At 44.3% G+C, this 121,896-nt stretch overlaps 6 protein-coding genes across 6 annotated transcripts; 5 read left to right on the top strand and 1 right to left on the bottom strand.

The window, feature by feature from the left end:
- Nucleotides 1-2,037: 2,037 nt before the first annotated feature.
- Nucleotides 2,038-19,790, top strand: ghra (growth hormone receptor a; the record flags this gene model as incomplete). The annotated part of the gene is made up of 9 exons (XM_079222128.1): nt 2,038-2,155; nt 12,980-13,109; nt 13,202-13,371; nt 14,881-15,059; nt 15,761-15,914; nt 16,055-16,145; nt 16,337-16,406; nt 18,259-18,494; nt 19,058-19,790. 9 exons carry the CDS (start codon nt 2,038-2,040, stop codon nt 19,788-19,790), a joined length of 1,881 nt encoding a protein of 626 aa, XP_079078254.1.
- A 7,066-nt stretch (nt 19,791-26,856) lies between these two features.
- Nucleotides 26,857-30,208, bottom strand: selenop (selenoprotein P). The gene is given in 6 exon segments (XM_079222803.1): nt 26,857-28,243; nt 28,247-28,612; nt 28,734-28,851; nt 28,936-29,148; nt 29,497-29,721; nt 30,102-30,208. Coding segments are annotated over 5 exon segments (921 nt in total). The 5' UTR covers nt 29,700-29,721; nt 30,102-30,208; the 3' UTR covers nt 26,857-28,222.
- A 2,544-nt stretch (nt 30,209-32,752) lies between these two features.
- znf131 (zinc finger protein 131) lies at nt 32,753-38,044 on the top strand. Its single transcript, XM_079221934.1, has 9 exons — nt 32,753-32,827; nt 34,125-34,266; nt 34,363-34,464; nt 34,610-34,754; nt 34,920-35,028; nt 35,163-35,351; nt 35,501-35,876; nt 36,005-36,135; nt 37,174-38,044. The coding sequence occupies exons 2-9, from the start codon at nt 34,140-34,142 to the stop codon at nt 37,681-37,683; spliced, it is 1,689 nt and encodes a 562-aa protein (XP_079078060.1). The 5' UTR covers nt 32,753-32,827; nt 34,125-34,139; the 3' UTR covers nt 37,684-38,044.
- Nucleotides 38,045-45,222: 7,178 nt separating this feature from the next.
- Nucleotides 45,223-49,322, top strand: nim1ka (NIM1 serine/threonine protein kinase a; the record flags this gene model as incomplete). The annotated part of the gene is made up of 5 exons (XM_079221986.1): nt 45,223-45,527; nt 45,705-45,817; nt 47,053-47,174; nt 47,933-48,079; nt 48,564-49,322. 5 exons carry the CDS (start codon nt 45,223-45,225, stop codon nt 49,320-49,322), a joined length of 1,446 nt encoding a protein of 481 aa, XP_079078112.1.
- Nucleotides 49,323-51,562: 2,240 nt separating this feature from the next.
- creb3l3l (cAMP responsive element binding protein 3-like 3 like) lies at nt 51,563-57,220 on the top strand. The gene is made up of 10 exons (XM_079222068.1): nt 51,563-51,600; nt 53,165-53,305; nt 53,433-53,826; nt 54,015-54,115; nt 54,253-54,345; nt 54,553-54,659; nt 54,982-55,050; nt 55,162-55,246; nt 55,354-55,447; nt 55,622-57,220. Exons 1-10 carry the CDS (start codon nt 51,583-51,585, stop codon nt 56,023-56,025), a joined length of 1,506 nt encoding a protein of 501 aa, XP_079078194.1. The 5' UTR covers nt 51,563-51,582; the 3' UTR covers nt 56,026-57,220.
- Nucleotides 57,221-59,671: 2,451 nt separating this feature from the next.
- gadd45ga (growth arrest and DNA-damage-inducible, gamma a) lies at nt 59,672-61,402 on the top strand. Its single transcript, XM_079221833.1, has 4 exons — nt 59,672-59,807; nt 59,931-60,032; nt 60,148-60,358; nt 60,559-61,402. The coding sequence occupies exons 1-4, from the start codon at nt 59,755-59,757 to the stop codon at nt 60,670-60,672; spliced, it is 480 nt and encodes a 159-aa protein (XP_079077959.1). The 5' UTR covers nt 59,672-59,754; the 3' UTR covers nt 60,673-61,402.
- Nucleotides 61,403-121,896: the final 60,494 nt, after the last annotated feature.

Below are 121,896 nucleotides of genomic sequence, written 5' to 3'. Positions count from 1 at the left end.
ATATGAGAACGTTGTGAAATAGTCACTTGCCTTACTATTTGTAGGCACGGCAAACAGTTTTCCCCTTTAAATTTCATATAGCTGTATAATTCACTGTCAGAATGCAGCAGAACTGAAGAAAATACAGCCACAGTTGCCCTGACAAACATAGCGTCTCCGTTTGGGTTTGCTGGCCGCCCAGCAAAGCTGCGGAGACACAGCTGTAAATAGCTGAAGGGTGCGGACAGAACGTTTGGCCTATATTTAGAGGTTGGACTTGACTTGAGAACTTGTCCGGCAACACCAGCTTATTGACCAGGAAGAGAGTTTTTCTCAGTTTTTCTATATCACAGACCATATAAATCATTTTAGCTGGAGGTAGAGAGCCTGGATGAGAGATGCAGTCACCAGATTTCTGTATTAAAGGTTCTGTTGGAATCTGCGAGTGTAGTTTCAATGAGTCAATGTGGTACAAAGACGTCTTTCTAGATTCTCACAGTGTGTGATGATTGGACACCAAATGTCAGACTACTCTTCGTTAACATGGAATTGCCGTGGGATAGGATAGGAGTTAATGCTGCGATAGTCAGTATGTGTGTGTTGACAGTCGATCAAATGACTTTGTGTTGTGTTGTGTCGTATGTTGTGATGACACACGGGTGGCCATCACTCAGCAGACAAAGTCAGGAACTAGCTGGTGGACATGTTTGAGTATCAAGCAGCTAAAAAGTCAGCTAGTTCCCTAAGAAAGCAGTGAATGATAATGTTGCCCCCACATCTCCTGGATGTGTAGATAAGCAACATTTTTCTTAATAATATCCCCAATATCATAGACCGTATGTAAGAAGTTGCCGTCGCCATCTTGGTTCTTGCAACCAGAAGTACAACCGAATGCTGAGCCAGACTTGTAGGCCACCAACAAGTGGTGATTACCTGCCGTGAACTGAGAAAGGTTTAAAGTTGGAAGACAGAAACACGGACACCTCCCAGACCTGACAATGTTTCGGTAGCGACCTGTCAATCAAAAAGTAGCCCCGTCCTACAGCATACCCTGCTTTATGATCTGTTTAACTCTAAATGGGACCATAATGTGTATGCTGTATTGAAGAAGACTTGAAACTAGAGATTGAGACCATGAACTAATGTTTACTGAGGGAATAAATCAAGTAGGGTCATTTTCTCATCGACTCCTATACAATCTGACTTCATTTTGCAACCAGAGGAGTCGCTTCCTAATGGCCATTAGAGAGAATGCAAGTTCACGGTACTTCTCTCTATAGGCTCAATTTTTCAGACCCGGGGGGTTGCCGCCTGCCACATATCACCTTCAAAGGTGATAATGGTTCCGTGTTGCGTTTACAGCTTGTTTCTGCTGCCCCCAGGTGGCCATTAAAATAAACGCAGGTTTAGTATTGCCACATGTGGTTTTACGCTTATGCAGTGGTATTTGTCACTGTTCATAAACCAGAGTTGTGTTACATGGACTTGAGTGATGTTTGAAAATATTAGGCCTGACCTCGGCGAACCGCAGGCAGAATGACAACAAGTTAAATGACCCTGATATTTAACTCACGATCAGTTGGTATGATGAGGGGTCACTTTTGGCTTCTGTCTCAACTCACTCTTCCTGCTGCCATTTCTGAACCTCCAGTATAATATTATTGAAATCATTTCAAACGGGTATCCCTTAGAGAAATGTTTTATGTTAAATTAAGAGAAAATGCTTTGAGGTGATTGCACAAACAAATAACACTTACTGCCTACGTTCAACCTACAAACGCTGCAGCACCGACCAGGCATGGTAATGAATTATTCCCTGTCCCCTGTTAGGTTTCACATACACCAGCTGAAAATAAATGTCAGTGGCACCCACCCACAATGTACTGCTCTCAGGGCAGAGAGCAAGAAAGGGAGAAAAAAGGGGGAGCGGGGCAGAGAGTATTGAGGGAAGGAGGCGGTTTTTCACATGGGCATGTCATCATGGACTTCAACTGATAATTATAGTCACGGTGTCTCTGTCCCTCTCTCATTCTCCCCTCTGTCTCTCTCTCCAGCATCATGGCTGTCTTGTCCTCCTCCTCCAATCTCCTGCTCCTTCTCCTCATCTCCTCCCTGGATTGGCTGTCCACTCCGGGATCTGCGTTTTTCATGGGCCGGCACTATGTGACGTCACCAGGTAGGTTTTTTTTTTTATTTTTTTATTTTTGTACTGCTTTCCATCGGAAAGCAAATAAGCAGAAGAAACAGACTGGTGTGAAACAAAAAATGAATAAATCCTCCTTCAGCGTATTAGTCGCTCTTCATGCAGCTCTTTAAAACATTAACAACTGTGATTCAGGTTTTGCGCGCAACTCGCTGTTGACACTCGTTATCGCGTCTTGTGTCAGACATCGGTTGCAGAACGCCGTGTTTGCTCGGATACATGTGGAAAGGTTCAGTGTTGAGCAAACGCCGATCTTTCCTGCTTTGGCTGCTCAAACAGCCTAGTGATCAATAGTGCTAGGGTAAATATACGGTCGGGGCTTTCTTTGTCAAAGTCCAGGGACAGGACGACGCAGGATGTTCAGCCAGCTAATCCAGCTGTCACTGAACCATTTGAAATAATTAGGTGAAAGAATGCTGCGGCTGAGGAAAACAGGCCAAACAAGCGGATTTGCGTGTGATTTACCACTCGGAAATCCCTAAGGCGGCCAAGATGGCTGTCTTTTTACCGCTTAATATCCGCAATCGATTCTCAATCACAAAACCAACTGAGCGCAATTGCCTTGTGGTGATTTGGCGTCTTCCCTCAATGGCTGACGCCACTGCAGCTGGAAATAGGCAAAAGTGTGCGGCCCTGCCAAACAGAATTTGGTTTATTTATGTCTTTCTATGTGAGAACAGTATGATTTAGAGAAGTCCTCACAGCCAAGCTTCAGCTCTCAAGAATGGATCAATTCTGCTGTTGACTTTGTCTCTAACCTTTCAAACGCTGCCGCGTGGCTGTTTTTGTTCTGCTATGTCGGCATTCCTGGATGACACTTTTGACAGCAACCATTTTCTTTGAAAACCTGTATTGATTATAGACCTGGCCTAGTTTGCTTAACGCGATACGTGAACGAATCCTAAGAGTGGAGAATCAGGCTAGTTTTATGTATTTAAATTGAGGAATTGTTCATTTTGGTCAGGATTACATAACATAATGTAATGAGCACCTCATCAACATGCCCTTGGGACATCGTTTTGATAAAATCACAGCTGAAACAATCCAAACTATCAATGCCTATTGTGGTCCTTGATATATATATATATATATATATATATATATATATATATATATATATATATATATATATATATATATATATGGTAACAACATCTTGAAATGTGTTGATTAGTTAGATGTTGTGCTAAGTTCTTTGAAGCTTCACTTAGTTCCAGTTCAGTAAACATTAGTTTGGCATGCAATTCAAGGTATCACAAACATTTTGCAAGTCGCTGTCCTTCCAGTGTATTCTTCGACGCGTGTGCATCTGCTCATTGCCACGAATAAGCGAGCCAGACGGAGTTAGACGGAGACCTGAGAAATCTCAAAACCACCTCTGCCGGTCTGGCTGCTGCCACACCTGTTGCCAGAATGGAGAGCACGCACGTTACCTCGATGAAAAGTGACCTTGAGCGACCCACTTAACCGCAGGTCGCTCCCCAGGCGCTTTACAGCAGCCCGATGCTTAGGATGGGTTACATGCAGTTGTCAACCTTCCTTTATGCAAATGCACCTTTGTGAAAAATAGAAGTCGCTAGTCAGTTAAGTCAACGTCAATCACGATTGTTTCCTAAAACTCCGTGGCGGGTCGTGGTTTTGGACGTACGCCTGCTGTCTAACCGCAGAGTCACGTCCTCCTCGTTGTCACTTCTAAATGTGTCTCATGCGGTCCACTCACCACATAATAAATCAGCCACAAGCTGTCAAGATAGCACCTAGCTTCTAGCTTCGATCCTCGGATTGAGAGACAGGAATGCTAACCATTGAGCCAACAATCAGAATGGATTGGAGGACTGACATTACTAGAGATATTGCTCAACTGGCTGTATTCATTCGTGGTGTTGATGAGATTTTGCCGGTCCCCGAGGAGTTCCTTGTGACCAATCACAGTGCACGTGGCCAAACACACGTTTCATAATGCTAGCAGGCCTCTCCATATAGTTTAACCAGCTCTCGAAACAGAGGTGAAATGTGATTGGATAAGAAACCCTTAGCAAGCAGCGTCGCCGCGCCACACAGAAGGCTGAAGGCAGAGCAATACAGGAGCTGAGCAATGAGAAAATAAGCTAATAGGGAGAAAATATTATAATGCATGTAGTGTATTTGTGAAAAACAGTACAAATATAAAATAGCTATAACTTTTAATTATATATATACTCACCTAAAGGATTATTAGGAACACCATACTAATACTGTGTTTGACCCCCGTTCGCCTTCAGAACTGCCTTAATTCTACGTGGCATTGATTCAACAAGGTGCTGAAAGCATTCTTTAGAAATGTTGGCCCATATTGATCGGATAGCATCTTGCAGTTGTTGGAGATTTGTGGGATGCACATCCAGGGCACGAAGCTCCCGTTCCACCACATCCCAAAGATGCTCTATTGGGTTGAGATCTGGTGACTGTGGGGGCCATTTTAGTACAGTGAACTCATTGTCATGTTCAAGAAACCAATTAGAAATGATTGGAGCTTTGTGACATGGTGCATTATCCTGCTGGAAGTAGCCATCAGAGGATGGGTGCATGGTGGCCATAAAGGGATGGACATGGTCAGAAACAATGCTCAGGTAGGCCGTGGCATTTAAATGATGCCCAATTGGCACTAAGGGGCCTAAAGTGTGCCAAGAAAACATCCCCCACACCATTACACCCCCACCACCACCCTGCACAGTGGTAACAAGGCATGATGGATCCATGTTCTCATTCTGTTTACGCCAAATTCTGACTCTACCATCTGAATGTCTCAACAGAAATCGAGACTCATCAGACCAGGCAACATTTTTCCAGTCTTCAACTGTCCAATTTCGGTGAGCTCTTGCAAATTGTAGCCTCTTTTTCATATTTGTAGTGGAGATGAGTGGTACCCGGTGGGGTCTTCTGCTGTTGTAGCCCATCCGCCTCAAGGTTGTGCGTGTTGTGGCTTCACAAATGCCTTGCTGCATACCTCGGTTGTAACGAGTGGTTATTTCAGACAAAGTTGCTCTTCTATCAGCTTGACTCAGTCGGCCCATTCTCCTCTGACCTCTAGCATCAACAAAGCATTTTCGCCCACAGGACTGCCGCATACTGGATGTTTTTCCCTTTTCACACCATTCTTTGTAAACCCTAGAAATGGTTGTGCGTGAAAATCCCAGTAACTGAGCAGATTGTGAAATACTCAGACCGGCCCGTCTGGCACCAACAACCATGCCACGCTCAAAATTGCTTAAATCACCTTTCTTTCCCATTCTGACATTCAGTTTGGAGTTCAGGAGATTGTCTTGACCAGGACCACACCCCTAAATGCATTGAAGCAACTGCCATGTGATTGGTTGATTAGATAATTGCATGAATGAGAAATTGAACAGGTGTTCCTAATAATCCTTTAGGTGAGTGTATATATATATATATTTTTTTTTTTCATAAAAGATTCCAATTTAAACTCTGTGATTCTGTTCAGGCCAGCAGAGAAGGCTTAGCAGGCCCTGAAGGCCCGCCACTGCTAAAACTAAATTCGGGTGAAGACGGAAGTTTATTTCGAAAAGACTCTCTGCTCGTAACGAGTGAAAACTGACACGCCGTCCCCAAGAAAGGGTGAATGTGTTGCAGAGGAAGCAAGAAAGTCTTCATTTTTTCATTTGTGATTGTGCCATATTTTCACGACGCCCTTGAGCAGGACAATGAACCACTATCTATGGCAGGCAAATAGTTTGGCACTTCACTACTGCTCCACTTTTTGATGTGGGTTACGTGAAAACCAGCTGGGAATATTACCACCGCCATCCACTAGAGAAGGCCAACTGATCGTGTCTTCTTCTGCCAAGTTAAGACAGATACCACACCCTTCTTCTCCTCTGTCTTTTTAGAGGGCTTTCTCTGGGAGAAAATGCTGCCATTATTAATGCTTTGTGTTGACGAGTGAATGTCACACTCAGATTTAAAGATTGTTCTGTTTTTATTAGGTCCATATAGTCCATTGTGCAATCTGCAGTTTTCTTCACTGCATTGATCAGGGAATAAGGGAATAAGTCAAAGCTTCACCAGTTGGGGAAAACAAATGACTCAGTGGACCGATGTGGCACAGAAGTTTGAGAACATTGGTTCAATTATCGTGTGCTGTGAACATATTGTTCTTTCGGCTTTAAGTGCTTTTCCAAGCAAAACATATATATATATATATATATATATATATGTGCCAGTGCTGGTACCGAAGCAGCCGAGGAAATGTTGTCTCACAGACTTTGGTTGTTAAACAACTCCTCCTCGTTGCTATTACAAAGCGGTTTAAACCACGGACTGAAGTAATATCTGTGCGAACACACTGTCAGCATTCCTATGTGGATCAAGTGATCATGGTTAAAGGCCATTATGGCATTCTGACAAGGAGTTAATGAAGTGTATCATGAATTCTATTTTTTTGCTTTGCGCTTTGGGCATTGGCTTTGAAAAAGAAAATCAGCTCGTGGGAGAGAAGATTCTAGGCCAAGTGATGATGGCGTATAGTTAGTGGTGACATGTGAAAGCTTGAGCGTCGGTTACAAGAGGTGTATAGAATAGAGGCAGCAAGTCATATCTTACTTAAAAGTGGGATTTCAATACTGCTACCCCTGATTACAGGTTAAGATGCCATTTTACAAATAAAGGCACTGATGCAGAGCCTTTTAGCTCCATGTCTTTGCCCTTGGGCCTTTTGACTTTTGTTCACAGACAAAGCAAATATATTTATCTCTGTGGGTTTCCGCTATCTATTCCTGATAAGCTCTCAGACAAACCGCGGGTAGGCAGATGAGGCTCCGCCTCCTTCCAATCGTTAAAATGGTCTCCATACAACCGTTAAAACATCTGTAAACACAAAGCAGCCAATGATTGCATGAGCAAACACTCGCAGCTTGTGCCTTTCTCAAGCAGTGTCAACTCCAACCCGACACCTGCTTTCTGCACTCCGAAACAGCCAATATTTGACTCGCCGCTCTTTTTCGCTGACACATCTAGGTTGCTGAAATCACTCAATCTTGTTGTGCGGTTGTTTAAAACCATTTTTGCTGTTCCATTTGGAGACCTAAAAGAGCCGCCCTGAACCTCTGAGGGTTATTCTGTTTCTGCAGCATTTCTATGTCCGCATAACAAGCCCAGAGGAGACGTTTGGGGATGCTCCCTCTGTATTTAAAGGCTTAGCAAAGTAGGTATAACCTGTGGTAGTCGTTTGTCTCGATCTGTCCTCGTGCACACTCTTTATTCTTTTCACAAAAGCGAGTTGAAAGGCTCAGTATGGTCCATTAGCAGCAGGGCGGACGGAGGAGTATCATATCAAAAGTTACAAAGAGCCAAAGTGAAAATTATAGAAACAAGGAAACATAAAGGAGTCACATACAGTATAATTACTTAACTTAACTTAAAATCAGATCGTTCGAATTTTGATAGCAAGCATTCATTTTAATTTAATTTTGTATATATCTTTCATCCCTGTTGCTTTTTATCTATTGTTATCTTGTGTGTTTATTTGTATCTGTAAGTTGTAAGGCGCTACTACGACAACAAATTTCCCCTTGGGGATTAATAAAGTATATATCTATCCATCTATATCTTTCTTAGAGTACGACAAATGTATCCTAGGAACACTTTTTCAGAAAGACGAAATAAGGGAGTAAAACTCTTAATTGCTTTGAGTGATAGAGGCGAGTGTAGCGGCGGCCACAGCTTAAAAAACAATGTCAGGTTTTCAGCACTCACTGGAAACAAATGCTACGCAGCCATTTTGACTCATTTCTGAAGTGGGGGACGTCCCACCTCAGTGTGAGGCCCTGCACAGTCGCCGGCTGAATTTAGCATGTTGCTTTGTCCCATGGGAAAACGCCTGACACCCCGAAGAAGTGCCGAGGATAGCAGAATGGAATAAGCCAGAAAAAAAGACAGGGGTGAAAGAGAGATGTGCGGAGAGCGGGTCCCTCAGAATATGCAGGTGTCCGAGCTGGAAGCCAGACACCCCCGCTCATCTATATTTACTCTCACTTGGATGCAATACAACATAACTAAGCCAATACTGTGGGCTGTAATGGCATTAAGGGAGATTAACATCATTAGTTCAGGCAATAACTCGCCGGGAGAAGAAAAAAGCCGACTGGGTCACTGCATGGTCAAACGAATCAGATGGTTTCTGCAAGACTTCAAAGCTTTGGACGCTGATGGGAATCGTGAGGATCAGATGGAGCGTCAACTCTTCACTCTGTGGTCCCGAACTTAAAGAAGGAAGAAAAAAACAACAACATAGGTCCTGTTGTGCAACTGGGAGGAAAGGCGGGACGTTTCCAAGGAGTTGGACAATGGAACTTTGATATTCCCTGTTGGTTTTTGTTTTGAAGGCGTAAGTTCAGGGCGTGCGCATGTGTGTGAAACCTGCGCGTGCATGTTGGTAGTTATTTATATCACCTGTTTGCATTCCCTTGTTTGTATCTTGTTACAGCCTCTCACCTTTCTCCCCCTCGCTTCTGGCCCACTTCTCGATCTCTCCGGCTCGCTCAAGGTCTAAAGGCTAAGACTAAACGTTTAACCTCCACTCCCAAGCGCAATTTGAAGGTTTTCATTTTCTCCATAAAATAAATGACATATGCATCAATTACGTATTTCAAGCAGCCCCTAAAGGGGACATCCTATATATGGGTGGGGAGGAATAATGTACAGGGTGAAAACAAATACAAAATACTCTTAATATAACTTTTGCGTTGCTTCTATATGTAATCGTTTGCCCGACTCGTTTTCCCAGGCTTCCGTGGCCAACCTCAGCAGCGCAGTCGGCATGGCAGCTTGATTAAGCTCACCTATCACAGCTGTCCCATGTGTGAACTCTGTCTCCCCCTCCTTGCAGCTCACATCCACCCTGCGTCACCTTCTTTCGGATTTACACCTCCAAAGCACAGCCGGCACGCATCCCTGCACTGCTCTCGTTTGCTGACATTGCAGATCTACACACTCCATTGTTCATTAGCTTCATAAAAGATGTTTGGTTTGAAGTACAACCTCACGTACACGCCCTTTTTTTTGTTGCCACAGTCACTAGGCTGGTTTGTGGTGCAGACTAGTCTCTCTACCTCACTCCCCACCACTTTTTTAACTCTTAAAGTACATATTTTCTCCCCTTCCGGGGCTCTGTAGGAGTCAGTAAGGATGCATTTGTGGTATCAAGTAAATTCCAGATTTGATCCCCCTCCTTTTCCAATCGTTTCTTCTAGTCTGTTCCATTCTCTCTTGTCTCAGATGTGTGTATGTGCGTTTGCTGGAGGGATGTATTGTTGAACTCCATGTGTGGACTGACAGGCGCTTTGACTCTTAGAACAGTGTAAGCATGTGCTCTCAATCCCTCCATCTGGTTCACAGAATCACACACACAAGGATAGGAAGCGACGTGTATCATCTGGCATGGGGGCTGCAAACCACAAAATACGTTTACTTAAGTGTCCAAAGTGGTGCCGGCCAATATTGCATGAATATTGCATCTCTAAAAACACAATGTTTGTGCTGAGATAACATCAAATAAGCATCAAATAAGCACTTTATGGTATAGCTTTACCCTAAAAAGAAGAGATTACATTGGACGCCTCCTGTTAGGGTTAAATTGAGACTTGCAGTGGCAATGTGCCTTGTAATTGTGTTTACGCGGTCAGTAGAGAGCAGCGTACGGGTTGTGAGTGAAATGACCGAGGACAGCAGGTTAGACTGTTCAGCAGCCATGTGTGTGTTCTCTTCAAGCATAGGGCAATTCAAATCAATTACGTGCTAATTGCACAATGAAGAGACACTTAACGTCCAAACAGCCAGGATTAATGTGTCTCTCTATATGTGGTTTTCGTGCTATTTTTGACTGTGAGCAACAAAAACACTTCCTAAAACCCACTCTAACTGTACATGCAGTCCCAAAGTAAAAGATTTACCAGATTTGTGTCAAAAGTGCTTCAATCTTTAGTCTTTCTCCATGTCAGAGAGAGGTGGGATGTGCAATAGGTGCAATTCAAATGATTATTATCTTTTTTGTTCAAGCTAATGCGTATATGTCTGTTGTGATTTTAATGCAGTCAATCAAATGATCACACCCAGATCCCTATTGTGTGGTCTGATGTAGTACTGTGACAGCTGTGGAAGATGGACATTTTGTTCTCGTGAAGATTCAGGAAATTGTTTGTCGACCAAAATCCCATCGGATGTCCTGAAGTGTGTCTGTCAATGTGCTCGGCTCAGCTCGGTTGCTACATATGAATAATAATCAATTTTTTATTAGTGAAGCCTATATTGAAGTGTCATCTGTATTGCAGATGAAACTGTCAGTAGAGGCATACGAAAAGAGTAAAGGACCCAAAATAGAGCCCAGAGGAACACCGGACAGCGGAGACAGATAATTAATCCTCTCTAGATGAACCAGTTTTCGATAAACAGCAATGTATCAACAGCACCCTACAATAAGAAAAATGCTAGATTTGCACATTCACTCTCTCTGACTGTTGCTATTCGTCTGTATCTCTTTCTCCTCCTCCTTACTGCACATCTCCTCCCTCCTTTCAGCAGCCTTTTGAAGCGTTATTAACCTCAACACTAACTTAAATCTGCAAATGAGCTGGAAACAGTGATAATTCAGAGCACAATAGCTTCATTTCCGTCCTCGCTGTTCGTGACAGTCGAGCGTTTCACAACTCGGTTACTGATAAATCCTGGTTGCACCTTTCTTGCCGTATTGTTAGTGCTGTTTGCCAGCTGGCGCTAGAAAAGGCCTTTATGTAGGCTTTTCAGTGGATTTTAAACCGTAATGGCTAAAGCTGACATCGAGGTAGATAAGTGGTTTCCTAGCTGCTCTGTATGGACTGATGAAGACAGGACGTGAAGCTAAGAGCTGTTTATCAGTCTCAGACACACACACACAGCCCTCAAGGACCGACAGATACATATGGACAGACAGGATGAGCACACACACACACACATACACACACAATTACGTTTCTTCTTCCAGACGAAGGCTTTCAACCGCTGATCATTTAATGGCAGCTGGCAGGTACATGCAGGATTTAGCTTTCCATCACTAAAACGGGTTGTGTATTAGTACGTGCAGAAAATGGGGAGCAAGGCCCTGCAACAAAATTACCAGCCTATGCTTGGCAGGTAATCAACATGTAGCTGTCAATACTTTGCCCAGTGGCGTGTGAGCCAGTCACAACTTGAACAGTTCCAGTTTCTTTTTCTTTTTCAGAGGGAAGACGTACGACAGGTTTAGAAAAAAGACTGTGAAGGAGAGACACTGAGAGTAGGGTGAGAATTGGACACTCTCCAGGTGTTGCTGCACAACCTTTCCCCTCTGACACACTTCAGTATGACTACAATCCACCGCCCTTTTTTTTAAAGGCCTGTACCTTCTGACCTTTGCCAGCAGAGCTTTTTAATTTATGGAGGGGTTAACTTTCAAAACAATCGCTGTGCTTTTGAGTCTTCTCCACCCAGAGTACAACAGCAGCCTGCACGTGAAAAACAAGTGGGAGTTGCCCTGAAATGTTGCCCAACCACAAGACACATTTTAAAGCAAAGACGTGCATTTCCACTGTGTTATTTCACTTTTCATGTAATCTTCCCCGCTGTAGTTCTAAGCACTCCTTTGCATCCAGTGTCAGCAGAAAAATCTCTTTGATGATGGCAGCTGGAATTTGTTGGATGGGGGAGGGGAGGCCCAGTTGGAATAGCAAAGCTCTGGGAACCAAGACAGAAGATGAAGGGAGGGAAGGTGGGAAAGGTGGAGGGAGGGTGGAGAGCTCCAGGCCCAATGGCATAGGAATGCTGTGAATTATGAGGCTGCACTGGCATCAAACGGAAAGTGAGAAAAGTAATCAAAGTAATGGCGCAAATTCTGTGTGAATAAATGATGAGTGTTTGCTGTCTTGCGCTGGGGGTTGGGCTTGTTTGTTCGGGGGGTTTTGTTGCGGTGTCTGGTTAATGTTAACTCGGGAAGCATGCTAGCCGGTTGTGTGTCTGTGTGCGAATGCCGTATGCATGCACATGCTAGTAGCATGTATTTAACCCCTGTTTTATCTTTTGAAGATTTATCAGCAGTCAGCGAGTCTATGTGGAGATAGTTATTGTTTTATGTATATGAACTCCAAAACAACTATCCCATGACAGCGCCCTGCTGTTTTTTTTTTGTTGCACATTACATTGCTCCAGTCTGTCTTTAATTCTCTGCTCTGCTTTGTGGAGCATGTTTATGTTCCAGGGTCCCGTGGGTGATTTATGCTGGAGGAGAGCGAGTAGAGCAGAAATCAATGATACCTTCACGTGGCTTATTTATGATTGCAGCAAACCATGGGACGCTCGTGGATGAATGAGAACGACAGGGTGCAGAGGGAGAGGGTCTGAGTCAGGGCCTCGGGACGGGGCGGATGAGAGATCCTATGAAATGGGAGGGGATAGATCTAAAGGTTGTAAAAGGCACAGGTGACGGAGCCTCGATGCAGCCTATAACTCTGTCCTTCAACAAGTTGCTTTTCTACTCGAGCCCAAATTGATTTTAGAGCAACACGAGATGCAGACTGCAAGTTAGCCTCGTCTTAAGGTTACCATCTCATAGCGGCTGGAAACTCGTAAGCTCCATCGCTGAAAGCACGTGATGCTAATGCAATGTACGGTGCAATTATGTGACCGGAAAGGAATACGGTATGCCCTTGTGTGCAGATTGCAGCTAGCCTACGAGTGTGACAATAGTGACAGTTTATTTGGGAATAAACTGTGTTGTGTTTCTTCGCCTTCCAGCTCCCCTTGAACCTCACATCACAGAGTGCATATCGAGGGACCAGGTGACATTCCAGTGTTGGTGGAGTCCGGGCAACTTCCACAACCTGTCCTCCCCTGGAGCGCTCAGACTCTTCTACATTAAGAAAGAGTGAGTGTGTTAGCTGCAGTGTTTTTTCTACGGTCATGTCTTCCTGTGCTTCTTCTTCTCTTACCTCAGCCATCATCGTTTCCCTCCTTCAGCTCGCCCACCAGTGAATGGAAAGAGTGTCCAGAGTATGTTTACTCAAATCGGGAGTGCTTCTTCGATGCCAACCACACGGTCATTTGGACCCCCTACTGCATGCAGCTTCGCAGCCAAAACAACATCACCTATTACAACGAGGAAGACTGTTTCACCGTGGAGAACATCGGTTAGTAAAAAACACACGTGCATACATCCATATTTTTGCAACGCGTCCGATGGATTAGGGTAATCCTCTATACATACCACATCAATATACACTGAACATCGTGAAACAAAATGTCACAACATTTCCCCCCCCCCCCACCACGTGGATGTAGCTGCGCCGATAATTTGACAGATTTCTGAGAGAGTAATTCAATACATATACTGGGGGACAGCAGAAAATGGGCGCCGCTTGTTTAATAGATCACCTGCACAGATGGTTTCGAAGAAATGGAACTTGCTGCTGCATATCAATCGAAACCAGCAAATGTCACATGCTTGTCGGTATCACAGCAAGTGTCAGATACGCAGTGTTTACACAGTTAGTGTTTTGTCTGGCGGCCTTTATCTGACCAGGACTGTGCAGAATGCTGATAGACACTGTATATCACATGACATATGTTTGCTGATATCGCTTCGTTCATTGTCTATCCTCGTGCGTTATCGACGTGTTGTTATGGCCAACATTTGGATGTTTCCCTGCGCCGAACCCACGGCACGGTGCAGAGTAAAGGAGTTGGATGTCCAGGAAATTTGCTGTATATATTTAAGGAGGATCTTAATGTTTTTGGGTTTTGGGTTTGGGAACTTTTGGAACACTGCCACCAGTGTTCCAAAAGTTCTCTTTGTACCCAAGAAATATCAAATTGCATTGGACAAGTTTCCATGAAATCTACTGAGAATATTCAGTTCATTTCCAATGTTCACACTTAGTTTTCCTCCTTCCTCACTTGTGCAACCCTCAGGTTGTAACCTCCATTATGTTTTTTTATTTATGTTAGTCTATGTTTTTTTTGTCATATTGGGCTCATCATACTAACGTTCAAAGAGTCTAAGTGACCTCCACTATACCGTATATTCTTTAATTTTATTGGCTTAAAGAGGCTTATTTCTTTGATTAAGTATTCCTTTGTTCATCTCCACATAATCAACAGGGTTCTTACGCTCATGGAAAACCTGGAAAAGTCATGGAATTTTAAAATGGTTATTTCCAGGCCTGGAAAAGTCCTTGAAAAAAATTAAATCCCAAAAGTTTTGGAAAAGTCATGGAAATTTGTTATATTCATGTGTTCATTTACGCTGAGTTTGAAATAATGACTATGCTTTCGAAAGATGCTCAAATTATAAGCAGGCATACATACAGGCATCTATATAAATGTTTATTCTTTTAATCAAACTATTTTCTCTCATTCATTTGTGTCATGTAAGGTTTACTGTATGCTTTGGAATTCTCATTGTTAGTTTAAATACTACATTTTCTCACTTTTTCATGTTTACACTGAGATTTCACAAAATGTTTGGTCATGGAAATTTGGTTTAAAGTCATGGAAAAGTCATGGAAACCCACTGGTCAAAATGTGTATGAACCCTGAATCAAGCCAATCTATGCATTTACCATGTTCATAAACGTGACGTGAATAAATCCAAGTGTTTTCTTTCTGTTCAAACTGAACTTTTGCCCTTTCCCTGGCAGTGCGCCCTGACCCACCAGTGTCTCTAAACTGGACCCTGCTCAATATAAGTCCCTCCGGGCTAAACTATGATGTCATGGTCAACTGGGAGTCCCCACCCTCTGCAGACGTCTCGGTAGGCTGGATGCACCTTGCGTACGAGATCCAGTACAGAGAGAGAAATACCACAAAATGGGAAGCAGTAAGTCTCCTCTTTACTTTCTCCTAAATGACCTCTCTTCCTCCATTTGGCTTCTTTTTTGTTTAATGCACACACACAGTAGTAACACATGGAAACACACACTGTACAACTTTACAAAAGGCCTCTGTGCGCTGGCACAAGTTGACACATGCAAACACTTTTGCACCCTCTTTAAAGCAAATTGTAGGTAGGTCATACAGGCACAGTGTCGTGTTTCCTTTCCCCTCCCCCCTCCCCTGAACGTCGCAAGTCTAAAATGCAGTGTAGCTTTGTTGGCAAGGCAGTGGAAGCCAGAGCAAAGCCCTCTGGGAAAACACAGCCTCTCTGAAGGAAGTGAAGGGAGGGATCTGTAGGTCAGAGGCCATGGGACCTTGCACAGGCTCGTATTCAGTAATGCGGGGCCAGCCAGTCAGACGCATGCAGCCTTGGAAACTGTTTGAGAAGAGCTCCATTATAACACTATGTCCTCCGTTTATTGTGAAATGCCTCAAAAACGTCCCTTTTAGAGCGGTCACTGTTATATTTTCCAAAACTAAACCTAGACCTCTTCTGTCTTGATGAACAAAAGCTGAACCTTTTTTTCGGATTCATTAATGTACACGGCAAAATATTTGTTTTATTCAATTTTTTTAATGTTTTTATTCTCTCTCTCTCTCTCTCTCTCTCTCTCTCTCTTCCTTTGTGTTTTTTTTGTACATCAGTTGGAGATGCAGTCGCAAACCCAGCAGTCGATCTTCGGTCTGCACGTAGGAAAAGAGTACGAAGTGCACATCCGCAGCAAGAGGCCGGCCTTCCCGAAGTTTGGAGAGTTCAGCGACTTCATCTTTATTCAAGTGACGGAGGTTCCCAGCAAAGGTGAGCTCATTTGAGTCATTTGGTAAAAATGCCGGCTTCGTACGGCACAAACCGTTGAACAGGGAGCAATGTAGTTGTGATGATGATGATGATGATGATGATGATGATGATGGTGGGTTCTGTTTCATGCTGTCTTGTAGAGTCTACTTTCCCGCTCACCCTGGTTCTCGTTTTTGGGATCGTGTGCATCGTCATACTCGCCATGCTTATTGTCGTCTCTCAGCAGCACAGGTAGGAACGGACTCTCTCGCGGTCTTTCATGCATGAACACCAATATTGTCCCAACCTTATTCAAACCCTGTCCTGCACTCAGGATCAAGCAGCACACGGCGCAGCGTGGCTTTCAGCGTGGCTCACACAAATTCTGTCAACTGTGAACCCATTACCTTCATCGTGTCCATCTCCTCTCCCCGCCGTTGCAGATTGATGATGATTCTGTTGCCACCGGTTCCAGCACCCAAAATTAAAGGCATCGATCCAGAGCTGTTCAAGGTACATTTATGTCTGCGTTGTGATTCTGCCTCATCTGGTGATTTTTCTCATGCATGCTAGACCCTGACCCACACGTTGGCAGAGCATTGGCAGTCCTAAAGATATCCACGAGAGAGCACTAACAAGTTTCTATTTCAACTGCAAAATGACCCATCTTAGTCACTTCTATTGGATTTATGTTATGCATTCCTCTTACAAAACAAATATCGTCTTTTATATACTTTTTTAAACTCTCATCAATCCAATACTGGCCCTTTATTTCAATTAATTCAATTGCACAAAGAGTGAGATACAAATACAACATTGCAGAAAGAAAAACGTCAGCGTCAGAAAATGCGATTGTGCTTTGTTTATGCAGTAAAGTGATTATATAAAGTATTGCGTAACCATGTTTATTTATTATGTTTCCATTGTAATTTTGATTAAAAACAGACACTGCTGGGCGTAAGTTGGCTGAGGCATGTGGGGCCACGTAATCGTCGCACCACCCAATATCCCTCCCCCGATCACTGCCTGTTTATCATCTTTGTCAACTATGAAATAAAAGCATACATATTCTCAAAGCAAACAGGCACTCTGGTTTTCGTGTAAGTAAACAAGGACAGGAGTAGTGGCGAGGGATAATAGGATGTGAAGAGGCTCGTGGTTCAGCATTGTGTTGTGGGTGTGTTGTTGACAGAGGATGCATTTAACAGGCAGGCTGTGTGCTCTTTACAAATCACCCTCACCCCTGGACATCAGGGAAAAAAGTACTTACGGGAATAAACACAATAATAAGGCTGCTATTTCATGCTGAGACAAAGGTGAAACACAAAGCGTCAGGGCCGGAGTGGGACTCATTTTAGGCCCAGGGGGGGGGGCAGGTCACCTTAGACCAGCCCACCTTAGTTCACAACCTATTATACTGGAGATAAAAGAAAACAAGATTTACAATATAAAAGCTCTACAACCTGGTTATTAACAGTGTATTTTAGAACATAATAGTCCTACACTGCCTCTTTTTCACCACAAAATACGTCAGTAGCTTTTACATGCCTTAAAAAAAGGTTTGCTCACAAATGATTGTGATAATGCCGACTAGTCCACCTTCACAGCCTCTTGCTGTACTCGGCTCATGCAGACTTACTCTATTATATCCTAATGTTAGCTTTTTTTACTTCTGGATATAAGAGGTGGTGTTCATGTGTGAAGGTTATCTTGCAGAAGAAAACGTGTAAGTATCATAAACGTTTATCTCCTGCAATAATCCAAAATCCAATGTAAACATCCCATGGTCTTTTTGTGGAGGAAACCAATGCAAAGCTGACTTCTGGGGCTGGTGTACGAACGCTCTGCATCCCTGCAGCACTTGCAATCTAATGTCCCACACATGAATGCATTATTTGAGTAAAAATCCAATTTGCATTTTCACTAGTCATAACAGTCAGGCCTTTTAAAATGAAAATGGGAGAGCAGTTTGACAGTTATTTTTCTAAGTGGTAGCCGGCTGTACGGTGGACTGTATTCAAATGGAAATGCAAGATAAACAATGTGACCTTTATTTACATTTGTGCGTGCAGTATTTAAGTCACACTTATGCAGTTTTCTTTTTCTAACCATTTGAAAATTAAAATTAAAACAGCATTTGACATTTCATTTCCAAAGACTTAACCTCCTGCACAGTGGACAATATTCACATGTTTAATCTAGATTGAAAATGTAAATGCAATACAAACACTGTAACCTAATTTCCCAATTATGCAAGCAGTATTTAAGTCGCAATTAAAATACATGAATAAGTCATTACATCCTGATTGCCACCCACACACACACACACACACACACATTAACATGCATATTTGTGCACACGCAGAAAGGGAAGCTGGACGAGCTGAATTTTTTCCTGAGTGGTGGAGGCATGGGTGGCCTACCCACTTATGCAGTCGATTTCTACCAAGACGAGCCCTGGGTGGAGTTCATCGAGGTGGATGCACCGGGTGCAGACGCTGGGGAGAAGGAGGACAACCAGGGCTCGGACACCCAGAAGCTCCTGGACCTGTCCCAACCCGTCAGCCAGCACATGAACATCGGGTTCTCCAACGTCGTCAGGTACTGGGAAGATTCTCACGTACGGCAAAGACTGTGTTTTAACCTGCTGCCAGATGTCTCTACATTATTTGGAATCCTCAGGGTTCTTACGGTCATGGAAAACCTGGAAAAGTCATGGCATTTTAAAATGGTTATTTCCAGGCCTTGGAAAGTCCTTGAAAAAAATTAAATCCCAAAACCTTTGGAAAAGTCACGGAAATGTGTTATATTCATGTGTTCATGACGTTCATTTACGCTGAGTTTGAAATAATTAATATGCTTTTAAAAGAAAGACGCTCAAAATATAAGCAGGCATACATACAGGCATCTATATAAATGTTTATTATTTTAATCAAACTATTGTCTCATTCATTTGAGTCATTTAAGATATACTGTATGCTTTGGAATTCTCATTGTTAGCTTAAATTCTACATTTTCTCACTTTTTCATGTTTACACCAAGATTTCACAAAATGTTTGGTCATGGAAATTTGGTTTAAAGTCATGGAAAAGTCATGGAAATCCACTGGTCAGAATGTGTATGAACCCTGTACATTATGTGGAAACCTCTTGTTTCTCCCCCAGCTTCCCAGACGACGACTCAGGCCGGGCCAGCTGTTATGACCCAGATCTGCCCGACCAGGACACCCTATTGCTGATGGCCACCCTGCTGCCGGGCCAACCCGAGGACGGAGAAGCCTCCTTCGACGTCGCGAAAAGAGCCTCGGCTCCAGAGAGAGGCGAGAGGCCCCTCGTCCACACCCAAACCGCAGGGCCCCAGACGTGGGTCAACACGGACTTCTACGCCCAAGTCAGCAATGTGATGCCCACCGGGGGCGTGGTGCTGTCCCCCGGCCAGCAGCTCAGAATCCAGGACAAAGAGGAAGAGAAGAAGGGGAAAGAGCACAAAGGTGGCGAGGACAGTGAGGAAGACAAGGAGAAGGAGCTGTCGTTTCAGCTGCTGGTGGATCCTGAAGGGGGCAGCAACGCCCGGCAGACCGGCGCTCCCCCGAGCTCCCCCATGCCTGGCGAGGGTTATCAAACCATTCTCCCTCAGCCAGCGGAGACCAAGCCCGCGGCCACGGCAGAGGGCAACCAATCCCCTTACATTCTTCCTGACTCTCCCCAATCCCAGTTCTTTGCTCGGGTCGCGGACTACACAGTAGTGCAGGAGGTGGACAGTCAGCACAGTCTGCTCCTCAACCCGCCTCCCCGCCAGTCTCCGCCTCCCTGCCTGCCACAGCACCCACTCAAAGCCCTCCCCGCCATGCCCGTGGGCTACGTCACCCCAGACCTGCTGGGGAACCTCTCTCCGTGAAAAAAAGACAACGCCATTAAGGTCTTTTGAGTGAAAGAATGATTGACCAGGACGTCCCGTGCAGCCACAAGAGCCAGTTTCTACCTGATTCCTGCTGGAAACCAAATAACTCGTATTGCCCACAGTGTGGATGATTGAGTGCAAGTGTTTGTGTTTTCAGAGGGTGCCGAATGAGAGACGGGGGAAAAGCTACCAAGCCTACGTCAATTAATTTGGTGCGAAAGCAAAACACCACAAACCAAATACACACTTTGCTCCATTTGTTTGACACACGCAGATGAAAGGCAGAGACTGTGAGCGTAACAAGTAACAAAAAGCATCGACTCGCAGCTTAACTGGATCGCTTTACACCTCTCAAGTCTTAATCTTTCAGACAGATGTGTCGGTGTGTGATTTATCAGGAGGAGACAAGCACATTCTAGCCATGTTTTTTTTTTTCGCACCGAGAAGAAGCCGCCGTTGATACCTCTCGCCGGCAGACATGCTTTGCCGCTCAATCGTGGCTTATTTTGTATTCTTATCTCGTCGTGTCATCTTGTCAGTAGTTAAAGGAGAAGTCCGCCCTAAAATACAGTCGAAAAAAACGAAAAAAACACTACTATGCAGTTTTATCTTGCATTCCTGGCTTCATTTAGTTCAATGCTGTTCATGTTTTAGTGACGACCTGGCCAAATCTAGATTATATGATGTCAAGATATTTGTCTCTATTTTTCTACAGACATGATAGAGTTTAATAGGAGAACTATTTTCAACAACTGAAAGAAGAAAAAAATACAGTATACATGCACACACAAACACAGACATCAGTCATTGGGACAAAACTATTTCATCTATTTCCTTCCTTAGGGGATAATTAATGAAGGAAATCACTCACTGAAGTAGAAGCCGAGGTGACAAATAAAAGGGAAATTTCACCATAAACGTATTCATGTAGCGCATTTAATAATACAGACTGATTATACAAGTCCCAGCATGGAATTGCTCAGTCCATTCTACTCTGACATGCATCGTGAGAGCATGTCATTCACAGAGTCATTATTTAAGCTGATTTGTTCAGATCCATTCGTAGCCGGGAGCCACTTAGCTGCCGCCGGCGCAGCAGTACACCAGGCGCCACCAAGTGCCTTGCTCGAGGGCAATTTGATATCGAAGGGACGCAGACACGCCCGTTGTTGCATTTCACCCTGCGATAGCAGCAACCTCTGCAACCAGCAGCCACTCACAGTGACTTGGCTGAAACCTCAATGAGCAATGCGCTCTCCCTGGGAGGAGTATTCTTCTTGTGTTGCGTCGCTATCGCAGCGACAGCTACTGGAACAAGTTGAAAGACTGAGAAAGTATGTAAAAGCTGTAGTAAGAGAAGATTTTATACGTGCTATCTGCCGAGTACGCGGCTTGACAACCTGTGCCTATTGGTCGTGTTATTAGCTTACCATTCATGTGCTATATACGTAATTAGCATTCACGCCTTATTGTACTATGTGTGGGCGAATTGGTGGGAAGCCTCTACGAAACTAAAAACCTGCACGTGCACTAACACAGCATTCACACACACTCGACTTGCCTTAATTGTTATTTAATTGTGCATCCCTGACGTGATCATAAACACGATGAGCGGAATTTTATCAAATGCAACAGTCGCATGGGTGAAAGGCCGCTCGCAAAAAACTGACCACAATTTTCCAAACCAAAAATGTTAATTAGGGCTGGTGGTGACCGAATTTGAGTTCCACATTCTGCATTGATAGAGCGACAAATGCATAGATCGATAGTATTTTTTGCCACGTGATATGTGTGTAATTATGTATGGATTACTTTACTTTACCCCCCCATAAGATTTCTTAGAGTAACCAAATTAATTAAGGACAAAAGCGTTGGCAGGATCTGTTGCTTAAGAAGTTATTATAGTCACATAATAATGGTGTCAGCTGCCCTTGGTTCAATGACAATGCGATCTGTTTTTCTTATAATAGCCTGTGTGTGTGAGAGGGTAGCAGGAGTGACACGGTTCTCCTCGTATAGCTTATCGTCCTCACCATAAAGACCGGGACAATATGCCGACGACACACACAGCAGCATAGCAAAATGTACAAGCTATCAACGCTTCGGCTAACGGAGGTTGACAACGAATTCCAACTACGAGTCAGAGTCTCTGAATGAGTTTGGAAGGATTGTTATTGAATAACGTCGAGGCAGCCTCCAAATGAGCACACGAAACATTCTTCACCGCACAAAAGGAAGTGTCCTTTAAATCCTAATGCCCTGGATTCACCCCTGATAGAATAGGTCTTTTGTATCGGACAATCCCATAATGAAGAGAGGCAAAGCAAGAGCCATACATGACTTTAAAACAACAACAACAAACAAACTGTGAACGTTATATATATATATATATATATATATATATATATATATATATATATATATATATATATATATATATATATATATATGTGCCATCTCTCTCTTCCTCTCCCTCTGTCTGTGTTCCGTTGTTGCTGCCTTTTGTTGAGGATACCAGCAAGTCAATGCTGTTGCAAAAATGTCTTAATATATTCTATAGTGCTGTAAAATTAAGTATATATGTACATATGTAATGTAAAAGAAATATGTATATACATACATATATATACACACACATATTTCTATGTTACTAATCCCAATATATTGCTGCTCGGTACATGTATCACTGTGTCCTCTGAGAGTTTGGTGATAAAATCCTGCAAATTGGATGATGCTGGTATCTGAGAATGGTCTGCTGCCTGGGAGAAACGGGAAGGTGTGATTTGGTTCGGCTATCTGTCCGATGATCAGTAGCAACAGTGGGCCAGTTTCCTCCCGCGGTCAAGATGTAATGCAGTCCACCCTCAAGATGCTCATGCCACTTTCAGTATTGGCACCCGTCCAGAGATCCCTGCAAGGCTCTCTGTGTACATGAAGGAAGATCAGATAATGGGTAAAAAAAAAAAAAAGACAAAAAAAAGCACTGCTAAGGTTTGGTTTCAGTTGTACCGCGGTGATCGTGAATGTGTGCAAACTGGAATATGCAATGCAATCAAGACATTGGGGACAAAAAAAAGTTACATCACTGAAAGTTTTTTGGGTTTTCTTTTATAAAGGTAACAGCGAGGAAGATAAATCGGGAGGTGTTTTTCTTTTTTTCCCCAAGCTTACTGTACAGGTGTTTACTACATTGTGTCTAATGTGTTTGTCAGTACGGGCTCTTTCTTAGTGTAAAAGTGTGCAACTGTTATTTCAAGCTTATAAATGTTACAGACACTTTAGAGCAAGCACTTTGTACACACACACACACAGACATATATAGATATATGATGTTAAAAATAGTATTTAGATTTTGTATTTCGGACTGAATCAAGTTCATGACTTACCTGTTCTTTTAAAGCAGCATTATCTTGTTGTTGTTTTATTCAGCACAATAATCAGACAATGAGGAACCGTCGATAAGCTTTGTGTCCGACCGACTTAATGGGACATATTTTACACTACCAGATTGATTGATGTACTGTAATGGAGTATTTCATGTTTGCTATAAGATGTATGGATACATAGAGCAGAGGGATATAGCATTTTTATGAAGTCATATCAAAAATATAGAGTGAAATAGTTACATTGTAAAGTTACACTCTTGCAGTTGCCCGAGCATTTCATTATTATCTAAGTGCATTTGAAGGGGCGAGCTACAGTGTTTTATTTTGGCCTCCAAACTTCTTCTTTTTTCTTTTTTTTGCATCGGTTCAAGGTTGGCTTTTGTCACTCTGTGAACACGTAGAAGTAATCTTGAGTGCTGGAATTTGTGCTGGTCGTAACTCCTTATCATGGAGCGTTCGCCCAGGCATTTTTCAGGTTCTTGGCGAAATAGTTTAATTATTGACTCGAGTGCAGCGGTTGGCTTTTTTTTTTATGACAATGTTCAGTGGCTCCGCTCTGTGTTTCTACCCATGTGTTATTTATTGGCCTGCTTAGCGCCCTCAGATCACCCCACCACCTCATTTGACCACAGCGAATGAGGCCGCTTGAGTAATGTGTGCACTGTTATCCTCCGGCGTGTGTCATCCAGGCTCGTAAAACTGGAAATATTCTCCTTGTCGGGAGTTTGGAAAACAGCTGCATTGCGGTCGCGAGTGTGGGAAAACTCGACGCCATAATTTATCAGCGTGCATCGGCTTCATTAATTGCCCCATATTTTCAGACCCCCGTTGACCTTGGAGCCACTGTCCTCGTCTGTCGGCTGCGGTTAAACTCGAGGCCGAAAACTGTGTTGATCTCTGGTGATTTATATTCTCTATTGTTACCCGTTGAGCCTTCCCGGTGTTGTATGTGTGAGCTTTCAACAAGTTACACAATAAATGTATATGCAGCATCTTAATCATCCTGTGCATGGTATTTTTTTTTTTTGTCAACAGTTGAACAAAAAAATAAATAAAAGCAAACATTTTAACTGGTGTGATGTAAATGGTTCATTGTGCTTTTCGGATGATTTCAAAGTGTTTCTGAAGACTCGCATTGTTTTCTGTTTTAATTTAATTATCTTTAAAAAAAATACTCAAATGTGTACTAATGTATTGGCGTCCTGGGAGATCCCAGTCGCAAGCACCCAATGCTGCCTATGCAGTTTTAATAGATGGAACTAGTTATGAATTCATGTTTGCCATGAGGACATTTTTCTTTCATTTTTTTTTGCACAAGGCCTGACAGCAGCATGAAAGATTCACACAAGCACATAAAAGCACAAATAGCATAAAACAAAACAGCGAAAAGTATTAAAAGTACATCAAGTTGGCAGTGTAATTCAATACCAGGACAAGCAGTTAGAAGTTAGACACTTGTATGCATGCTTATACAATAATATAGGTTAAATTGACTGTGACAGAAATGAACTGGAACCAATAATCACATGTTTGGTCCAGATGACAATAATCACATAAGGAATACTGTTTGAGAAGAGAAACAATGACATTTTGCTCTGATGGATGTTCCTTTCTGCAGTTTATTCTTGGGTTCTTCAGTCAGTAGTCCTTGTGTGTTAAATATGGGACTATGATGAGCATTCAATTGGACCCAGATATAATCTAACGTAAGTGTTGCAAAATGAGAGAAATCAGATCTCACTAGGTTATCCAGGCCATTGTACTTATTGTGATTTCGTGGATTCAATTTGAAATGTAACTCGTGGAACAAAAGACCTCCTTAACTCACTGCCAGCTGTGGCATTTGGAAGTCCACGAGCAGCACACAGCACAGAACAAGTCAGTGACAGAAAATGAAAAAAAGATGTCGATCCAGAAGATGCGGTCCCAGAGTTCAGATGCAAAATAGAGCTGTGTGTCTGAAAGAATTGTGTGCATCTGTGGCGGTTGCTTGTTTGTGAGCAACACAAGGGCACTTTGTGTGTGTGTGTGTGTGTGTGTGTGAGTCTCCCTTCCCTTCTCGCTGACGGAGTAAGTGGAGAGGAAACGGCCGCAGAAGCAGTCGTGCGCCGGGGGGAAAGCATATTGGACAATTAAGTCGGTGGCTGTGTGTTGCACCGCTCTGTGTGGGGCTGATTGAATCAGAGAGGCAGCCACTCACAGCTCTTCGTCTCAGGACATTGCAGGTAATTACCCATAAGTCACTGTTCCCCTGTATTGGATCTTCAGCCCAATTACGCCCACACAGGCACTCATTTATTACCTCCGGTTGCCTGTTGACCTTTTCAGACACACAGACAGGCAATTGAGCAGAGGGTGTTGCACCCTAAGTCTTGAAGACAGTTTCGCGGATTATGCCATGTAAGATGATGTATAAAAATGATTCGAGAAAAATGAGCAAAAGTTGTCTCTTATATATTCATGCACATATTCAACAATGTATACAATCACAGTCACACTATACCACATTAGCGAACCAAATATCTTTTAGAGAGAATACAAACTGCTTTCTACAGTCCGTTGGCAGCCTTATCAATGCAAGAAAAGAGAAATATCAAGTGCATCATCAATCTATAATGTGTGTATGCAAAAATGTCACATATCAGTTGAGTAGTTGGGGAACCAAAATCTGTAAAATGAAAACAAATTAAAAAACCACATCTGACCATACAGGACAGTTATATTTTTTCATTTTAGATTATTTTGGTTTGAGGCCAGTAAAACGACGGTACACTCTCCAGTCAGCTGTTGAGAGTGTGGCGGTGTGTTAGTGTAGACCTTCACCGCCATCTGCTGATATCTAGCGGAAACGTTGAAGGCCACATGAGTAGCATATAAATATCTGATATACATTGTTAGTGAAACCCGTTTTATCTACCTGGCTGCATTGGGGAACATAAAGACTTAAGATCCGACGACTGGTCTTAAACAGCGTGCTGGAGGTGCTTATGAATCTACAAGTGTATTGTGGGTAATATGATCCCTCTGCTCTCTGTGGAAGTCACATGCGTCCAACTTCTCAGGCACGTGCAGGATAGTTAACAGACACTGCCAAGAGTCACTCCCCCAACCACCACCCCCAGACCCAGCCATTCTTCTCACACAGCACATTTGAAAGGCAGTATGCTTAAACCGGTTCAGCTTTCAGAGGAACCCCCAGGTGGATTGCGTTTCACCATGAAACTTTACCAGCTGATTACCTACAATCAAGACGATCACTCGTTTTTGAATATGCAAATTATGCTTTATCTTATTTAATATGTGTTAATTTGCATACATTTCTGGACACTGGATGACAGCTGGTTCAAAACTCTTGTTTCATATTGTTGTCATGTCTGTTGGAGGGAATGTTGGATGTCACTTTGTATCAAACCATAAATAAGAATATAATGTCAACAGCATATAAAAAAAAGCATTTCCCCCATGTTTTTAGGAATATACATTTCTATAAATCATTATCTTTTGGGGAATTTAGAATGATTACGCTGATGTTGATACAAATAGACACCGTAATGATTATTTTGGTTGTTTTCTTTCCACTAGTCTGAAGGACAATCAGGCAAAAATAACCCCAAATCTCAAAAGTGACGATTGTTGTGTCGCCCTTAACAAGAACACAAACTCACAGACTCAAAAAGTAACTCTTTAACCATCTTTATTCAACTCTCAGTTTCCATGTTTGACAGCCTTAACACAATACAGTTCTCTGTGCAAGCATCAGGTTTTCAGGGTGACGTTTAATCTTCCCGCTGAAACCGTCATTGAGTACAGAGTGTATTCCAACATCGCTTCGCTCTCGTTTTCCCCTTCGGCCCTTTTCAAAACAATAGAGTCTTGTATTTTTCCTGTTTTTTTCTTTAAAAGGAATGCTAAGCACTCTGCATTTAAAATGTACAAGTTTGTGGATGGAGATACGCCTGATATATGTTTGAGCTTGCAGGCTTTAAGAACAAAATGAAGTCATTCATGGCAATTATATGTGCTCAAGAACAATGATCAATAGCGTGCGCTACACACACACACACATCAGTGGTATAAACTTTGAAACGTTGTGAGGACTTTTCCCCCAGTAACGGGCCAGTGCTTTTAAGGTTTCCACAACAAAAAGATGTTGCAGTTGACAGCAACTTTTTTTTTGGAAGAAATTTACACAATCAGATTTTATTTGGATTTCTTTTTGCAAATCCCCAAGTTTTCTTTTTTTCTTCTTCTATTTCCTCACATAATCTCCCAATACTTCACTTTGAAATGTTTAACGTGTTTCTCGTGTTCCTGAACTACCCTCTCCTCTCTCTCCTGCCTGACTTCAAACAGACGCCACTAGAGCTTAGTTTCTGCGCCTGGCTTCATAAAGGATGGAGAGAGCCAAATGGAGGAGGGCCATTTTGGAACATGACAATCACATGCACTCCTGAGAAAGGATGAGGGCGACCCGCTGACACACACATGGGCGACAGGTGAAACACGGCATATAATCTTTAAGGCGCAATCTAATTATTTGCGTATATCTGTCTCAGAATGAGTTAACACGCTGCCAAACCTTTGGCATTATTGAATCTATATCCGTGTGAGGTTGGACTCGTGTTCATCTATCCCACATGCATGCTGTCAGGGGTTGCCCCGCCCTCTCCCAGGGTAATACTAGTTGGTATAAAAGAGCGCTTGGCCCCCGGTGTTTCTGCATGGTCTTACTACGAGGCTGGAGTCAGAGTCAGCTTACAGCTGCTCTCATCCTCAGCTCACACCGGCGGGTCAGGCTCATTGGGCTGGCTGAGGCTGCTGTCAGGCAGCGAGGGGCGAGCGTCACTGTCAGGACTCCCTGACCGCGCCCGTCAGCCCGTGTCACTGTCAGGAGGCGGGCAGCGCCTCGTCACAGTGTCACAGACCGAGCGGCTGCTCGCTCCCCACTTCGCCAAACAGCCTGCGTCAGTGTCAGCATCAGCTGGCCTGAGGAGAGGCCTCGCCGTCAGAGCCTGCTGTCCACTGTCAGCTGTGCTTTGACTTTCACCTGGCCGTCTCTTGTGCTCAGGGCCTCGCATCGGGCACGTGGGCCCCCTGTTGCATCTGGTGGATGTACGTCGCCTCCTGCAGCTGGCCTAATTCTAAATTGTGTTGTCTTTGAACTACCCTACCATCTTGCTCTTGCCCGTGGTGTCTTACAGCTTGCTGGCCAGCGCCATCGTGGTCTCCATGTTGACGACCGTGGTGGTGATCACCATGATTACCGCCATGGTGACCATGACCGTGGCCATGACCATGGCCATGACCGTGGTGCTGACCGTGGTGCTGGCCGTGGTTGTGACCGCGCACGGCGTCATCTTGTCCAGCCGGTGGAGCGTCCGCTTCAGGCTGTGCGTCTGCTTTAGCTGCGCACTCCACCGGTGCCTCAACACTCTGCGGGAGAAAAGAAATGTCAGTGTGTGTGTGTGAGCTTCTTTCGCACTGAAACATATCATCTGAGGACTAAGTGCTTGTTTCAATGAATTTAATGTATATTCTTATGTGTGGTCTGTACCTCGTGTGTGCAGTCCCCGCACGTGCGACTGCAGTAGGCCTTTTTGATCGCGCCCTCGACGTGGCCTGAACCGATGACGGAGTAGGGAAGAGAGATGTGGTCCGTGAGGCGGCCACACCTGATGGCGAAGAAGCAGAAAAACATAGTGAGGAACAGAAGGGGAAAAAATTAAAGCAGTTGCTCAAACCGCGGGCAAACAAACCTGTCATAAACGAAAAAGTCGTCCTTCTCTCCGCCCAGTGCCTGCCAGACATCAGGCTGCTGCTCGGCCTGTTTGTAGAGGGTGATGTTCACCGACAGTCTCTGTGCCAGCATGGCGTGCAGGCGCTGTGCTTGCTCCCCCTGCTGGTTGACGACCATGTAGGCCACATCCTTCAGACCCTGAATCTCCAGCTTCTGGCGCAGGCCGTCCATTCTGCTCAGAGGAGGGGAAACAACGCTTTAATAAGGCATGCCTGGTTAGTTTGCTTCGCAGGCGATCAAGAGCTTCTTTGACAAGGGGACTTTGTTGCATTAACAAGGACATGTCTGAGCCTGTCACACCTTGAGGCCAACTTGGCAAACCTTGCAGAATGAATGGGCTCCTTAACATTTATCTGGCGCTGTTAAATATATAATACCATTACTGCAACACTTGCTGACGAAGCAAGTCAGTGTGCATGTCATGCTTTGCCACCTATTCAGGGCTGCTATCTCCAGTCACGTTTTGTTCTTGAAAGACACAAGTGCAATACAAGAGTTGAGGGCGGACGCTGGCACACACCTGGAAGCCTGCACCAAGCAGAACAATCAGCTGGCCTGTAAAAGGGCCACCACCGTCACCTGGCCCATCGTCCCTTTCATCGGCTCCACATCCCCTATCCTCCAGGTCGGAGGCAGCTGACACCGAGGCCCGCCCCCATCACTCTCCGCACCGCCTCCGTGGAGCAGGCAGAGAGTGATGAGCAGGCTGAGGCACGCCCACATCTCCGTGGAGCACTGCCCAGATCTGCCGAGCATACAGAGAGACAAAGAGAGAGAGAGGGAGAGAGAGAGGGGTGGTGGGGGGGGATTTAGGGAAGGGGTGATAGAGGAGAGGATTGCACAACAGGTCAGAGCAGGGTAACAACTTTAACATTGTACAAATACTTCTAAAACTGATAGTATATCGCTATGATAGACTTGAGCAGAGCAGTTTATTTGAGGTTCTGTGCCAATCCAAGCCTGTGCATACACAGTAAACACAAAGAAACAGCACATAGTTGAATAAAGAGTGCTGAGAGCATAACGTTTAAACTTCCTAAAATGTATTAGCGCATGCAAGACAGGTGACGGGTGTTTACTGCATTTTCGGCAACTCGATGAAATGCAAAGAATTCTGTCGCTTACCCTTTGGTTCAAAAGTTTGCTTCCCTCAGCTCAGCTCTGCGTTGCTGCAGCTCCTTGAACAAAAACAAGTCTCTTCCTCCGCTGCGCCCCCCCTTTTATACTCTGCCTGTTGTTTTCCTATCTGGAGGTAGGACAAAGTTCAGCCCCAGCTGTATGCTGATGCATACACTTTTCTCAAGGGGAAAAAAAAAGTCTTATGAATCCTGCATGAAAACTCCTTATTGACAGGATTCAAACCTTTTTGTTTGAAGAGAATAAGTTTCTAGCACTCGGCCTTTTCGACAAATTCCTTCAGGAGAAGGAGAAACAGTTGCCTGGTTATTGGTCACATGTCAGCCTTTGCCTTGCAAATCAAATTGGAAGCGTTTACATTTTATCAAGTATATAATAGAGGTGTAGTATGAGTCACCGAGAACATGGAAGAACATTGTGCAATTCTGTTTTTTTTACTTTCAGCGCAGAGAGGGGAAGTGAAAAAGAACAGAGGGTGGGACTCTGGTCAGCATGTTTCTTCTGGGTCCACACAAACACAGCAGGGGAATATGCCCAAGTGACATGATCTCAGGATAAAGTATCCTGCAGTTTAAAACCAAAGACATTTAATTAAAGTAGGAACATATGATGAGGGTTTTTGAATAGAACTGAACATGGGAGATCAAGTGAGCAAATAGTTCAGGGCAAGCCCAACAAAAAAAACAAACAATTTAGCTCACCAAGCAGTTGGGTAAACATCACATCGTGGACATTTAGAGGGGATAAAGAAACAAAAAACATCCTTAAAAATCCATCAATGCATGGAGATTTGTAATTCTTCTGAACACTTTCACCCCCTGATGTAGGTGAGGGAGCAATTATTGCGTAAACAAAATGTCAAAGTCCAACCAGGCAGATGAGAGATGTCTGTCTGCAGAGCAGATATTGGCCAATCAGTTTGGGGCGGCGAGAGAACTGTTATAAGATTAACTATAGGCCAGCATTAAATGTAAGTGACATTGTGTGAAACAAAGTACATGAAAAAGATTCAATAACAGTAACAATAGCCTCGCATTAAGTGTCTATGTTTGCAGCTTGATGTTGTAACTGTGTTAGAGAAGTGTTTGTTTTTCTCCATGGTGATTTTGAGGATGTATTTTGCAGCATCGTTGGATTGTGCCAGATCGGCGTATTTCTCTGCAATATTTGACATAAGACAAGTGGTGCAGTTTCAGGAGTTTCTGCCAGGAACACAGAGCTGTAGCAGGGCTACAACGTTTCAGAATGTTTGCTGCAGCATTGCACACATGTAAGGGAGGTGCACAGACGTTTGAAGTTGAATCAAACAGAGTATAACAGAAGAAGAAAAAACGTGGAGGCTGTGGTGCAGCAGAAAGCATGCATCAGTGTTCAGAGCAAAGTTTAATATCAGCTGTCTATAAGCACCACGTGATCAGTTAAGCAAGATGGGGCGGGTGTGGTGTGGTGTAGTATCAGCTGACTCAGCAGAGCATGAGGACTGGCTTTCTGTGACACCGTGTTACTCATTTACAGTGTCTGGCACTGAGACATATGTCTCTTTATCGGTGCACACTGACCTGCAGCGAAGAATGCAGATCAGGGCATTTCAAGACATTGGACTTGATTATGTTAATCCACAATAAACTATAAGAACTAACAGTAAAAACAGATGAATAAAACATTTTCAGAGATACGTCACACTTTGGTGCCTGTGAATTGTAGGTTATAACACGTGTAACACAATTGTGTCCAGTATTTTCCATTCTTTATCATTTTGGAACATAATAATAATAATAATAATAATAATAATAATAATAATAATAATAATAATAATAGCTACCGTGCTTTTCCGGTCATGCATTGTGACTTCCTGTGTAAGCTACTTTTTATCTTTTTTCAAGATTGAATTTGTTTTATATTTATTTTGTATACTATACTTTTTCTGTGTATATTTATTTAACTATGTACTATGATTTGTTCGGATTACTTCTGCCTTATCTGATCTCTGCAGACAGATGAGTGATGAATATTGAGACATGTTTGTTTGTATATTGACATATTCACATATTTCCTGCTGATGATAAGCGAATGGCTTGCAAAAGCTGCAGTGTTATGACATCTGACCTGGCCTGACCTAGCTTTCTTCGGCCGAATGAGAACTTTCTTTAAGTACATTTTGGTATTTAGATAATGCCTCCTCTGTAGTTTTATTTTAATGCAGGGATTGTTCTTGTATCTTGCATTCTAAAAGTCAGTTTTTGTCCTTTTAATAACAGTGACAGTAAGCCCACACTGCACATCATGTTACTTGAAGTTAATCTAACTTTTTGCAATAACAAGACCTGGCACATTATGATGTGTTTATTGTTTATTATGTATGGTTATTTTGATATTTTGAGGTAGGCTGCGTTGGAGGCCTTGCTACTATTACATACATATATTCCAATGTGATGTAAATTGAATCTGAATACGCTATTCTCGTTTTTTGTAGTTATATTCTTGCTTTTTCATTGATCAGAGGAACAGAACACCGGATGAAGACAGTCGTCATTCACCGCTGTCACTTAGCAACGCTCCTCAGCGTCCCTGACTTCGCAAGGGCTTCTGGGAAACCGAGGCCCGAGGGCTGAACAACCGCCCTTTTTGGAGCTACGAAAGTAGAACAGCGCTACATGCGTCGAGGGAAATACTATCGTAAAGCAACTTTCTGAAGCAACTCAACCAAACTCGAGGTATGTATGCCGATGGTTTGGGACGTGTATTTTGACCCGCAGCGGTCATAATTAGGAAATATGTCTGGGAAAAGTGTATTTTAATGCGCGGGTTGATGACGTAATGTTGATTGTCAAACGCGAAATGGCGAGCGTGCTAGGAGGCCCGTTTCCTTCGACACTGTGAGGTTGCAGCATGTTTATTTCCTTAATGTTGCAGTATCAAAACGATTGCATTGGTGCATCTCGTCCCGGTGAGTTCGGCGTAGGTTATATGTGTGTCGGAGGGATGTGAAATTACTTGTTTTGTAGTTCTTTCGGGGGCCGTGTTGCATGTTGTGCTAGTTAAGCTAACGTCGATGTGAACTAACCTAGCTAGCAAAGGTGGTAACGTGAGCTAAACGAACAAACATGTGGGGTCATTCGTTGAGTTACATGCTGCTCTCCTCACGTGCCACGCCGGGGTCCGTTATTAAAACCATTTTTACACTTTTATTTCATATTTTTTTTTATTTAATTTAATTTGTGTCACTTGTATCTCAGATATTTTCGCTTCCTCCCAACAAGAACAGTTTAATTAGAGTGTCTTCGTTGTGTTAAATGTGCTCTAAAACTACAAACTCGTTGGTGCAGTGATTTGCAAAAATAAAATAAAAATAAAACGCATTCACTTCTTGACATCATTATCACATTGAAAGCTATGATGGTATACACTTACCCCGTATTCCAACTGTTGACAATATTCACAAAGTTGTTCCCATTGATGAAACATTTCCCTAATTCTGTGTCGAGGCCCTCGCTGTGTATGCAATAACATGCAGAGGTTACACACATGCATCTCGTGTCAGGTCGCACTCACTGAGGTCACAGACTTGGCCTAGGCTGACATCACTGCAGCCATGACACGGATACATCTGTCACCTGAACTTTTCTTTTTTTTTATCCAAGTGAGTCTGACCAGGGAGTGTCACTGTAGGGGTGATGTAGATGGGACTCTATGGCCTTATGTAAGATATGGAATCATAAACAGACTGCCAAAATTGATGAGTTAATTTGATTTTCAGTTCTGTTTATCATCGTCATGACTGCAGGTGTGAATATATGTTTTTATTTTAAAGAAGGCGTGTTCTCGTTTTGTCTGTTTTGAGTAAGTGAGTATTCTCTACACTATTTAATTGTCTCTAACAATGTATCAAAACAAGGGATACAGAAGTCCAGGTCAATCAGAGTGTATGTGTGTGTGGTTCAGTTGATAGCTGTGTTACTTTTCTGAAAGAATATAAAGTCTCGTATGTCAATCTTCCTCCGTTCTGTACAGAGAAGGAGAAGGTCAATGATGGCGGCTGAGGTGGAGGTGGAGCGAGGCGATGAGTACCCGGCGCATTACAAAGTCATGATGGACAAACTTAATGAACAACGACAGCTGGATCAGTTCACAGACATCACCTTGATTGTGGATGGTAAGTAGTGATGTATTAAAGGTCATCTTCATGATGTCTTGGAAAAATACCAAAACAATGCTTCTCATGTCCACGTCCCCTGTCTCTCTCTTGCAGGACACCAGTTCCGAGCCCATAAAGCGGTGTTGGCAGCATGCAGCCAGTTTTTTCACAAGTTCTTCCAAGATTTCACGCAGGAGCCGCTGGTGGAGATAGAAGGTATTCTGTGCCTAATTAGAATTCTAACATAACGCACTTCTCCGGCTGAGAACGTTGCAGCCGTAGAAATGTTTCCCTGTCTTTGTTTAATATGTTGCGTCAAGCAGCTTCCGCTCACCAATGCTGCTCTGTCACACTCTGTCAGGAGTGAGCAACACAGCCTTCAGCCAGCTGATGGAGTTCACGTACACAGCGACGCTAGTTGTTGATGGAGAAGAAGAGGCCTACGATGTATGGAAGGCTGCGGAATACCTCCAGATGCAGGAAGCACTCAAAGCACTCAACTTAAAGTGAGTGTCGATTCACTCGTCACTTGCCGCTGCAGATGATCACTATCAGAATATAAATTATGTCGTTTCCAAATTCAGTGGCAAACTTTTTATTATGAGCTAGAAAGGAATTTGTCTCGGTATGAACATTGTTACCTCTCACCAACAGCTTGTCTTCTCTTGTAGGATAAATGAGAATCCCTCGCTGACCGACGAGGGCGAAGGTAAAGAGAGGAAGATTGCGGAGACGTCTAATGTGATTACAGAAATCCTACCGTCAGTGGAAGGGGATCAGGTCAGTACGTTCATGGGGTTCACACTCAAAGACATACATTTTTTTTTCCTCTACCGCTAAAATCAATCCTTTGTTGTCACAACTACCCAATATGATGTGCACACATGTAATTGAACGTTTTCCATGTACTCCAGGTGGAGATTGAGGTTATCGAGGAAGGGACCGTCAAGATGGAGACCGGACTGGAGGAGGTGGTGGATGCAGCAAAGAATGCTCAGGCGGCGTCCGACGACTCTGCTTTGGCTCTTCTGGCGGACATAACCAGCAAGTATCAGCAAGGGGAACCTACGCTACAGGTCTTTAAGAAGGGCGGAATAGAAGAGGTACACTGACTTGTATTAGCAGAGTGCTTTGTTTAAGCAGAGTGACAAGCTCTATTGGTTTATTAATTGGCAAACTATGTGTACACCGTGAGAGTTCTCGATATGAAAGGCTTAACCCTGGCTCGCCCCTATGCTTTTGCGCTTGACAGGAGGTGGTGTATCAGGAAGAAACGGTGACGGCCTCCAAGGTGCTGGAGAACGTCGAGGTCGTGGAGGTCCAGATTTCCCAAGTGGACAACATATTCCGCTGCAACAAGTGCGACCGCAGCTTCAAGCTGTACTACCACCTCAAACAGCACTTGAAAACCCACCTGGGCTCGCTGGAAAAACCACACGTGTGCAACCACTGCGGGAAAGCCTACACACGGGAGGGCGCCTTGAAGCAGCACATCGGCACGTTTCATTTTGATGCGGAAGAGCTGGCTCAGAGCCAGAAACCCCAAAAGAGGGTGCATGTCTGTGAATACTGCAAAAAGCACTTTGACCACTTCGGCCACTTTAAGGAGCACTTACGGAAACATACTGGTGAGCATGGAGGGGCGGAAAAGAACGCTGGCTGTGTTCAGTGTAGTTGTTCGTCATTATGTATCATTGACTTGTTGTTACTCGTCTAGTATTGAAATGCACGCATGGTTTTATGTGTCTATCTGTAGGTGAAAAACCGTACGAGTGTCCAGATTGCCACGAGCGATTTGCAAGGAACAGCACACTGAAGTGCCATATGGCAGCCTGTCAGAACGGGGCCGGAGCCAAGAAAGGACGCAAGAAACTCTACGAATGCCAGGTACAGCTCGTCCAGGATCAAGGCCATGGAGCGCTTCCCTGCCAGTGCAGTGTCCACAGTAGAAAACACATTTTATTACACAGTGATGAAGAAGGAGTTCATATTTAGTCTACAGTGACCTCACATTTAGCACACTACATTTTCGGGGGTGGCGTTTTTAGCGTGTGTAACAAGGTTGTAATAATTCACTGAATGGGATGTATAAGGGAGATAACTTTGGTGTCTTGAGCGTTAGAGATATCGGGGGATGATTTACAGGTAGAGCTTTTGAATTTGTTTGACAGTCCATGCTGCATCTGCGGTCGGAGATGAGTTTAGCTGTTTTACTTCTAACAGGGTTTAAATGGATGATGGTGGTGAACATTCTTTTCATGGGTTGTGCAGATTACCTCGTGGTGGAAGGGACCATCTCAGATAAGGGTCAGGAATTTCGATCAATGCTTCCCACATACATCCCATTCAGTGAATTATTACAACCTTGTTACACACGCTAAAAACGCCACCCCCGGAAATGTAGTGTGCTAAATGTGAGGTAAATCTGAACTGCTTCTTCACAAAATGTGCACTGGCAGGGAAGCGCTCCATGGCCTTGTTTAGTGTGCAGACTTACTTATTAATAATGTACTAGTTCTGTATGTACTGATGTATTGTCACAGTTTAGATTGTAGTGGTTTGCCTTGGGAAATGAACAATGTCTCCGTCATGCGTTTCCTCCTAATACAAGTCATTTCCTATCTAATATCGGCCAATTTCAGGTAATCAACGTGATCCATTTGTGCTTCACAGGTGAATGATGTCTTTCTGTATTAAAAAAGGTCTAGTTTCCATTAAGTAAACAAATGAATGGAGTAGAGCTGCAAAGATTCTATTAATTGATAGGTTGAATATTAACTTCTTAAACAGTTGGAGAAATGTTTTAAGCAAAAATGTAAAATGATGGTTCAATCTAAATTCTTGAAGAAAATATATAGCTTTTCTTTGGTCTTGCACTGTTTTCTGAAGTTTTAAAAGTGCCCCCACTACTTTCTCCTCCATCAGGTCTGCAGCAGCGTATTCAACAGCTGGGACCAATTTAAAGACCATCTCGTGAGCCACACGGGCGACAAGCCCAACCACTGCACCATGTGCGACATGTGGTTCACCCATCCAAAAGAACTAAAGGCCCACCTCAAACACATCCACTCCATTGAGGAGAAGTCGGAGGAGGAACTGATCATCAGCGACTCTGCCGCCGCCGCCATCGCGACGCAGAGCCTAGAGGGAGCCGAGACGGTTCTTCTGGACGACGGCATCCAGGTGGAGCACGTCACGGTGGAGCCCGTGGACGTGATGGAGGAGACGGCGACGGTCGTGGTGGAGGACGGCGGGGTGGCGGAGATGTGCGAGGAGGATGTGGAGAGACTAAAGCAGGCCGGGGTGCAGATCCAGGTGGTGCACGTCACCACGACGGACGTGGACGGGCAGCAGGTGGTGAACTCTCAGATGGAGGTGGAGATGGAGGGCGACGTGGTGAGCGTCGAGGAGGCGGAGCAAGCGGTTGCTGTATGAGAATGCAGGGGGGGAGGGGGTTGTGTCATAAAGGACCTGCAGGACGCTTTTACAGTCCTGAGCGGCTGCTTTGTCCTGGTAACAAGTTATTTTTTTACATAAATAAACACTGCATGTGCGATACAGCATGTCGCCTCAACGTATCCTGCTGTCTGCCGTCCCATCGGATGACTCCGCCTCCGACTTCTCTCACTCCCTTACGGCGACGTATCCTTTCCCGCTACTGATCCTGTATTTATTTTAAAGCCGTTTGCCATCATATCACATATTTTCTATGACTTTAGTGCTTCAATCAATTTTTTTTGTTTTTGTTTCTCTTTGTGTCTTTATTTTACATCCAATTGAATTATGTTCTTTTTAATTTGAGTCACATGCCAAGACAATTTGACAATGAATAAAAGGTTCTTGTTGCTACATTCGTTTGGTGCTGAACTCAGTGCTACAGTTTTGTTTGAGCTTTTTTTCATATTGACTTTTTGTGTTTTCTTAGGAAAAACTCTGAGGAAAGTAGGAATAACTCAAGTTGGTTTCCAGCCAGGGCTACGAGTCTTTTATCTATCTAATGAGTCGTTCACCTCAAAAAAATCAAATCTGTTTAAGATTATTATAGTCTTCAATCGGTTCATTTATTTTGTGCTTTCCTTAAACCTGCTCCGTCTCTGCAGGATGTTTAAATAGACAACTGCACTGCCTTCATCGCTTCACAAGGTGAAGCTTCATTGCCGATGTTGTCATCTCAGCTTGTTTTTACTGCCCCCAAGTGGAGAACAAAGATCTATGTAGTTTTGAGAAAGTTGGTCAAATGCAGATTAATGCATTTTGGAAGCTTTTTTTTTGTTTTGTTTAAAATAAATAAAATAACCTGAACTGTTAGTTGTAGAGTGGGAGGTGTTTTGCCACTCAACCAAGAGGCTTCATCTGCTGCACCGATTGATGAGGAATCCCAGGGGTTAACATTTCCAAATCCTCTCAAATACTCTGCCATGACTTCAGTGTTTGCAGCATGTGTGTTTATAATCGTATCATATCAAGCCTGTGATTGTCAAGAATCCGCACATTAGATATTTACACTATGATCCATATTTGATCCGTTGAAAGCTCCTTTTTGACCTTGGAAGCTATAGTAAGACTAAAAAAAAGTTGGAGGTCACTGAGCTGTATCTAACTTTAAGCAAGGAGCCTGTCTGTGTGTGTCCTTCACTTTTATCTCCAGACCCGCTTCTCACATCCACTTCACTTGATGGTTTTAATGCTTTGGATACCATGGAGTGTTTTTTCTTTCTTCTCTTAAAGCTTTGGGCAACATAGTGCAAAAAAGTAAACAACATTCAGACGAAAGACCTATGAGATGCTAAGGGGACCTTCATGCGTTTTAGTCACAAGGTACTGGCGCATGTTCAAACGGACACACAACACTAATAGTGGGCTCGAGACACGGACACCTCTTTACCACGGGCCTCCCGCCGGTCCCCTGACCCCATCTTGACCCTCTGCTGTGCTAAAGTAGCCCGGCAGGTGACCGTGACGCGCAGGGGTTTAGGTTCCTGCCGCCTCCTCCTTGCTTCTTGGACAGCTCCTAGTGCTGAACCGTGCCAAAGTCATCCCGCGGCTCTGGCTTCTGATTGGACGAGAGACGCACGCTCGACCACCGAGTCCGCCGCCCATTGGCCCGTTTCACCTGCCAGACACGCAGGATTTCCTTCCCACAAACGGACTGAGCCGGGCGGAACCGGGCAGCTCAGTGTCACCGGGCTGCCGCACACAGACGATGTCACAGCGGGGTCGGTGAAGCCGGTCGCCGCGGGGCTCGTGAGGATAATCCGCACAGGTACAGAGCGTCTCTCCGTGCTTGACGGGGACGGTGGAGAGGACTGCGCCGGCTCGTGTGTCGCGGACGGCCTGCGGGCTGCGGGGAGGAGTTGCACTGCTGACTGTCACTGATCGCCGACGGACAAACCACTTAATGAATGCTCGGCTCCTTTACTCGAAAGCAGGTTTGTGTCTGGAAGTTTTTTTTTGCAAAAACATTTAAATTATATTACATCACAGAGGCGACAGTTTCTTAAATGCTCTTGAGGTGGCCGAGCCCTACACTTGCCATGGGCCGAGCATAATTAAATCATAATCTCGTGGTGCATTTTTAAATCGCATTTCACTTTTTTATTGCATCACTTCTGGAAAAAAAAAAGAAGTGCAAAACAATTCATCACCATGCAGTTGCGCGCGCAATTTGAATGACTTACGCAAATGATTAGATTTACAAGACACTTGCATGTGGCTTAACATAAATGAGAGGAGGGTTTTTATTATCGGATGTACTCACTTTATTTGCATGTCCAAGGAGAGACTGTGACATTGCATGAACTAGAATGCTCCAAGTTGTCTTTAACTATGATCCAAGTGTCTTTTGGCCTTCTTCCAAATTAGCCAGGTGGTCTTAAATGTATTAGGTCATGTTTTCCACTCATTCGTATCAGTGTGTGTGTGTGTTTTATTACTTCCGCCTGAATGCAATTTGTTCTTGATTTTAATTCTTTTGATAGCCAATCAGTCAGAGCACATGAAACATGGCGCTTCGTGTGTTCTTTCTTTGATGCAAACCCCTTTGAAGTGCTGACACTGAACAAAATGCTCAATCAGATGGTTCTTTAAAGCGGGAAGAAGTAATTGACCAACTACATTTTAACCGGTAGAAGGAGGATTTAAAGTGTCCCGCATTACGTGCATTGTGCTCCCTGCATACACTTGTCATGGTTACTTCTTCAGGCCCAAGAGGCCTCTCTCTCTCTCTCTCTCTCTCTCTCTCTCTCTCTCCACTAAGATGTACTGGGAGCTGCAGTTCAGGTTCTGCATTGTCACCTTTTGGGAACAGTACCTTTTTTGAGAGGTCAGCCTCTTTTTTTCTTTTTGGAAATTTGAAATATTTGCCCCATAGCTTCAGAGAGGCCTTCCTCTCTGTATCCTAGGGACCGCAAAGTCTTCATTGTCGCAGCGCTTTCACTGTTGAGCTCTTTATTCCTGTCAGCCGCGCGTCTCAATTAACACACCGGGGAGCTTTGTGTGGAGAGAGCTCTCCTCCTGTGTGTGTGCGCACTCACAGGAGTGTGTGTGTGTGTGTGTGTGCGAGTGCGTCGCCTTTGTGCTTGAATGCATGGAGGCAGTGAAAAGGAGAATGTGACACAAGCACATGGTGGAATGAGGGAAGGGAGGAAAAGTACGGTGCTTTTTTTCAGAGACAAAGCAGATGTTTCATATAGCTCATGGGCCTAAGTATTGATCCACAGCTGGTGGGGATAGGCTCTCACATTTGTTGGAGTGTGAAGAGGCGGCTGATGCCAGTGTGTCAGCAGCAAAGTGCACCAGGCAAATCCTGGATATACGTTCATGTATGTTTCTGCTGCTCATCCTGGAGCCGTGGTCGCTGTAGCGAGGACCCTCTCCCCAGCAACGTTTCACGGCTCACTCCTTTGGGATCCCGGGGAGATAAATAACCTCCTCAGCCCGTCTTGGGTATACACCCTGGGGTTTCCTACCAGTTGGACGTGCCCGGAAAAGGGTGAGCCCTGCTATACCCTGCGGAGGAAACTCACTTTGACTGTTTGTATCTGCAATGTCAAGCCAATAAACGCCATGAAGATAGATGTTTGTCAATGTAGACTTGCTTTTAACCTTGGAAAAATAAGTTTGATGAAGTTCGCTTACGTGGGACTATAGGAACCAAGATATGTGTTAAATGCAAGGCGCTGTATTTGAGTTCTTGTATATTTTGTATTCTTCCACTGGTGATCCATCTCTTGCTCTGTCTGTCGGGTTGTGTGGTGTGTCGTATAAATCCATCAGTCATGCCCATGATAAACACTCTGAGGCCCAAAGCAGTGCCGTAGAGCTGTAGACATGACACTGTGTGCCTAAGCCTCAGAGCGACCAAAAAAAAAGACAAACAAACACAGCGGCCAATGTTCATCACCAAGCAACCAGGTAGCTCTGTTATACAAGGGATGCACAGCACAAAGCAATCTGGGTAACTAACTACTCGTCCATTGTCCCCTCTGTGGAGACGCTCACCACTTAATGCAATTCAGGAGATCCACTTAGTTATCTGAAATGTCTCAGCTCGATTGAGTGTGTGTGTGTGTGTCACTCTCTCTTAAAAAGATGAGTCATTTATTTATGGAGAAAGAATTACACGTGGATGGGAAAGAGGAAAATAGGCCGGCCTCTGCTTCTCCATGTCAATCCGTTTGCCTGGTGGCATGCAGGGCATCGTGAGGGCCGAGCAACACCTGGGCCCAGTGTTCCCAGTGTTCCCAGTGTTCCCAGTCTTCAAAGCTGTCTGCTGTAGTGCTCCATGGCGCCTGTTGTGGCTGGGGTTTAGTTCTAAACGTGCGTAGTGTGCATATACATGCATTAATATCTCTATAATGGAATTGAACAGGGTAACCAGTGGAAGCTTGGAGACGTAAACAAAAAGGTAAACAAAGAGGACTTCAGCCTGGTATATTACATTTACTCAATCATTTAGGTTTAAAGATGGAACATTAAAACACATGAAATCAGATAAATGCAAGCAGAGACTATTTTACACAGATTTATTCATCAAACAGTTCATTTTGTTATTGAAGCTGTTTTGAGAAAAAACAAGAAAAGTCATCTCGTGAGGAAAGAGCCGTGGGAGACGTTCAAATCGGGAAGTAAAATCAAATAAATCCCCACAATTGTGCATGCTGTTTTTGTACCTTGTCAATGTAACAGGATGTGTTGCAGCAAAGTGCTGTCACATTCCTATTTACACCATGTCAAGCCCTTACATCCTCTCACATTCAACCATATGATGTCACAGTCAAATTGAACTGACTGTAATCAGCTGGTCTGGAACTGAAAGCATGTCGGGGTCCATCAACTCAAGAGTTCAGAGTTTGTTAAACCTTCTTTCTGAAACAAGCCACAGCTGCTGCAGATAGTTGACTATGATGGCATTATTGTGGCAGAGAAAACAAAAACAAAAAGCTTAAGAAGGAGATTAGAGATGCGTTTTTGAATCTTTGTTTGAACGAGATGTTACAGATAAGTGAGCTTGGCGCCGGCAGCTGTTCAGACAACTGGGTTGACCTTTGAGCAGCAGAAAAGTTGTTAGTTGTTAGAGTTGGAGAACGAAGACGGGTGTCTGATAAGCTGAAAAATACAGTTTCTTGATGAGGAAGATCTTTATTGCTCTGCTCGTTATGGATGTGTTCATCTCATGCATGGCTGTCCTTTTTAGTCTCTTTATTTGCATAATGTTAAAGGCTGGTGCTGCATTCAGGAGCTCTTTTCTTTGTGCTGTAAAGTGGAAGCCTCTCCTCTCTTAGCGAATCCGTTTAGGTCTGCCTGAGATCAATGCTTAGATATTCATGGGGCCCCCGGCAGGAAGGTGTTTGAAGGCCGGGAGACTGTAGGCCTCACAAAAGACAACCGCTTTGATTTCCTAGCGAGGCTTTAATATAGATTCATTCATCTTGTTGTCGAGATGGATGAGAGAACGCCTCCCAAAGCACCATGTTACACTAAGTTAACCCTTTCTGCTCCGGCCCTGTACACACACCATGCCATGTCAAGTATATTTAAGGTAGAAACTGTAAAACTGGACCCCCTGTAGATTGTTTCATTACAACTTTGCAAAGTGCTGCATCATTTTTTGTGTTTCAGTGAAAAAAAAACTAATATTCTTTTTTTTATCTTGTATTCATAGTTATCCTTCCGATTGTTTAGTATTGACATTGACATTTAACTTGATCACTTTAGTAAATTAGGTATTTTTGTTCCATACAAACACAAGCTTAACCAATTCAACACTGCATCTCTGCTATTGTGTGAATAAGATGAAATACGATAATCCTTTATTAATCCCTCTATGGGGAAATGTACAGGATTACAACAGCAGAGGGCAAAGTGCAAACAAGACATAGTAAAAAAAGATCAAAACAATTTATAATGCTTGGGTTACAGCTTACCTTTTCAGCTCAGGTGTCGGTTGAATGTTGAACAATGGACTTCAAAAGATGATGACTTGTCGTTATAGAAAACATATGTCTGCAAAATCGGGTTTCACCTTCACCTCAGTGCCATCCATTCTGCTTCCTCTCACGGGACATTGTTAGGGCTTTGTTTTCTGAGCACGAGCAATTAGCACCTCATTACAAACTAATACACACACACACACACACACACACACACACACGCACACACGCACACACACACGGGAGTGACATTCATCACTCATACTCGAAGTGGAATAAGTTCGGGGCCCCGGGTATATTCTTGTTGGTAGGAAGTGATGAGGCGGATCTCTGATTTGTTTATTTTGGCTCTCATGGCAACGCAAAGCCTGCAGCGGGACTCGAGCGCTAAATAAAGTACGGATTACAACGCACAGAGACACTCAAGCAGATGATGCTGCACTTGTGTTGACATGTATAGCACAAACTCTTTAACATGGTGGGTGGAAAAAAACGTGGATACAAAAGTTTTAGACAGCTGTTTGGCACCCCGCAAAAAAGATCTACAAAATTGCTATAAAAACGATTAAAGTGCAATAATTAGATAATGAAAAAAAAGGAAAGGAAGGGCTGCATGTGCACCAAATTGAACATAAATGACATTTCTGTTTGCATCTCTCCTCAGGTTGTCTCACTGAACTCGGCATGACGGCACCCTGACACTATCATCTGTTCAGCCTCTCTCCTCCAACCCCTCCATGCAGCTCCTCCTCAACCTGTGGCCTATTTATACCCTGGAGCCTCAAAGAGCCCATTATAGCGCCGCAGACCTCTTCAAGCACGAGAGACAACAGGGAGCATGGATCAACGGTCGGTCAGATCTCCAGCCTCAGCGCCTTCTCTGTGACAGCTGCACACAAGGAAGCAAACTAAGGCTTTGAAACTGCTGGACTTTCTTGAAATACAGCGAGAGCGTGTGTCCATCAAGCTTCAGGTGACACACTGATGTTACGTTGTGGCGCTGCAGCAGATTTAGGAAAGGTCTGGATGCAGCATGCGCTTGGGTCCTCGGACTGGATCTCTGTCCCGTTTCTCCGTTGTCTAAACAGCTATGAGATCAGGACCCTGAAATAATTTGCCTTCTAAATGGCTCACACATCTGAAGGTAAGTCTGGGTTTTTGAACCATTTGAATTTGCTCCATATCAACTTTTCCATTGGATCAATGATATTGGATCTACGATAGAATATCAATTGTTAATTTGATGTAAACTTTTGCAAATCCATTTATTGCTAATATATGTTTAGACAAGAAAAATAGATCCTATATTGTAGTGGGCTTAAAATAAATGTGTGATACAGCCATGCAGTTAAATGGAAGCTATAGCGGTTTTATTTCTTGTTATAATGCCTTCTTTAAAAGGTAGATTTTACACACACTGGCATAATAGTAGGAGCATCAATCATTGAGCAATGACCTACACAAATAATATATGTTTTCCTGATTGGGCCACCAGCAGCCATGAGCTAAGCCCACGCTGAGCCCCCTGGGAGTCCCTTGCAGGATGACTGCTGTCTGCCCGTCCGAGAGCAGCCCTGAAGGGGCTCAAGCCGGGGCCAGGACAGCAGGCGCTAAGGGCCCAGGGGCGGCAAGCACCGCTGGGAGCGTCTCAGTGTCCGGGGAGTCAAATGGAGACTCTGTCGGAGGAGGTTCGGCCGGAGGCACGGCCGTGGTCAGCGGTGGCCACCAGAGGTACGCGCGCTGGAGCCGCCAGGACAGCTCCGACATCAACACCGATGACGAGGGAGCCACCATCCGCCGCCTCACGCCACTGGAAAGGCTGAACCTGGATATGTGCCAGGATGAAAGGTATAGGGGTCAAGAGAGGAAGCGGTAAAATCAATTTTAGAATCACAACTTGTTCTATTTTTATTTTATTTGACTTACCAACTGGAGATATTTTTCCTCAACGGTGGCGCCACCTGTAGTACATGTCACAAAGAATATATAGTGTTACATCTCCTGGTGTGTGTGATCCGCTCACAGGGTGGTCCGGGAGCTAACGGTGGGCAGACGGATCGGCTTCTACAAAATTCGGGGAGAGATCGGCGTTGGGAATTTCTCCCACGTCAAGCTCGGAATTCATGCGCTCACCAAAGGTAGGAAAGTACGAGACAGACGGGAAAATGCAACTGCTGAAACACCTGCACTCAAGTACGGGAAAGCTTCTATTGCAGAGCGGCAATCCCACGCACTATAATGCTCGTCTATAGTGATAGAGGGGAGACTGATGAGACTGAACACATCCGATTTTTTTTAAATGACGACGAGACTCTTGGCTAACCTCCTGTTGGCTCTTTTGGATTGTGTTAGATTTAAGTGATGATTTGGCCGGTGATCCGTCTCCATCAATGGGCTGCAACACTAACAAGTGTGTCCTTATGGAGCGATTCGCTTCCAAAGGGATGTGTGCCCGGCCACAGGGATGATTCAGCCGCTTAGAGACAGACCGTCTGCTGCCCTTGAACTGATGGATTGATTAGAGATCTCCAGTTTCCTTAGCGACGGCTGAAATTGCTGCATGCCTCATCAAATGCTAAAGAGAGGGTGGAGTGGGTAGCTATGACTGTGTGTGTTTGTGTGTGTGTGTGGGTTTGCGCAAGCTTAATATCTTCTGGGTTATATATGTACTTTGTCTGTCTCTCTGTGCCATGCTTTGTGTGTGTGTGTGTGTGTAAGTGGTATCGCTTAGTCCTCAACCAATATGAGCTGTGATGCATTTTGAATGCTCCTATTGAAAGCTATGTCACAGCTGAAAGGGAGCCTAATACCAGCCTGAATAATGCATACTGACGCACAATTAGATATCTCAACACCATTTTGCCTCTTAAGAACTTTTCTGTATTCAGTTACCTGGAGGTCTATTTAACGTCCCTTAGTCTTAGTGAATCATTTAACAGAAATACAGTAACGATATCGGTTGTATGAATTTGATACATTCAGAGTGTTCCGATCTTTATTGGCTGTAAAATCTGCACGGTGGTACGGACGATGTTGCCGACTCGGCATGCTAACGTTAACCCTGACCTGAAGTCACTTGGAAGAAGAGCAATCAAGACAATTGGTTTCTGAGGGCAGTTAATCCTCCATCAAATCTAGGAGATCCGGCTTGGTCACTTCTTCTCTCCTCTATCGACATGTATGTATCACATGGAAATCACCATTTCTCAGAAAAGTGGGAATATTTGAATGATGTTTAAATGACATTGTGAGCATTTCAATAAATCAACGTACATGTTTTTCTCTGCAGCCTTTGAAAATCTGTACTACTGACTCATCTGTACAAATAAAATAGTTTTTCAGCGATCATTGACCTCCTCTTCGGCCTCACCAGACAAAGTGGCCATAAAGATCCTCGACAAAACCAAGCTGGACCCGAAGACCCAGCGGCTGCTGTCCAGAGAGATCTCTAGCATGGAGAAGCTGCACCATCCCAACATCATTCGCCTCTATGAGGTATGACCCGCACACGCTGTCCCATTGATTTATATGTGAACGTTATCCTCCTGAGAAACTCTGCACTCTGACGTTCTGGTCACACCATTTCATTTATTTTAGGTTCAAGGTTTGTTTTTTTGCCATTTGTGCATAGACCAACAGTCCAGACACGTTGGAATTCTTGTGCGTGTATATATGAAAAAACTATACATAAGGGGGTAATATGTACACTTTTAGATACCATTTTAAAAACAAATTCTCAACAGGAGAGGGCAAATGTTAAATAACAATAATAAATCAGGACTATTAAAACACGGACTAACAGAGCGGTTTCCTCCATCACCCCACCCAACTGACAGTGCTGCGGTGGGACAAAAATAGACAATAACACAAAACCTTTTTTCACTTTTAAGCCATTGACGCCTGTGTTTTATGTTTTATTTATTTTCAAATGTCTTGTTTTAAATTAGAATATCCTGTTTTCATGTTTTTATACATGTTTTTACATGTTTTTACCTGTTACTGCTGTAATGACTGACTGAGTCGCCAACTCAATTTCGTTGTATGTTTTTACAATGACAATAAACTCCCCTACCTTAAATAGGCTAGTCCTGAGTGCTGTTTCCTGGATTGTGAAAAGAGAAGAAAGGAGAGAGTTATCTGGAAAATATTGCACATTTTGAGAGGTGGAATAAAGTTATGTGGGGATATTGCACAGTTAGAATATTGCACCTTTATCAGAAGGTATATGACACATGATCCTATTTTCATTTCAGGTGGTGGAGACGTTGTCACGGTTACACCTGGTGATGGAGTACGCAGGTGGAGGCGAGCTCTACACCAAGATCTCTACAGAGGGGAAACTTTCTGACACCAATAGCAAGATCGTCTTCGCTCAGATCCTCTCAGCTGTGAAGCACATGGTCAGTCCATATAGGTCTACGTGGAGGTGGTATGTTGAAGTCAAATCATGTTCAACTCCATGATCGTAGATGTCATCAAAATATTATGTTAATATTGATGTATGAGAGATCATAAAAGATTAGGAAAATAATGTTTATAGATGTATCCATGGAGCAGCTTTGCTGGATCAGTAGAATTTCAGTGGCAACAATGTTTCATTGATTTCTGTCTGGGGATTCAGTCTATTAATGTTGCATTTCCAATCCTTAAAGATGACCCCCAAACATGTTTTAAGATGCATACAATTACTCTCCTTGTATTAATGGCTTGACAAATCCAAAATCTATGCAAAATATTGTTAATGTCAAAACGTTTAACTGCCGGACACAAGATGTCTGCTTCTTCACCGAGTCCATTGTCGGCACATTTGCACACTGGAGGCTTCAAATGCCCACACCCTGCCTTGACCCTGACAGACCGCAGTCTCTCCTCGTTCTCCCACAGCACGAAAACAACATCATCCACCGGGACCTGAAGGCCGAAAACGTCTTCTACACCAGCAGCTCCTGCGTCAAGGTGGGGGACTTTGGCTTCAGCACGCTGAGCCGCCGCAGCGAGACTCTCAGCACGTTCTGCGGCTCTCCGCCGTACGCCGCGCCCGAGCTCTTTCGGGACGAGCACTACGTCGGCGTCTTCGTGGACATCTGGGCCCTGGGGGTGATGCTGTTCTTCATGGTGACGTGCACCATGCCGTTCAGGGCCGACACCGTGGCCAAACTGAAGCGATGCATCCTGGAGGGAGCCTACATCCTGCCCTCGTGGGTGCCGGAGGCCTGCCAGAGGCTGATCAGGGGAATCCTCCAGCCCATACCGTCTGACCGCTGCACGGTGGAGCAGATGATGGGCTGCGAGTGGCTGCTCCCTGTGGACTTCCCGCGTGCCATGGAGTCCTTCAAACTGGACCCGTCCTACCTAGCGGAGGGCGATCCGTCTGAACTCGGGGGCGAAGAGGTGGAGGTGAAAGCGGCACTGGAGACGCTGGGAATCAGCGCGGAACACATCCTCAACAACCAGGGGAAAGACTGCAGAAGCTCCATCACAGGGTGCTATAGGATCCTGCTGCACCGCGCCCACAAGAAGCGGGCGGCCGAGCGGGCGCCCGCGGTCACGCAGGTAGTCGCACCGACCGCGACGAGTAAAAAGGAACGGCTAAAAGTGTACCGCAGCTTGAGGCACACATCCAAACTCTGTGTGATTCTGTGACAAAGCGCTCCGCTTCGCTCTGGGAATGAATTAGCTTTATAGTCTGGGGTGAGATTGCATGGACTTTATTAGTGCTATTCAGTCCAGCAGTTAGTATTTCAATCAAGGTTTAAAAAAAAGCCCACTGAGCTTCTGAAATCTGGGATTTCTTACTTTAGTATCTTTCTTCTAGTAAGTCATATTAGTCTCTGTGAGAATGTCGATGCAGCTGAATCACACTTTTGGGCAGGGACCTGTAATACTGATGAGATGTGGAAATGTCATGAAGTATAATTGATTTGAGTAAACATGATGACTATGATGATAAGATGGCAAACACAACTTTTTTTTATTTGGGTCACGCAGGCCAGATATTTATAGCCGATAAGCAAATGATATGCTCGGTTGTGCTGTAAAACACCAACAAGCCCTATGAGAAAGCAATGTAGCATACATCTAAATTAAAAGAGTTAGAAATACATTAAATTATGCTGAGTTGATACAGTGGTGAAACATGCAGTCCAAACATGAAACGTGGTGTCTTCGAGTTCAATTGCACTTTTCTTTGACGCCTTAGTTTTCTTTCATGTTGTGAAATCAGACAGACTGGTTTCATTTTTATAATTCGTATTGTTTCTGATCACATGAGTAGAGATTTCACATTTTGCATTATGTGATGAGCCTGTGGCCTGAACAAGCTGACATTTGTCATTAAACTACAACCACCAACCACCAAAGTTATTAATTGTTTATGTGGCAAAATACATTTTCAAAATGAACTCAGACATTTTCAGTATGAGTTTCAGTACTTATTATCATTTTGTATTATTATCTAATGTCATGTTTATGCTCATGTGTTGATTGAAATAAATAAAATATATTTATGATGCTTTTGTGCATCCGTTGCTATTGTTTGAGCAATTATTCCAGTATCACTGATGTTGTTTTCACTGGCATCACAAGCAGGTCATTATACCATTTTTGCTGTATTTTACAAAATCAGTATCAGAAAATAATAATACTATGAAAGGCTCATCTTCATCTCGTCTGTTAGTTATCTGTGTTTAACTGCTGCCACCACAGTCCATGACGGAAGCCCATTTATGCAGTAAAAGAAAAAGATGATGAGATAGAAAGTCATAATTAGTCATAATTATGAGATAGAAAGTCTAACTTCTTATCTCATCATTTCGACTTTCTTATCTCATCATTTTCGACTTTCTTATCTCATCATTTCGACTTTCTTATCTCATCATTTCGACTTTCTTATCTCATCATTTCGACTTTCTTATCTCATCATTTCGACTTTCTTATCTCATCATTTTCGACTTTCTACTCATCATTTCGACTTTCTTATCTCATCATTTCGACTTTCTACCTCATAATTTCGACTTTGTTGTCTCATAATTTCGACTTTCTTTCTCATCATTTCGACTTTCTTATCTCATCATTTTTGACTTTCTACTCATAATTTTGACTTTCTTATCTCATCATTTCGACTTTCTTATCTCATAATTTTTGACTTTCTACTCATAATTTTGACTTTCTTATCTCATCATTTCGACTTTCTTATCTCATCATTTCGACTTTCTTATCTCATAATTTCGACTTTCTACCTCATAATTTCGATTTTTCTATCTCATAATTTCGACTTTCTTATCTCATAATTTCAATTTTCTGTCTCATAATTTCGACTTTCTTATTTCATAATTTAGACTTTCTTATCTCATAATTTCAACTTTCTGTCTCATAATTTCGACTTTCAACTCATAATTTCGAGTTTCTATCTCATAATTTTGACTTTCGATTTCATAATTTTGACTTTCGATTTCATAATTTTGACTTTCTTGTCTCATAATTTCGACTTTCTACTCATAATTTCGAGTTTCTATCTCATAATTTTGACTTTCGATTTCATAATTTTGACTTTCTTGTCTCATAATTTCGACTTTCTACTCATAATTTCGACTTTCTACTCATAATTTCGACTTTCTATCTCATAATTTGTTTCTTTAACTGGTGAAAATGGGCTTCCATAATGACTGCCGCTCAAGTGTGTGCAGAAAAGCGCCACACTACACTACACTACATTACCCAGAGGCCCCGCAGCAGCCCACGTCCTCGTATCCGAGTATTGCGTCATCGCGTAAGCCCTTTACGCGATGACGCAATTTCTGCCTCGTTGGAAGCTCGTTTCAGGAAGAAGCTCTGTGACAGGAGACGACTATACAGCGAGAAGACGCCGAGCGGAGAAACGCAAAGACACCGGACGTGCTATTTAATGGCCTGTCATCGAACGGTGAGACAAATAACGTCGACATTAACTGTGTGTAATGTTTTTCCAGTGTGTGTATTTAATGTCACGAGGGACCACGCCCTCTCTTACCGATAAAGATCGTGGAAGGATTATTAAGCTAACGCTAACACCAGCTGGTGTTGGCCTTAAGACAGCTTCCTTCTTTCTGCTTTTGGAGGATATAATGGAGTATCTCTTCCTTCTGCACGGTAAAAATCAAATGCTCATGAATCACATTGCTCGTGTGTGTCCGCTGCTGGTGCACTAACGCTAACTAGGTCATTTGGTCTGACAACAAGACAATGCTCCTCTTATTCTGCAAGACAACAAAGACGCCATGCATCCGGGACTCATTCACGTTTTCCTTCTCCTTCCTTTTGCTATCGCAGCATATCCATATATCTTCCCCGGAATAAACTAAAAGCTAAACATCTTCCTTGTTTTGATTTCCTTGACGTTGTATTCAGATCTCTTGACAAAGGCACGTGGGGGCGGGGCTCACTAAACAGATGAGGTCATTATGAAGCGTGGCAATGATGCAATGTCAAGGCGGCACTTTAGTGTGTTATTAACTCGCTGACAGTGCAACGTGTCACTTAAGATCGCACCCTTACATGTTGTGGCTGCTGAACTGCTTCCAGTCAAAACAGAGTCCACCTGCACCTGCAGTCCGCATGGAGATCAAGCTGCACAACAGTGGACCATCCCTCCATTTAATATACATTTATGTGGTCATATTTTATAGCAGGGAGATTTTGGACTCTACTATAACAATATTTGACTCAAGATCTAAAATGTATTGATTTTATTTTTATATATATATATATATATATATATATATTTGTTATTTTTCAATTAATATGACATTCAGTCCAAGTCGACGTGTGCGATAGTCATACTCAAATGATGCTCAAGAATGTGGAGGCAAGTAATGTTATTTTAAATCCGGCCAATTAATTCAGAAAATGGGATGGCATTTTAAGTTGTTTGTTTTGTCTGATATTTCTTATAATTTACAAAGAAATAAAACTGAAAAGGGCTTCAACAACCCATTATTTTTTGCCGCCTATATTTAAAAAAATGTATTTCTATTAATATTTTTTAATCAGAAACCATTTAATTGCCATGTATGTTTACACATACAAGGAATTTGTCCTGGCGGAAGGTGCATGACGTTTAAAATTTAACAATAAACATAAAACAGAGTGCAATAAAAGGGAGCATGAATATTTACAATTGGAACTATGGAATATAAAAATTAAAGTTAAAATAAAGTGCACCGAATGAAGTGATTATGTGAAAGTGACAAGAGTAAAGTGGCAAGTGTATTAAAATGAGCCCCTAATGGATGGATCAACTAACTGATTAACCTGCAAATAGTTTTCAGCCTTACATAACTGGTATGCAGCCCATGAGGAAAAAAAAGAAAAACAACAACATTTGATTGCAAAACCCCAGACAACATTTAGTCTGACATCGTGCTTGTATTATTGTACCGATATTGTGTGTACATGGATGTAGTTGCTGATGCTAATGCTGGGGTCTGCATGCTGCTGTGTTGCTACAGATGTCAGTCACTGAGGACCTTCCAGACATGGATGGAACCGACCTGATGGGGCTGCTGTTCCACGATGGAGCTGATGGGTCCACCGAGCCCCTCTTCGCTGATGAGAATGGACTCATTGAATCCTGGCTGTCGGAGCAAGAGGTGAGAGTTCACTCGCAGCATAGAAATAATGCGCTTGGGACGAAGTCAGTCCGATTTCTTACCAAGCAACTCACATTGTTCCTGTTTATTTTTGGAGGACTCACTGTGTATTTTTGCTTTCTCCCAGATGCTCACAGGGATGGAAACTGAAGACTTTCTGTCCAGCTTGTTGGAGGGAGAGTGCAACATGGAGGCCATCGGCCCCTCTCACTCTCCCCTGGGCAGCGACAGCGGCATTTCTGACGACAGCAGCACTGGGGTTGGAAACAACAACCACCTGGGATGCCCGAGTCCCCAGGGCAGCGATAGTGACGTTGTGCCCAGTCCCTGCTACTCCCAGCCCAGCCCGGCGCACTCGGACCCGGCTCCTGGAGAGATGCAGACAGAGAGCTTGGAGGTTTTGACCGTCCAGGCGGACCACAGCTACTCTCTGCTGCAGGGCGGGGACGGGGTCAAGGACGGGGACGTCCTGCAGAGTGTGAGGGCAGAGAATCCGGACACTGATGTCTTCATTGATCTGGGTACGTTAAGTCCAAGAACCGCCTGACTCTGACATCATTTATAAGGTATATTTCGTAACTCATCCAACCCGTTGATAAATACCTACAACCAGCATGCATTGAGTGCACATTCAGTGAGAGGGATGCTGCGTACATTATCAACAAATGGACAGATTAAGTTAATTTCCAAGGTGTTTCTCTCCTCTCAGACGACTTGGTGAGTGATGACATCGAGGAGGACTTCACAGACGAGCTGCCCTGCACTTTGGACATAGAGGACTCAACAGAGGATTCAACTCCAGCCGACCAGGTCAGCTCTCCCTACTTATCCTCGCTTAAACGCCTCATTTATGCTTGTGACATTATCTGCTAATTCTTCGCATGTTGCATTTGTAGCACTGTCTTGTACAGGAGATTAACATATTTTCCCTCTCTTCCCTTTTTTAGTTCATGTTTAAAGAGATTGTGCTCACCGAGGAGGAGAAGCGGCTTTTGGGGAAAGAGGGAGCAACTATTCCAACACACATGCCGCTCACAAAGGTAATTTATACTGAACACGTTTGCTTATTTGAGCTGATTGGCAGCAATGAGATGAGAACATCTGCCATATGTTGTGAATGTTTACACAATAAAAAAATAAGAAAATGTATTTTCTGTTTGCGGCACAGCTGCTCAAGGCTTTTTATATTTTCTATATATACATTGTCATGTCAACACTGTGGTGAAAGCCCTCTATTTGTGTAACAGGCGGAGGAGAGGACCTTGAAGAGGGTCAGGAGGAAGATCCGCAACAAGCAGTCTGCTCAGGAGAGCCGCAAGAAGAAGAAGGTGTATGTTGACGGACTGGAAAACAGGTGAGAAGAAGAGGCCAAAACAACTAGTGACGAGAAAGTAATTTATTCTGTTGACGACTGGTACAGACAGTGTTAGGAGCAAGGGCGTGCTCTGTATTTCTGCCAAGAAAATGACTAAAACACTAATTTGAATATCAAAATATTTGCCAATAGATTTTTCCATTGATCAACTAATTGATACATCTATTAATCTATGCAACAATACAGTCAACAGACCTTTTTTTTTTCTCTCTCCAATAACACAGTTATTCATATCAAGCTCGAAAAACACACACTTACTTTTGGATAAGTATCCTAATTACTGAATCAATGTCTTCCACAGGGTCGCCATCTGTACCGCACACAACCTGGAGCTGCAGAAGAAAGTCCAAATGCTCCATAAACAGAACATGTAAGCGACATCTCTTCTGCATTAATAAGTAATAACACGTATCTGGGGAGTGTTTTCCTTTCTTTCTGCTGACGGCCATTAACGGTGAATTTGACCTCTTGCACCTCACAGCTCCTTGATAGAGCAACTGAAGAAGCTCCAGTCGATTGTGAAGATGTCGACTATGAAGCCCAGCACAACCAGCACCTGTGTTATGGTAAGTTTGCCGGCCACTTTTTCCTTTCCCGTACGAAGTGTCAAGTTCTTTGGCATGCTGCAGTATTTTTTTTTTTCCTCACTCTCTCCTTGGGGTCGCCCTTCTAGGTGTTCCTGCTCTCTTTCTGTCTCATCATCTTCCCGTCAGTCAATCCATTCGGCGGAAAACAGGAACAAAAGGGACTCTACACACCCTCCTCCGGTAAGTTACCTCAACAAAAGAATTCAAAGTCTCTTCTGTCATGTTTCTTTTGTCTTTTTTTTTTTTGGCACCCAGAATGTGTTTGACTCTTCATCATGTCCGCTCGGTGCACTTCCATTTATTTTATCCACTGTGGTGCAGCTTTGTTAACCATTTCCCGTTGCCCCGTTGCAGTCATCTCCCGGACCCTGCGCTCGCTGCCGTCAGAGAACACGGAACCCTTATACTACCTGGAGCCCGAGGACGAGGAGGTTCTCTTGGTGCCCCAAGCCGAGGTGGAGAACGCCAAAGCCATATTCGGCGGCGCCGGCGGCCTGAAGAACCACACGCCCGACTACCAGAGGGTGGAGCAGCCCGACTCCGAAACCGGAGTCAGCAGCAACTCCTCGGCAGACTTCCCCGGCCCTGCTGCCCAGGCCGCGGAGATGACGGCGGGGCCGCCTGGCGGAACGGGACCCTCGCAGGAAGGGTCCGTCGAGGCCGCTGTGGCGTACGAGGTCACGGGATCCAAGGACAACTGGATAGACCGGAACCCGCCGTCTGTCATACTACAGCAGCACCGCACAGATGAGATGTAGTGGGGGCGATGTTGATCAGTGTGCCCAGCAGAGGGAGCTATATTCCTAATGTGTGAGGTACCAGGGGAAGCTTAAACTTACAAAAGGATGAAGGGAACATACCAGTAATTACCGTGATATAGGATCAGTCTTTCTGTCCCTGCTTGTCCCCCTCTAGCAACCTTCTGATGTACTACTGTTACTTAATTTGCACTCCAGAAGGCGAAAAGAACTGGCGAGAGAGATTTGCACATTTCAGCAAAGTAAACTACCTAAAGACTCGCCGCTTCCACTGGAGGCCACGTGCAACCTGAGTAGCACGGACGGCTCTCTTTTTTTTTTTTTTTTACCACACAATGCAGCGCCGATTATTTATTGCCAAATTCTTTGCTTGACTCTTGTCCGTCTCATCGCCTCCAGCTGATCTAAATATTAACGTTTGCTGCTCACGAATGACGCTCCCATCGTAAATTATTGTGAAAATAAGTAGTCCCCGCCGCTTTGGGCCGCAGACCAGCCAGAAAACATCCATCGCACCGTAGAAAATAGTCTGCTTGATTTTTAAAAGTGGTTGTTTGACCACCGTAATGCTTAAAGCCATTGCAGGACATTTGGCCATTTAGAAGACTTGTAAAGTTTTGTTAGTATTTCCCTTGTAACAAGGGTATCCATGCTCCTTTCATTTTGTAAACTATGGAATGCTTTGTTTTCATGCTGTACAGTAAAGCAAGAAATATAATGCCATAATGCAAAGTATAGAACAATACACTGAACCCTCGAACGTGTCATCGTCCGCCAAAGCGTAGTCGACCCCCTCCAATCGCCTCTCTTCTGACTACATGGGACAGAAATACCTGAGCACCTGTGTGCACTGAACAAAGGGTTTGCTATAAATCTGTGTATAATATATGAACCGTGTTGCAGTAAAAAAAAAAAATGTAATGACCTGTTTTGTCAGCGAGGCATTTTTTGTCCTTGTTTCTTATGTTACTGTCAGTACGTGGAATCCTAATGGTGTTGGACCTGCTTTTTGTTATAATCAGTCGGTGAGATTTTAAATGTTGATCATGTTGAACAAATGCACTGACATTTGACACACAGTCCAGGAATGCAATGTGAATACGCTTAAATGATTGTGTCTCTTCTGTACATTGGAACTCTTTATGTAAAAGACCTGTCCGGACATCTATAATATTAATAAACTTTTATATATATATATCAATCAGAACTTGGTTTCTTGGTCTGTGTTATTGGGTGAAGGAATAGCTGAGTAACACGAATTGTACAACTTTTTTTAAGATGCTCTTTGCAGTTTCCACAATCACGGAGACCTTTTACGTGACGTCCTCGTAGACGCACGAGGAGCTGCCAGTCCAACCACAGTCTGGAGCCGTCTCGCCACAGCTTCAGACCAGTATAGCTTTTAGGAGTTTGTCGCCTTGCGTAAGAGAGGCTGTGTACTAATTTATCCTCCATTGGGATCCCCCCCCCCCCCACGCGTGTGACGTGGAGAGTCGTGAGTCACGTGACTCACGCAACATGTTCAGACATGCAGCAGCGGCGGCGTGTCACTGCCGCGGCGACCAGCAGGGGGCGACGTCCGCCCACACGTCTCTCTCGGCGGCTCCACGTTCACGTCGATGTGCGGTTGTCGCGTGGGCAATCTCAATTTACATGAATACATGTCACAGCGGGGATTTTAATCATTTGACTCATTTAACGAAACCCACCTTCAACAGAGAGAAATATTCCCTCAACCGCGAACTCACTTTTCTCAATTAATAGCCCCCCTTCCCATTCGCCCTGGATACATTACATTTCATTTAGCTGACGCTTTTATCCAAAGCGACTTACAATAAGTGCATTCAACCATGAGTACAAACTCAGAACAAGTACAATTTCTTCAATACAGTTAAACTACAAAGTGCTATCACTAAGTGACATTTAAGTGCTACTAAGGTGCTGCTTTCCTTATTCAAAGTGGAGTCGTAAAAGATGTAGAGACGTTTCTGCTGTCCTGATGTCACCATTAAGACCTGTAAACGTGCACAGCCTTCGGTGTTGAACGTAAACACACAGAGTCCCGCACTGATAACATCAAGTGGCCTGAAAAGAGACTTTACTGGCCGTGGCGCGTGGCGTTTTTGTTTCCGGAGGGGAAGGGTTTAGGGGGCCACGCGCATCTGTCCGAGCATCTGCCGCCGGGCCCTGGATGGAGCGAGGGGGTCATAAAGAGTGTGTGTGGGGCTGGGAGCACACACACACGCACACGCACGCACGCATATAGGCCCTATACTCACACCCCCACCCTCATCCCAGCCGGAGGCAGGTGGAGGACGTGTGCGCATTGTTGTGGCACAAAGTCTTTTCTCTCTCTTTGGGGAGAAGCGACACGCGTCACGTCAGACACCATACATGTAAAAACAAAAACAAAAAAAAACCTTTTCAAGGAGAGAACAAAAAGTGGCGCGTGCCGGCAACGAGCTGCTTCTGGTCATCTGCCAAGCCCGCAGTCAATCAAGACATCTCGGTGTTGTTTTTCGGGCCACCGCTTGACTCGTGGGTCCTCCGGCTGTAGAGACTGTAAACACGGCAGCGCGTTAAGTAACCGGTTGATGTTGACGCACGCGCGTGCAGGTGCACCGTCAACAAGCTTATACTGCTTATTGAGGGCAAAGGCAGTATAGGCATCGGGGGGAAGTTCAGTTGGGCTATAAATACATATAAATAGGCGAACGCAGCCGTGATTCCCCCGCGCTGGGGAAGTCCAGTCCTCACAAAGTTGTTCCAGAGTTTATCGTGGGAGAGATTATTTTCACCGCCGGTTCCACGGATGTTTTTTCCCATAACTTTCCTTCTGCTTTAGACTATTATCTATTCAATAAATCTTATCACCCATAGGAGGGCTTGTTTGTCCGCTGGGTATATATGTATATGGGAAAGCATCACATGGTGCTGAACAATTATACAACCGACAAACCAAAGGCATGCAGGGTTCCTGGTATTCCGCGATGAAGTGATAAATAACTGGAATGAACTGTGACCTCTATATGAGGCCATCACAATGCAAACACGTGGCATTATTAAGACAAGAGATATAGGATGCCAAAACACATTTCCATCCTCCAAAAAGCCCAAGTCACTATAGCAGGTAAACATGCCAGAATATAATTTAGCCTTTATACTGTGTGGTATTCATGTGACCAAGAGGCTGCTATCTGCAGTAAACAGGACTTTAGGTTTTGTCTTCAATGTGGTGATGTTGGATGTTGACAAGGCAAGCAGGAATCGGTGGTGGGTGGAGGAGAGGGAGAGAGGGAGAGAGGGAGAGAGAGAGAGAGGGAGAGAGAGAGGGAGCAAGAGAGGGAGGGAGGGGGGTATTTCTTGAAAGGTTGTAATCTTGCCCCACGTGGGATTGTCAACAAGCTCACTGTAACTGCCCGGGGACTTTTGCTCTCTCTCTCTCTCTCTCTCTCTCTCTCTCTCTCTCTCTCTCTCTCTCTCTCTCTCTCTCTCTCTCTCTCTCTCTCTCTCTCCCTCTCTCTCCCTCTCCCGGATGCTCTGAGCCAATGGTGAGACGCATGAGCGGAAAAGACCGCCCCTTGCCGAGAAACTACGCTGATCTGCTATAAATCCACCCACCGCCTGTTCCGAGCTCAGAATAACGCAAGAGACTACACATAAGAGAGCCACGCACGCAACCGCTTCACTTCACTGCAACGAGCCCGATCGCGCTGTGGATTATTAACTATGACTCTGGAAGAGATCCGCGGACAAGAGAACGCAATGGACAACGTAGACAGGTAATTATTTGACACATGGCCGCAGTGTTGGAGCTGCCCGGGGGGGGTCAACGCTTTTAAAATATTTTGTTCGCCAAACTAGTGCACAGTGTCCTTACCGGTGCGTGTTTTTTTTTTGTGAAGGGTGCAAAGTGCAGGCGCAGCCCTGGAGGAGCTGCTGGTGGCCGCTAAGAAGCAGGAGTACCTGACAGTTGGAGTTTATGAATCTGCCAAAGTCATGAATGTGTAAGTATTGCAATCCACGAAGTGTTTACTTGCAAATGTCCTTTTGAAAAAAAAAAGTTTATTCTAAGCGAGAAGAATGTGTTCTGACGTGCGCGCCTCCTCCTCCTCCCCACAGTGACCCAGACAGCGTGGCGTTCTGCGTCCTCGCCACTGATGAGGAGTACGAGTGCGACATCGCGCTCCAGATCCACTTCACCCTCATCCAGGCGTTCTGCTTCGACAACGACATCAACGTGGTGCGCGTCAACGACATCGAGCGCCTGGCCGACCTCGTGAGCGCCGGCGAGCCCGGCGAGCCCAAGGACGCGCATTGCATTCTCGTCACGGTACGTTCCCTCCGGAAGCAAACCCACACTCTCTCCGGGCAGCCGCGGTGAATCATGCCATGCATCACTTCCCACCCGCCTCTGTCTGCACATTCTGCTCCCTGCTGCCGAGTCACTGCATGTCTGCAGAGCGCATGTCTGCCTCTGGTGTCTCTAAACATGACTCTAAATGTCTCCTTTTTTTATTATTATTATTTCAGAGTCCCAGTGCAAACCCGTGGAAAGACCCCTCTCTGGACAAGCTGAGTCTGTTCTGTGAGGAGAGCCGCAGTGTGTACGACTGGGTGCCCACCATCACGCTGCCAGAGCGCTGAAGCGACCCTTCACCGTCAACGCTTCACATGATGATGGTGATGAAGAAGATGATGATGAAAAGAAAGTCAAGGAGCTGAGCCTCAGTTGGGGATGGGTTGGGACGGGGCGTCGAGCCTCACGTGTCTGGAATAAGAGGATGTGGCTGTAGACTTCACTACCCCATCACCACTTTACCCCCCCTCCCCTTGCAAGAGCACAACCTTCTGGTGCATTCTGGGTCGGCGTGTTGGTTTCTGGGTTACCCTGAGGAAGGGTTCCAAAGTACAGAGGTCAAGTGTGGACTTGGTCAGGCGACCGTGGAGTGGACTGAAAAGCCCGCCTGGACACTGAGAAGGAGGTTGGAATGTACTGCAGAGTGCATGAATAGATGAGTGGCGCCCTAGATGAATAAAAGAAGGCTATGGGGAACTGGTCGCAGAGACTCTGCAAGGAATGGACTTAAGAAAGTGCCGAGGCTGGACGGAATCTCATTAGAGGGCAACGAGGAGGATGCTGGTCCGGAAGAGGGCGCCTGGAAATGTCGAAATGGACTTTACTTTTCTTTCCCAGCGCAGCTATCGGGGACTTCTTGGAATAAAGCACAGACTTTGCTTGCACATCCCGATCTGCGCTGTGTCTGAGCCTGCGACGCGGGCTCACGGGCGAATATTTAGACGTTTCAAATGTGCAACATTGTTTGAATTGTGCTTTAAAAAAAAAAAATGTTTTGTGAATAAACGATTGAAATCAAACTCATCCTCTCTTGTCAGAAATGTTATTTCTCCTCTTGTGTGAGTCCTCACAGGCAACTGGGCACTCTCCAGAACCTGAGGCTGCCTTTTTTTTAATGCAGCAGTGTGGGAAGTTACAGCACTTGCATAGGTGTAAAAACAAAACAAAACAAAAAAAGGTATCGGGAAGTGTCGCACGACATCAGTTTACACACTTAAAGAGAAGAAGTAGAGAGCAAAATGTGGGTGACTGAGAGAGAGAGAGAGAGAGATTAAACAGAGAGATAGAGCAAAGTAGTTACAACATACTGGTGCTTGTGACACGTGCTCTTTCCAGGCACTGACCTTATACCGCTCATACCACCAGCTGCCTTATACAACAGCTTGCACAATCGCTGCAGCCAGGGCTGAGGCCGAAGGGTGGGAGGGGTGCAGGAGAGAGATTTCTTTTGTTTCCTGCACACCGGCAGCTGAGTCTGGAGAGCTCTGTGTGTCAGTGAGTAGTGTGCTCAGTTGAAGTTTGGTGCAGCCAAGTGGAAATGGGAGACAGCGTGGTGTCAATAACCCACTTTTGCACTGCTGCAACTCAACTTGACCTTCAGAGGTGGGCTCTTTCAGGAAATCGACGGCATTGCACACACTTTGCTGTTCTTGCACGCCGCTCGGTTTAATAAATCCTGCAAGGGGCTTACGAAATAAAGTCATGCAACACATTTAGGGGAAAGTAGTGCTTTTTTTTCTGTCTTCCTGTAGACATGCGCGCGCACACAGCCACGTGCAACCACACGAATAGAACATGCACTTGGGTTTGGGAGCTGCAGCAGAATTGAGGGTCAGCGAGGTCATCAGTGGCAAGCGAGGAGGAAGCGTGTGTGTGCGTTTGCGGTCGCCTCTGAGCCGAGGCTGACGGTAAAGAGGGACGGCCCACATCAAAGAGATGAGCAGACTTCAGAGGAACTCAATCTATTTCTTCTTGACAGCCCCCTCGGTCTCCCGCCAAACCGCTGGTCGAAGCTGCACGTGCACACGCACGGACATGCCTGAACAGACACCTGGGTGCACACACACACACATATACACACATACATACACAGCACAGATCAGCAGAGGAGGCAGTCCTTTTCTGCTAAGACTGATCTCAGATAATTGCTCAGCGTTCTAAGAACAGAGGAAGCTTTCCTCACACAGAGTTACACACAAAAAGAACAAGTTGGAGAGAATCAATGAAGGGACTTTCCACCTGAATTAATACCTGCAGTGGAAGGCTTATGGGAGACTGGAGTAAATTCTCATAAGACAAAACTAGTCATTTTCTCACATGTGCTGTCAAAACTGTAAAGAGGTTGGGAATAACGCTCTTGTGATATGAGGCCCGATGTGGCTTGTTGTGATGACTGTTTGTCTGCGGCGGCCGCACTCGAGGCTCTGCTCTGTTCCAACACGAAGCCTGCGTCTGAAAGTTGAGACACAACATGTTGTGCAAATTCCCCCAAGAGGGTTCCCGACCGGCTCATTCAGTTGTGGACTGGGACACACGTTTAAAATGCCCCGGACTGAAAAGAGAAAGCAGTGTTGCACGTTTCCAAAAGCACCCAAAATATTCAGGGATTTTTTTTTGTCTCGGTAGGACGGTGTCCCTCTGGCTGTCGTTTCTGTTTTTCTGCCATGAACACACACAAAAATAGGCAACAATAGCCGTGGTAATCATGTGTAATCTTGACCTGTATTTGTTTTGTGGGGGGGGAAAGCAATATTTACGAGCCATTTTCACAAGAATATGAATGTTGAATGTTTTATCGTGCAAACAAAGAAGCGTTAGCTAGTAAAACGAAGGGCTAAGTGTATTGTGGACTTAATTGTTGACCTACTTTACATAACAGGTATTGTGGTCTTTGTGATTGATCAAATTCTTCTTTGTGCAAACTCATTTCCTGTGGCAGCGGCAGCTCATGCAGGCCCCGTGCAGGACTAAACAACAACAACAACATGCCTGTTTTTCACGCTATGTTCCTCTTGGAGACAGGTGTAGCCTATGTGGGCCAGCAGAGAACCAAAGAAAAGAAAAGCTATTGTAAAGGGTTGCTCGACCGCCGCTGCTGCTGCTTCTGCTATTTATCCGCAGCTAACAAACATGTTGTCCCCCGCAGCAACCGTCCAGACTGTTGAGGCAGCCCTCCTGTCTGGGCGAGGTCTGAGCCACAGCTATAGTCTCGAGCCGCGACAGACTGGAAGGGAGTGGGAGCGAGACTAGACTCATGTGTGCTCATCCGACTTGGAACCATAAGTGTTTTCAACCGTGGCACGGAAAGATGGCAAACAATCTCGCTGCAGTTTACTCCGGAGCGCTTCCCAGACTGTTTCCACTTGTCTTCCTCTATGAAGCGCTGATAATGGCTTTTCCTCACTTTCACATGGGGCCAGACAGAATGTTGAGTTCGTCCCCGATGGGTCTACTACCACTACAGACACAACATTTGCCAAGAGCGTTAAAGGCAACTGGTTACTTCAGTTCTTTGACGACATGAAATAGGCTCATCCACTCACACTTGTCGAGAGTTAGGTGAAAGGATTGACACCGCACCCATGTCTGTTCATTTGAAGCTGAAGCCTGCAGCTGGTTAGCTTAGCTTAGCATACAGACAGGGAACAGGGAACAGTCTGTACGTCCAAAAGTAAAAAAAATCCACCTACCAGCACCTCTAAACTCATTACATGTTTAATCCACACTAAAAACAAAAATATTTAAACTTTTTCACAATTTGTAAATCGTATTTCAGAGCAGAATTATTGAGAGATTAAAAAAAAAAAGAAAAAACATAATGAACTCGTAAACTCACTAATGGCCACTGTTTTTGTCTGAGCAATTCTTTCGTCTGAAAGATAATGTGCATGTTTCACTACGCTACTCTACATTTGGCCCTGGGGTGTTATATTACCACATCATGTTTGCTGCACGACTACTTTAACCCTGGTGAAAAATGCTACAGTATGTGTTTCCATATTTGGACATGATTCCCAGACTGGTGGTTCGAACAGTAAATCCTAAACGCTTCGGAGGGACTTTGGTGGAGTGATACTCCGCCCTTCCCAGAGTCATTACTTTCATGGGGATCTGTGGTCCCTTCTTCCCATTCCCTTCTCCATCTCACTTACAGTAACCACAGCGAGATGAGATTACACGATGAGCTGGCAGGCAGCATCCCCTCTCACCCCGCCCAGCTCTGAGCCTCTCTCTCTCTCTCTCCTATGGCCAGATTGGTACCATGAGCTCATGGCCCAGCTGGCTGTGGCAGGCAGGCAGAGGAGAGAGATAGATAGATAGATAGATGGATGGCTGGTGTTGGGTGTCTCTAATCTAAGTATGTGTCACTCACTGGAGAAGCGAGCTGCGCCCTATGCCGCCGCTGTTGCTCAACCCGTACAGTGAGCTCACGCCTCAGAGGCGGCGTGGTGAGCCAGCACAATGTGCAACTTTCAGAAGTTCTGAGATTCACAGGACAGGGGATTTTCTCACCACTGCAAGGTGATTCCAGTTCAGCAGCATGCACACACACACCGAGGCTGTTTGTGAGAAATTACTCGAAATCGCTCCTTGTGTGACCTGACGGAGGGTGCTTTCTGAGTTGTGTGGTTTGCGGTTAGGCTGAGGTATAGCTGTACATTTTGAAGCGCACACACACACACACACACACACACACACACCTGGGCACCTGGAGTGTCCGCACCACAGTGAGAGGGGTGAGATCACGTGATCCGAACCTTGCAGTTCAGAAGAAGTGATCGCGGTTGTGTTTCGACGGAGCCTGTAATCAGAGGCAAACAGCTGTGTGTGTGTGTGTGTGTGTGTGTATGTGTGTGTGTGTGTGTGTGTGAGCGAGCCAAGGGGACGGTGACCAGGTTACCAACACGCACACCTGACCTACGCTTATCCACTATCCACCGTGTCCCCTTGGGGAGTAGAGTGACACACACAAACACACACACACACACACACAGCAGGTCATTGCAGTTTAGGTCATGACAAACACTATGTAAAGTATTGCTCTTGGTTCTCTTGGTTGAAACCATTGAGGGAATTGTCTTTAAATTTGGCAAATAATCCCTCCAGTGTTTGTGCAGCACATCATTATTTGGATGTTTCTTTTCAAATTGGTACCTCTGCAAAAAATTGCCCTGGGATTGCATCAGGGTGTTTGTTTCAGTAGCAACTGAGTGGATTTGACTGGATAAAATGTGGGATATCTGAATGCAATGTCTATATTATTAGTACAAACAAGATTATGTGTGTGTCCTCATTGCGTTTTTTTTGCTCTGGTCACTGGGTTTGAAAAAAAGCTTATGACAGGAGTCATGATAGCAGCGACCTTACCTAAACCTCAACTGCTAAATTTAGACCACATGATCCAAGCGCCGGAATTCTTATTTGATCCCGCTTCAGGCTATTCCAGATGACCTGCACAGTGCAGCAATTATGCAAATGCTTGAATACCACGAAAGAGGAGTTAACAAGTAACCACCAAGAATGCGAACCAAGTCTAGAAGGAGTCATCTGATGCATTGATGGAGGGAGGCCGGGGCTGTGAGCGCTCCCCTTTACATACAGTAAGCTGCAACGAGTTCAATGTTAAAGGCAAAAGGCTATTCAGAGCGGCTCAGAGAGTCTTAAAGTCTCACCTGGTTTGGTTCTGGCACAGAACAGAAGAAGGGAAGACGAAGGGAGAAAGTAAAAAAAAGTGAAAACGAGCCAAATATAGATGTCAAGCGGCTGAAAATAAAACCTCCCACATTTTGTTATCATCCCCGTGCGGCATTTAATGAATGCGAGCGTGTATTTCTCACTCGCACGGTTTCCTTCATGGCCCTTGTCTGCCTCTGCATTCTATTCATATTTTCTGCTTTACTTTGGAGCTGCCCGTCTGGCTGAGGTTGAGGGCGACGCTAAGTGATTTGCCAAATATGGGGAGCAGCCTGTAACCTCGACGCATTACTGACATAGCTGAGCTTATCCTCCCAGAAGCACATGTACTCAGAGCAATGCCAGGAATCCCCTCTCTCTCTCTCTCTCTCTCTCTCTCACAGCCCCACAATCGGCAAGGATCGAGCAGCAGGCCGGAAGGCATGGCCATAGAAGTGCAGCCTGGTGGAGACCAATGCTGCTGTCAGACAGACAGACACATATAATGTAAGGAAGTCACAAGCTGTTTGATTTATTTTTAATCTGATGATACAGTCTGCGCTCTGTCCCGGGCACGCAGACAGAGAGAGGGGCAGACCGAGTGACTGGGTTGATTCAAGGGCGAGAAACACAAAGTGACCGAAAAGAAAGACACAGACGCATCGCATGCATGGCGTGAATTCCAAATTCGTCGGGCGCACAAAACAAAGGGGTGTTTCTGAAATAGCGACGCGCATTGCGGGGATTGTTTAATTCAGGGGCGACGCCGACAATGTGGGAAAAGAAGAAGAAGAGAAACAGGAAGCCTCTGCTGTCCTCTTGAGTGTTAACTGTTTAGTCGCGCCGTGGACTTCTGCGCCAGCGTGAAAAACAAAGAAAGTGAATGAAAAAAAAGAGAAAAAGAAGCTGGAAATAGAAGCAGAGTGTTTTGAGGAAGTTCATAGTGCTCTGGGTTTACAGCCAGTGGAAAAGGTGTCAAGGCAGCATGACATTTTTACACAGAGAGAGAGAGAGAGAGAGAGAGAGGGACAGAGCACAGAGCAAACAGTGTGACTGCCTCCCTGCTTCCAGCGCACATGCTAATTAGAAACCTGGAGAGAGAGAGAGAGAGAGAGAGAGAGAGAGAGAGAGAGAGAGAGACAGGCAGAGCAGGCTGGGACACGGCCTGCCTTGACCCGGGGAGAAAAAAAAAGCGAGAAAGTGTGAGAGTAAGAGCGATGGGCAGAGGAGATTGCGAGGAGGTGACGGGGGGCCCCGGCGTCAACGCCGCCCCAAGTGGACGGCTCCAAGCGTCGGTGCCCATCGAGATCCCATCGCTCAACAGAAGAGGCAGAGCAGACACAGGCGGGAGAAGGAGGATCCCTGACGGAGGCCTTGTTTGCTCCGTTACAGGTCAGGGTTATCAGGGGCGGTGATGATGATGATGATGATGATGATGCAGCACGACAGCCTGCGGCCCCAATGCACAAACAAGTTTGACTTCCTGTATGCGAGCGCCTGTGCGTGTGTGCAAATATGTAGCGGTAGATTATGAATGCCCTGAAAACATGATACACATGCGCGTGACAACAAGAGGCCCAGGATGACACAGGACCGGACCACAACATGTTTTCGAGGTTCCCCTGTGGGGTTCAAATGTTTTCTTAGGAGGTAAACAACATAAGAAGCGTGCTCCTTGAACCACTGAGCCGTTGCATAATGACACCAGACCTGGGCTGACCATGTGCTTGTCAACTTATCTAATGCCGCCTCTACTCTATACAACCTCACTGACGGATCGAAAACAAACAGCAGCTGGTTGCGAGTTTTCCGTTTTTTACATATTTTTTACTGAACTGCCAGCAGCGAAGAGGAACAACGGGTCTCAGTGCAGCTGATGAACACAGATCACGCACCGAAAACAACCGTTTTAGAGGCACGACCAAAACCACACCGGGAATTGCCGTCCGAGTCTCTTTCATGCACTGGAGAACATTTGCAAGGTTTTGCACATGTGCTGCATTTCAATGAAACTCCTCCCAGAGGACGATTTGAAAGTGCAATCAGAATTTCGCGCCGGGCACAAAAAAAGAAGAAGGAGGGGGAGAGAGAGAGAGAGAGACATGTTTTTCAAGGACTTTCCAAGGGAGTGATGCAATTGCCCCTCTTCCTTGCACTCTTCTTCACAGCAACATACCATACTTAACCTAGTAACACACTGAGGGTGCATGGCAACAGCGGTTCCCTCAATCCCGCCTCCTCTCCCGCTCTCCCATCTTGGCACCTCTACATTTGCTCCGTGCCGCCACAAACAGCAGATACACCTTCCCATGTGCACACGCACTCGTGTTTGTGCATGGATGCAAAAACAAAAATAAGCTCTTTTTGTTTTCCCGGTGTTACTTAATCTGCAGCGATGGAGGGACAGGCAGAGGGAGAGAGCAGGGGAAGAGGAGGAGGAGGAGGAGGTGGGAAGGGGGCTGCACTCCTAGGCTCGGGGCACCAGCCAATCAGAGGGCGGGATTAGCTGCAGGCCGGCGTAAACAGGAAGGTTGTTGCTGTTGGTAACAGAAATCCGATTGGCTGCTGGGAGTTCTTGCTCAATGGGATAGGTGTCTCGGCGTGTGTGGGTATTTTGTTCACTGTTATGGATGTGTTTATCTGCTGTTATGTGCTTCAATAACCTTGTTGTTCTTCCCCTTTCTGTTTCCACTCAGAGGGGAGGTCTTTATGTTCCAGCCACTGAGGCCGGAGCAAAAAAGCGTCTGCGCTCTTGTGTACCAAACCTCCTGAACTTTGGATACCTTTTAGCATGCCGGCCTGCAGAGGAAAGGCCATGGGTTGCAGAAGTAAACACACATATGACTGGAAATCCCCTAAATTGACAGGGGTGGAGGGGAGGTGTGACGCCCGTGAAACAGACGGGTCACTGACCCTCGGACCGCGATGTCCCACACTGACGTGGGACTGGTGTTGACTGGCAGCACACATTCTGGTTCCCTATCGTGCATTTAATAATAACAATATTGGTAACAATGATGATACCACTACTAATACTATACTAAGAAGAAGACGATGAAGAAGAAGAATACAATAACAACTATTTTACAATGATAATAACATACAGTTTATATAGTAATAATATTGATAACAATGATAAGAATGATGATAATGATGATACCACTACTAATACTAATACTACTAATAATTATAAGAAGAAGAAGAAGTGGAAGAAGAAGACGAAGAAGAATACAATAACATTAATTATACAATGATAATAACATAGCACACATTCTGGTTCCCTATCATACATTTAATAATAATAATAATATTGATAACAATGATAATAATGATGATACCACTACTACTACTACTAACACAAATAATTAGAAGAAGAAGAAGACAATAAAAACAATAATACAATGATAATAACATACAGTATAACACACATTTGTACAGCCTGTTTAAAGTCATGAAGTCACACATAAACAATAGTTTCAGAATTTAACACAGTCCTCAAAGGCAGCATGATCACATGTAACAGGAGGTCAGCCTCAGTCCTGCACACAGCGTCTCACTCTGTTTACCAGGCAGCCAGCCGCACATGTCGGCTTTGTTGACATGCAGTTCCTTCCTGAAAGGGGCGGAGCCACACACCCGGCATTCCAATGTTGCTTTGGAAACAGGGCTCCCGGAGCAGCCAATGGGAGGGCGGGGATTATGATGCGTGTGTGTGTGTGTGTGTGTGTGTGTGTGTGTGTGTGTGTGTGTGTGAATTAATCAAACAGTGGTATCTCTGGCAGCGTGTTGACAGGGGGAGATTTTTTAATCAGCTCACTCAAAGAAGAAAACACACTGCACAATAATACCATGGATCAAACAAACACACGCCGCTAAGCCAATTACAAATCAACAGTCTAATCTCCCAGTGAAGGCGCTGTATATTAGTCGTGTGCATCTGTTTGTATGCGTGTGTTTTCTTTGCGATGAATGCTCAACACGCTCCTTAAGGTGCCTCCTTATTTTTGTTTTTAGCGGCAGAAACGTTTTCATCATTTCATTGCTCGACATCAGCTCCTGTGCGTGTGTGTGTGTCTGTGTGTGTACACCCCGAGTGTATGTTGTTGTGTGTTTGCACATGCGCGAGTGTACATGTGGTCGCGAGCATGTTTTCCTTACACAGCTGTTATTGTTATGACAGGAGTTGATTGCTGGTCCCGTCACCTGTTTTAGGCTCCTTTACCGTCAGGGACCCGTTGTCTTCCAGTCAACACTCACTTTATCAGTGTGAGCGCACACAGAAAACAGAAGCTCGGCTATCTCCCCAATTATAAAACTGTGGCCAAACACAAACAAAATCCAAGCCACGTGTGGACTTTTTGTGATGTTCATATATTTGCAGAGGTGTAAAGATTGAAAGGAGTGTAAGTGGGGGTCTGTGTTTTTTATGTGCATGTGCGTGTGTGTGTTTATGTGTGTGTGTGTGTGTATCGACGTTCACAGCAGGAGGCACGTGCTACCTGCTGCACAGGATGCAGCTGCAGCAAGTAAACAGTGGCTTCATAATAGTGCACGAGTGAGTGTTTTTACAGTTTATTTCCTTAAAACAGGGGCGTCTTTGTTATCTCTGTCTACCCTTTGTTCCTTCTGTCTGAAATCATCGAGCAGCTCGTTAGATGAATGCGCCCTCAGGGCAGGAAAGAGGTAATCTAATCAGTATATCCACGCTTCTCTACGTCTCTTCTCTTTTGTCCACACAAAGCATGTGAGCGCATTTTGCTTAACCACTAGAAAACTGGGGCGACGTAGCGGTTGAGTGACAGTTCACCCGCAGCAGCAAAAACGGACAGAAACGTCTGGAGAAAAAAAAAAAGTTTCTTTTCCAGATTCGGGGCTCTTGTTTTGTCGAGGCCACGGGCAGAAAACGCCAGACGTTTGCCGACCCGGCACCGGCTTGTTTGTCCTGCATTTGTCGGAGAAAATGTAAGCGGAAAAAGAAGAAGAAAAAAAACACCAATACACAAAGCAGGCTTCTTTTGTCCGGGGTCTCACAGCAGAGTGTCACATACACCGCTTGAGGAGACAAAGAAAGGGGTCTAGCCAACCACAGCATCCTCCTTAACTCTACCCAGCAACTACTGTACAACCGACTCTGAGCCGCTCTGTTTTGCAGGCGTGCATTATGTCACGGGGGCAAAAGACCTCGCTCGGTTTGAGAGACAAAAGGGAATCTGTACGCTTGCCCCTTTGGATGAATGCATGAGGCTGTTTGTGTCGATGTTCAGAAGTACTGTACTGCATGCCTGCAAGGAGGAAGAGTCAGGAAGCTTTGCATCGGCTGTTTGTCTTTATTGAATAATAATATCTTTTACAGTATATTGTACTGTGTGTGTGTGTGTGTGTGAGAGAGTGTGTGGTCACCACTATGCAGATCTACACGAGGGGCTCTGTGTGGGAAAGCTTTATTCACAGGCCTGGGGCAAGGCAAACTCTCACTGACGTCTGACTTGGAAAGTGACAAAGGCAGACTTTGTTGTCTTTGTGGGCGAACCGAAAGAAGGCATCCTCTGAGCGTCCCGCTCCGCTTGCGTGTGTGTGTGTGCGCGTAGGTCGGTGGGCGGGTGTGTAGTCATACAAGAGCGTCAGGGAACTTTAATTCCTACGAGTGATGAAGGGGCGTCTCTGCAGCCTTATTACTGAGGCCGCAATGCTGAGATCCACAAGATAGTGAGGAGTTTCTTTCTTTCTTTCTTTCTCTTCAGTGCAGCACATGGCTCCCTTTCACACTGTCTCCAACACACTCAAAAGAAACAATAGCCCCACACAGGCTAGGCTGCCCCCCTCCTCCTCCTCTCTCCAGGTAAGTGGAGTATAGGTCTATATTTAGTGTGTGTGCAGTCTGCAGCACAGAGCATTTCGTGCCATTCTACGTCCTTTCAGCTCTCCCAGCTCCCTATCTTGGCAAAGCCAGACATGAGTTGTCTCTCATTCAAAAACAAATCCTCTTTGTTGGCTGTAGATTCAGAAGCAGTGAATGTCTCTTCAAACACACGCATGGTTGTGCGCACACACACACACACACACGACTCCCCGAGGGCGTGCTTTCTTTTGATGTGGATCTTACTCAGCCGTAGTGAGCGCGGCAGGTGTGAGGCGGCCGTCAGGTGTGCATGTAGGAGAACAAGCGAGTGCAGATGTGTCATCAGCCATATGGCGTTTGAGTTGCTATCTACCCACCTCGTGCACCCACTCAGGCAAGTCGGCCCCCATGCACACACACGCTGGCTTTCACCCTGTCTCCAAAGCAGCTGCATGTTTTAGAAAAACACGGCGACTCTGGTGAGCGTAAAGCCAAGGACAAATCACAGCGCTCTCTCCAGGAGGATGCTCCGCCAATCAGGCGGCCGGGGCTGAGTGCAATCGGCAGCTGAGCCAATCGGGGATGGGGTGAGCGGGGGGAGCCAATCGCAGCCGGAGCCAGAAACCGAAGCAGTTAGAGATAGAGATAAACCAATCAGGACCTGGAGACCGAATCAATTGATGTGTTGTTTTTGAAGCTGTGCTGAGAAGTTCACCTTTAAAGTCAGACGTGGACTAACTCAATGCCCTCGCTTTGTAATCCCTACTTTATCGCCGTTGTTACACGGGGAGATCCAAACTCACACATGAGCGCCGTGTCTCAGAATAATTCCTCCCACATTTCTTTTTTTTTCCAAGGCTCCTAAAAACAAACAGGTCTGCTGCAGATGTTGCAAGATGATGAAATTGCAGAAACCGGCAGAGCAAACAACATGTTTTTTTCCTGCTTGCGAGCGTTGTCCTGTGATTGTCTCCCCACACACGCTCCTTTGTTTGCGTGGACGCATCCTTTCATGTTTTCTGTAAGTGTGTCAGGGTGTTTTTGACCCGGGTCACCCAAAACTCTCCGACTTCATGGACAATAAAGCTGAGAGGCGTGTCATTGACACACGTGCTGCCAACTGTTGCCGAGACACAAAGCGAACATAAAAAGCACTTTACTGACTGTGAGACCCCCATCACACCCCCCCCCCCATGACTACGGCACACTCCAAAATCATGAGCCACACACGCCCCCTATCCCAGCCCCATTGTCCTAAATGAATGAGTGAAGGAGTGTGTTTGTGTGTGTGTGTGCGTGAGGACAGCTGGCTCTCTGGCTCCATCAGTAGCAGCTGCCCCGGCCTCAGGCCCTCAGGGTGGAATAGTGCAGATTAGAGGGTGGCTGGGGTGGAGTGTGTGTGAGTGTGTGTGTGTGGCCGTAAGGGGACGTATAAGGCTGAGGCCTCACCCTCAATGAACAGAGAGGAGGACCTCTTCCCTTCTTTGTCCCAACCTCTGTGTCATTTTCTTGTAACCCCGCTGTAAAACCAAAGGAAAACAGTTCAATGCAGTGTAATTGAAGGGAAGAGGGGGAGCCAGAGAGATAAAAGGGGAAAGTAGCCAGCGACAGTCGGTCCGAAGGCTAGACAGCAGCATGGAGACAGCGGACAGACACGGAGAGTTTTGGGTCCCCACTGGGTGCGGAGTGGGGGCCAGCTATGGCGGCTTAGCGACAGCTGTTACTCCTGCCTATAGGATATCTGAGCCAGGCCCTTTCAGAAACACAAGGCTATGACGGGGAATAAGGGTTCCACTTTTCCTGCCGAGGGCGTGCACACACGCGCGTGTGTGTGTGTGTGTGTGTGTGTGTGCTGGGGGAGCAAAATAAATAAAGGGCTTTTGAAATAGAGGGGTGTGGATTCCTGCCAGGACATAAAGAACGGCACACTTCACCCCCAAATGTCAAAAAGAGCAGTCTGGCTGGACTGATAGGAAGGAGGGAGGCAGACAGGCTTTCACCACCTACAGAGCCCGGTTTTAATTCATGTTGATTTATTAAGACACGGCGGCATCCCCAGGACAGAGCCACAGTGTGTTGACACAGAGGAGTCATCCACAAAAACACGATATTTGCACAGCGACGAGGGGCCTATGAGGATCGAAGAGCCTCGTTCTGGCGCTGTGCAGAACTTTGAAAAGCACAGAGCGCTGGCAGCCAAAAGCCTTCGAGGAGGATTGAGTCATATGTTTGCAAAATCCAGGTAATGGAGTTTAATGATGCAAAGGGGATTAATGAGGGGGGGATCTAACCCGAGAGACAGCGCATGACACATCGTAAATAGTGTGTTGAGACTCCTTGACCTTCACAGACAATTGTGCAAAGGCTTTCTTTAACTGCTTTCATCAGAGGCTAACGCAAGAGCCGACTCCCAGCTGAGTGTTGGATGTACTCTTTACAGCCTCCACACTCCTGTCCTCCTCCTCCTCCTCCTCCTCCTCCCATCTTCCGTCCCCCACGGCCACTGCAAACCCACTGACCCCCGTTGCCGAGGCAACACGTCAGTCTGATCCGGAGTGACGGCTCTATTGGGGGACGAGCGATGCTTAATTAGGGTGAGGGATGCCCCAGAAATTAGAACGGCGGTTGATTCAATTACGGAGCCTTTGTCCGCCCGCTGTTTATCGCACACATTGTTATTAGCCGGGACCCAAAAAGTCGTTTGTCTTCACACATAACTCGCCGATGAAAAAGTAAACGGAGAACAATGCTTCCTTATTATTTTTTGGGGGGAAATGTGTTACATGAGGTTATTTGATCCCTCGTGGGCAGCGAGAGCAGGATAATGACCGCCAGTGAATGGCGCATTCAGGGGGAGCCAGAGAATGTGTGCAAAGTTACACTAACAGCAGCAACTGTCGGGGCGCGTCTGAGCTGATCTGGAGTCTGCCGTGGCAGCGACGGGGCCGATCAGCTGGAAGGAAGCTTCCTGCAAGAAAACGGGAACGAGACGACTGGCGTTAGACCGCGTCAACGTTGCATTTGTATTAATCTCGTGTGGCAACTTATTGTACAGCATGACAAAATGTGCAGCGATCACATTTGAGGTCGAGGCCACGAGCCGGTCGGTGCTGAGTCTTCACATACCAGTTGACCGTGCACATGAAAAGTTTGGATCTTGAATAGAGCGAGGTTTGGAACAGCTGCGTCCATTGAGGTTGATCTCAGAAAACACATTAGTAAGTGGAGGTTAATTCTACCCGCAGCTGTCAAAGGAAACTTTCTGCGTGTTTGGCAGATATCATCGGAAACTGTTCAGCAGGTAATTACGAAGTAAACAGGACACAGCATGTATTAATGTGTTTAGTTGTACTTTATTTGCACTTTGAGTTTAAAAGCAAGGAAGTACACTATTTGAGACAAATGGATCAACAAAAAAGATGTTTGGCGGCTTCACTCACCTGGTACTAGATGAAAGGATCCAGCATGTATACTCATAGATGCTGCAACCTTTCCTCAGGGCGTTTGCTGGAGCGGCATGATTCATTGAAAAAGAAACATTCACATCTCTACGCAATCTTGCACAACACCTCTGCTGTATTTACACTACCTGCTTCATAAGATCCAAATCGAAGGAAAGTAATTGTAGTAGAGTATATTTTCAAATTTCATTAAACGCATGTCATTTATAATAGATTAACTTGTCTCTCACTCTCTGTGACCGTCTACTCTATCATCATTACGATTATTTCAAGTAGTGACAAGACATAAGTGCCGAGAACCGGTAATTTAACCTACAATCAACCGCAGATACTGATAAACTTGACAAACTTGACAAACCCACGCTATCTCACACAGTACATTTCTATCAGCATACTGATGGAAAGCGTGATCGCGTGATGCCCCTATTGACCACAGAATGATTATTAACAAGCAGAGAGAAACCATGTCAGTGGTGGCCTTTGACACAGAGGAACCCGGGCACCTGGTCGGGTCTTCCTGACACACTCCACTGTCTGTTTCGACTGCAAATTTGTCAGATTGGTATCTGACTCACACACACACACACCTGTTCACAACAAAGAAAAGGCACGCTTCTGCTTTTATGTATGCAAACATACACATGGATGCAGAATCTTGCGTATGCGTAAACACAGACGGCGTACGCTGCCAGGGGTATGATTGTCATTTCGCTCCCCTGTCTGCACAACATTGTTGCTGCATATGGCTGATAACAATCTGTCTCACTATCTGACTTTGTACCTGCGTCTACCTGTCGGACTCCTTGGTTTACTGCCGACCCAGCATCGCTAAACCTGTTGGCAACGGCTAAACGCCCAGATTTATCAAGACATGTGCATTAAGAGCCCGTCCTTATGTATTTACAGCAACACACTGGCTGTTGGAGGGAGAACACGTCTTTCCTGTACCTCAATGTTCAGTGATTGCACTCTGCCGTCGGCTCTTTGTTCTCTGACTGGCTGATCTAATCAGCATAAGCCAACTGTCTACCTGCTGACGACCTGCTGACGACATAGTGCATGACCTCATGGGTGGAAAAGTACTTTCCAAAAAATGCTACGAGCTTCCGAAAACACCTGAGCGCACAATAGGCATTGCAATATATATACGTGGATGACTTCATCATGATCTAATTTACTCGGTAGGCACAGATAAGGATTTGAAGAAAAAAAACACATCTCCATGTTGTCTTCATGTTTCATGTTTTGTGGGTACTTTTGTCAAAATCCCTCTAATCCTGAAGCAGTCCGCAACAATTGTCTCTTAATTCCCATCAGATAGCATCAAGTAGTAGTTGGCACCTTTACATATAAAAAAAAGAAAAGAAAAGTGTTCTCAGTCCAGCTGTTCTTTAAAGCTGGGAGGCATCACAAAAGTAGGAGTAGACAGACACAGTGTTTGATGCACGCAAAGACGCACAAACACAAAACTGTCACGCTAACTAAGTTTACAGTGGCCCGAGGCAACTTTTTGAGTACTAATAAAAAATCTTTTGTGTTAGATTGCTGCAACAAAGACAGGTGCACGTGTGTGTGTGTGTGTGTCTGTCTCTGTTTGGTGTGTGAATGTTTGGTGCAAACACCGAACAGCATACCCAGCTGTGCATATACCGAACCCCGCTCTAAAATCAATACAGTGCGACATTTTATATACACGTGTAAATAAGGAGGGAAGGTGGGCAGTGGCTGTATTCATAAAGTCCTGCGCCGATGGGCCGAGATTATTTCATGGCAAAGATTTTGAGAAGTGCTTCCCCGACATTCTGGGTGCAGGTCCACCCGCATGAACACAGACGTGAGCTTTGCTGAGCACCTGGATCCATAATTCATAAATTTGAGCGATAACTTGAATGGAACAATGTAACAGCATTTAACAATTACATCTGAGCAATCAGACATGATGAAATATGAATGATTGTGCATTCCTTCGGGGGTTCTTGGAAGCATATCAAAGAAAAAGGCCTCTGGAAAGATGAAAAGTGTCTTCCGCGAGGAATGTAAGAGCAGTCATTACACGAAATCTTCAACCTGCTCGAGCACTTGTTTCTGTAACACATGCGGCACAGTGGACATGCACATGTGACAGGTTGAACAACCGCATCAGAGGATTCCACACCACATCTCCTCAACCTCAGGAGCCACGGCTTCTTGCAGCTCAGGTACGGAGTGTTTTGTTTCCTCCGCCATATCTGACAAACGCGCAGTATTTCTCAGAGAGGGCTCAGGTCAGGGTGTGAAACTGGACTCGCCGTTGGCACACTCTCACACCTAGGTAACGGTACACTCAACCGGTCCACGCTAGACCAGGAGCCCCGCGGTGGAAGCTGAGACAGAGAAGGGGAAAGGGTGAAAGATCAGCCTCGCACTCTTCCGAGACATGAGGCGGCCCTAATCCTCAAGCCCAGAAGGGGGGATTCCGGTGGCCTTTCGATGGGCGAGAAGCCCCTGCTTCAGAGAAGAGGTCGCGTGTTGAGGAGAAGAAAGAAGGTGAGGTATTGAATACCTGTGTGAAGTATGGTCTTTCGCGGAAAAGAGAGAAAGGGTTGTCAAAGAGAGAGAGAGAGAGAGAGAGAGAGAGAGAGAGAGTGTGTGTGAGTGTGCAGCAGCTGCCAGGAAAAAAAAAACATTGCAAGGTGACTTCCAGAGAGATCAGAGGAGAGACTGGAAAGTCCAAGCTGACTCACCACTCTGTCACCTGCAGAGAAATGCAGACCCTGGCAGGAGAGAGAGAGAGAGAGAGCGAGAGAGAGAGAGAGGGAGAGGGAAAGAGAAAGAAAGACAGACAAACCAAAAAAAGCAGACAGACTGCAAGCACACAGCCAGCTGAGGTTGCGTTCATGTTCGCTGCCAGCTTTCACCATCAAGCCTGCTGCTGGGAGCAGCCAAACAGCAAGCGCTCCCCTGCCCCAAACACCCCCCTTTTTTTTTTTTGGAGTGTTCAGCAGAAAAGCGTAAGATGTTTGAGGGCTTTGAAGTCTGAAAGAGAGAAAAAAAGATCTCGAGAAGAACAAGTTCTTTGATCATGTGTCAGGGAGTTTTGGTCTTTGTTAAAGAGATGAGTGAGTTAAAACATATCTAGTGATCTAGTGTCATCTAAGTTCACACAGGGCTACAGAGGAATATAGTGCTTTTGTCTGTCTGAATCACTTTTGGATATAGATTAGTTGATGTATTAGAGCTTTGGGAGATCTTCTCTGAGTGAAAAGACCACAAAGAGATAGAGAGTAATCCTTTATCAAATGATACATTTACTGGAGGATTAATCACATTAGAAGGGCAGATAAGCTTGAATACATTTCCACTGCACAAAGCAACGTAATCTTGAGGCACGGCTGCTGGAGCGTCATCACATGTGAAGGGCCAACTTTGAGTGGCGTGGAGTTAAAGACATTGCATATTATTATATCAAGATGTGCTGCTTCAGCTTTAAAACACTCAAAGTCCAAATATAAATACATTAAATTGAGACAATTTACTGAAGTGGGATTTTCTTTCCTTCTTGTTTTTGTTAATGCAAAGTCACTTTGATGTGATTGTCGGCAAACATGCATTTAATGTGAACCAGACGACTTATTTTCGCAGCAGAGCAGACCATACCTACATCCTGTTCTCCTCTACAAAGAGAGGCGGTGGACTCACAGCACAGAAACGTGGTGGAAAGGAAGGCAAAACCTTTGTCCCTGTTCTGTTCAAATTTGAGGAAATTCTTCTTTTAGTGAGCTAAGAAAAACAGCTAATTTTATTATTTCTTCATTGTAGTTTTATTATTATTTTGTCATACTTATATAACATAATGACAACTAGGCTCACTCAGATCTAGACAAACATAGTCTATACATAGTCTATCCTCTATAAAAAGATAGTTATTTGGCCCTTGAGTTAAGATTATTTTTTCAAACTAGACAGAGTGTTTTTGTTCAGACACTGTGGAGAAGAACATTTGGCTCAATTGTTTGGATTATGTGAATAGGTGCCTTTGTAGTTGTGTGTGTAATGCTCTGAACTTGGATTTCACATTAGGAACTCATTTGAGGGGGAGAACAAATATTTGAATATTAAAAAGCTCAGCTATATAAAAGCAGGAAAGGTTTTAAGGGAGAATCAGGCCGGCAAGATACTTTGAATTTGGGTAGTCTGTTGAATTGACTGGAAGTCAGAAAGTGTGGGGCCTCCTGAGCAGCATCTCCTGTACGGTGGTTACACAGTGTAACCGGTGTTCTATGATCACAGGCCGGCAGAGAGCCTGCTAAAGAGAACTGCATTGGGGGCAGAATTCTTCATCAGGAGCTCTTCCTCACTCTCCAAGTCCTCGTACTCCCATGAATCGATACCAAAGCTACTGACATAGCAACAAAAACAACTGCAAAGCCTGGGCTTACAAGAGCATATAAGTATATTTTACAATTCAACCATAAATATTTACACAAACCATAAATATAACTCGAAGTACTTGAAAGAGACTTGAGAGAGCTCCCCAAGTTATGAAAATATATATTTTTTTATATCACTAGCTTGATGCCACAGATGATTGGCACAACTTTCTGGAAAGCTTACGACCTACGGAATCCCCCAATTACGCCAAAACCACTGTCAGACAAAGCCTCAGCAAGATAACAACCACATTGCAATTTTTTTTCAGCAAAACAACTGAAATATTACTTACTTATGGAAGAAACGATACTTGATTGATATGTATTGGTGCATCTGCTTGAGCAGAGCCCCTCTGTTGTGAAACCAGAGGCGTCCAAGGTCCAGGAAGAAAGTTAGGGCATTTTTGCTTTCAGCGGACCTAAACCTACGGTTCACGAAATCTGCACTAAATTATTACTAAAAATAGTTAACTTCACTTAATCAAAGTTAAACTTTTCAGAGATACTGTTAGCATATAGTGCTAAAACAAAGGGATGATTTGCATAATTAAAAAGAGGAAATACATCCTGGAAGTTTTTTCTTCTTTCTTTTTTCCCCTTTCTGTGTTCTATCATCAACCAATAAACCAGTAACACATATACTGCTATATGAACCTCTTAATCAGAAGTGTTTTCTGTATATTTTTTGGAATGATTAAAACAGCCCTTGTGGTTGAGGAGATATTCTGTATTTCGTATGGTATGCAAACCATTCGAAATTTTTGAGAAAAATGCCTGGGGCTTTCGGCTAAACAACACCCCAGGTTGGCACACACTCTTCCCATTTACTTCAGTCACCTGCATTCACCTCCTCACTGGCACGCGGGGAAGGCATGTCCGTTTGAAGTGGCTGCCAGACCCGGCTGTAAACTGTCCCAAAGGAAAATAGAGGTTTGAGTGCGGCTGAGGACATACAGTGAAGCCCACAACCAGCTGCAGAGTGAGAAATCTGATGGGGAAAAAGGGTTCTGGAGTAAAACTGCGCGGTAATTCCATAAATTCTTTCTGCATCTAAACCTACCGCTTCATATGAACTTGATATGCTCCTTAACAGACTAAGTAGCCCTTTGTGCATGGCCTCATACATCGGGTGATTCAATTGAGTAAGCAGTGGTAAGAGTTAAAGCAGCAATATACGACAGACAGAGCATTAATATAGGAGCAAACAACTATATGCTGTGTAAATATATAGTGGAGTAAAGTCTACCTGAGCGGAGAATACGTCGCTCTTGTTTTGTGTGCGTCGTAATACGAGCTTTTCCTCGCTTTGTTGACCGCTTTTAGTGCATGTGAGCGCCCCCCATAGGCTAGCTCACGGCCGCAGTCTGCACTGCTATCAAATGGCGGGGTGACAGTTGATCCCCACCCCGACCAACAGCGTCATTTCGGAAGCATAGCATGCAACCCGCGGTTCCCCCTCGGGCGAACACTGTCAGCGCTGTCAGCCCCCGTTAGCGATACGAGCCGTTAGCGATACGAGCCGTTAGCGATACGAGCCGTTAGCGATACGAGCCGTCAGCTCAGGCGTCGCCATGTTGAGAGCCGTTGAGAGGCAATCTGAACGCTCCAAATCTCGTGTCCTACACCTTTAAGAGGAGGTGAGTTTATTGTTTAAGAATACTTGACACCAAAAAGAATCACTTGTGTCAATTGCTCACCCTGTATTACTTTGAATTATGAAGACAACTATGTTTTTACTTCAGTTCATCGGGAGTTTCTTCCCGTTTTTTGATTCTTCGTACACCCTGGAGGCATGCAAGAAAAATATGTTTTCTTTACGAATTCAAGGTAACACGGGGTCTGTTGCTGATGCAAAGGTTCATTCTATGGGAGAAATATTCTTTTAATGTTGCTGAGAAAAACATCTCCAATGCAGCAGTGTACCAGCAGTGTCCTCGACCGTGGGGCGAACTCATGGCCCAGGACTGCAACAGAGAGGGTAAGGTTACTTTCTTAGCACTCAGTGTCTCTTGATTTCCGAGTAGTCCTCCATGTTTCCCTTCTCAGTGGTAAGGGAACAAACAAACAAACAACATGTTCTTGTCAAATAAGAACCTTGAACGTTAAGTTGTTCATTTCTTGGTGCATTATCTGTTTTATTTACTGCTGTGTTTTGCAGACAAAGGTCCAGCTAATCCTCTCTGCAGTGCTGACATGCATTGTCTCCTCACTATCTGCACTGTTATAAAGAAAACACATATTTTGAGACATTACATTCGTAGCGACATACAACAAAGTTGAGTATCCAAATCTTTGAACTGTATAAGAAAAGTAGAGCTTTCCAGGAAAACTCAGAAAACACCCTTGAACCCGAACTGCGAGAAGATCCCTGCAGTGAGCCTCGCACCTCAGAGAGTTCTCAGTGAGCCAGGCCCATTTATACGTCCATCATTCACACACATTTCCGAATTCGCCTATAGTACGAGTTCATTAGTCCTCTCCAGTGTCGCACCAACCCTAACTCCCCTGCCCTTCTCCCCCTCATCCATCAGCTCACTAAGCCCTCTGTGCAGTGTCTCTGGAGGACCTACTGTGTGGCAGCAGTCAGTGGCAAAGTTTCATAAACACAGGCACACTTGGGGTGACAGATCTCCACTTTACTCATTCTCTCTTTTCTTGACATGTCCAGACACATGTGGCTAATCAGCAGGAATGAATAGAGGGATAACTGCTCGTACAGCGACAGTATACAAATAGAGATATACGTTCAAGATCTAAGAGAGCGAGAGGGGCCCTTTTACAACCCCCCTCGTCAAGACTTACAAGCCACAGCAGCTGCCCCACGCGCATAAAATCTTCAAATCCACACTGGACAGGTAGTGCCACATGTGTGGAATTAAAAGCCTCTTGGTGAGCGGGGTCTCGGGTTACCAGCTGCACGCGACAGCTGCCTGGAAAAGGATCTGGTTTCTGGTGGTTTTCGTACAGTTGGTGAGAGATGTGCAGCAAAAAGCAGGGATTGTTAACCCCCCCCCCTTCCAGAGCCCTCCAAGTGAGTAAAGGACAGTTTGACTGTCAGGGACAGGAGGAGCATTATCTAACCTCCATGAACTCACGAACATGCTCTTTAGAGAGCGGGGGGGAAATAAATATGGTACTCAAAAATGTTTGCATGTTCTGGTATCATGGTTGGTTGAAAAAGTACAAAAATATATTTATATATGTTTCATATATTAGTATATTTTTGCACTTCTGTCTGTCATATGGTCACCTTCCTAAAATAATGTTAAGTAATTTTTTCCGTTTTTTCAGAAAACACAAAAAACTAATACAAATGTAATAGGGGTGCACAAGCTGCCTCTAGACACTGCATACTGTAATAACGGTCAACTTATGTTATGATTTCTAATATTATGTTCGAGTGAGATTTTCATTGACAAAAATGATAACTAAATTGCTAGCTTAAATGCTAGCTTGTAAAGTTGCCTAAGTCACGTATTTTGACTTAGGCCGTTATACTATAGGGGTAGAATCACATGATCTGTTCACCTGAGGATGTAGGTGATTTTACCAGATGTGGCCAGTATCACGAGGAGATGATTGAGGCAAAAGGCCATTATTTTAGGAAGGTGACGATATTAAACTTAGACACGGTTTATAAACGCTTCGGGAAGGTGAGATGCCGACAACATAGCAAGCACATGCGCTCTCAACTGTGCAGCAGTCACTATCATCGGCTATGAATACAACACCCTCATACAGCCTAATCTGTAAGTGTCTGTACAGACTGGGAGTGCGTGGCCGTTTTCTTTCTGTTCCGAGAAGCATATAGAGAATGGGCTCTTGTCTGAGTACACGGTGCTGGTTGCGAGATAATGGCTGATTCATATGGGGAGATGACGAGCTGTGAGTGTTTTCTGTAAGGAGAACTCTTATGTGTTCTGTCTCTGACTGCTTGCACTTTACTACCTATCTGTAAAGAAAGACCTGTCTGTACCCCCTGTATCTCCTGTAAAGGAAGATTACAGATACTGCAGCCCAAAGAAGATGATGTCATGTTTTCACTTATGAATAGGATATTATTCTCTGAGGGTTGAATAGTGTCAAGGGGAAGAGCAATGCTCGTATCTGGAATGGCTTCTTAGATAAACAGCATTTATATTGTTGCACCCACGTAGGCGTGTGCATCAAATGAAAATAAAGATCTGGAGATGCTTTGTGTGAATCAGAGGAAAAAGCTGCAGGTTGACATCATCCTCTAAATATGTTGCATACGGGAATGTGTAAATAACTACAATATAAAACCCATCTGTGGTATTATTAGACGCTCAGAGAAAAATGCTCAGGTGGTGTGATGACAGAGTTTAAAGCCAAAAAAGAAACATAAACAGCGTGGGGGGGACTTGAGGGGAAAGGGATGGGTCAAACAAACACAGGACTTTCAACCTCCAGACCATAGTTCAGGTCCCAAAGCATTGCTGAGTTATTTTGTAGTTACTTGATTTCCGTACTCATGTTACTTTCCCGCTTTACTTAGTTTTTAATACCTATTTTTAACCCAACCAAGATGTCTTTCTTAAACTTATTTCAGAGGTTTTGTTGCCCAAACCTTTTTGTTTTGATTTCACGTTAACCAGGTGTTTACTTTGACTATAGTTCTTAGAAACGACACAAAAGGTCTCCACCAAGCATCATTATGTGACGAGTTGGGATGAGATGTGTTGGGTAACCTAACGATGAGTGGAATGCATGTACTGATCAGAAGAGTTGATACGGCGGATAGGTCATCCCCTGCAGGCCAGAATGTTCTTTCCCCAATCACAACCATTAGCCCCAGTCACACCAGCTATTAAAACATAACAATTTAAAAGCAGCATCAATTGGATTTTCTATGGAGATGGCGTCATCTTAACATAACATCTAAACAAATGTTACAACAACTAAACATTTGTTCAAAGATTGTTGGACAACCACTTCAGGAGCTGTATGCTTCCACGTATGACAACAGCATGCTGAGGTTGGCAAAAAACATCACCTCAAACACTAATCATGTTTTGTATAGTGAATACAGGTTATTGCCCTCAGGAAGGAGATACGAGGTACCACTTTTCAAGAAGGTTAGACTAAAAAAGTCCTTTGTCCATCAATCGACTTTGATGCTAAACCGGAGATAGGCGGAGTGGTGGACAATGTGCTCTCGACTATCTGTACCCATGTATGTAAATTTGTTGTGTTTCAATGTGTCATGTCAATGTGTGTAATTCATGTTTTCTGTTTAAACATGCAACGGCTGCTGGGTCGCAAGACAAATTTCAGCACCAGCTGACGAATAAAGTTCATATCATATCATATCATATCTATAAAAAAACATACAAAGGCAGATGTTCAGTGGGGCACACATAAGCTAACCAGCAATATGTGTTCTCTGGGCGAGCATTTTTTGTTGGAACTGCAGTTAAGGCATGTCATAAAGATGGTGAAATGTCAGTTAAACAGCAATATGTATCTAAGGTTTGCTTATATTAGCTAACATTAGCCACCATCGGCCAAGTAGATAATGTAAATAAGTCAACATTGACTTTTGGTTTCTCGGGACACGGAAAAGCAGTCTCCTGCGTGAAAGTCCTGTGTTTGTTTGACCCTCAATTCTTTGAGTCCTTGAGTTTCTAGTGGCACGGCGTGATATGACCCACAAAAAGAAAAGATTGAATACATTAAATTAATTCATGAATTGGCATGTTATTCAATAAAACTTCCCCTGAGGTGTTTTTTATATCATGCTACATTTGCAATCTGTGAATTATTTTTCTAATAATCCATCAGTGCCTTGCAGTAGTGTGTAGCCGGATGAATAGAAACTTCTTGTTCATATCATTTAGAATATTTGTCAAAATATAGATAATACCTCAAAGCTAATATACTGTGTTTTTTAAGGGTCAGGTACAAAGCCCTATCTCCTTCATGTCTTCTTCTGTAGCTTCTTGTGTACTAATTATGTGTGTAGGAGGGTGTATTATTCCACCATTTTCATTATGTATAGAAGTCTTTTTTTAAGCTAAATGCTGCTTCCTTAAAGTTTTGATAAACCTAGCCAACTCCTGTTTTGCAGTTTTATCTAGCTGTACTACTGTCATTGCTATGTTTCACACCAAATATCACTGGCGGACACGCTATTACGAAAGCCACAGCGAACGAGTGCTCCCAAGAATTCGAAAAAACGATTCACTTTTCCTTGAAACGATACCCGAGCCAGGCCTCGGATTTGACCTTTGCAGTCAGATCACAAGTCTGTAATCTGTGTGCAACTACTGCCTCTCACATGATCTTTCAGCTGACACCAGTGAAACAATCAATATTAAAAGGCGGTGGAGTTGTGAGTTTTTGTGATTGAAGTAAAATAACCGTAAGCTAAGTGATCTCATGCCTTGTTAAAATGCTATCATTACATTATTATCAAGATTAATGCCGCATGTCAGGACAACATAGAACACGGAAACAAAAAAGAACGTTCCTCTGTGTCCTCCTAATGGAAGATTTGACCACGCTAGAAGAAAAACAACCAATCAGAGCTCCCTCACTTCTTTGTGCAGGGTGTCGTTTTTCTCCGGGAGGAGCTTATTTTCCACTGGGGAGAGTCTGTTTCGGTCACCTGTCTCTGCAGTTCGGTAGTAAGCTGCTTCACCTTCGCCTCCTGGCAGCAGCGGAGGGTTTCAACACGAGAGCCTCCTTCTCCTTCTCCTGGCCATTGTCCGGGTGCTCTTCTTTGAGCTGAGCCTGCAGCTTAGTGACCAGCTCCTGGTTGTTTGAGGCCTGTTTATCTTTCAGGCCCTCCAAGTCTTGAAAAAACATCTTCTCTTTCTCAAAGGCGTTTTTTCCGTAGGGTCTGAATCTCCTCCTTCATCTGGTGAACCAGAGCCTTCTCAGACATCAGCTGCTTTGTGGCCTCCAGGTCCTCGCACGTCTTTCTGCTTTCAACCTTGAGCTCATGTTCGTTGCTCACGTTGGTCCTATCTTTGAGTTTCAGCTGCTCAAGTTGCTGGAGAGAACATCTGTTTCTCTCAAGCTCGAGCTCTGCTGACAACTTCTGCTGTCGGATTACGAGAGCCACTTTCAGGTCCTCAACGTCATTTTGAAGCACCTTCTTCTTCTTGGTTTTGATGGTGCTTCGAAACCTCAGTGACGTGGCGATCATGGTCTTTGGGTCGCTCTTCAGCCTCTCCAGTTCATCACGTGTGACCTTCTCTCTGTTCTTTCTTGAGCTGCTTTCATGAGTTAGGCTCCGAGCAGTTTGGTTCTGCAGAGTTCTACGAAATACTATAATCATACAGTGCTAGAGGCAGATTCATAAAGTGTCATAAGTATGTCTATAATGCATTACAGACATAGGCGTTGTACCATGTTTTACTCACTGCCTCACTAACCCCCTGATCTCATGTCGTAGTCTTTTTGTTGACATGACCTTTAATAAATCTGGTTACTGCAGAAAGCTGAAAGTTACTAGGTTACCTAAGTTCATATTTCCATTCAGCTTTACTCATTGGCCAACACTCACATCAACATTTGAAGGTTAAAGTTTATGATAATAGCAAAAAACTTTACTGGAAGTTACCACGAACTAAACTCAAAATATACTGGTCAAGATCATTTAAAAAAAAAAATGCAACCTATACCACAACAAATGTGAGCTGTGATAAACTATAATGAATGAAATGAAGCACTAACTAAAGTCGTGTCTCCATTATGAAATGAATATAGTTAAAACACCTGCCTCCGTGTTTTATATACAGAGAGTGAAGCATCGTGGCGTTAAGTGGGGTAAAACACATTAATAATGCAACAGTTCAACAACGTATTTTCTCCACAACCGACAGCCATGTTGTGGGTTTCGAATCGTGTGTTTTCTATGTCGACCAGCTGACTGACAGCAGACCCTTCAGTGCCGGTTGGGTCTGCCAAATACAGAGCCGTCTTGGAGCGACATGTTTTCCACCGCGTTGACAGCTTTAACACGTGGAAATGAGCAGTGAGCGGCTTCGAACTTGCCGGTGGCTCCGTCGAATTCTGCAGGGGCCGCTTCCGTTAACGAGCCGCTTCAGCCAAGTTCACACCACAACAGCTTTATGACACATAAAGTTCCTGTTGTTACTGGTTTCCCCTCAACCCGTGTGACGCGCTCTCACTGTCCAGCAATTAAAGTCCAGTGTGAACATGCAGAAAGTTGTGCCTCTTATCTTTAATATTATCTTTAATATGTGTGAGATCTGCAGTTATGTTTGCAGGGGAAAACCCCACGATTTTATACGAAATGCAGTACTTCTGAACACGGTGTCCATATACACATCTCGTGCATGGAGCGTCACGCCTCAAAAACAGAAAATCGTGAATTTCACAGATGTTTTGTTTCTTCGTATTGCTGCATCAAAGATATATATGTGACATGGGTCATGGGGACATGGGGACATGGGACATGGTGTAACGTGTGCATTGTCGACAATGATGCAGTGGTGCACAGGTATAAGAGCAAAGTAAGTGGGCAGCATACTGGTATTAATGGTAAATGGTGAATGGACTGTAGTTGGAGGTCATGCCAGTTCAAGCTGTAGCCAGTTTTTTTTTTTCCCTAGCCAGGCATATGCTGGCTTCTTGGCAATATCGCAGATGTCGGGCAGATTAAATTATCAACGGCCAAAATGTCTCTCGGGAATGATGCTAAAAAAATAACTTACACGTATATAAAAGTAATGTGAGCTGTGAGGACTTTTGCTAACATGGCTGTTTGTTCCCTCGCTCCCTCCACACAAAACGCTTAACATTTCTTCCACACAAGAGAAGAAAAAGTTGCTTTGTATTTTATTTAACTAGGGCTGTATTTACTTGTCTTTTTTTTACATTCAAAGTTGAGGTTTTTCGAATGAAGCGCTGTATGACGAAGTTTAAAAATCCTCCAAATTCTCAACTTAAATAAAGTGATTCAATGAGTTCGTCTTTAAATTAGATTAACTTTTGTAATGAACACAACTTGTCACTTTCGTTAGAATGTATCCAGTGTGCAACGTGTGTGTTGTGTGTTTTCCAGGACAATTTATCTCAACAACATGTAAGAGCACGGTAACACTTACATAAAATAACGAGCGTTTTTTGTGCGTACATTATTATTATTAATATTATTATTATTACTGTCTTATGACCTACTGGTTTACTCTTAGTGCAGCAGGTGAATCCCTAGAGCACATGCTTTCTTGTTTCCCGTCCACAGTGTACTCTTACAGTGTACGATCCAGGGTTGTGTAACTATGTGGGCGCACAGGAACACATCACGCTGTTTGTTTGGCAGGGTGCTGCGGCCTCTTGCATGGAGGCACAGAGAGGGAATCTGAACATGTCACATGGCCTCTGCACTGGGCGTTGAGCTGAGCGGTGTAAATGATGAGCAAAAGTCCCCGTGCTGCCTGTACAACGTGTGTAGAAAAGTCCCCTGCAGATGCATGTCAGCTGTTCAGAGAATTAGCATTCTTTTCATCCAAAGTAGTCATCCCACTTATATATAGAATATGATTATAAAAGCTAGTTTCTTGTCCTCTGAAATGTTGTATGTTTACCAAAAAACCTTCTTGTAGAAAGTTACACTTTAAATTGATTAAGTCTATCTCCTTCTGCTGACATAGATTCAGTCCATGCATATACTACTCATTATATGAATACTTTCTGTCATATTAATTGTGCTGTATCTCTGTTACGTTGTTCATTCTGTACACCTGACATCTATGTCTTCTGTCCATCCGGGGAAAGGGATCCTCCTCTGTTGCTCTCCTGAAGGTTGCTTCCCTTTTTTTCCCTTGTGAACGTTTTTTTCCCAGTTTTTCCTGTATGTGTACAGATTGTAAAGCCCTCCGAGGCAAATTTATAAGTTGTGATTCTGGGCTATACAAAATAAACTGAATTGAATTGATTAAGTCTATTGGATTTCTCTGTTTTCAAATGCCCCCTAAAAACACAAGACACACAATGATGTGTACTGACTGTGGGCTTGTAGGATGTAAGCAATTGCAACACTCCCTCCTCAATGCAAGGAGGGAGTGTTGCTCCCAAAAGTTGGACCTTTTCCCCATGTGGCCTGATGAGTGTTTTCCTTCTTACACTTTTTAGACAATTGCTCCATGTGCGTGTTGGCTGCTTTGTTCGTGCGTTTGCTCCATTGTGTGTCACATCTATTTTTTCTGCAGTAGGCCTGGAAACAGAATGTGGGGCAAAACAATCTGTCTCGAAGCAAATAGTTGCTGCAAATCCAGGCCAGCAATTTGTCCCCGTCCTGCAATGAGCACAGAGAAACCGCAGAGAAACGAGCAGCTCCACGTTCAGGCGTGCGTTTTGTTCACCGCTGTCCAAATGCACAACAGCAGCCATGGGTTGGACAAAATAAACAGGTCAAAGGAAATCATATACATTCATGTTTAAAGTGTTTGACATGAGGATTGGAGCATGGACAAGTGGGTCCCAACCGTATTTCTACCGCTTTTCGCACGTCTGTTGCAAGTGAAATCCTGATTCTGATGAACCTGCTCCTCTTGATTCGGGAAGGGGAAAAAGCACCAGGGCCATATTGTCTTGCCACATAATTCACGCTCGTTACACAATTTAGTTTCGTCGTTCTCCTGGGTTTCTCCAAGCACAGCGAGATATGAATTGACTGAAAAGTGGGGAAAGATTAGAGCGGATTTAATTAAGAGGCTGGCAAAGGCAATATTGTTTCAAGCGAAACCGATTTGTGAATAGGGTCTGTTAACATAGAGGTCTGAAGGGAGCAAACGGGAATGTAGCAGGTACATGTGACATACCGGTTAGTCATCTGCGCCTGAAATACTGTGTCTATTTCTGAACCTTCTGGCTAGGAATGAAGGCATGATTTGCTTCTTGATGTTTCCTGTGATTCTGCCTTGGGGGAACAACACGTGTACAATAGAGGAATAGCTTGCTTTAGGGGAGTTTTGTGGTTTTTCCTACTTGTGACAAGGATGTATTTGAGCCTATTGGTGGAGTTTGATGGTAAAAGTGCATAAGTAGATTTATAATAATGTGTCTTACTTGTTTGCACCTGTAAAATGACATTTCACTGTGTCTATCTAAACAGAAAAGTGGACAATCAAATGAATAATAAGGTCGCCATTTCACATACATTCAGCCTGAATGTAAAGACAAAGCATGAATGAGTCTGTCTTCCTCACGGTGAGTAGAAAAAGGGCATCAAACTCTTTAACCTCATCTTCTGTTACATCCCAGTACAGATGTTTTGAAAAACACTGCAACACGTTTTCTACCTGTGCCACCTCTCCTACTTCATCCCCCTCCTTCTTACCCTTTGTTGAGACCACTGCCCACTTTGTGCCGCCTCATCTCGCCGTCATACCACACAGTCAATACCACAGGACAGCTCAGCCTCTCAGCACCGTGACTATCAATATCCAGAACCACCTGAGTGGCATGACTCTCTGAGCTGCTATTAGTCTCGTGGTCCCACATGACAGCGATGCGGGGGTAACTATGAGGCACGTAGTGCTGCTATTCTTATGAAACCTCTTAAGAGGCCTTTAGTTTTTGTTTTTTTAGGAGAGTATAAAAGAGGTGGGAGTAGGAGGAGGAGGAGAGAGTTGGCAGGATTGTGGGAACCTTGAGAGCAAACAAACTCTGTATGTGTGGGGGGTATTATGTCTCATTCTCTGAGGGTGGGGGATTCACCCTTACCCCTGCAAACATTAAACTGCGAACAAGGCTCACTCCTTGCACTGGACTCCGTCCAGGCAGCCTTGAAACAGGACCAGATCTCTGACGTAGAAGGGCCATAACCGTGCAGCTGAAGCCGAGTTTACGCACTTCCATTGCTAATCAAGACCTTCCCCAGCTGATTATCCAGAGGACACAGCCAGCCTCTCTGTGGGGCCCACACAGGGACACTGGGGCTCACACCGCGAGTCGCCGCACACACCCACACAGTCGCTGATGCATCATTAGAAGACATGCAAGAAAACATATACAAGCTCACACACACACACACACACGCAGTGCGGGCGTTCCTTCTACAGATGTGTTTGATGTTCTCTGTTGCCTTTTGTTGCATCAGCACAAGATGGTCTTTGTGTGCCTCATGCACAATGCTGCATGGTACCAGGGAGAAGAGCAGTGGAGGGCGATGCAATCTGGGTCACACGAGGAGAGCACTGTCGGTGACTCCAGGTCGCACGCGGCTACCGATTCTGTCGCTCGCTGCAGAACAGGCTGCCTGTGATCACACCTGCTAATGAGCACGTGGGCGTTTACTTCAACATATTCTGCACGGTGACATGCGTGTGTGTGGTTAACACATGCACCAAGTGTTTTGAAAAAGCTGAGAAATGCCCATTTTAGAGAGTTCTCGTGTTTTCTTAGAACATTTATAATATGACTCTTATACTGGGACCCCTTTTCTCCAAATATTGTAGCTTTATTCATTAGTACTCTCTGGTGTACTAATCTGAACCCATTTGATCTCATTGTAGCAACCCGGCGTTCCTGGGAGACAATACTGTCTCTAACAGGCTAAAGTAAGTGGGGCTACATTTTGGCGATGGAAAAAGTGGCGTGGTAATTTCCAAAAGGGGACCCCTTGACCTCTGACTTTAAGACATGTGACTGAAAAGGCAATTCTTGCAGAAATCTGCCAAATGCCAAAAGTTTTCGATACCAAATCACAGCATGACTTTTTCTATGGTATTCCTTGAAGGCCTTTGCATCTTAATGTGGTATTGTGGAGTGGTATTTTGATCATTTTTATTGGTGGGGTAAAACTATTAGTTGATTTAGCAACAAATATGTGTTACAAATTCAATTCAATTCTGTTTTTTTTGTATAGCCCAAAATCATCAAATGCGTTCAACCCAAACAAACGTATGACACCTAATAGAGCATAGGAATGGCCATCATATACTTTCATCATAATGCTCTAAGCCCAACAAGAATATGATTGACTTCATTACTAAATTAAATTGAATTATTTCCTTTATTAATGGTGACACGCAATACAACAACAATAACGTATTGTACATTACTATTTCCAGAGCCTGATGCCAAGTACAGTTGGCACCCCGCTATGTCTCTGACAAACCATTGTGTAAACATCACACATGGTTATTATTGCCGTTTTTTGGACTTAGTCATAATCCTCCAACGCTGCTCTACATAGTCAAACAGTCCTTGTAATGAATCCAGCCCCTAAAAGGGCACAGTGTAACCCATGTGGACGTCAACAACACCAGCGCCACATCAAAGGCCACATGTTGGAATACAGTACATCCCTGAAAACAAAAACAGAGCAATGCATCCAGATACACATGTTTACATATTGACACATAGGCAATCTCAGAGGATCAGTGCTCTCTAAAATCCCCCTGGGATGTTTTTCACAGCAAGAGTCGGCGGCTCAGCGGCCCCCTGAGGATTTATGTGTGTGTGTGTGTGTGTGTGTGTGTGCATGCGTGAATTCAGGCTTATGAGAGAGTTCGGAAAAGACAGAGAGGTGCATGTTTGGAAGGGGGTAGTTTTAACGTGCATAAATATGGGTGAGGAGATCAAATGTCCAATGCAACAGTTGCAGGTTTTTAGCTTTGTGTCAATCTTGTAAAAACAGGGAGTTACAAAAATGTTCCTTCCTTGTCTTTTGATTAAATTTGTCCCCATGAAAGCAGAGATAAATGCAGCTCACTGCTGCCTTCTAATATTCATGCAACATTCAAAACCTCCTCAAACACATTTATAACCCCTCCCTTTGTTCCTTCACTCCAACTGTGTTCCTCCCTTTTCTCTGTAGTTTTCGTTTACGATTCATCCAGTTTCTGTTTTCTCAACTCTTTCTTTCTGATCGCGCTCCTTTTTCTTTCTCATCCACTTGGTTTTTTTTCTCTCCATCTATCCCTATCTCTGCATCCTTTAACCAGGAATATGGTAGTAATATAAAGCAGAAGGAATTAAAGCATTTGCTAATCTGACACTGAGGGATTACAATCCCGGCTCTTTAAAGGGGGAGCCACCATAATAACCGTATGGAAGGACCATGTTGCGGTAAACATCCAAAGTTTGACTCTTTTTGTCTTCGCAGACAGTCTTTTTCTTCAGTTTTGTACAATTATAACATTCAGGAAAATCAGCGTAAAGGAGGAATTCTGTCATAGTCTTTGCATTAGAGAGATATTGCTTAATCTCCCGGGATTTTCTTTGGTTTTCCTAAATCTCCCGGGCTAGAAAGGAGGTTGGGTTGTAATACCGGCTGAACTAACTCATTGTTTTTTTAAGTTGTAATCTCTCGCTGAACAAAAGAGGAAGACATAATGAATGTATGGAGATCAACACATGCAGTAGCTTAAAGATAAAGATGCCGACGGACCTTCAGGCAAGTGAGCCGGAGGTTGTCTCTGTTTTCATGTGTTGTGGGAAGTGAAACGAGCAGAATGCAGAAGTACAAGTATATAAACGAGGTATCTGTCCTCAGTATTGGCACTTAAGCAAAAGTATCAATACCATATTGTACAAATACTCCATTTAAAGTAATTTCCCAACTTTGGAAGTTTATAACAAATGTTTAATAAGATAATCAAATACATAAATATGTACTTTTTCAATCTGAAAAGTAATTAATAAATCATTGCACTCAAATGAATAGAACATATTTCCCTCTGACATGTAGAAGTATAAAGTAAAGTAAAACACCAGCACCTAAACAATGTACGTAAGTGCAGTACTTGAGTAATTGTACTTTGTTTTAAACTGCCCCCCCCAAAAAAAAAGCTTTTTTAATCTTCAAACTTGAAAATGAAAAGAAACACACGCTCCATTGAAGTACAGAGGCCGCTCGCTCCACCTCGGTGGAAGAAAGCGCAGATCTCTTGGGCTTTTTGGTCGGTTTGATGTTCGGCAGCAGGTTTCCCCAACATCACACACTTGTGTCTGCAGCTGTTGCTGTAAGCGTTTAGTGCACACCAAAAGAGAAGGCCCCGTGGGGATTCCCTCGGTGCCCCCTATGCCTCTCTCTCTCTCTCTCTGTCTCTCTGTCTCTCTCTCGCTCTCAAAGCGAATGGAATCATCGGTATGCGTCCTCGGCTCAAACGCCTGACGTGTGCAGTGCAGAGTTTAGCATAACATTCCTGCATGAGGCTCATGACTTCATAATCGAGGAGCGTGCTGGGGGAGTGAGAGAGGCAACTTGTGCACCGAACGAAAGCGGAATGAACACACCATGCAGGGCTTCGAAAAAACACATCGGATTAATGAGCTCAGATTTTCAGATTCACAATTTCTCCGAGAAAGATCCATAACAGCTGTGTCTTAACAGACCGCAGAATGTGGCAGGACAGAGAGAGTTGTGTGTGTGTGTGTGGTTATTAATAATGCAGGAGGGAGGAGGCTTGGACTGCAATTTCAGCCCTCACCTCCTCACACAGGGTCACAGATTACAGTAACTCCAGCTACACTTCTCTTGTTCCAATACGCTGTTGGTCACAGCAACAAAATCCCTTTTACAGTAAATCTCCTTAACTATGAGGACTAAAACATTTATGTGTATTACGGCTCAGATTGTGTGTGTGTGTGGGGGGGGCTCCGTCCCTGTGCTCTCACTCGCAGTAATGAGCTTCAACAACAGCTTGCCCTGCATTACAGATGAGTTAGTTGTGCAGCCTGCCGGCCCTCGGGGTGTCTTCAGGGTGTCGTGTTTGAATAACCCTGACCAGGCAATTAATCCCGGAACTAACCATCTGATAAGTACCTCATTATCTTTGTTAACACACACTCTGGAGGATCAACGTGGGCGAATGTGATCTGATGGGCGGACCTTCTGGGAGTTTAAGTGGTAACAAGAAAAAAAGGTAACCTGAGCTCCCTCAATCACATTTGTATTTGATACTATTTTTTTGCTGTCTCCAAAAAGGAAAAAAGTACAAGGTGCTAATAACATATTTTCTGCAAATGAAACGAGGAAGTATGTGGAGGAATCTCCACGGTCAGCCTCTCGTTATTCAAGCATCAGAGTGGGCCGTCGATTGTCAGCCGTCCTACTGAGAGCACGTGTCAGTGCTAATTGTCCGTCTGTCGCGCGGCCACTCGTGTGCCTCAAACTTTGAAACTGCCGAGTGTGACGTTACAGACGATTTAGCGCTCATTATCACCGAGGTAGACTAGTCTTTACTGTGCGACTATCCATGTCGATGTTGTTGTTTCTGACAAGAGTTAGTACAATATTTGTAACTTCTAATGAGAGCGCTGTCACTGGGAAATTGCCGGCTCTACACACTAATACACAGTGGATGATTTGCATAATGTGTCTGCGCAGAGCAGCAGTACTTTGAAGGGCATTAGGTGATATTCATTTATTCCCCCAGAGAGACACAACAGGTAGGCACAGATAAGAAGGTCCTGGGGTGAGTGTTATCCACGCGCTAGACTTGACAATTCAATTATGTGGAACGTATTCACAATTAGTACTAACAAGTAGGAAGCTATATCCTCCTCTTTGTCCTCTCACCCTGGGAGCCCCCCTCAGAAAATGGCCTTTCCTAACCCCCTCCCCCACCTCGTCTACTCGGATACACCCACTTCCTGGGTTTACCAGGGCGGGTGTGCCCTGATCATTGTTAGAAAGGTGTCACTTGTGCTGACTGAGGGGGCGGGGTTGACGGACAGGTAAAGGCTAGTCATTAACACAGATGTCTGTGATCCCTCATGAAAGCGGCCAACTGGCTTCTGTAAAAACACACGGAGAATCATATACCTGGACAACACACAATGGCTGCTAATTACTATGCAAACGTGCTGGAGGAGCGGCTGATCTCGTGCAAACCCCCCCCCCCCCCCCCCCCCCCTCACCCCCCCATCTTGAACATTCACAGTGAGCTGAAGCGCAAACACAACTTTGCTCAGCTCATGTCGCGTTTCAAAGTTGGCCTTTGTCCTCGTGATGTTTACAACCAGTTACCAGTCACTGAAAACATCTGTTCGCTTGTTTTCCGCCGAGAGAACAAAAACGACCATCACAGAATGTCCTGATGACTAACACTCCCTCGCACACAGGGAGCCAGTGATGTGGGCGGGTGGGGGCACCCAAACTGCTCCGGCAGGTGGTTATCTCTCTTGGTTTGACCCATGACCTGCACAATCAGCTGTGGTCGGTCACAGGGGCCTGATAGCGGACCATCCATCAAGGTGAAGGAGGAAGTGCTATGATAGGCCTCACTTATCAGCCCGAACACTGGGGACCCCCAGAGCCAGTAATGGGGAGGAGAGCGCTAACTACGGGGGGATTTTATGACGTGTACACTTTCCTATGTTTTTTTTAATTTATTTTTTGGGGTTTGTTTCTGCAACTGTGTACAACCCAGTAAGACCAACGAAAGTGAGTTTAATCAGTTCTAAGTGGAGGTAACTTAACTGCCTTTACACAGTATGTGATCTATATATATATATGTGTGTGTTGAAAGAAATAAGATAAATAAATGCCACAAATAAGGAAGTAGAAAGAGCGACAAACGGCAAGTAGGGAGGAGTTCAGGGTGCACTGGTGGGTTTAACATTGCTCTTTCATCCAGGAGAACCAGCAACCAGTGGTTGTTGATTTCCGTATTTTAACTCATATAAAATATCAAAGTTGATATCAAAGTCCCGTTTCTTGTGGAAACAGACATTTATTTTGAAAAGACTGCGTGAGTGTCAGGAGTGGAAAGTGGCACATGTTGCTGGGCATTCAGAGGAAATGCTGAAAAAATAAGGTCTTATTTGTTGTAAGATATCATACAAACTGTTGTGTGAGGATACGCTGAGTAAGGACTTAAATGTATAGAAAGAATGAATATATACAGTATATATTGTGTATTATAATATATGTATATTTTACAGATTTAAACTGTTAAACCATGAGGAATAAATTGGGACGAAAAGTGTACTACTCAACAAAAAAAACCTCCTTGTTTATTCACACCTAAATGATAATATCCACCCTTTATCTAAGTTGTGTGTGCATTAACATGTTTGTGAAGCGTGCGTGCGGTTGGTGTGTGGGTGAGGACAGCTGTGTCACTTTGTGGCTCTCCTCCCTCCTTCTGCCTCTCTCTGGCCTCTCTGCTGTGACAGATGCATGCAGATTCCTGCAGCTGTGCTCTCACCTGTTTGGGGCGAGAGTTAATGGGACGTGAGATATCAGCAGGGCCCATCGGCCCCAACCAGACGCAGCTGGGAGGCTCTGACACACAAAGGAGGCAACACAAGTGACCTTGTTTTACTGCCGTCACATTACCTCGAGGAACATGTAATCCCTTGACCCACCCGCCCTGCAGCACGTATATGATTAGAGGATGCAAGAAGAAGATTCTTGATCTGTGCACAACCCTTTTGACTTAATATGCTGCATAGTAGCTGCTATGTAGCACAGATGTTGATTTATCGCCTGTGTAGAAAGCAGAATATGACGCACTCGGTTTTACTACTATGTTTTTATCGCTATATATATATGCCTCTGATTCAGCTTTCCTGCAAGCAGTCATTGCCACACAGCTGCTGGGTTTCTCCACATGTTACAAGGCAGCTAATGACAACCTTTTATTTTTCAAAACAACTCACCCAGTCTAGCCTCACTCACTCGCTCTCTTTATTCTCTTTTTTCTCCCTCCGTTTGTAGTGCACACAGGTTGACTCCCCCAGGCTACATGACTGTGGCATATGGCACGAGTAGTAGTCGGGGAAAAAAAAACTGTAAAGGAGAGATGGAAAGAATGGGATGAAAAGAGGTACAGTGGACGGGTATATGAGCTGAAGGGGGGGGGGGGGGGGGGGGGAGGAGAGGGAAGAAACACACGAGATAGCGAGAGATGAAAAGAGAGAGGCGAGGACGAGCGTTTGATGTGGTTTCGGCGGCTCAGTACTGAAGGCGCTGCACCCAGTGAACTCACGCTGCTGTGATAGTGTGAGTTTTAGCAAGAGGATCGGTGAAAAAAAGAAAGTCTGGTTGTTATACAGTACAATGCATCTGCTGGTAATAAACTGTGGACACTGTCTACGTCGTTATTAGCGTCGCTACGTGTCTCCCCTCTCTGAGTGAGTGCACTACTGCAAACAGCAGGTCAACGAATTGAAAGACGCATCACTGAGAGGGTGAGAGCCGGTAACAAGAAGACCCGACATCAATGCCTTGCAGCAGCAGGACTGTTGCAGGGACTTCTTAAGTGTTACTTAAAGTTACCCTCCACAAGGGAAGAGGCCTCCCCTCATTTCCTCTTTCTTCTTCCCTCCCTGCTCCTCCATCGCCTACCTGTCTGAAAACATTAAAGAGAACCGTTCCTCAGATCTTTACCTTGTCTTTACAGTTTGCCTCAGATGTCAAAGAGTTCAATCTATGCTGTGTGCGCAGCTCAGAGCACGCAGGTTTCTAAAGACACAAAGGAGCTGGTTGAGTGGGATTGTTTGGACTTTTTTGGGGGCAGTTAATTCACTATCATACAGACAGACACACACACAGAATGATGGAGGGCTCACTTTCTCTGACAGTGTCCCAGATCTGTCCTTTGTCCCATGCAGGTATACATATATACACACACACACACTCTCTCTCTCTGCATAAAGAGGCCATACGGTTGTTTTGTTAGTGATCAGAAAGACAATGTTTGGAACATCTGGGGATCACTAATCACCCTGTGGGCGTCAACCCCATCAAATCCTCCGGGACACGCAGCGACCCCGGAATCCCCTCACAAATATGCTTTAATAAGTAATAATGCCACCACAATGGCAGGCCCACCTTCTGTATCTTAATCCTGCCTTGTGTGTGTGTAGAGTATAATCTGATCTGAGTACCCTATGCTGGCTCCTTTGAACTCATTAATCAAGGATTGGAAACAGGGGAGGGGGGGATTGAACAGGATTATATCAGAGCGGTTGTTAAAAACTATTAATTTCGTGCCCCTTCAAAAGCTCACATATAGTAAAGCCCTGAGCTGGAAACAAAGAGGTGGGGTTTGGGAGTGTGCATGTCACTGCTGTGGCGGATAAAGAGAGAGAGATGGTATCAGGGAATAAGAGAGAGGCCAATAGGAAGGGGCGTTGTGGTCGTGAGGCAGAGTGAGGGAAAGAAAGGTAAGTCATAATTCTCTGCCAACAGACACACAGTGATAAGAGAAAGTCGCACACAGAGGTCCATTATTCACACAACACCATCTCTCCATTTGAAGGCCCCAGAGTCTAAAAAAAGCACGGTCCTGGGAAGTACGTTTTAGTTTTACCCAGATCAGGTTATAAATGCACTTGTCTGACTATTTTTAAAGAAAACTCCCCCCACCCCCACGTCGTGGAATCCCTTCCCAAACAGCTAATCTTAACCTTTCCTTGTCGCTGGATTTCCTGCTGCACTGAAGGTCAGTTGCAGATTGTTTCCGAGTCTCTTTTTTTTCTTCCCTCCTGCGTTTCTGCACAGTCATTATGACAACAAGCACCACGTCGGCAACAATAATACCTCTCGGTCTCCTGACCCCTGTAATCTTAGCAATGCCGAATGGAGACTGAGCTCTGTAATAACAGCGGCCTTACCCCTATTGTTTACGCTTTACGCTCTCTATTTTTAGAGCGGTGGCTCTTTTTTTAGCCACAGTGACACAAATAGATCCTTCCAAATCACAAAGTGTGTATTGTGTTGGCAACCGGCTGGTGATGTCATAAATGAGGTGGAGCGGCGGTGAGTATGTAGACAGACTGCTTTCAGAGGTTGTTTTGGGAATCAGGGATTCCAGTGAGGTTTCCACCCGATACCAGGCATAGGGCCCTCTGTTATTCAGTCTTCTACACGGGGAACAGAAGAAAGACACCACAGAATAGGGGACACATTTTGACTCATAGACGCCAATGTGAAACCTCCCTAGTTACTTCAATTAAGATGATTGTTTGTTTTGTATCACACGTTTTCCGAAATGTCAACCTCGTTGATGTGCTTATTTTATGCATTGTACATTTCTTCAACAGAAATCTGACCAATGTATAAAGGTTAAAACTGGTTCTTTCATTTTCCTGATGTAGTAGAGGAAAAGGTTTTTACAGGTTTAACTCTTACCCCTCCATAAAGAAGAAGATACTGTTAACAGCAATACAAAAAAATAATTATGAATGCACATACAAGAATGGTGAATGCACATACATCTCTTTAAATAACTTCAAAATATAGATAGAAATGAAACTGTTTGTTTTTAAGTTCTACTGAAGTGGAGAATCATTTCATAACAGACTTTAAAGGGGTACAATATGAAAAACTGATGGATATCAACATTAAGCTTTTCCAGTTCTTTTTTTTTAACTAAACGCTTACAGAAATCTTATGTTTAAATATGCAAATAAGCTAACTTTTGGAGAATTTAGGAGAAGTCTACAGGTGGAAAGGGACAAAGTAGTAAAACAAACACATGCATTTCATGTTTTCATGTTTTCTTTCCACTATTGAGCAGTGCATGAAAAAAACAATATTTTTGCCTGCAATGTCTCCCATTCATAACAGGCAGACACAAAGCACCTTTGCGCCATTAAATATATAATAATAAATTGTTGCCTATAATGCGTATGTATTCTTGATGCACATGTTTCTCTCACAAATGTATTGGTTCAGTTGAGCACAGTCAAACAACTCCTCAACACATAAAGACCTACACACACACATGTTAAGGATTATGTATTTATGTACTTTAAATGCTTTCAAGTATTATGAACGCTTCACTCTCAATCAAATGCCGTCATGTAGGTGAGATTGATGACATTCTCTTGGCAGGTTGTGTAAAGTAAGCGGATTATACTAAATGCTGTGGGCCGATTACACGTGTTCTGTTGACTTTGAGGTGTTTAACCTTTGATTTACTCCCCATCCCAAAAAGGCCTCCACCTTCACGAAGTTGCATCCGGATCAGAACCGTCTGAAGCGCCTCGCTCAAAGAGCCCCTCGACAGCGGCAGCAGCTCACAGGCTGCATCATCGACTCGCTTTCCACGCCCGCACTTTCACTCTGGAAGCAAAACCTCCAAATGTAATCGCCCACACAGCAAGTCATACCACCCCAGGGCTTTGAGAGAGACTATTACTCACATGCAAATAGATGGCGAGTCACACCAGTCAGTGTCTCGCTCTGCACCACGGCTGATATTGTGAAATATCGCTAAGCCCCACTGCTCCACACAAATGCCATGTTACCACACTGTTTGCCTGTAATTGCTATTTGAGGTAATCCAGCATTGTAGAAGCCCAGATTCAGAGCAGGCAGATCTATTTAGAGAAACAGCTGATCGGCCTGCATTTGGAGACGCTACTGTTTTGAGAGCAAAGCACTTTCAGAACTAGTCATGCAGCGACATGATTTTCCCCTTCGATGAGCAGAACTTTCACATTGACACATTTCTCTGTGTGTGTGTGTTTTTTTTTTTTTTTCTTTCAGGATGTGAGAGAGGAGAAACTCAGAGCCTGTACAGTAGATCTCAGGTATGCAACAAGTATCTGTTGCACACATGTCGCTTCTGCACGTGTGCGGACTTTACATAATGGTCAGGAAGGACTCACACACATATCTGTCTGTGCATGACCTTGTTAGCAGAGGTTAGTTAGAAATAAAGCGTGCATCCCTTCTATGCGATGAGTTCTGAAACCTGTATGTACGAGGAGGAAAAAACATGAAGCTTGAACTTCCTTCATGAATCTGCATTGAACCTTTTCATGCAGAGGTCACTTGAGAGCATTACTAAATGTATGCCAGGTGTCTGGAATGTTTCAATAACCGGGAATACCTGTCCTTTCTAATAATAAACACGCATTTCGTCATCCGAAAATTGTTTTTGCAGTTTTTTTTCTGGCAGTTACATGAACAATTTTCCTAATGCCCAGCTGTGGGTTTGACCTCTATATCCACAAGGGAAGAGCTTGAACACATACAGGAATGCATAGACTGCACTCATGTGCAAGAGGCTTGTGAAGAGGTTTGTGAAAGGTTGAAGTTGCATTTGCTTGCAAGTTAGAACAGTTGACTATATTTGCTGAGTTGGATCAAGTTACTGTCAAATGATTTGAGTCTGGCTGCTTTTTGCTGATTCAGCGTTTTTTCATCAATGCCTAATTTTAAGTTGTCTTTAGTTTAGCATACACCACTTTCAGTGTTCAGCATTTAGTGTAAAATAAAGTCCATAAATTCCAAGAAAGTTGAGTTTGCAGCGGCAAAATCTGTTTGGTTTCAAGAAAGAACTTCAGGCTGCTTCTTCAGCTTTCATTTCTAGTCTCAGCCTCTGAGTAGCCAGAGGGTCTCTATGTTCCAAATTCTGCTCAAAAACAGAACTTGTAAGTTTCCTTGTGTAAAAAAAAAAAGAGTAAAGAAACAAATAGAACATCCTTTGCTTGTTTTGCAAACTAAAACCAGTCCCAACATATCAGAGAATGTTGTGGACGAAGGCAGCTGGTACATCCTGGTACATGCAGGCCCTGCCCGCACCGCTCCACTAGCAGGGGAACTCACCTTTTCTTGATCAATATAACGCGCAATGAGGGATTTATTGCTTCAATTGACAACATTTACCATCATCGCTAGTTCAGACAACCTTCCCTTTAAGGTTTCTTTCCCAGTGCCTCATCGCTCAGTGCAGCTGCCATAGCTCTCCTTTGAACTACCTCAAAAGACAATTCAGCATCTAAAAGCCCGTCCTCTCTCTAATTACAGTGTCTCTGTATTATAGAGCAGGCGTGGAGCTCTTATATTCTATTGCCAGTGCTTTGTAAATGGTAGAATCCGAGCTGGCTTGAAACAGGAGCCCTTCTCTCTGGTCTTGATTACCCTGCTACTACCCTGCTGTCTTAAACCCTCTTTTAAGCACGCTAATTGACCAAGAAGGTTGATATTATATACAGTAAGAACAGAGGGAGTAATTGCAAGAGAATGGGGAGTTTGTGCATGCATAATAAGTGAACACTTCCTTGAAATGTTTCCCCACCAGTGAGTGCTTTCTTGCAGGAGCTGAACGGTACTCTACTGGGATGTCTCCGTGTCAAGGCGAGAAGCCGTGCAAGGACATGCAAGATGGAGCATTCATCCAGAATTTAGGATTGGTGAAGCCAGAGTGGAAAAATACAGTTTCCCGTTTGTCCTGACACCCAATATGCTTACATGTTTTTTTTTTTTTTTTTAGCGTGACACCTTTAGGGAAGACAAGAGAAAGACAAAGGCGCTGTGACATCCCAGACTTCACTGGTTTCTCCACCTTTCTCTATTTTCCCAACAGGAACACAAGAAGAGGAGATGTGGGTTAAGATATCTGAGACATAACTGCTCGACTGACCTGCTTCCATGCTCCTCAAACCGGTTTAGAGTCGATACGCGAGCGCTCAATTTGACCTACATCCGTGTACACAAGTAGACGGGAGGCAGATCGATTCGAATAAGAACGTGGAGCTTTGCCTTTGCATTTGTGCGCATCCGGAGTGTGCAAGATGAGGGCTGAGTCATTCGGTAGCGCTTTGTAACTTTTTGTATGAACCCGTGGATCGAAACCGCTTGGAGAGCAGATTTCAGATTGATACTCGAAACATAGGTGAAGCCGCAAATATTACATGGATGCAAACAATTATGAAAGTGCCGACGCATACATGTGTGGGAAGTCTGAATAAGTGACTCAAGTCTGCAGGATTTGTGTGTCTGTGTGTGTGTGTGTGTGTGTGTCTGTGTCTGTGTGTATGGTCTATGTGCGTTAGCCGGCGCTTCAGTTGGTATATCTGGGAAGGGAAAGGGAAGTGTTTCAGGGGGAAGTGGATTAACAGCAGGATGCAACGGAGACACTCTAAACAGCCATCTCACACGCATGGCTGGAGGTGGACAATACACATGTATATGAGAGAGAGACAGAGAGAGAGAGAGAGAGAGAGAGAGAGAGAGAGAGAGAGAGAGAAGAGAGAGAGAGCAGATGATGGAGGCTGACAGAAAAAGAGAAAAGAAACAGGGAGATATACTGAGAGCTAATTATGTGGTACTATAAGAGTTTTACATAGTGTTCATCAGTAATGCTGAAACACTCTTTTTTTGAATTATTGTATTATTTTTTAATTGTTACCGCTTACAGTCGTTCTCAGAAATGAAGGAAAGATGATAAGCATCAAGTAACTTGATAATAATTATAGTATCCGGCCAACCCCACCCCCCTGATCCCGACATCATAAAAAAAAGGGAAAGAAAGAAAAAGTTTAAAAATAGAGAAAATAAAGATATTTTTCATGTTTTTATTCGGTTGTTTGTTGGTAACCTGCCAAAAAAATACACTGTCGGTTGGGGAATGTACTCAAAATGTGTTAATTTTACATGTGGAACACACAAATCAAAGCCAAAGTTGAATTGAGGGCCAAAAGGTGGGCTGATTGAATGGTGTGTGTGGGGACAGCGTTTGATTTGCACACAAACGTACTAAAATCATTTTCAAGAAACGTGACCTAATCAAGGTGATTTACTATCCAAAGTCTCTGAGTGCACTTCCTCGTCCTCACAAACACACGCATGCACACTGTGACACCATTATTAACAGCATCTGCATTCCTTTTTGCAGCAACAGGTTAATATTAGATTCCAGATCCTGCACCTCTTACCTGCATACTGTGGATTATCTGTCTGCAGAGCGTGAATGTAGGGCAGCCAGGAGGAATAAGTGCTACTTTAAGTGGATGACAGCGCAGGAAATGTCCCTTAAGATGTCTGTGTTGTTCCCCTGTATACTTATCCTGGAAGCTTTATTCTGTCCGAGCCTGGAAGAATTTATTTCTGGAGCCTCAGTTCCTTTTTTCAAGCGTCTATTCCTTCTATTTCCAGCCAACCGTACCTCGTGGTTTCCATCTTTGGCGATCAGCGTTTCTAAATCAAGCTCTAAAGTTATCAGAGCCTGATCGGCTCCTTGCTGGTCCCATGTAACCGAGGTTATGGGGCAGAAGTCTTGTCGCGAGACAAGAATAGCTACAGTAAAATAATGTGATTTTCGTAGTAATTCTGATCTGCTAAGCTTGTTCAACCATGCACTGCGACAGACCATCTTGTAATTTGTAGACGCTAATAGAAACTGTAAGTTGTGACAAGTAAGTTGCGTTATGTAACTGTGGAGCTGTAATTGTTCGGGGTAAATGCGAGCCTAGGCGGTTGCAGTTTGCCAAATAACAGGCTTTGGATGTGACAGTTATCTATTTAACTGTATGACTGTCTGTCTGCATCCCTTCCCAGTTAAGGTTTTGTTTTCTGCTTCAACGGCGCTCAGACACCATGACGGTGTCATTTGGAGATACTCCTATGAGTGTCTGTGCATCTTTGACTCACAGTATGGGAGTCTTCGCAGGGTGGAGATCAGTTTCATGCAGACAGAAAGAAACGTAAAAAATAAACAGTCATTTTTTGAAGTTCTGAGTGAAGCATAAACATAAAAACTTTTCAGTTTTCTGAGACCAGACACCGCTGCCCATCCCCATGGAGCCTCAGTGTGTAGTGACAACACGCGTTTATAACGTCTGTCTGGGCAGAGCAGGCATACATGTGCAATTCGGTAGTGGGTGTATGTGAACCATCTGCTTGAGGGTGTGTGTGTATGTGTGTGTCTGAGTACCTGTGTGTGTGTGTGAACAGTCTGTTTGCGGGTGTGTGTGAAGAATGAATTTTCTGCTACAGCAGCAGGTCTCTCTATGTGCTAGACACCTGTAGAGCTCATCGCCCAAGTCTCTGATCTCCAAACCAGACAAAAGCAAAAAAAACAACTAAAAAACTAAAAAACACAGACACGGCACAGCATGGGCAAAAACACACAGATGCAAACACTTTACTGCCGGTGCACCAGTAATCATGGATTTGTATTTATTTTCTGACTGAAAAGCATGGAATTAGGCTTCTTTGTTCTAAATTGAGTGTTGGGGAAAAATAATATACATGCATGCAGACGTGTGACCACACTGCAGACAGGCAGAGCTCTGCAGCAGATTTAACATGCACAGTCCAAAACACAAGAAGGATCGTTTCATGTCGGGTTCCTGCACCCACACACGCGGGCAACTTTGAACAAAAGCGACAGGGAAAATGCCGTTTGAGGACTGACTGAAAACAGCAGATCTAAGCTGCAGTGATAAAGTGCCCTCAGCTGTCGGTGCGGCTAATGCTCTATATTTTAAGGGCATCGGTCACTCGGGATGATGTCCTACTGCAACCTTCTTAATAGACTGAGTGAGACCTTATACAACCCAGCCTTGTTTACAGCTGAAGTCTGTGCACGCTGGATTATTTATATTATGCACAGTTCTAAACGTTGTGTAACTCATGCTTTCCACAGTAGACGTCCAACGCGTTCTCCAGCTGTAAAACATTCATTCTGACGGACGCAAGATGAGTGTCAAAGGAAAGTAAAACACATGTGTATTGACGCTGACATCTCATTTCTAAAGATGTTATGAGTTTTTAACTGAAAGGAGGCGGAGCATGCGCCTCCGCACAAAGACCCCATGTTTTCCCCCGTTGCTTCTCTCCATCACAATCGCCTTCTGTCTGCCGTTAGATTAGATGAAGAACTTCTGTTAATGGGATTAGTGAGCCTCTCCTCCTGCCGCAGCATTATGGGTAAAACGAAGCATCTCCTCAAAGTCAGCAGATCCCCTCTCGCGGTCTTAAAACTCCATTTCATCAGCTTAGAGGCGCGTGTCAGACAGATGCACCGGCAGAGGGAAAGGAGTCTTTACTCGCCCCGTGTGCGACAAAGAGATTACAGGAGAGGGATTAAATATGATACGATACTTTATCGATCTGTTGTAGTGAAACTCTCTTCGCGCATCTCATCGAGGTCAGAGATGAAGGGCTGCAACAGAATAGCAGAGTAGTTGTTTTTTCTTCCCCTAGTGCATTTTGCTGTGATTCTTGCTCGCACGAGAGGGTGAACCTGTCCTCCAGCTGAGGGGCGCAGGCCCACCCTGCTGCTGAAAAGTGGTCGCGATGTCTAGCGCCGATTGTGTCTGTCTGTGGTCGACATCGGGGGGGGGTCACCTGCGCTCTTGTGCGGGGAGCGTCAGCCCTCCAAACTACAGGAGTCAGACAAACCTCTATCCTCCCAACCACACACACACACACACACACACACACACACACACACACACACACGCACACATGCAGACACAGACAAAAGGTTTCCCCCCGTGGCTTTGCAAATCACAAACAGGCCCACGACAGTCGTCCCTTGTCATAGACGCCTGCACGCAAACAAGTGGGCCCCCTCTCCCGTGTTTTTAACATGTTCCTCAAATGTCAAGATGGTTTTGATCTTAATTAAGAGATGATAATGGAAGCCCATTTGGAGTCTCTTGGCGGCGGAGGAGGAAGACACTGAAGCTGAATCATGTCGCACTTATTCAGAAGCCAAAGAGCCTCAGTCGCACAGTGAAGAAGTGTTGCTCTGCCTCTGGCCGCTGAGGTTGGCAGGGGAAAGAAGTATGTTCAGGAGGAAAACAGATTGTGCAAGCTGTGTGATCTTGGAGAAATGGAAAATTAGTCTGCTTTTCCCTCATGTGTTGTATTGCATTTTAGAGAGGCGTTTTGTTTTCCGAAATAGCGGAAATCCGGGAATATTTTGGTTTTTGGTGATCAAGAATTGAAGCAGATGTGCCAGATGGAATATTCAGTTGACATGCTTTCCTGGAAAATTGTGAACGTTTTGTAGTATTTGATTATGCATTCTGGATCTGCCTTTTGTGGTGTCTTGTAAACCCATGCACATTTGGCATATTTAAATGCATGATAACCATAACAAGTTACATCATCTTCATGTATAAGTTAATGCACTACTAATACTAATATATCATGTAGTCTAAACTCAACTCATGTGGACGAGCAACAGATGCAAAAGGTAAATAGAGAAATGGAGCATGTGCTAGACCACCAAGGTGGCTTCTGTAAACACCGTGGGGTCCCATTATGTCTGGACCCAAGTGCTGCACACAAACAGAAAGACCAGAGGGACCGTTAGGAATGAATAATACAGAAAGTACACTGGGGGGCAAGATGGATGAGGCAGAAAGCCAGAGAAATAAGGACCCAGCGTGCAGCCTGATGATGCTGCTTTGGGCTAATGGAAGTTTGGTTTGACCTGAAGGATTAAGAGTAAACCTCGGCAGTGTGTGTTGCGGCAATGCCAGCCATGGATGTCTTTGGTTGTGGGGTGCGTCTACAGGAAACTAGCAACAGTGCCGATGAAATGGCCTTTCTGCCCTCCGGTGCTCGCGTCATCTCCTCCGCGGACTGCCAGATAACCCCGGAGACAAAAGGGTTTCCTGTCAGTCAGATAATCATCGCGCTCACTTCCTCCACACTGGCAGCCGCGCTGGCTGCAGGGGCAAGAGGCTAACGTGGTCACAGAAGCTGATCCGGGGCCAGTTTTCCCTTTTTTTTCCTCGGGGGTTGATGCTCGGCCTGATTCGATAAGTGGTGGTGCGAGCGCACGGGTCAGAGGTCATCATACTCCATTAGAGGGGTCAAGCCAATGGTGACCTATGTCTTTTTCTGCAGCTGTGAAGGCACCAATATGTCACTGAGATCTAGGTAACAGATACTGGTTTGATATAGGTGTTGGCAGTTACTTAGCAAAGCTTGAACAAGTTCATTTTTTAAGAGTTGGGAGTTATACTGAACACATTTGCACCTTCACCTTTAATTCAATACTCCATTACAAGCATTGGTGGGTTTAAACAGCTGCACAGTAAGTACTGTATGTGTGGGTGTGTGCGAGAAAGGAAGCAGGTCGCAGCGAGGGGGGATTCCTCCAGCGAAGGAAACTCCACTGTGCTCGGCACTCTCTTCACAACAAGACATCACGGGCAACGCGGTCGAGGCCTACATCTCATTCCAAAGCCGGAAACTTCCTCAACCCATTGGTAATGTTCATTCAACGCGATTAAACAAGCTCAGATACGAAACATTGTTTTCACTCGCGTTATACATGACATTAATTGACGTTAGATGGTGCAGATCCTTGCACAGAGAAAGGCTCCCCCCCGCATGCTGTTCCTACCACGCACGCCGACAATCACACACCTACCCATGGGTTGAACGCCTCCCAGAGAGAAAGAGCCAATGAGTCATACACCAAACTGCTGTGAGGTTCTCTCCCCTGTCTCTCTCTCTCTCTCTCTTTCTCTCTCCATGTGGTCCGGCCATGTTTTAAGGTGCTGCACTTTACACACTCTGACTCACCCTGTCTGAAAAGGGCACGCTGACAGCTCATAGCTGCACCAATTAGGACCACTTTGCAAGAGACTGTAGTAATTAATGCAACATGTGGGGAAGATATTTTCCTAACCTCAGATTAAAAGAGATCAAAAATCTGCTTTTTTTATGACAAGGTGCTTTAGTTATCAACACAAACACAAATCTGAGAAATGCTGCTCGCTCAGTTTGGCTTTGAATCAGTCAAGTTGGGTATTTTTCGCATACAGTAGTTCTGATCTTATCATTTAGTGAACACAGAAACACAGTATCCTTTTTGGACATGTTTTCTTCTTCTTTTGCTTGTGTGAGCTGCATGTTGGCACATGGCCTTCCAAGCAGGTGTTGTAATTGTTACTCTGCTGCTGCTTTTGTTTTGCTGTTATCACTCTAACGCCAATGGGCCACCTGTGGTCCTGCATATATGCATGAAAAAAGATCTAAATCCCTAAATGTTTCTCCTACCTGAAAATTGTAATTAATCAACAATGACTTGTTCAGACTGCAAGATAAAAAAAATCTAAAACTATATAAAATATTTGTTTTATTTTTATTAAAGTACTGTTGAATGGTGCAGTACCTTGATATGAAGGTCATTATAATATTTAAGGCTTTTTAAATGCCCAGCCTCTTCATAAATTTGACATGCATGCTGCTGCTTTTGATTTGCATCGATTATTTAAAGAGTAAAACATCAAAATACGTAGTTTACGTCAGACACCTCTAGGGAAAATGTCATTTTGTTTGACGTGCATTAGACAGATTTTGTTCGAAAGCGAAGAGCCTTTAAAAGAAGAGAACAATCAGCATGACGGTTTTCCAACAATTCATGTTTTTTGTAACTTTCCTTTTACATTTTTCAAATTCCGGGAAGCCCATCCTAACATCGAGGTAACAGCCAACGGCCCATAAATGGAATGAAACACGCTCTTGGTGAAACAATGACGGCTGTCACTTGCAGAAAGTGTCCCTCTGTGGGGCGCCATAGAACAGTTGCCGTGGTGACTAAGACCGGCATTGTGCATCATGAAGCTCATGATCGGCAGCAGCTTCGCAGCACCGAGCGCCTGCTGCCTCCTCAAAGCACTGAAGGCCAAACTGCTCATCGCGCTCCACTCGTGCTCTCTGTTCGGTCCTTGTCTTCATTTTCTCCTCTCACCCTGAGTCACTGCTCCCTGGGGGAAATGAGGGGGGGAACTGTGAATCATTTCTGGGGGGTATGAAAAAGTGTGTGTGTGTGCAAGTGCGTGCACACTCGTGTTTCATGGGTGACTGTGTGATTCAGGCGTGTGGGCTGTGAAACCTGAGATGTGGGCAGAGAGAGAGAGGAGCAGCAGCAGCAGCAGCAGCACAGACAGTACAGGGCAGAGACCCTTTCCTCCTCCTATTGCCTTTGGAGAGATACAACAGCTGCACTAGACACAAAGCACCGACCCTTAACGGACACATACTGCATAAAGACTCTTGTTTATGACGCCTCATAAGAGAGTAAAGAGGGTGGTTTGTGCGCGTTACAGAACAACTACATGCGCCTCCAAACCAAATGTTGCACAGCTGTGTGATCAGTTTTCATGTTTTATCTGAAAACATGAAAACATGATAACTTGCTACAGCCAGAAGATGTCTAGTTAGAGGCACCAGCCAGGGCAAGGTTAATGTATCTTTATGGGGCAGGACAGCTGTCTAGTGCCTCTCACACAGCCCAGGGGACGGCACAATTACAATACAGAGACCTACCTCTGACCCCATGACCCCTCGGCCTGCTACCGGTTGACCTTCCACCTCCCCATTGACGATCCAGCGCGTGCAACAACATTATAAACATTATAGCAATGTGTGTGTGAGTGTGTGTATATATATATACATAGCTGTTACGGTTTCTAGCATGGTAAAGTGATGTTGATTTTTCATGGGAGGTTTTGCCGTATATGTGAGATTAGCTGGTAAGTGTGTGTGAAGTTCACCCCCAGGTTTATGAAAACATATTGGGTATGTATTTTACTGTAATGACTGTCCTAAGACAGGATGCTTTTTGGAAATCTCCCTTTTGGCAATTTTGTTCCCCGCTCATATCTTTTTCATTTTTGCTGCATGGTCACTTCCTCCGAACAAAACTGCCAACCATGCCCCCATCTCAAAGCTCTACGTTTCTGCAAGTCATGAAGGTCATCATACAGCAAAAATGTGCACTTTGTATCACACTTCATTAAAGCTGAATCCAGAGAACGTCTTACACTTCTTGAGTCCCGCCCGGATAAAGGTCAAGCACGGCGTGAAAGTACACTGTGATCAGCTGTGCTTCATCGGGCGACGCTTTTAATCGGCCCCTGTTCTACATCCAAAAGACCAGACTGACCAAAGTCAGGTGCGTGATGGAAAAACTGCCCATCATCTTCAGAGCAGGAAATATTAAAAAAAAAAGACAATTCTGGCCCACATCCAATTTGTCATGCTTCCTAAAAAATGTGTTCCGGCCACATGTCCACAGCAAGGCAACCGGTTCCACTAGGTGGCTATTTTGAGAGTTGCTCTCTGTAAATCAGTAATAAAAGAACAGCACGTGGACTCACAGGAACACGGAGTATCGGCCCCTGTTCACGCTCTTCTGAAGCAATATTGCCAAATAGCTGTTATGATGATGCATTCAGTGTTATTGCTGTCTACATTTGAGAGATATTAAAACAAATATAGCTTACCGAGCACGGAGGAAATGTGCTGCTGGTAATATTTCGTTGTTACCGTAAAAGCAAGTGAGCAGATGCAAAGAAATGGCAATGCTTTTTTTTACAGAATCAAATCTTGGCCGGCACGCATTAGAGGGAAGGGAGAGAAACACAACCTCCCAGTGCCCTCTAATAGCTATTGATCTCCTTCCCTGCTCTATTCGGAGAACACCGCTAACTGTGTGAGTGTGCGCACTGTTATTCAAGTTAGTTTGCATGTGTGTGTGTGTGCAACTACTTGTGTCCCTGTGATCTTTTGACAGTCCTGGCATGGGGCAACATCACAAACTCGTAGTGTTGCTCTAGTCCTGTGTTCCATTCTCTTCACTCTGGGTCAGAATGTCCTGCACCGTTTTCTTTGTTCCATTTATTTACCTCCTCTCCCCCCCCCCCCCCCCCTCTGCCCCCCCCCCCCCCTCCCACCTCACTGTGCCTAATTCTTTCGCTCTGGTGGAAAGCATGGACTACTGTATTACTGTATGTGGGCTTAGCATGTTCGTGTAAATGCCGTGCACGTGCGTGTCTCTCACTGCTGATGAAGAAGCATGCACGTAAACTGGGAACAGAAATGAAGGCCCACCTCAGCGATGAGTCAGTAAACACGTCCCACTCTCTGTGTGGGGGAGGTGAACGTGTTTGGTACATTAAATAGTTTTTTTTTTTACACAGTGAAAGGCTACAGTGCTCTTATCCCCTAAGGGACATGTGTGTCACTTTAAAAGCAAAGCACATGAAAGCAACAAAAAAACAATGAAAAGGTCCCTAATCTAATTTTCAAGCTCAGAAAAGCACCCTTAGATGTTTCACATCTGCAATCTGGAACTGTTCTTTGCCGTCTGCACCTGATATTTATTTTTCAGTGCTCGGGCCTGAAAGAGGAGAGCTTTGAAAAGCAAAGATGGGAAATGTTCCCAATTGAACTTCTGACACACAATACAGCACAGCAGCCAGACAACGCACCGACTACCTCGGTGCACTGAAATCTGACACAGCGGTTTGCTGTTACTGTAAGGCAGAATGCTCTGCAGAGTACGGCATGTCTTCCCTTCACATTCCTGCTTTGCATGCACACTCTGTAAACAGGTGGTCTGTATCTGACGGTTACATACTAAAGATGAAATGTGAAGAATCCATCGGCCCTCACTTCCCCTCTCACCCTCTGTCCCGCTGTGTGACTCGGAAACATAGAGAGGTATCTTTGGTGTTTTTTACGCTCGTGCATGTAAGTCACTGCCAGTTCTACTTCAAGTGTAAGTGTAAGTGAATTCTGCCCCATGTTAATGCAGCTTCTGCTGTTTCACAATGACCTTTTTTAAGGCTACGTTGTATTGTAGCCTCCTGGTGAGGGCTGTTACCAACGTCAACAAAGACATTACAGAATGTAACAGTTGTGAAAAGGGGGGGGGATAAGTATTGGGATCATTATTTAGCTGCAAGGTGCTGAAAAGACATAATAGCACTATAGTTTGAGAGGGAGGAGATGCATGTGAGTCAACTTGGGTCGGTTTGCAAAAAAAGCAAGGGCAAGAAAGGTGAAGTAGTAAAAGTGGAGTCTGCTCAAGACGCCCTGTTGAAGAGGTTGCCCTTCAGATTTGAGCTGAGCGTCACTGGAAAGACCAGCACGTCACGCAATAACTTACTGAAATGTCCACACAGTTCATGTTGGTCAGAAAACCACAGTTTGCACTGATTTGGGTGCGAGTCCTTTGGCATCCTTACTCAGTTTCAGAGCAGTTTCCAAACATAGATAAACCTCTCCAGAGGCCAAGTAGTCAGAGCTTGACGTTCCGCTGCATACCAAGAATACAACTGCAGAGCACACACCGTAACAGCACCCTGTGTTCTCTGACACACACACACACACACACACACACACACACACACACACACACACACACTGCCCTTCACAGTCAGGTGACGGCATGTGACGAGACAACCCTCTAGGTCTCGCTTTCACCCCCTTGGAACTGCCTCGTGCGCTGCAGAGCGCCGCTGTGAAGGGATGCACAATATTGCACACAAGACAGGTCACAACAAGGCACCAGTCATGTAACGTGAGTGCACACCGCTTGGCGCACGCCGTCATAGATCATGTTTTCATCCCGTATTGGTTTCAGATCAACATTTCCAGTGAAACATGCAGTTGCTGCTGGCCAGGAAGGTGTTTTGTAACACTTGATGGGACAAACAGAGATGGGAAACCTATTAGAGGCTGATCCATAATCAATCCATTAAGCCACTCCACACTTCCAGAAGACTCCAAGAGAGCCATGTGCAGTTCAATGCTTGGGTAGAATGTCAACGGGGCACAACATGATGCAAGGGGTTGTAATAATGTCTGTTTTCCAAGTGAAGTGGTGAAAACACAGCCATGCTTTGGACGGCACTGATTTAGCTCAGGTTCATCCATCTGATTACCAAGTATCTGCTGACCTCTGCTGGTCAAAGTGAAGTAACTCTCCAACGAGCATAAGGCAAGGCACCCAAAACATTCAGCTGCAACAGCACAACATGTTTCTGCTTCTACATTTGCAGTTTGATCAGCTGAATAGATTTTTGGGAGGAAGATGAACATACCGGCACTTTTGCATTTAAGTGGTTTTTCATTCTGACTCTATTCTGTTGGACATGTGTTCAAAACCACTTCAACTGAGACCAATTCATGAACAAGTACCAACGTGTGACATATGACGCCGTTTTCCAAGATCAAAGTTGTGAATTTATGAGAAAAAAAAACTTAGATACTCACTGAGATTTAATTAAAACAATCCAAAATTGATATCATTTTTTTTCGGAACCACATCGCTTCACTTTGCAACGCTGGATGAACCACATCACACCACAGACACCATCGTTAAACAATGTAGAAGGTCTATTTTTTAGCATTTTATTCTCATAAACAATGAGAAATTCACCCCGACAATCTCCGAAAATATCCAAGTTTGTTATTTTGTTGAGGAATAAACCTTCAAGTATTGTTTTTAAGACCGATCTGCAGTACTACAACACTGCTGTTGGAGCTAAACAACAACCCATGTGACCCACAACAGTCTCAGGAACCATACACTGTAATAACGCAATAATTAAGTTGATGTGGAAATTAGTCTTAAGTCTTTTTGCTCCGCTCTCTTCCTGGAAGAATGATTTTGCACTTTGTTGTGATGATGTCCGGCCAGCAGTTCTTGTAACATCCACAGCAAAAACTAGGAGTGATTATTCAAGCTGTTGGCTCTGTTGTCACACGCTTTCCCAGAATCCTCCAGCCTCCTAAACGTTAAGTGTTGATTTACGGCAGGCTGCCCACTTTCAAGCAGCCAGTTGTAGAACAGCAAAGCATCTTCCTCTGCATCGCCTGATATTTCCTGCTCTCCCTCCTCCCCTTTGCGTTATTGCAGATTTGATCAGGAAACTGATGCTTTGCTTATAAATTCCTATTCAGCCCGGAAGAAATTCCCCGTTATTATGTCTATGTCTACAATGTGATATGCATTTGTCAAACAAAGGACTTCTCAGTCCGATCGATCATATAGCTCCACTTCTTGTTATCGTTTCCTCTTTAAAGATCGACACGCCTTCGAGTAAATTGAAAGCTTTGTGGTAATTTCCTCTGAAATACATTTGTGAACTCATTTCAGATGAAGATCACGTATACAAAACTACACTGAAGGAGGAGGATAATATGCATGCAGCGCTTACGGGTAATTAATGAATAATTCACATGTTCCACTGAATTCTAAAGTTTTGTAATCATTATCTATCTCTCTCGTGCTGCATGCAAGCTCAAAGGGAACATGTCCTATATTGTCTCAGGATCTCAATTATTATCATTACTTATGCCATGAAGATCATGCGATCGGTCATGTGTGTGTGTGTGTGCGTGTGTGTGTGTGTGTGTGGTTTTGCGTGTGCATCTGTGTCCAGCTACCAACGGCTAATCTCGCAATCTTCTGCAGAAAACAGCATACTATTTTGGTTGCCAGGTGGGGCTGCATGCTCAAGGACCTCTCGTGTCTGTGGGGACTCAGAATTGATCAAAACCTCTTTTATCTCCGGTTTTATTCTGCCATTGACTGCCTGCGGACTCCTCACTCACTACTCTTATCCGGGCCCCCGGCCAGAAGGGGTAGCTGGGGAAAACTCAGCTGAGGCCATCGCTGACCTCCAGCCGCCTGCTACTCTGAGTACAGAGACATACAAAAAAAGAAAGTTTGCTCACTTTTTTTGTTGCTTTGCACGGTTTCTTTGGCATATATCTAACTGCTAACATAACTACCTGGACTCTGTTAAGAACGTTGCTGCCACTCAGCCACTGCTACACGGGCAGACAGCTTGGTGAGTTACATTTTCTCTTTTGCAACATTGTTGCTAAATCTGCACACCTTGTGCACCTTTCCAGTTCTAATTTAAAGTACTTTGAGCTGCAACTAAATTAAGTGTACAGCCATAACGCTCTGTGAGGCTGTACTCAAGCTAAATGCTGACATCATCATGCTAACACACTCACAGACACAAAGCTAACACGCTGGTTTTGAGTTCACCACCTTAGTTTAGCGTGCTAGCATGCTAGTATTTACTAATTTCTAGGAAAAACGAGTAATTTTACTATTAGTTACTATTACTTTCCTCTACAGGAGTAATAGTTCATCATTGTAGAGCGTAATTACTAGCCGTAGCCAGTAGAGTAGGAGCAAATATTCAGAATAAAATCTATTGGAGTCTGGCGTGACGACGCCCATCACGGTTCCTTAAATTCTGTTTCCGCCACCATCAAACCTCTCGCTATGGTGGAATGAGCTGACGGTTTATGGGATGGAAGAGAGCTGAAGGGAGTTGAATCCCATTCTATATATGAATCTATTTTGTGTTGAATTGGATTCAATTCTATATAGAATTCTATAGAATCAAATCCAATTCTATATAGAAGTGGATTCAATTCAACTCTAAATATATTTTATTCTATATATAGATATATATATGTATATCTATATCTATATATATATACATATATATATATAGATATAGATATATAGATACATAGATATATATATATAGAATAAAATCCATTTCTATATAGAATTCTATATAGAATCAAATCCAATTCTAGGAAATATATAATGTAGAGTTAAATATGAACACTAAATAAAGTAAAAAAGTATTCTGAATTATTATTAACTAAATTTTACTTTATTTAAACATTTTTTTTTCAACTTGAGTAAAATTTACTTTGACAAATGTACTGTGTACAAAATGCAGCTGAAAGTGATGGGAATGCCAGTAGTTTTGGTCAAAAAGTATTGAATAAAGTGGAATTTTGACTTGACTAATGACAGAGATAAGTAAATGGATCACTAAAGTGATGACAATACATCCGTTGGTCAACATGAACATCTGCATTAAAATGTCATAGCAATTTGTCCAGTTGTTAAGACATTTCACTCGAAAGCACAAAGGTCAGGGGATCTCCACAGCCGGTATAGGCTTTATCCTCTGGGGACCATGAATATCTGTGGAAAACATCATGTCAATCCATCCACCAGTTGTTGAGATATTTCAGTCTGGACCAAAGTGGGCGGACCAACAGTGTCCTCCTTGTGTATTGGCTCTAGCGTGGCTCAAAATATTTACCAAATCCCTCTCAAAGTAAAGTGATGTAATATGTTTTCTTGGAAGGTAAGAGCACTGCACATCTACGACCAACACATTGTGAAATGACCATCTGTTTGAGTCATTGGTTTCCCCCCTCTTAGCCTCCCCTCCACATTCTGGGAATGGAGCAAAGACTAATTGGAAGAGACCATTTGACAAAAAGCATTCAGAGGAATTAGTTTTGTCGAGCACTTGGATTTATACGTGGTAATTAACAATAACACAGTATGCGAAGAGCAAAGCATTTGTTTTGCTTGGTTAATTAACATCTTAAACTAGAAGTACCCAGAGATTGAAGTCATTGAAATCACAAGGCATACATCTCTGAAATGTTAGACCGATGTAGACGATAGACTTATACTATATCTTTCCCTGTAATCTCTGTGGCACCTGTTAAAACGTGCATGTACGTGGCTAAGTGGTATATTACTGCCATCTGTTGGCTTGAAGTTGACAATGCTTTCAGTGATTGTTTAGACAAGGGGTTGTTGAAAGAAATCACATACTCCTGGTGCTGAGCTTATTGTCCCGGATAATGTAGAGTTCCCGGATAATGTATGCCAAACCCAAGGTTGGGAAGCTCGCTCGGGGACTAGTGTGCTTGATAAAACAGCCGAGGGCCATTCCGCAGACGCCTAGGACACGAGGAATAACACGAGAGGGAGAATATATATGTGCTGGCAGAATGTGTCAGCAGACAAGTTGGCTAATGGTCTATGTGGTGCAGCATTATCTGCATTGTTGGCCCGTTCTCTGCTTTTCACAACTATTCAACTATGTCCCAGGTGGAATTCTGGTTTCTGCTCAACATTTCTCAATGTGAAAAAAAACATCGCAGAGATGATAGAAGAGGAAGCGGGAAAAGGAAGACGGGGGTTTGAAGGTATTTAAATAAATAGACTCACTAAAGCTGTCGTCTTTTACTGCACTGTAATCCCTGCTGTTTTCTGCAGAGGGAGGACATTATTTTATGTTTTTGCCGGGGTCAGCAACAGGTGTGTTTGCAGGAGCGGGTTCCACTGGAGCGTGACTGCCCTCACAGGAACATGTCAACAGCACATCAATAACACAGGCACCAAACCGGACTGCCGAGTGCACGCAGAGGAAACCGTAATACCGCATGCTTCCTCTCCCACAGAAACCCCGCCACTGAGCCAGACCACCCAGCGAGAGAACACACAGCAAACAAACACCGGTTCATATACGTTGTTGGGGGCTATTCATCAACAGAAGCAGTACAAGTCACGGTGTCTTTTACAAATCACCCCACGGTATGGGATACCAGTCCAGTTGATTTATTTACACTGGAGGCGCTGAAAGACACATGCTGTACCTTGACCAGAAAAAGTACATTTGTACCCGTTAGCATGATGGGGTCCGTAGCGTGACACTGGAGGAAGTTTCAGATGTGGAAATTGGTGTTTTTTTGTGTTGCTTTTTGTATTTTTTGCCATAAATCTAACTGAAGAAACAATTATTAACAACTCCCTACTACTAAATTATTGAGTTATTATTATTGACTTTAGCTTATATTTAGCAATTCTAGCTCTTTATTATCTCCACAAACTCCTGAGGAACATATCTGGTTATTTAGCTGCTAAATGCTCTTCTGCGTTAGCTAGTTGCTGACTGTGTCTGTCTGCTGTTTAGTGCTGGGCAGGTCGTAACTATTTAGAGCATTTTTCACAGACACTATGTGACTCTATAAAGCTTGATAGAGCTGAGAAGAAATTGGGTGGAAAAGTTGGGGGGTGGATTCTCTCTAGGCTTGTCACTATGAGTGACCCATCTCACACACAATTAGTCTTGTGATCCATTTTTCCATACAAAAATACTGATCACGGCATCTTTCAGTGTCATCACTCACGGCCCACACATGTTTATACGACACTATTACATACAAACACAAGGAGTTTATCAAATATAAATGTAACAAGTGAAACATGAATTAGACATTGATAGCACCATACAACAGGTATCCAGTTATTTTGAATGAAAGCCTTTATGCAACTTGCCTCTCACTGTCTGGCTCCTGTTTCTGTTCAAACATACATATAGTGGCCACATGAGGGCAGTAGATGTCTAGGGATTACAAGGTGATTTAAAACCCAGACACACTGACGTCCCACCAGAACAGAAATCCAGCCATACTGTATAATATATATATATATAAAGAGAGAGAGAGAGAGAGAGAGCGAGAGCGAGAGAGAGAGAGACTGAAGCTGTAAAGCAAATAGTTAATAGCTGAACAAAAAATCCAGCTCGGCAGAAAACCTTTCTTCTCTCCTTTGACGGATATCTAAATATGATGACGGGACATTTTTACATAAGACATTTCCTCTCCATTAATTATGATTCTTGAGATATGAATGCGACTGTACATTTGAGCAAAGAACTAGCGTTGAAAAAGCTGCATGTAAAAACATGAAATAAAATAGTGGGGATGTAAAAATAAATAATACAAATGTTTCCAGATTTTTGGCTCGCCGTGCAGCCAATCTGTACAGTGTTAAACAACAAACAACCGCTATCTGCACTGACAGGCTGTGTTTGAGTAATGGCCCTGCTGAACCCCACACTGAACCACAGGATAGGGAGGGGGAGAGACAGAGAGAGAGAGAGAGAGAGACCTTGTTTTAGTACAAGACAATATAAATACATAGGCAGAGGAGAGAAACGCCTTGGGGGCGTGTATTTGTGTACATTCAGGTTCATGCCTGTCTGTATGATTCTGGCCTGGCACAGTCTCTGCCTGTTATTTAAATCTGCCAGTCTTTGAAGATGTGGGCCGGGCCCACCTGACAGCCTGATTCTTTACCTGTCACCGCACTCAAGGTGCGATGGGTAATCTGTACAGGGCTGACCACCCGCTCTTGCAAACACATACATACATACACACTCGTGCGAAAGCGGCAACGCCCTCACACACCAACATAATATTGCTCCCCTTCCGTGCGGAGATGGTTTTTGTCAGGGCCCAGCGGCTCGGTGACAGTCTGTCAATCAATCAAACTCATCCCACCCCATATCACCTGTAAATGAATGTCTGTCCGTCTCCAGGGCCATGATAGGCTGATTGGCTCTGTCAGTCACAGTGTCAGGCAAATGTAGATCAATGGGAAGCATTCAGTACAGTGCCCTGTAGATTTAAACCGATTTCTCCACAGTCATGCACTGCTGATGGCAGATGTCACCGAAGATGGACCCAGCTTCAGTGAGCTGCTGAGTACCGTGGAGGCTGACTTGTGTCAGTGGAAATAAATATGTATATAACCAAACAAAATGCAGGACGGAAAATAAGACTGGCTGGACCCGTGAGGCAAAAGCACGAAACTTTAATTCCATGTCATATATAACACCATCATGAATAAAATCCGCGTTTTAAAAATGTTGTATGTGGTGTTAGCACGTGGCCGAGCAATAAATGAATGTATGGCCGCATTCATTTGTGCATAAGCAGATGAATAAATAACATCAAATGAATATATTCATCTCATTAAAATGTATTCA

Source organism: Taurulus bubalis (genome assembly GCF_910589615.1).
Source record: "Taurulus bubalis genome assembly, chromosome: 8".
NCBI classification, from domain to species: Eukaryota; Metazoa; Chordata; class Actinopteri; order Perciformes; family Cottidae; genus Taurulus; species Taurulus bubalis.
This window is presented reverse-complemented; position numbering and strand designations above follow the sequence as displayed.

Coding starts and splice junctions, on each gene's coding strand:
- gadd45ga (XM_079221833.1), top strand. CDS start 59,755: ATGACTCTGGAAGAGATCCGCGGACAAGAGAACGCAATGGACAACGTA. Junction 59,808..59,930: donor GCAATGGACAACGTAGACAG/GTAATTATTTGA, acceptor TTTTTTGTGAAG/GGTGCAAAGTGCAGGCGCAG. Junction 60,359..60,558: donor CGCATTGCATTCTCGTCACG/GTACGTTCCCTC, acceptor TTATTATTTCAG/AGTCCCAGTGCAAACCCGTG.
- znf131 (XM_079221934.1), top strand. CDS start 34,140: ATGATGGCGGCTGAGGTGGAGGTGGAGCGAGGCGATGAGTACCCGGCG. Junction 35,029..35,162: donor CGTCAGTGGAAGGGGATCAG/GTCAGTACGTTC, acceptor CATGTACTCCAG/GTGGAGATTGAGGTTATCGA. Junction 35,352..35,500: donor AGAAGGGCGGAATAGAAGAG/GTACACTGACTT, acceptor TGCGCTTGACAG/GAGGTGGTGTATCAGGAAGA.
- creb3l3l (XM_079222068.1), top strand. Junction 54,116..54,252: donor ATTCAACTCCAGCCGACCAG/GTCAGCTCTCCC, acceptor TCCCTTTTTTAG/TTCATGTTTAAAGAGATTGT. Junction 55,247..55,353: donor CAACCAGCACCTGTGTTATG/GTAAGTTTGCCG, acceptor TCGCCCTTCTAG/GTGTTCCTGCTCTCTTTCTG.